The sequence below is a fragment of the Punica granatum genome, chromosome 1 (assembly GCF_007655135.1).
Source record: "Punica granatum isolate Tunisia-2019 chromosome 1, ASM765513v2, whole genome shotgun sequence".
NCBI lineage: Eukaryota > Viridiplantae > Streptophyta > Magnoliopsida > Myrtales > Lythraceae > Punica > Punica granatum.
Genome location: NC_045127.1, coordinates 13057934 through 13199411, shown reverse-complemented (window position 1 = coordinate 13199411; position 141478 = coordinate 13057934). Strand labels below are relative to the sequence as shown.

At 38.4% G+C, this 141478-nt stretch overlaps 14 protein-coding genes across 31 annotated transcripts in view; 7 read left to right on the top strand and 7 right to left on the bottom strand.

Moving 5' to 3' along the window:
• LOC116195655 (GPI ethanolamine phosphate transferase 3) overlaps positions 1 to 1648 on the top strand; it is a 7675-nt gene extending 6027 nt beyond the window's left edge. For all 5 annotated transcript variants that reach the window (XM_031524967.1, XM_031524953.1, XM_031524974.1 and 2 more), the window contains 6 exons: positions 1 to 165; positions 261 to 393; positions 560 to 601; positions 804 to 954; positions 1045 to 1128; positions 1221 to 1648. The exon at positions 1 to 165 is cut by the window's left edge and continues 382 nt beyond it. In XM_031524967.1, the coding sequence (XP_031380827.1) occupies positions 1 to 165; positions 261 to 393; positions 560 to 601; positions 804 to 954; positions 1045 to 1128; positions 1221 to 1364 (719 nt within the window). In that variant the 3' untranslated portion in view covers positions 1365 to 1648. The remainder of the gene's footprint in view (positions 166 to 260; positions 394 to 559; positions 602 to 803; positions 955 to 1044; positions 1129 to 1220) is intronic.
• Positions 1649 to 9096: 7448 nt separating this feature from the next.
• Positions 9097 to 13241, top strand: LOC116189308 (pectin acetylesterase 10-like). Its single transcript, XM_031518913.1, has 12 exons — positions 9097 to 9480; positions 9879 to 9961; positions 10284 to 10413; positions 10557 to 10630; positions 10751 to 10837; positions 11172 to 11296; positions 11384 to 11444; positions 11656 to 11709; positions 11820 to 11897; positions 12249 to 12354; positions 12488 to 12633; positions 12724 to 13241. Exons 1-12 carry the CDS (start codon positions 9273 to 9275, stop codon positions 12829 to 12831), a joined length of 1260 nt encoding a protein of 419 aa, XP_031374773.1. The 5' UTR covers positions 9097 to 9272; the 3' UTR covers positions 12832 to 13241.
• Positions 13242 to 13884: 643 nt separating this feature from the next.
• Positions 13885 to 15301, bottom strand: LOC116189312 (transcription factor MYB61-like). 2 transcript variants are annotated; one of them, XM_031518927.1, is made up of 3 exons: positions 14975 to 15301; positions 14725 to 14863; positions 13885 to 14640 (listed from the first exon to the last, which is right to left on the bottom strand). In XM_031518927.1, exons 1-3 carry the CDS (start codon positions 15105 to 15107, stop codon positions 13974 to 13976), a joined length of 939 nt encoding a protein of 312 aa, XP_031374787.1. In that variant the 5' UTR covers positions 15108 to 15301; the 3' UTR covers positions 13885 to 13973. The 2 variants fall into 2 exon arrangements, with proteins under 2 accessions (XP_031374787.1, XP_031374796.1); XM_031518936.1 differs by having other exon boundaries at positions 14725 to 14854; positions 14975 to 15293.
• A 20147-nt stretch (positions 15302 to 35448) lies between these two features.
• On the bottom strand, positions 35449 to 37357 carry LOC116194339 (transcription factor HY5-like). Of its 2 annotated transcripts, none has more exons than XM_031523146.1 (4): positions 37023 to 37357; positions 36445 to 36613; positions 35920 to 36076; positions 35449 to 35783 (listed from the first exon to the last, which is right to left on the bottom strand). In XM_031523146.1, exons 1-4 carry the CDS (start codon positions 37159 to 37161, stop codon positions 35730 to 35732), a joined length of 519 nt encoding a protein of 172 aa, XP_031379006.1. In that variant the 5' UTR covers positions 37162 to 37357; the 3' UTR covers positions 35449 to 35729. The 2 variants fall into 2 exon arrangements, with proteins under 2 accessions (XP_031379006.1, XP_031378998.1); XM_031523138.1 differs by having other exon boundaries at positions 36445 to 36616; positions 37023 to 37344.
• Positions 37358 to 39716: 2359 nt separating this feature from the next.
• LOC116189341 (chromatin structure-remodeling complex protein BSH) lies at positions 39717 to 43787 on the top strand. Its single transcript, XM_031518970.1, has 10 exons — positions 39717 to 39877; positions 39972 to 40060; positions 41183 to 41277; positions 41445 to 41516; positions 41626 to 41673; positions 41794 to 41877; positions 42126 to 42164; positions 42275 to 42357; positions 42464 to 42526; positions 43344 to 43787. Exons 1-10 carry the CDS (start codon positions 39828 to 39830, stop codon positions 43441 to 43443), a joined length of 723 nt encoding a protein of 240 aa, XP_031374830.1. The 5' UTR covers positions 39717 to 39827; the 3' UTR covers positions 43444 to 43787.
• A 414-nt stretch (positions 43788 to 44201) lies between these two features.
• Positions 44202 to 45465, bottom strand: LOC116189352. The gene is made up of 2 exons (XM_031518981.1): positions 45123 to 45465; positions 44202 to 44675 (listed from the first exon to the last, which is right to left on the bottom strand). Exons 1-2 carry the CDS (start codon positions 45226 to 45228, stop codon positions 44551 to 44553), a joined length of 231 nt encoding a protein of 76 aa, XP_031374841.1. The 5' UTR covers positions 45229 to 45465; the 3' UTR covers positions 44202 to 44550.
• A 3698-nt stretch (positions 45466 to 49163) lies between these two features.
• Positions 49164 to 55605, bottom strand: LOC116192751 (aspartic proteinase oryzasin-1-like). 2 transcript variants are annotated; one of them, XM_031521386.1, is made up of 14 exons: positions 55460 to 55605; positions 52812 to 53469; positions 52260 to 52637; positions 52110 to 52170; positions 51919 to 52013; positions 51718 to 51830; positions 51463 to 51631; positions 51333 to 51372; positions 50771 to 50838; positions 50558 to 50671; positions 50265 to 50459; positions 50048 to 50167; positions 49590 to 49678; positions 49164 to 49477 (listed from the first exon to the last, which is right to left on the bottom strand). In XM_031521386.1, exons 3-14 carry the CDS (start codon positions 52620 to 52622, stop codon positions 49393 to 49395), a joined length of 1512 nt encoding a protein of 503 aa, XP_031377246.1. In that variant the 5' UTR covers positions 52623 to 52637; positions 52812 to 53469; positions 55460 to 55605; the 3' UTR covers positions 49164 to 49392. The 2 variants fall into 2 exon arrangements, with proteins under 2 accessions (XP_031377246.1, XP_031377247.1); XM_031521387.1 differs by having other exon boundaries at positions 52812 to 53427; positions 55460 to 55563.
• A 553-nt stretch (positions 55606 to 56158) lies between these two features.
• LOC116203481 lies at positions 56159 to 57436 on the top strand. The gene has a single exon (XM_031535218.1). The coding sequence runs from the start codon at positions 56159 to 56161 to the stop codon at positions 57434 to 57436; it is 1278 nt and encodes a 425-aa protein (XP_031391078.1).
• A 5184-nt stretch (positions 57437 to 62620) lies between these two features.
• LOC116211961 (ABC transporter B family member 4-like) lies at positions 62621 to 69488 on the bottom strand. 9 transcript variants are annotated; one of them, XM_031546539.1, is made up of 14 exons: positions 68836 to 69488; positions 68697 to 68742; positions 68142 to 68479; positions 68012 to 68066; positions 67753 to 67928; positions 67045 to 67266; positions 66720 to 66958; positions 66093 to 66618; positions 65721 to 65994; positions 64751 to 65628; positions 64327 to 64593; positions 63975 to 64238; positions 63586 to 63879; positions 62621 to 63423 (listed from the first exon to the last, which is right to left on the bottom strand). In XM_031546539.1, the coding sequence occupies exons 3-14, from the start codon at positions 68454 to 68456 to the stop codon at positions 63058 to 63060; spliced, it is 3876 nt and encodes a 1291-aa protein (XP_031402399.1). In that variant the 5' UTR covers positions 68457 to 68479; positions 68697 to 68742; positions 68836 to 69488; the 3' UTR covers positions 62621 to 63057. The 9 variants fall into 9 exon arrangements, 6 of the variants coding, with proteins under 6 accessions (XP_031402399.1, XP_031402386.1, XP_031402378.1 ...); XM_031546526.1 differs by having other exon boundaries at positions 69098 to 69488; XM_031546518.1 differs by lacking the exon at positions 68697 to 68742.
• Positions 69489 to 77550: 8062 nt separating this feature from the next.
• On the bottom strand, positions 77551 to 79677 carry LOC116192371 (S-adenosylmethionine synthase 3). Its single transcript, XM_031520911.1, has 2 exons — positions 79415 to 79677; positions 77551 to 78999 (listed from the first exon to the last, which is right to left on the bottom strand). The coding sequence occupies exon 2, from the start codon at positions 78995 to 78997 to the stop codon at positions 77825 to 77827; it is 1173 nt and encodes a 390-aa protein (XP_031376771.1). The 5' UTR covers positions 78998 to 78999; positions 79415 to 79677; the 3' UTR covers positions 77551 to 77824.
• A 5132-nt stretch (positions 79678 to 84809) lies between these two features.
• On the top strand, positions 84810 to 90524 carry LOC116191765 (ABC transporter B family member 11-like). 3 transcript variants are annotated; one of them, XM_031520284.1, is made up of 13 exons: positions 84832 to 85054; positions 85122 to 85237; positions 85319 to 85373; positions 85578 to 85753; positions 85867 to 86088; positions 86195 to 86433; positions 86725 to 87250; positions 87333 to 87606; positions 87771 to 88645; positions 88793 to 89059; positions 89147 to 89410; positions 89491 to 89784; positions 90059 to 90524. In XM_031520284.1, the coding sequence occupies exons 2-13, from the start codon at positions 85157 to 85159 to the stop codon at positions 90410 to 90412; spliced, it is 3627 nt and encodes a 1208-aa protein (XP_031376144.1). In that variant the 5' UTR covers positions 84832 to 85054; positions 85122 to 85156; the 3' UTR covers positions 90413 to 90524. The 3 variants fall into 3 exon arrangements, with proteins under 3 accessions (XP_031376143.1, XP_031376144.1, XP_031376145.1); XM_031520283.1 differs by having other exon boundaries at positions 84810 to 85237; XM_031520285.1 differs by lacking the exons at positions 84832 to 85054; positions 85122 to 85237; positions 85319 to 85373 and having other exon boundaries at positions 85612 to 85753; positions 86195 to 86459.
• Positions 90525 to 92833: 2309 nt separating this feature from the next.
• Positions 92834 to 100468, top strand: LOC116191801 (beta-glucosidase 13-like). Its single transcript, XM_031520286.1, has 13 exons — positions 92834 to 93127; positions 93693 to 93762; positions 97476 to 97534; positions 97725 to 97800; positions 97936 to 98013; positions 98244 to 98331; positions 98520 to 98775; positions 98922 to 99037; positions 99151 to 99368; positions 99463 to 99494; positions 99616 to 99718; positions 99845 to 99953; positions 100081 to 100468. Exons 1-13 carry the CDS (start codon positions 92888 to 92890, stop codon positions 100250 to 100252), a joined length of 1617 nt encoding a protein of 538 aa, XP_031376146.1. The 5' UTR covers positions 92834 to 92887; the 3' UTR covers positions 100253 to 100468.
• An 11158-nt stretch (positions 100469 to 111626) lies between these two features.
• Positions 111627 to 114684, top strand: LOC116212603 (protein TRIGALACTOSYLDIACYLGLYCEROL 4, chloroplastic). The gene is given in 6 exon segments (XM_031547226.1): positions 111627 to 111840; positions 111843 to 111993; positions 112176 to 112425; positions 112527 to 112893; positions 113396 to 113733; positions 114300 to 114684. Coding segments are annotated over 6 exon segments (1428 nt in total). The 5' UTR covers positions 111627 to 111716; the 3' UTR covers positions 114498 to 114684.
• Positions 114685 to 114698: 14 nt separating this feature from the next.
• Positions 114699 to 117604, bottom strand: LOC116212614 (tRNA pseudouridine synthase A). The gene is made up of 6 exons (XM_031547236.1): positions 117438 to 117604; positions 117239 to 117347; positions 116453 to 116592; positions 115778 to 116140; positions 115552 to 115614; positions 114699 to 115371 (listed from the first exon to the last, which is right to left on the bottom strand). Exons 1-6 carry the CDS (start codon positions 117504 to 117506, stop codon positions 115135 to 115137), a joined length of 981 nt encoding a protein of 326 aa, XP_031403096.1. The 5' UTR covers positions 117507 to 117604; the 3' UTR covers positions 114699 to 115134.
• Between the last annotated feature and the right edge of the window lie 23874 nt (positions 117605 to 141478).

The following is a 141478-nucleotide window of genomic DNA, read 5'->3' as shown; positions in this document are numbered from 1 at the left end:
TGTTGCTCATATTAAGTAAGCTGTCCTGTCAGGAAAAGGCTGTTGTAGATTGCAGAAGAAGCATAATTTCCGACTCATTGGCAATGTTATCTGCGTGGAGTTCAACAGTGATCATAATATCAGGGCAGCAGGGTCCTTTAGTGGCTTTAGCAACCTTAATTGGAGGTTGCGTGCGTCTTTATTTTTTCATTCTTTCTGTATATATTGGGTCCCTTATCGATTTGAGATCGCAGTTTTTGACAATAATTTTCTGCTCTCAGGCTATTGCATAGTAAGATTTCACGACCTAGAAGGGAATGCCAGTGGAACTCCTCTAGTTTTGGCTGTTAATCCTCTATCGTTGACACAATGGTGCCTTTTTGCAGTGTGTCTGTTTTTCTGCACGGGTCACTGGTAAGACATTCGATTTCTTACCAAAGATATAGCATTTTTCCATTTAAAGATTCCTTTTTTACTTTTAGACAAGGAATACCATGTTTAAGTTAATTATTATTGGTCTACTGCCCTCTCTTTATGTGCTTCTTATTTTCCTTAACCGGAAGCAACTCTTCCTGTTCAGGTGTGCTTTCGATGGTCTCCGATACGGGGCAGCTTTTATTGGGTAAGTTTGGATTGTTGCTTTCTCAATTATCCAGATTAATTATATGATGGACCACTCTCCTTTCACATAGATATGTTGCCAACTTTATCTTGCTGTCTTGTTCTGCTGTTGCGTCGTTTTTTTCCCACCTTTCTGGATAAGTACTTGTGTGACCTTTAGTATGACTTTGTATGAACGATTATTGCATGCATTCAATGTGCAGGTTCGATGAGTTTGTCCTTGTGCGCCAAGCCATTCTTCTGACAATTGACACCTTCGGGTTCTCACACATTATCCCGATATTCGGACTCCCCTTTCTTCTTCTGACTGCAGGTGACGAGAAAAAGGGGTTTCCTTTCGCAAGATTATCGCTAGTAAGTCTATAACCTGCTCGGAGTTTCTCTCTGCTGCATCTGCACCTCGTTTTTCCAATTCCCACAATCAATTGATGCCTCTCATGACAGGTCTACATGATATACGGATTTATTACTGCTGCAACAGTCACAGCAACCCTGTTATGCGTCATGGTACACAGGCGACATCTCATGGTAACTGAACATGACATTTCCCTGAATTCTCTGCTCATTTTTACTCCAACTAGTACATGTCATCCCGAGATCTGAACTCCTACATTCATCAGGTCTGGGGACTATTTGCCCCGAAGTTCGTGTTTGACGTGGTGGGTCTCATGCTGACTGATGTGCTGATTTGTGTGGCTTCATTGTACTTTCTCGGCCGAACCAGAGACAACACTCCAGCACACGATCACGCAATAGGGAATTGAAAGGAAAAATGAGTGTCTACTTGATACATTTCAGAAATTTTGAAAACGGACTTCTTGATCTTATCGACTACTGATGATGATATTCATAGGAAGGATAAGGATCAATTTTTTGGGGCTGAAATTTTGCATTAGTGATATTATCATTATGAGATGGAGATTGAGCGAAGGGGACTGCCTTGCACTGATTGGATAGATTTAATTTCTTTTGGAATGTTTTGGTGCAAACACTGACAAAAGCATTCAGCAGATACAAATTGATGAGGAATTTCCCTTTTCTTGCATTATTGGTTTCTCCACTCTAACCAGTTTCATAGCTTCCTTCTGCTTTATCAATGCCCAGCCGGGTGGATCATCGAACGGGAGATTCTTGCCTTAAGTCAGGCATAGATTATATCCCGAGTTCATTGGCATATTACGTATGCTATAATTCAATTGGACATATAAAAATCGGCGTTGTGACTGATCGGATGAAAAGGAATCTTTTGATCCTGGTTTCGGGCTACATTTGAGCCGCAACGTTGGAAAAGAGGCCGTCCAAATGATGATATTTGCTGTGCGATGGGCCCTGCCTGTTAGGTCAGGTGGTTCCAAGCACAATCAGCTGTAAGGCATGACAATCTTGAACAATAATAAAGATCAGAAGAGGCACATGCATCGCCTTATATTTTTCATTCAATATATGTGTACTGTACATCCAACTGATTTTCGAGACGTGTGAGTAGAACTGTGAACTATCAAAGGTATATGCGCTGATAACACGACTCGTGAACTGGTAACTATCAAAGGTAAGGCCGGAGCGTAGAATTACCTCTGGATTGGCCTCGTTCGACGTCAAGCTCCCATTTTAATTTTGCTTGGTATTAACCCAAACCTAAAAGTAGCTCCTTTTTTCCCATGCAGTTCGATTTTATGCATTTATTTGCCCAGATTGGCTGGGAGAGGTACGATTCGGTTATTCGAAGCAAATTCGCGATGCAACTAGATGATGCGAAGCAAATTCGTGATGAAACTAGATAATTCATTGAAAATCGAGCATCATAGAGCAGGACTTCTGAATCAATTCAATTATCAATTTGGTTCGGTTTCAAAACTTCTCATGCTCGCCCCGCTGCATTACTTTCTTCTTCTATCTGCAATCCTTTAAGCAGTTGATTCGACGCAGATGTGCATAAGATTGTTATGATAACAGTTATAAGGACACGAAAAATGACCCAATATAAGAACGCACCTGACTCAGAAAAATGTTCAAAGACATTTTCCGCTTCGCATAAATGAAAAATCGAGACAGACCAGATCTTAAAGTATGAACGAACTGTTTAAATGAACTGTGAGTTCATGGCAGCACATGAATGTTAATCAGATATGAAGATCACATGAAATCAGCTTCATAGCCCGCCGACCCGTGCCAGGCATGACCAAACACATTTATTCGCTTCTCATAAAGCAAAAGTCGAGATAGACCGGATCTTAGAACACGAATACGAAACGTTAAATCGAACTGCGAGTGAATCCATGGCATTGGTGTGGTTGGCCGTAGCGTAGGGTATGGATTAAATTAAATGTGCAGTGCTTTCCCCGTGAACTGTCCCTTAGTGTCGGTGGAAGGCTCTGTTGGGGTTCAAAGTGGGCAACCAATGTGAAACAATTTATTGATGTTCATAAATTCAGCTTCAAATTTATAAGAAATTTGATTTTGCTCCCTGAAGTTTCATGTTCCTGATCATTTTGCACCTTATGCTCCTCAAAGTTTCGCTTCTTCATTCGCCTTCAACTCCGACACTGACAAGTCCCTGCAGATTTAATAGCCCGAAAGCAATTTGTTTAGTGCCATTTTCTTGAAGAAAATTAGGAATTCTGTGGACCATTTTACTCGGAAAATGGTGCAATCATCCCAAATGATGGTATGGTACACTCAATTAATTTATTAAAAGTTAAAGTGGTCCCAAATGCTCAAACTAACAGTGTAAGTAAATACTCTTTAAAAGTTTGTGTAATTTACTTTAATTGTAAGTAATTCTACTAGAAACGAGTATGGTTTTCAAATAGAAGTTCTATTTAATATATCAATTAGCATTAATTGCTTACATACAGTCAATTTTAGTATAAACAATAGATTAACTGTAGATGAGAATGTGTGTTTGTTGTATAGATAGATCGACTACGATCTTACTATATATTACTAATATATATTAAATTAATTGTTGCAAATATTAAACAACATATTTATTGTTAGAATATTAAATAATAATATTTATTGTTAGGATATTACATTTATATTATTTCGGTCATGATCAACTATAATTTCTACAATATAACATAACATAATAAATATATTATTAATTTTACAATATTGCTAGCATTTATTAAGATTATTTATTGTAAGCATAATTCATTTTACTATATGCATAGATATGTATAGATTTAATTAATTTTCCCCAACTGATTTTTTAAAGTATGTGTAATTTACTCGATATATGTGCCAGTTTACTTAAACTTTTAGCTATTTTATTACAATTCTAAATAATTTACTCTGCATATATAACGCAATCACCTCAAATAATTGCATTGTAGATCTCCCCATTTTTTCACCCCATCCCACGGAATGTTCGGATTCATTAAAAAAGGAGGAAAAAAAAGAATATTAAATCTCTTTGCAATAGCAAATTACCATAACTTCATCTGCATAGTCCGATTTCACACCTCCGCTCAAGGTTAACCATTCACGATAACGGTGCTGCGAAATAACCAGAACTTCGGCGAGCATATTTACCCGATAAAAACTGGAGGATGCAAAACACCAAAATCATGTGGGTGGAAAATGATTAAGGTAATATATTAGCCATAAAATTAAGCGGGTCCATCTAACGCAACACACGATGTCAGATCTAATTAGTACAGTAACATATATAAAAGTTAATGCCAGATTATTATTATTATTATTAAAGTCAGATATAACACATGACATGGATGAGACATTTCTTATATTATATATCTTTTCTATATTAGTATAACTTTCTCATTTTAAAATCAAATATAAAAGGTCTACAACCATTTGAAAGTTATTAACAAGTAAAAAATTCACTTGAGATCAATAAATGATCCAATCTCCAAGCTTCACTTGAGATCATTAAATGCTTTTCAAATAAATGCAGCAATAATTTTAAAACTTTTATCAAAATGACATATCAAAATAATAAATAAATGTGAAAAATTGAAATAAAAATTATTTTCATTCTATTCAAAGTTATTAATTGAGAATAAATAAATACATTATTACAAGTCATTTATTATAATTTATTGTCATATTTAACAAAAAAATTATGTATGAAAATATCAGTTTCGAACAATACTACTTAAAAAATAGTACAAAACGATTAGTACTGTTTAAATTAAATATATGCAATAAATAAATATGCAATGCATACTAAATGAAAAGATTAGTTGCAAAATTATCGCTAATCAATATAATTTTTATTTGAAAATAATTAAGTTCACTTATTAATTAGATTTCCAAAAGAATCATTTGCAAACACTAATTTTACGAACTTGTGTTCACAAAAAGAAAAAAAAATGACTTTGAAAGTAAAAATATCACTAAATGCTATTTGGGAGAATTACAAAAACTGTCTTATAATTTTGTCATTTTTTACATCGAGTCCTATAAGTTTCATTTTGATTTTTTCAATCCTAAACGTGTGCTCCGTGTGGTGACTGACCATTAACTAGTGTTGATGTTGACGTAAACGCTTTTAAATCTTTTCCACCTATACTGAAAATGCCTAGCAATTGTCCTAAAAGTTTTTCATTTCTCCAACTTGAGTCTTATAAGTTCAATTTTGAAAACAGTGGTCCAAAATCGTTTCAAAAAATGATAGTCTTGGCTCATTCCATCACCAGATGTTAACAGATGATGACGTGGACTTCATGCCGTAAAAAAGCTTACAATTGGCAGTTAATATGGCACACGTGGACCAACCATCGCGGGCCACTTCAGAAAATTTTTAAAGATTTTAGAAAAGCATATAAATTAAAAAAATTAAAATTGAATAAGATTAACCAAAAGTAGAAAAAATTTAAAAAATATAACAATTAAATATTTTTAGAAATTTTAAAATTTTTGAAAAGAATTTAAAAGAAAATATAAAAGTTTTTAAGAACAGAAGAAAAATTCTAAACAACTACATAAATTAATGAAATTTACAAAAAAATTGAGAATTTTTAAAAATAAGAAAATAAAGAAAAAATTCAAAAAAATTAAAATAAAAGTTAAAAAATTACAAGAAGCTTATAAAAAATAAGAAAATTTTAAAAAAATCAAATAAAAGTTAAAAAATTTACAGGAAGTTCATAAAGAGTTCAAATTTTTTTTAAAAGATTTAGGAAAATTAAATAAAGAATAATAAGTTTGAAAAATAATAAATAAGAAAATTAAATTAAAAATAACTATAAAAATTTTAAAAAGTAGAAGATAATTTTCAAATTCGTTGAAGAATGAGAGGTATTGGGCAATTACCAAGACATCAAATAGGACGAGGTCATCGGAGGCTCTGGCCAGAAAGTCCCCCTTTCTTACCCCCCCCCCTGTCTTTTTTTTTAAATAGAATTTTTTTAATTTAATGTAGTTTTTATTCTATTTTTATAAAAATTTTAAAGGCTTTTTTATTTTTAAAAATTAAAATTTTAAATAAATAATAAATTTAAAAATTTTCACGACGTTAAGTCCACATCATCGTCCGTTAACGATCAGTATGGAACTAACTAAAACTTTCAATTTTTAAAACAATTTAGAATATTTTTTTCCAAAATTGAACTTATAGGACTCAAGTTCAAAAAATGAAAAACTTTTAGGACTATCGCTCTTATCTTTTAATTTCATAGGTATTTTAAATACAAGTAGAAAAGATTTAACGTCGCTTATGTCCATCAGCGCCGGTTTACAATCAATGACGATTTGGACCATAAGTGTCTAACGGAGTAAACGTTTAGGACTACAAAAGTCAAAATGAAATTTATAGGACTCGATGTCAAAAAAGGTTTAACTTATAGGACCATTTTTGCAATTCTCTCAGTGCTATTTTAAAAAATTAACATTGGATCATTTAAATTTAGCCTATTATATTAGAAAATTATTCTTTGAGACTTGAAATTAATAGTTTCTTGTTGTTTTTACGAGTTAAAATTTTCCTTAAAAATGTTAATATTATGATTCGAAATCCATGCAATGCCCAGTAACACAAGGGACTGAACATTATTTTTACTAGAAATGACGATATTTCTCAAGCAAAAATTTGATTTTATATATTTAAATTTTTTCCTTACTAATAGCATTGATCGCAAATATAGTTAATTTTAGCATAAACGGTAGATGAACTATAGATGGGTGTATGTTTATTGTATTGATGGATAGATTGACTATAGTTAACTATTATTCATATGGATTATTGCAAATATTAAATAATATATTTATTGTTAGAATATTAGCGTTTATAATATTTAGGTCATGGTCAACTATAATTTCTACAATATAATCTAATTAATTACAATATTGTCAGCATTTATTAAGATTATTTCTTGCAAGCATCGTTCATTTTACCATATATATATATATATATAAACCTAAATATGAGTGCCTTAAATAGTGGCCTAATTGTAAATATATACAATTAATTCACATTAACAAAATATTTATTGAAGAATAATAAAATAAGTATATATGTTCTGAAAATATATATACATATACTTATATATATATATATATGAAAATATATTTTGATAATTATTTTAAATAATTATTGTGAGACAAGTGATCGTATGTCTGTTTAGATATAGAAAGAATTCTATGTTTGTTAGTTTATATGAACTCTTTATATTACTGAAATGTAATGCAATTTTTTACTTTATATAAAATAAAACACATTTACTATAATTATAATTAATAAATAGATATGAAAATAAGGTTCACTCTTAGAGTTCAATATATTTTCTTTTTATAATATGTTAATTCATACAATTATCATAGAATCTAAAAAGATTCATATGATTTAAGAATAAAAATATCTCCGCATTCATACAAAGCAAATATAATTTATTAATACTTTGTTAAAGTGAAAATATTGAAGAGTATTAAGTAAATTAAGTATTTTCATATTATGACAAATTTATAAAGTATAAAAATAATTTTTGTATGTTATATACATTGGTAGGTAGAAAATCCACATTAATAAATATTATCGAATTAAATTTCTTATATCATAAATAAATTAAATTTTTATCATAAATTTTTTATTCATAGAGTCTGTGCAACGCACTAATCTAAAAATCCGGTATGTATAGTTTCAAGTGATTTTCCTTAATCGATTTCTAAAAATATGTGTTAGTTACTCGATATAGGTATAATATACTTAAGCTTTTAACTATTTTATTGCAATTCTAAATAATTTACGTACTCTACATGTCTAATGCAACGACTTTTTTTTTGTTATAAAAGAGGGTCAAGACCCAGTATAATGAAATAAAAATCTTAAATAACTAATATAAAAATATGGGTAGTTATTGAGTGTATGAACTCTAAGTCAGCAGATGAGGGCGTGTGCCACTACGTTACGTCCTCTTTCGGTATAATGCAACTACTTTAAACTGTTGCATCTTAGATCTTCGTTTTTTTCACCATATTCCATGGAATGTTCGGCCTCATTAAAAAAAGGGCAAAAAAAAAAAATCTTAAAATCTTCCAAATTACCCTAAACTTGATCTGCATAGTCTCATTTCGCACCTCTGCTCATCCGCAGGTAATGGAACAGTTCAAGGTTAAACCCGTTGACAGTGCCTGGGCTGTGATGTCGCATGAAAGGTGAGACAAGAACCAGAACTTCCTCGAGCATATTCGGCTGTCGTAAACTAGAAGATGCAAAACAACTCATAACCAAAAACTTCAGGGTGGAAAATGAAATTCACGCTTAATAAAGTGACGTGAAGTGACATACACCGCTGAAGAGCCTTCTTCTTCTCCTCCATTGGTTACAAATGAAGCGGTAAGCGGGAAAATTGCAGTCCCCAGGGCCCCATGAAAGCTCTTAAATTCAGCTTCTTTAATTATCTGCCATCTCAGCTTAATATTCCGCACATTTTCATTTATTTATTCATTTGTTTATTTATGTATTTTATTTATGTTTATTGTTGGTCTGTGATGGGGTTCTCTGTTGTCTTGCATGTGTTTTCTTCTTTCACTCTTTTCTAGAAGCCCTGCAAAGATTCCAACTTTCTCCTCCAAATTTGCTTGCAGTGGCTCTTGTAGGTATCAGTTTCTACTTTCTACTGCAATTTCTACCTTTCAAGTAAGAAGTTTTTCCTTGTATAGATCAACTCGGAGACAACAAAAATTAGGAAATCTTTTGTTGATATGTTTCCAATATTCATAAAATGGAGCAGTTTTTGGGTTTTATTTTAAAAAAATTTAACAACTAATTGAAGGAAGAGACAGAATGTTTTTCATTTTCTTGAAAAATGGAAAGGGAGAATGCCCAAAATTGTTTAGTGGTACTGAGTAAAATAAAAGGGTTGCTTTAGATTTTTGTAGAAACCCATAAAAAATCTTTCTTTTGTTGTCTAAATACCAGAAAGATGCCATTAACAATCATTAACCCCAAAAAAAAAAAACAAAAAACAAAGCAACTGCATTATATGCTAACTGTATGTCACTAACCAATGTCCCTATTTAGTACTTCCCTCCTTCTACTTTGCTCTCATTCTCCCTCTCCGTCCCTCTCTCTCTCTCTCTCTCTCTCTCTCTCTCTGTAGTCCCCTCTCTCTCCCTCTCTCTTCAGCTCCAACACTTTCTGCCCAGAATCTGCTGAAGAAGTTTGGGTTTTTCCTCTGTTTTTTGCTTCTCATTTTTGTTCTTTCTGCATTATGGTCGGTGAAATGAGGTCTAGAGCTCAGAAGCTGATGTGGGTGTTGATGGTTGTGGAGCTTCTGTGGTGTTACTCGGTGTGTGGGCTTGAGGGCTTGAACGTGACAGAGCTCCATGATGTAGCAGAAGGGCATGGTTATGGAGGTAGCAGGAGGCCATTGATGGTGGGGCTTAGTCTTATTTATGGAGCTGCAGCTAAAGGAGCAGGTCTGCTCTTCGAATCTGTATATTTTAGCACTTTTCCTTTTTGTCTCTATGACAGAGCTAGTGGTTTCATTAGTGGCCTTATCTCGATGATGATGGTATTACTAATGCTGGTTTTGGATACTAATCGCGTTGATCGGATATTATGACTTTACGGTATAGGCATTGTCATCTTGATGCTTTCATGCCATGTTCTGCCTAAAATAATGGCAACAGATCAGAACGGGATCGTTTTTATGAGACGGGATTGTTTCGCAATAGCATTCACGTCGATTCTGTCGTACAGTTGCATTCAGTAACAAGGGAGCAGGATGGGATCAGCTGGTAAATCGGATGCTGAAAGTGGCATCATAGTTTCTATCTCGTATTAATGATGTGCAGTTCGGCATTGATATTTGCAGTTTGCTTAGACGGGACTGTACCGGGTTACCACATCCACCGAGGATATGGGTCAGGCGCAAATAGTTGGCTCATCCACTTGGAGGTAGGATGGTCATAGAACCCATTGATTTGTTGCGTTTCTCTGAAAACTCAACCTCGAATTAGCAATTTGGATTTTTTTTTTCACAAACGATTTGTCTAAGAAAGTTACCTATTTTTCATGATCTCTTAAAGCGCTAGAAACTGATCTTACAGTGTTTGTGATGTTCCATCACAGTTCTCCAATGTCATTCGGCTTATCCTTTCAAAGAATATTTGCCAAAGAATCAAAACTACCATTTGGCTTCGAATCTTCGTACACAATTTTCTTCCACAACCTAAACAACTCGGGACTTTGTCATGTAAACATACTTTTCCAAGAACAGGGAGGAGGCTGGTGTGATACAATCAGAAATTGTGTCTACCGGAAGAAAACCCACCGCGGCTCATCAACATACATGGAGAAGGAGATCCCCTTCATAGGAATTCTTAGCAGCAGACCCGACGAAAATCCTGGTTATTCTTTTTTTCTTTTCCACCTTGCTCTATTTTGCTGATGCAGAAATGTTCTTACTTTATAACGAATTAATTTCTTGAATGCAGCTTATCCTATAGAGATACTTATAGCATATTCGGTATGCAAATTTTAACATTTGCAGATTTTTTCAATTGGAACAGAGTCAAAGTCCGTTACTGCGACGGAGCCTCATTCAGTGGCGACAGTCAGCATCAGGTTAGTACAAGTGACCAAAGTTTGACTACTCCAAAGGGTCTCTCTGAATGTAACCTTCAAAGTTATTCTTGTGTTTACTGATACCGAGTATTGCTTTGTGGTACTTCTGCTCGTATGTAGGCATCACAGCTCCATTTTAAAGGACATCGAATATGGCGAGCTGTCATGGAAGATTTGATGTCGCAAGGGATGCGCCATGCCAATCAGGTGAGACTACACTTCCTGACCCTTTCGTTTTACTAATTCAGTCCATCAGACATTCCTAAAGTTCCTCAGCCATCACTTGACTCATCACATGAGCTGACCTGTATGCCCTTTGATTCTTCTTTTAAGATGCCTCAGGAACATGCCTTGTGTTTGCTATATCAATTGGTTTAGTTCTGATATTTCGGAACTGCCTGGTTACCTGATCAATTGAACTGATTTTTTTTGCTAAGAAGTTGTTGATGCAGTTTCAATGCGAAGCATTCCTGAGAGAACTTCTTCTTTTGTCCTTCCAGTTTCTCTCGTTAATCTTATAGCAAATTTGACGGTCTTATAGGCTCTTCTCTCTGGGTGCTCTGCGGGCGGGGTGGCCTCAATTCTGCGCTGTGACGAATTCCGTAGTCTTTTTCCTGGGACCACCAGAGTCAAGTGCCTGAGTGATGGAGGATTATTTCTCGATGCGTAAGTGTCAGTTTGTTCTCCTACATGCTTGTGGCACTTCAGTTACCAGAATTTGCATCATTGTAATTCTTCTACCCAAAATATCAGACTCGACATATCAGGAGGACGCACATTGAGAAGAATTTTTGGAGGTGTTGTCAATTTACAGGTAGCCGTCTTGACTATTTACCCACTAAATCAATCTTCTCAATTGTCTCTGCGCTGATATGCAGAAAGTATCAGAGTACATTACTCGATAATTCAAGAAGTTTTATTGTGTTAGCAAACTTTGGACGATGATGTCTTTCGACTTTTGCTTCTACTGATCCCTCCTTTGAGCACAATTTGATTAGTGAAATATTAATTATCACTCTTTCCAGGGGGTTCGAAACAGCTTACCCTTGACTTGTACAAACCGCCTGAATCCGACTCTGGTACCTTGTCTTCAAATCCGTAAATTCTTAAGTAATTGTTAGCCATAAATCTGATTCCATTAATGATATCATTGCCGAACTACTAATACTTATTCGTTTTGCATCAACAGTGCTTCTTCCCGCAACATATGATCAGCAGTATTAAGACTCCACTGTTTCTTCTGAATACAGCTTATGATACATGGCAGGTCAGTCATAGAAATATGTCCCCCCCCCCCCCCCCCGGGGAAGGAAAGATTCTGATATATTTTCCAGATTTCCGTTTTTATCATCTTAGAAATAAAACTAGGGAAAGAAAATGTTGGATTGCACTTAAGTAGACTTTGTTCATTTTGCATATTATCTAAGAAAAAGAAAAACAGAAAACTGAATTTCTCTGAGTTCTTGGCATCCAAACTACACCCGATCACCGATGTTTTGCATAATTTAGTTTCATAAAGTATGTTCTTTTCCCTCTTTTTTGCATTTGAAATGACTGATTTGCCTAACAAATAACTCAAAAAAATCTGTTTTCCGATAAATTTGTTGATCTGACATAGGTACAAGCCAGTTTAGCCCCACCTATGGTTGATCCACGTGGATATTGGAATGCATGCAGAAAGAATTATGCGCGTTGCACCACTCCCCAGATCAATTTTCTGCAAGGTTTACTACTTCTCGTTTCCTTATGTTTTCCCGAACTTCTTCACAAGAAGTAAGGTATCATCAGTTATAAAACTTAAACTCACATTTGTTTCTCTAAATCTTTTGATTTCCCCCATTTCGGTGAAACATTTAGCATTCCGACACCAAATGCTCAGATCGATAAGACGCTTCTCGGGCTCCAAGAAGAACGGCCTCTTCATAAATTCGTGCTTTGCTCACTGTCAGACCGAGAGACAGGACACGTGGTTTGCCCCGAACTCTCCTCGTATCAGAAACAAGGCATGTAACTGTAGAAATTCTAACTCTTGCTGACTTTGGATCTCCCTTTTCCTGAATCCTCTTTAATATTGTAAAACTTTTGACTTACAGGGAATCGCCCAATCAGTCGGGAACTGGTACTTCGACAGGTCCGGTGTTAAGGCCATCGACTGTCCGTACCCTTGTGACAACACCTGCCACAATTTGGTGTTTGAATGATGGCTGCAAATATTGGAACATTGAAGCTCCCATTATTATTTTCCCTCTGGTAATTAATTAAATTTAATTAAATATTTCAGGGAAAATTTATAATTGTTCAAACTGGCGAAGTTGGAAAGATAGAATCAGGACCTTGCTAAAGCTATGTAAGTGATGAGAAAGCCATTGCCCATCACACAAATCGCAAGGTTTCCTGTCCAATTCGTTCGATAACTATATATATGCAGAAGTATTTTCCGAGTTTCCTACAGTCATATGAAGATCTGATCTATAGATGTACTATTTGTTCTTGCAACAATTTATTGCACGGTTTCATCGTGGATCGAACTTCTTGTATACAGCATTCTTAATCAGGATACTGGAACAAAAGATTTGTTTATGACATGAAATATCTTCCGAAATTGCAGAAACAACTGTGTTTCCTGTATTTTGCCTTCAAAGCTCAACTCTGATTCTCCATGTTTCTGTTTAGTTGGAGGCTTCTTTCAAGAGAAATATGACTGCTTTAAGAGCAGTGCACTCGATCAATCATATTGTGTAGTACGCATGGGACCTGCAGGGTACTGCACAGAAGTAATTTAGTATTGCTTCGTGCTTCATCTTTCGCGGATAATGTTGGCAACATGAAAGCTAAAATGGATATGAAACGTGGGGCTATTATTAGATCAAACGTCACCACCAGACAAGCATATGCTTATCCCTATGATCAATCTAAATAATGCTCCAAATTGTCTTCCAGATTAAGAAAAATGTTCGATTTCTCGAGTTAGGTTGCATGAAATGTCCCAGAAAATCACATCCCTGCATCAATCAGAGCGCGTGAAAGGTGACTCGGGTCATTGCAATCACCGACCTGAGATAACCTCTATCTTTTTCGGGACAGCGACTGGCCATCCTCATTGTTTACTTATTAACTGAAGCAATAGAAACTCTTATACATTTTTTCCAAGATTATGGAGACATTAATTTTTTTAACAAATCAAAAGTAAATCGTGTGATTTACAAGAGACAGTTAAGCAAAAAAAAAAAAAAAAAAAAGAACAGAGCATGCTCTGCTCAGAAACTGCTATATGCCCTTCATTCCATTATTATTTTATCTCCTTCATAATTTCAAATTAAATTAATTATATGAAATCCTCAAGTTAGAACTTCCCAAAAGAAGTAGCTAATCTCACGGTATCCTTACAGTAAACATCCGATCTAGCTTCCATCGTCGTCGACTTCGCTTCATCCGATGAAACATTCCGAAGAATATTCTCTGCTGCTCCCAAAGGTTGCCTTTCTTGAGCTGTGCTTGTCACCAGAAATGGCAAATTGAGATAATCAGACCACTTGACTTCCTCAGCATCACAGGGCTGTGTTTGGGCTTGGCTGTCTCCCGCGATGCCCCAGGTGGATATCCCAAAGCTTGGCTTCAGGTTCAACCCCAATTCCGAGGGCATGGAAGAGCTCGAAGTCGAACTTGAAGAAGAAGCTGTCTTCAACGACGGTGGACTGAAGTTTGAGGCATCGAACCAAACCGAAGGATTTGAGTCTAGAGAAAATCCAAACTTGGAGAACAGACTCGGGGGATTGTCTGGTTTCGGATTAGTCCTCAAGCTCAATGTATCAATAGTAAATGTGCTTCTTTCAGTCGGCGTCTGCCCATCATCTCTGAGAGTTTCATCTCGATTCATGGCTTGTAGGAGCGGCTTATGAGTGTTCGGGTCAATCCCTTGCTGCATTAACTTCTTCTTGATGCTCGAGTTCCACAAATTCTTGATCTCATTATCCGTTCTTCCTGGTAACTGTGCTGCTATTTGAGACCACCTGAATAATTATAGATTGTGAATCCTGAATATGGTTCGATTACACGTGTCTTTAATTTTCTCTAAAGTATCAAATTTATCTTACCTGTTTCCAAGAGAAGCATGGAGCTCGATTATCAAGTTCTCTTCCTCTTCCGAGAATGTGCCTCTCTTCAAGTCGGGCCGCAGGTAGTTAATCCATCTCAACCTGCAACTCTTCCCGCACCTCTGCAAACCTGAAAATTCTATTCTTTTCTGTCATATTAGCAGTAGCCTTGATTTGCCTCGACCCAGAAATTTACCTCAAAGACGTTTGTTTTAGAAAAAAGGGACTACAAGATGATAACCGAACCGACCTGCAAGTTTAGGGACAGAACTCCAGCAGCCATGGCCATGCATCATGATGAACCTTGCGAGCTTCTCGTCTTCCTCGGGGGACCACAGGCCCTTCCTGAGCTTTTGCTTGTGACAGCAAGAATGTCTTCCCATTGGAGAACCCGAAGAAGTCGAGGAAACAGTTGATGATGAAGTGGATAGATATTAAAGGATGTTTATGAAATTGAAACAGCCATAAGGAATGGTGGGGGCTGAGTATTAATAGAGAAGTACTGAGAGAGAAACCTCAAAGAAGGAAATTGAGATGTCACACTCAATATGAAGCTAGTGATAGAGTTCATATATGCATGCATATTTTAGACATATACTCAAGTACCAATGAAAAATGTAATTTCTTTATATAATATATGTACATATTTTATGTATGTATGTGTAGTATTTTCTCTGATGATGGAGATGCAACAACATTGATCAGTTTGCTGCCATGTTCATTGGTTTAGGAAAGTCTACTGAGAAAGCACAATTTATTCATTAAAGAAGTTCTAACGAAAACAAAGTCACAACTCACTACTGCATTATATATCCTTCAGTTTCGAAAAAAACTATATATATATATATATTATAATGAAAAGAAAATATTTTGTTAAAGCAGATAATATTAAGTAAAGAACTATGAAAAGGGTTCTAAAATCATCCAGGAATATTTTGAAAGAAAAGTATTTTGGTATTGCCCCAATGATTGGAAAAAGGCCACTGTCTGCTGAGATCACAGGATTCCAATAATATTTAATATCTTTATGATTATTATATAGGCTGACTGTTTTAGGTAGGGGAAATTTTAATATAGTTCTTCCTCCGAGAAATCAATAAAATTTATCCAAAAAAAAAAGATACAGTACAATAGTGCACACCTTATCCGTTGATTTAGAGATCGCATGTTCAAACGACCGTGCCCCTTTATTAGTTATTTAAGATTTCTCTTTCATTGTACTAGACTTTGAACCTCTTTTGTAACCGGAAAAAAAAATCAATAAGATTTACTTGTCCTACTGGTTTATATAGCTCATTACTTGCATGCTAATAAACATATTCACTCATTTGTGCAATTTTATTGGTACGCTTTCACGTTTTGTAGCGTGACAAATCACAAATTAAATATTATCTCCTTAGATTAACGCGGTTTTTCTCTTTGGACCATTTTGTGGTCATGTGGAATCTCTGATGCTCTTTATTCTACCCTAAATTGATCCATGCATTCAATATTGCCATTAATTTATAAAATTTTCAAGCATCACACTTCAATGCTGCTTTCACCTATTCCAGGTTGACATTTATAACCAAAATTAATGTCAAGAAAGAAAAATACCCATCCATTGGTTTGAGTAATTCCAGTGATTCCGAGTTCGATTGAACCAATGATTACCGTGTTTGAAAGTTTTGGGCATATTAATATCAGTATCTCTATCTAAATTTTATACTCGATGTCTCATGAGAACAGTAAATTGGTCTAGAATATGTCTTGCTAAATAATATCTCGACACTGTCTATATACTTTTTTTTATTCATTAGAGGGACTCACTGAGCTCTCACATCTGACGTTTGATCCGAACAAAGCAGGAACAACTCCTTGGGTCATCTGACTTCTAGATTGAGCCCTTTAATCCTGTGAAACATTAGTGTCATTTATGATCCCGCAACCAAATATTTTGCATCCGGCTTGTTTTGTCAATATTGCTATGCCTAAATGATGAAAAGATCTTAAACAATTTTATTGAAAACCAATAGTTTCTTTTTTTATAGGAAGTTAAATTATTTGGAACATTAATCTAAAATGGTCGAAACTAAATATTGATGATAAGCTGATGCTTGAGATACAAGTTGAGCATAACTATTTTTCATAATAACTTACTAAATTGCTAGGCAATTACATTGCTCACCGTCAAGATAAAGACAAATATAGTTTTAAAAGGGATAATTACATGAAAAAAAAAATCAACGTTTGTACTCAATTTTAAAATCTATCCTAACATTTGAATTATTGCAAAAAGGGCCTATAATTTCTTATTTTTATATAAGACCCTCTTGATATTCTGTCAATTGCTTCACCTGTTCTGTTATCATTCTAGTGACTCGGGACTATATAAATTAAAAGAAAATGTGATAAATATTAAATTCTCTTCAATATAATGAATAACCATTATCCAATTAGATCACTACAAATTTTAAAACTCAACGGCCACTTTACCGAAGAGATTGGGGGAGGTGAGTTTTAAGCCACTGCGACCCTTGAAAAACTCGATTTTGAAATGGTTAATGATCCAAAAAAACATAAATTTTGACACATTTTTCAATTTTGGCATGAACTTTATTTTTTAGCAAAAAAAAACATGAGTTTTGATTTTCTTGTCATGTTAGGTTTTTGAGCCATTTTTCATCCATTTTTCCGAGTTGGCAAAAAAAGTGCCTTAATGACAAACAGTGTCATGCCACATTAGCAAAAATAATAAAATTTTTGAAAAAGTTAAAGAAGAAAAGGAGAGAAAGGCTTCAATCGGAGAAAGGGCGGGCCATCGCCCTTGATTGGAGTTGTTGGTGACCCCAAAGGGCATCGGTGAGCCCAATCAAGGGGTGGTGGCTGGGATCGAGGGCCTATCCACCAAAATCAAGAGAACCTCCTATATGGGGTATCTCTCTATTCCGGCAGGTGGGGCCTCGATCACAGCTACCATCATTGGAGATTTTCCCAATTCCAATCGATCCCACCCACCAACCCCGATTGGGGTCGCCGACGCCTCTGAGGTCACTGACAACCCTAATTAGGGTTGCAATGGCCAGCAGGGCCTCCATCATTTCTCCAATCAAAGCCTTTCTCTCTTTTATTATTATTTCTCTTTAAATTTTTTTATTATTTTTGCCGACATGGCATGACATCGTTTGTCAGTAGACACCGTTTTCCATCAGCAAAATTGATGGAAAATGACACAGATGCCTAACTTGATAAGAAAATCAAAGTTATATTTTTTGTCAAAAAATAAAGTTCGTGTCGAAATTTTAAAAAAATGGCATAACTTTATGCTTTTTTTTTCATTAACCCATTTTGAAATATGTGGATCACTAAAAGTATATGATGAAAATAATTCACCAACGATTTCATATCAGCAAAAAATTTAAATCGTAGACTTTTTTCACAAGAAGTCAAACATTGAAATTGATTTGAAATTGACCACAAAAGCTGGGCCCTTTTATGCAATTAATCCAGTTTTAAAATCCTCCCTCAAACAATTGATTCCATGTAACCAAAAAAAAATGATGAAAAGATACTTATGAAACTTAACACTGCACTTTCAATTCAAAATAATTCATAAACCCATCATTTCATTAGAAGCGTTGCACTGCTTGATATGATGCAAGTGGAGAAATAATCAATTGAGAGGAGAAACTCCCTCATGGAAAAGATATTTATCACGGATTAAGATTGAGATCTTGAGTTCAATGTCTTGAGACAACAAAATTGGTGTTACATAATCAGTAGGGGCCCCAGAGTTGTACCCTTTATGTCCACTTATTTCACTGTCACATATATATGATCGGGAGATCATCCTGTGCTTAAGGTGGGACAGCTAATTGATTTAGACAGACCACCAACTGCTGATGGGGGGTGATAAAATAACATACCACGATTAGATATTGATGATACATGTCATTATGAAACTTAATTAGGGTCTAATGCGTAATCATCCCTCCGCCCCTCCCCCCGCCCTTTTTTTGTGGATGCCCATTAGTAACGCGATGGCTAAAACAAATAGAGCCAGTACATTATCATCAACCAAATCTTAAATGATCATATTTCACATTGACATAGTAGGGAAGAACCAATACAAATTATTTAATGAAAAAATGATTGTGATAATTATCTGAGTGATAGTACTATTTTTTTGCTTCATGCAATTTAATTGGTGCTTTTTTCAGTTAACATGACGATGTAGTATCACCCAAGATTTAATTGATACTTTCTCAGTATCATCGGACTCAAAACTAACAAGTTTTAGATTTAATTTATATAAAGTAAATTTCATGTTCCCTGCTAGACAACGGATTTTCCTTATAATCGGAAAATTGCAAAATCTAATCAAATAATTACCGCAATATACTCATAATCTATACACTGGTTCAATTTGTAATTAAGTTGCCCAGTAACCACTCGATCGAGGGTCTCACTATGGCACATTAATGGGGGTTTTTTTTTGGGCCTGTTGTTGACGATATTAAGAACCCAATAATGGCATTCTTGATGGAATCTTATAAATGAGGATATGGATGTGCTTCGGAAGACCTATTAAACCAGTTCACAAAATTAGTTCAAAAAGTAGGTTGGGTTTAATTACTAATATAGCTTAATTAGCTTCGCGAAGCAGTCGTGAAAAGAAGTGTAATCGGATCACAATGAGTCGAAGTAGATGTTCTTTGTGCTTGACCAGCCTATGTGCTTTTTTTTCTTTTTTCTTTTTTCGCCTTCTGAATGCCTATGTGATCTTTTTGTCCACTGCACAAATTCCGGTTCATAGATTTGCTCTCAGATTTTTCTGAGAATACTTAACACTTACTGATGCTTTCGTATCGAGGAAGAGATGGATTAAATTGATATCTTCACTCATCGTATCCCCATAGATACCTCAATTTTGTAGGAGTGTAAGGAGTTACAGTCTCATATAGTTTGAAATAATATGTTTAGATAAATAAGAAAGTGTCTTATACATCTTTTATGACAGAATATGAGCCAAGTGATGCGACGGATTGATAAGAACATGTCTAATGATTTACATCCACTTTGCTCATGTGATTACACATCGATTAGGTCTTTCACCATTGACCAACTCTGCTGCTTTTCCAATATGCTGTAAATTTTTCTATATATACTTATGATTCCCTATAAAAGTTATAACAGTTAAAAGGTACTTGCACAGGTAACAATTGACAAACGTAATATATACCAGAAAAGGAAGATCCGCGCATTGCCGCGGATTGACATTTATTGAAATAGCTTAATATAATTTTAAAAGCATATTATTTCTATTTTTGATAATTGTTTTATTGAAATAATTTAAAATAATTTTGAAAGCATATTGTTTCTATTTTTTGACAATTATTTTCATCTTCTATTGAGTAAATTCACATTTATTTTTATTCATAATTATTTGAGTGAAAATATATAAAAATAATTTAGTCAAAACAAGTTAATATCACAACTTTCGCACATTACAATTATTTAGAAAGGAAATCTTGAAAATAAATTTAAAATAATGCTAAAATTTTAGGATTAAAATTGTGAAAATCAAATAAAATGCATTGTGAATTAATATTAAAATAGTTAGGAGTTAAAATTGTAAAAGCGAAAAAGGTATAAAAGAAAAAAAGTATGGAAGAGGGAGGGGAAGTAACCCTGATTAGGGATGTCGCATGTCAAGTTGAGGAGACCTACCTAAGACGGAACCGAATTCTTATTAAGAGAATACGGACTTCAAAGAAGAAGATGATCCATCTGCCCTAAGGTACAAATCCCCAATAGTCAAAAAGAGTCATTTGACATTTGAGGTAAGTAACCAAGCCATTAAATCTCATTCTTCTGCGTATATCATTGATTCCTGTTCTCCGTCAGAAGTGCGAGGTTTGCTTTAATCTAAATCTTTACGACATATGCAAATGAATGATTACATTAATCTAAATGACAACGATATTAAAAAAAGATTACCTCTCTCTCCCCAACTCTTCCCCCAACCGCTACCCAACACAGAAACCCACCCTCTTTTGGCCCCTTTGCTCGACGCGTCCGACCTCCGCCAAATGTGTCAGGCGTCACCTCCTCCGCCATCGGGAAGCTAAGATTCTCCTCTACCCTCTAAAGGTCTTAGTTGTCCCGATGGCTCCTCCATCCACTCTTCTCCTTCTCCTTCCTCTTCTTCAGAGGGGTAATGGTGGTGGTGTGGTGTGGTAGTGCGATGGTGTCGGCTTCGACGCAATGAGGGCGTCACTGTCTCCTTCTCGATTGCTTGAGTTAGTCTTTTACTGTCCAGTTGTCTCCCTCACTGTGGTGGCTCAGATATGGTGGCTCCCTCACGGTGGTGGTCTCCTCACTGTACACTGGGCCTCCCCTCATCTGGATGGTGGCTTCGACCTGTGGGGTAGGTGGAGAGGTCTCTTTGGGCTGTGATAGCGGTCCTCGCCTCCTCCTCCTTTCGGTGGCACAGTGTATCCCAATGGCGACAGTTTCCCGTTCCTTCTCTGGGCGGTTCAACTGGTTTTGACGGCGGAGTGGAGCTGGCACTGATGAGAGGGTTGTCGTTTGGGTCGGGCTAGGTTCAGGTCGGGTCGGTCTTGGATCGTGTCGGGTAGGTTCCCATCTGACCTGCCGTGTCCTCTTCGGTCAAAGCTAAAGTGATCTCCACCTCCCGTTTGTTTACCAGTCCATCCATCCTCCTCTCTTGTGGCGGTTTCTTGTCTTCAGCCTTCCCGCTATCTCTCTTCAACGATAGCATCCCCGTCCGTCACGATAGAGGATCGCGATTCCAATTGGTCTGATCTTTCTCTCACATGTTCAAATCAATTTTTTTTTGTGGCTTGCATTTTTGTTGTTGATTATGAACAGGTTCAGTTCCTCTATTGATGGTTGCTGATTTGAACCAATGGAGGGAGCTCTAATTGCTTAATTGCTTTAATTCCTTAGGTTTGACTGTCTTGGGACTAGGCTATTAGGGTTAGGTTGATTAATATTTTGACAGTCACTAATTTGAACTGATCTAGCAGCTGCTTAGGTGCTTTAGTTCCTTAGGTTTGATGTTTAGGAATTGTGATCTGTGATGAGATCCTACGCTCAGATACCGACTCAAAACACCCGTTTTGTTCCACTTTTTTCCTGAAAGTGGAATTTCACCATGGATTATGGACTAGGCTAATGATCTCACTCTCGATTTTTACTGGAGTCCATAGTAAAATGCTATAGGCAGGTCGAGATTATGATTAACGGTTTGAAGATGGCAATATTCAATTGTATTTCTTTTATTTTGATGTGAATTTTCACATTATTTTACTTTGTATATTGTCCGATGGATAAACTGTTATTTTACGCTCTTGTAATATTTGGTTGGGCATTTTCCCTTGTATTTGTTTTGCAATGGATATATGAAGGATCTCATGACATTTTGACTAAAAAAAAGTGACAATGGTATTTTGGATAATTGTGAAATGTGTATTTAATCGAAAAAAAAAATTGTACCTTTGTGGATGTAGTTAATTCAATATTATTGAACACTAAAATTACATATAATCTCTAGAGTGAGATATGGTTGATTGTGTGTCACATCTATAATCAGATACACATTGAGAATTGTCAAGATACCTTCCATATGAGTTATTGAAAGGTAGAAAATTGATTTTGGAATATTTCAAACTATGGAGGTGTTTGGCCTCATATGGCGTTCCCAGTCAAGAGAGACCCAAGTTAGGATTGATTGATTGAGAGCCATCACGGGTGTGCTCGTTAGATATGCCCGAAATTTTAAGGTTATCGAATTTTTTGTATTATTGTCAAATACAAAAACCGAAACAAGGAAAGTGGGTTTTGTTGAAAATAAGTTTTTGGATGTTCAACCGATTCAGAATATGAGTGCGAACATTGATCTATAGTGATCAAACTAATAATGATTTAATAGATTCGAAACATGAGTTCGGACACTTGATCAGAAGTGATCAAATTAAAAGGTGTTTTTGTGAATACTTGGTTGCGGATGCAATGATAACTCTAAAAGGTGAGATAATGAGAGTTCGAACACGTGATCTCTAATGATCAAACTAATAACCATATTCGTGATGATAAGGTTAAGAAAGTGGAACGACGGCGAGATCTCTTATTAGGTATAAAGTTGTGGCTACAACATAGATTGTTGTTCCATATATTGTAACAAGGGCGTTGACCATGTCTCAAGTATATTACTAAGTGTACTTTGAGGATCTAGACATACTAACTTGGGACGTGAGTTTGAAATATTAAGATGTGTGAAAATTTAGCGATCTCATCGACAAAAGGTTAGTCGAGAGATTTGGTATATGTATCGTTGCTAAAATAGAATTAAAATCGTAAATCACGTCATTGATAATAGGAACCCTACCTCGTTCTTGCCAAAAGCTCGTTTTCGAGGTTTAAAAGGTAAAAATAAATTATCGAATGATAAATGTGCACTAAGAAGACGGATTTAGTACCCGAATTTAGGATGATGAGTTGTAACTCTTAATGAATTGATACTCGATATTAGTTATCGAACAGTTCACCTATATGGACATGAAGTGGTACCTCTTCAAACAAGAGTTTTTCTGGAAGTTTTTTCTCTCGTACATGTTCATGAATACGTGATGAGCATATGGCCATAACAGTGCTAAAGCCAAGAAACTCTTATTCAAATTATTTAATGGTTGTGTGTATGACTTTTCGGTATCGACTTAAAGAGTGATGGTTTAAGTGAGTAGCCATCAATCACTTTGTTAGTGAGAATAGTTTTATTTTTTCTCCCTTAACAATCTATCTAGTCTATATAGCATATGTTGGGGACTTGTACCGTAGGGTAGATGGTTCGAAGACAAAGACGAAACCAAATTCGAATTTGGAGAAGACGAGCTTCGAAGACGGTCGAAGAATACAATCCATGAATTCGCAGTCGAAGAAGAGGGTTTAAATCTAACGATACCACTCTTAATGCATGCTCGTAATCTTTTATTTTCTGGAATTAGCAATGTAGGGGAGGGTTGTTGAAAGATTAGATTGCAAATTCAATGGGCTTATATTTTCAGTAAATTATTTAGTGTAATTCTTGTGCTAAGTGGACGAAACATGAAATTTCAGTTTGTTCCTTTGACCAAGCGAACAGGCAGAATTGGGGCGGTTATTTCAATGGCCATTCCATGCAATGATACAATTGGTTCAATGACCGAAAAGCTACAAGAAATTAATTAAAATTGTTCATTCGTGAGACACATCTCAAATAAGAGACGTGTCTTTTCTACTCATTTGTGCTCAATGAAAATATATAAATAGAGGCTATAGTGCCAAAAATCATTGTATCAATTAATTGGAAATAATTCCAAAATATTGAGTCAGAGTAGGGTGTTCTACGTGTTTGCTAATCGTAGAACACACAAAAACTTTTGTTTGCCCTTGAATAGGCTCACCGAAACCCTTTAACGACTTTGTGTGGGGGCGAATAACTTTTTTTTCGAAAAGTGTGAACATGTGCCTCGAGGCAATTGTTCAACATCAAAGATTGTGTTTGTCATCTTCTTCGATTGAGAATTCATGGATCATATTCTTCAACCATCCCCGAAGCTCATCTTCTCCAAATCCTAAGGTACAAATCCCCAACATATACTATATAGACTAGATAGATTGTTAAGGGAGAAAAAATAAAACTATTCTTACTAACAAAGTATTGGTTGAGTAATAAGCAATTTTAACTTTAGTAAGGAAGATAAATAATACAAATTTGAATACTGAGAAACACACTTGTTGGAAGGCAAAAAACCTTTAATACTCCATATTTCGAAACTACGAGAATAACATCTTCCCACAATCCATCCATATTCATATATGTAGTAAAATTTATTCTATTTTGCATTAAATAAGATCATAATTAGTAGGGTTAAAATGGTCAAAATATAGATTTTAATAATGACAAATTTAATTGGATGTTATTACATTGTATATCAAATCATATCATTTATATATCATAAAATTAACTCACTTTGTATTAAATAGGACCATAGTTAATAGGGTTAAAATATAAATTTTAGCAATGAAAAATTTAATTGAATATTATAATATCTTATATTATCAGATATATAGGATTAAACCACAAACTATTGGTATGTGAAAGAAATTAAAATGTATGAAATTTAGTATAAGAATATATAAATCAAATTTGTAAGAGAAATTTTTTAAAAAATACTGAATAAGTTAATTAGTCCAACTTCATCGAAGGTTATTTTTCAAAGATTATTTTGTCCAATTTTGAACTATTTTTTGATGTTTTATGATTGTTAAGAAGCAAATTATTTTAAAAATATATATATTTTGAAAGGATGAATCCGCATAAAATACAAAGATAGAACAATAAAAAAAGTAATTAGTTTTTCATATAAAATTTTTCCAAAAAATGATAACAAATCACTAATTCTACGAACTTATAGTCATATAACTAAATTTGATTCCTATAATAATAATTGATTTCTCATTAGTGGACATAATCTTAAAAAATTAACAGAGTTGTTTTATTCATGTGAATTTCAATTATTTAATTGAATGTTAGCCTAATTTCTATTATAAGTTTAAAATTATTATTATTATTTATGAACTGATCATAATATAAAAAATTAAACAAGTATGTCATGGAATTTGCATATTTGAAAATTGGATAATGAAGTAAATATATATGAGCTTATCATAATGGTGTCATCTACAAGAAATCTCTCTAATATACATACTATTAAATAAATATATAATATAATGCTTACTAATTGAAACTGTTTGTTGCAAAATATATATTGAATCATGCAAAATTAGTCTAATTTTATTATTTAATTTTGGGTAAATTACAAAAAAAACCCAAGTTTTGTAAAATGTCTCAATTTTGTCCTAAATTTTGTTTTGTAACAAAAAAAACCATAAGTTTTCTAAAATGTCTCAAAAATGACCTCCGTTATAACTTCCGTCAATTTTTACTGCTGATGGTGGGTCCCTTTAACAGTCCACGTAGGTCACACGTAGGCTAGTGGGTTCCTTTAACAGTCCACGTAGATCACACGTAGGCAAAAATTGACGGAAGTTATAACGGAGGTCATTTTTGAGACATTTTAGAAAACTTATGGTTTTTTTTGTTACAAAACAAAATTTAGGACAAAACTGAGACATTTTACAAAACTTGGGTTTTTTTTTTGTAATTTGCCCTTTAATTTTCTTATGAAACTTGAAATTAATTATTAAAAATATTTTATTGTGTTAAAAAGCCAATATGTTTTTCCAAAATTCAGGATAATTGTTATAAAAATATTTTAAACTATAAATAAAAATATAATTAAAAAAATTATGGTCTTATAAATGATAAATATTATGATATACCGCTAAGAGCTTAAACTCATAAATAAAATAAAATAAATTTAAAATAAGAATCTCATAAATATTGTTGAAAAAATGAGTGAAATGAAGTTGTATTCTAATTACTAAACTTAATATAAATCAACCTATATTGATAATTAACAAAAATATGATGATGCATATCAATTGAAATAAATAGTTTCAAAATATTATTATAATAATTAACTTGCTATGTGAAAAAATAATTAATTTACTCCAGTTTTTTATAAATAATGTTACGATAAATATTTGAAATTATAATCAATGTTAATTTTTTTAATCAGAAAATTTATGTTTCAAAATATAAATAATTACAACAAGATATGGTATAGGAATATACAAAAACGAATCTATACAACGCATGAGATAGAAAACTATAGTTAATATTAAAAAGGCTAGTCTTCTAAGTCTTTAATAGATGTTTGATAGATTGGATTGGAAAAATGGCTCTACTAAATGCACTTGCCTACACATATGAAATATACAATCAAATATTACTAATTTTGAATTTTCAGCATTTATGTGCCAATTTAACATAAAATTGATCAAACTAAAGTTGACAAATATTTTCATAAATAATACTAGCCTTCCTCCATGCACGTACGTGCGAGATTGCTCTTTCTGCACAAACTCAAGGATTTAATCCTCATAAAATTTGCTATTTTTAAAAATATGGTAGTGCATGAGATTGTACCGGAGATTTTTCGAGTAAGTAGAGTAGTGAATCTTTTTTTTAGTTTAAATAACTTTTTTTCTTGAAATTATAAGATATTTTAATAGTTTAAATATATAATATAATATAATATAATTACAAAATTATAGCGCATACAAAATGAAATTTTCATTTGAATAATAGTATAATATAAGATGAATCTGCATATATTAGTACCGAAATAGACACTATCTATGTAACATAATTAATTGTGGCTAAAAAAATTATAAATAACTAAAATTAGATTTCAATATTAAATCCTCAACAGTTAATTGGACCTCCTCCAACGAAGGAGGACAATTAGCTTGACCCTATGCCACAATGAAACACATTCATTAAAAAAAAAATTGTCACATAGAAACACCCAATACTCAGACCAATTAACATTTCAGAAAGTAAACTCGGAACAATTCTTGGCCAAAGGAAAAAAAAAACTCGGAACAATCCTTAGAAAATAACCTTAAAAAAGGTGGCCTTAAAAGGAACCTTAATTTAGAGAAAGAAGTATATGCGGCCGGAAATTATCTGGAAATATTTGCTACGCTGCTTCCACGACTGGACATTAATCTGTCCAAAATCCGTGCGTAATTGGCGATTGTGGACATATTTCACATTATTACAATCCACTGTAGAACTTGATAGTAAAACTAGTCGAAAATATGAATTGGGTATATAGAGATTGAAAAAAAGAATATTCCGGTTAAGAGGGAGTCGTCTTACAAAATAGTAAGCGATAGGAAGAAGGAAACGAATTAAAGGAATAAGAGAATAAGAGAGATTCTACTGCGCAATAAATAAAAATGGTTATACCATACATCGAAGTAAATAACTAGAAGCTTAGGTTGCGTTTGGTTTCATAATAGGATTTTAAAATCAGATTTTGATTTTGATTTTGAGTGAAATAAATGGGGCCTACCTTTTGACTTTGTATGAGTTATGTTGTTTTGTTGTGGAAAAAAGTAGTATAAATGGGGTCCACTCTTTGACTTTGTATGAGTTATTTTGTTTTGTAGTGGGTAGAGTTAAGTTAGAATTGTGATTCTAAAATACTATCCTAAAACCAAACAAGCCCTTAAGCATTTTACTAAAAAGTTAAATTTCTTTATTATAAATTACTTCAAAATTTATGTAGCTTATTTTGAATTTCATGTAATTTACTTTAAAATTTGTTAACTTTACTTTCTTTATTAGAAAAGTGTAAAACTTAAGTATTAACTACCTATAGACCTGCATTTTGTGCGGTACTAAATTATAATTTGTTTGATATTTATTAAGAAATATTCAATTTATAAAATAAGAATTATTTTATTACAATTTACAATAAAACAATAAGTGACATAACTAAAGTTAAAATGAATAAAAAACATAAAAAAGTTTAGAGAGGTAAGAATTGTCAAAAGGAGTTCTCACGTACTGTCCCGGTTACCACCGTCACTTGAGAACACTCTTTGAACCTTTGTGACATCGGTGTGTTGCCCTTTCATGTTGTTGATTACAGATTTTTGACACTTCCGATTATCAACTTCAATCTTGTTGTCGGAAAAACTTTAGAGGAAAACAAAAGGTAGTAAAAAAATTTAACTTCTATTGTGATTAATTTATGAAAAGCTTGCCTTACATATAAGATTTTTTAAAATGCAGATGATTAAATTGTCTGAAAGGCTCTACATATTTCGAGATGTCATTATCATTGATCGAGTAATTTTTAATTTTTTGAGAAAGATTATTAATAAGTAACTGATATGTACATATAATATGGACTAAATTATAATGATTTGATGAGTTTATTTCAAATGAGAAATATTGATAAAATCTTTTAATCTAAAAAAGATTGAAGTAAAGGGACTCTTGATGCGAAGTTAAGGGCTTTCAAAGCAAGCTTAAATAGTACATCTACATTTGCTTGTCAGCTTATTATAATATATTTCCTCCACGTTGTCATGGACCTTCCCCACTAATAAGAACTAGCCCATTTACCCGAGCTTTGTGCAGTATTATTTATGGATGATGGTTGGAAAATATAAATGAGTATATCAACCCCCGCGGGTATGGTTGGATTGTCGAAAACCCACATAGAAGACACCCACAATCCATTCATATCCATATCCATCTATATATATATATATATATATATATATATATAAAATATAAAATAGATTCCACTTTGCATTAAATATGATCATTATTCAAATAATAAATATATAAATATATATAATTTTTAAAGTAAATAATACTATATATCACAGTTTTTTTTTTATTTTTCACGTCATAAATCTAAATATTTTTATGAGATGTCACAAACTTTTAAATATTTTTCACTGTGCCGTCACGGAGTGCTGATGTAGTTGGATTTTTGGGGCAAATACGCACAAATGTATGTCATCCAAGTGGGACCCACCCCCACCTTCCTCCTCTAATAAAAACACTCAGCCAGTTTTGGTGCCGGAGAAGGGAGTAGTGCCGGCAGGTTTCTAGCTAGGCCTCGATGGGGGCCAAGGACCGAGTCAACCGGCGAGTTAACTTAGCGAGGAAGTCCTCCGCCTCCTCGTCCCCTTCATCGGGCCCGTCGTCGCCGCTCTCGGTCGTGTCCATGGAGCTCAAGGCGGACTCCATGGGCGAGTCGATGTCGTAAAGGAAATCACTGGGGAATCTCCCTGGGCAGCCGAGCCCCAAGCCGGAGTCCATCCTGCGGGATTTCTCATCCATGAGGAGGCCGTTCCAGAAGACCGATTCGTCGATGATCCTCGTCGCCACGCTAGAAAGCAAGTTGCAGAGAGAAACAAAGCAAGACAGGATAGGAATGAAGGGCGGAGAAGGAGAGGCGGAGAGATGAGGGGAGGAGGATTTGTGGGATAGAGAAGATATGATAATGGGGGAAGGGGGAAGCAGAGGTGGCGAGGGAAGGGGGATTGCTGGCAGGGCAGACAAGAGAGAGAGGGGGGCTCAACAAAAGAAGGTCTCTCTCACTCTCTGCTCCCACACTTCCTCGGCAACCGCGGTGCACGCGGAGAGGACTATAATGGTGGGTCCCGGAACGATTGGGCCCGGGACGACTGTGTGGTCTCTGGTGGCGAGGGGGGGGGGGGGGGGGGGGGGAGGGAGCTATTTGTCTGTGTGTGCATTTGTGTGAAGGGAGGAAAGACGGAAGGAAATGAAGGCGTGTGGGTCCCACTTGGATGATATGTGCGTCCATCCTTGCATATTTGTCCCAAAAGTCGTGCCACTTCACCATTTCGTCCGATTTTTGGCAAAATGTTGACGGCATGGTGCTCAGTAAAAGACATTTGGAACTTTGTGACAGCTCGCGAAAATATTTAGATTTATGACGTGAGGTGAAAAACCAAAAAAACTGTGATATATAGTATTATTTACTTTGATTTTTATTTAAACCATAAACTATTGAAAGAACTTAAAATATATGAAATTGAGTATAAAAATATATAAATCAAATTTGTAAGGGATGCATTAAATAGGGTAATTATTCCAATCATAAATATATAAATATATAAAATTTCTATTTAAGCCATAAATTATTAGCGTATGAAAGAAATTAGAATATATGAAATTGAGTATAAAAATGTATAAAGCAAATTTGTAAGAGAAATTCCAAATAAAATACTGAATAGTTAATTATTCCAACTTCATCGAAGGTTATATTCAAAGATTATTATGTGAAATTGTAAACTATTTTTTGTTATTTTTATGATTCTAAAGAAGCAAATTATTTTTAAAAATATATAGAGTTAATTACCTAGAAATTATTTTTTAAATATAATACGACTTTTGAAAAATAGTATAGAAAATGCATGACCTTTAGAGAGAAGCACATAAATGCACGACATTTGTACTTCTTCCTAAATATAGCACTACCTTTAAAAAATAGCATAGAACGACACGACTTTCAGGTTTAATTGCAGTCAGATTGCAACAATAACGGCTAATGTGAAGCTAACAATGCTACTTGATACAACATGATTGGACAAATATACTCCACAAGTATTTATCTAATTAAAAAAATTAAAGGAAAATAATGGGGGATTCAACTTAATAAGAGAAAAGAGGGAAGGGGCCAACGGTGGTGGCTACGTCGGTGCTATCATCTCCCAATTAGGATCGTCGGCCGCAGCAGAACCTAAATTATGTGGGTGAAGGCCGTAATCAAGGCACCCACCGTCGAAATCGAAATAGTCCCCAAATTGGAGGCTTTTTCATTTCAGCCGTGGGGGCTCGAATTGCATCTCCGCAATCTACAATCCGCTTCTTTCTTCTTCTTTTTTTTAGAAAGAAATCTTCTTTTTAATTTTTAGAATTATTTTTAATTAAATAAGAATATGTGGCACTAACTCGTCCAGTCATGCTGTCCCACGAGACGCCGCTAGCTATTACCATTATATTTGATGAATAATTGACACCATACTAGAATCGCAGTTAAACCTGAATGTTGTGCCTTTCTCTGTTATTTTTTAAAGATCATGTTATACTTAGGAAAAAGGTAAATGTCGTCCATTTCTGTGCTACTCTCAAAAGATCGTGCTATATTTATCAAAAAAAGTGCAAAAGTCATATATTTATGTGCTATTTTTTAAAAGCCGTGCTATATTTAAAAAAAAGTGCAAATGTCGTGCTTTTCTGGGTAATTAATCCAAATATATAAAATTACATAAATGAAATAAATGTCTGAAAAGATGAAACCGCGTATAATACAAAGATAGAACACTAGAAAAAATTAGTTTTTCATAGAGAAATTTCTTAATAAAATAATAACAAATTATTAATTCTACGAACTTATGGTCATATAACTAAAATTGAATCCTATATTAATAAATGATCTCTTATTAGTGAACAAAATTTTATAAAGTTTAAGAAAGTTGATTTAATCATGTGAATTTCATTTATGTAATTGGATAATAACCTAGTTTCTATATAAGATAAAATTGTTATTAATACTTATGAACTTGTGATAATATAAAAATGAGAAAACTATCGAGAAAACTATCAAAATGATCATTGAAAGATTTTAAAACTAACAAATTACTAGTTGAAAGATTTTTTGAAACAAAATGATCATTGAAATATCATAATTCATAACATTTTGGTACCACCGTCAAAATTTCTTTAATGCCGTTACGGGAAAATGACATGTATGCTTATGTGACATCTAGTAGACAAATGGCCCCGATTAATGTTGCACATCATCACGTACGACGTTGTTTATGGCCTCCCGTTAAAAAAAAAAAAAGATGAGATCTGGATGAAACGATGTCGTCGTCATCCTTCCTATTCCCTTCCTCCCCCATCTGCAATCAAAATTAGGGCAAGCTATCCTCTACCCAACGAACCCGACGTGGCCCCCCCTGAGTCGTCCTTCTTATCCCCTGCCCCCATCGAATCCGATGTAGCCCCCTATCAAAAGAGTCGCGGGTGTCGTCGCCCCGAAGGTCGTGGACACACAGACTCGTCAAGCTTGAGTTCGACACCACTAGCAACTCTGTACTAAGTCTCCGTCTCCAGTGGTCTCAAGGAGGTGGATTTTATAGTAGGAGCTATTAGAGCTAATTAGTAAGTCTCGGAAGTCTCTTTAGACTATAGATTATCCGATTGAAGTCTGATTGGAGTCCGATTTGCTAGCCATGAGTCCGATTTATGGTTTCCTACAGCCCTAGCTAAAGTTCATTTGCGGCCTCCATTGTAATCCAGACGAGTTCATCTGCAGTCTCTTAAGCCCTCTCGAGGTTAGTCGATTTTCACTTGATTTGGTAGGTTTAATTGGTTAGTATTACTCGAAGTTGCGGTCCCCTGTTGCGTTGTTGTGTTTTGCTTTTACTGTCGATCTGCTCAAAGTTGATAGCTTGCCGTAATTTTGATAATTTTGATTGCAGTAACATTTCGATGGGGGAGGTAGGGGTTGATGAGAAGATGGAATGAGCATATGAGTTCCATGTGTCCACGACTTTCGGCACAACGGTGCCGACGACTCTTCTGATGGGAGGCGATGTCGGGTTCGTCTGGTCCGAGTCCAGTTGCCCTAATTTTGATTGATTTTCGCTTGCCCAAACTCGTCTGTTTAGTGCTCTATTTTGTATAGAGGATAGCTTGACCTAATTTTGATTGCAGATGGATGAGGGAAAGGATGTTGGTGACAACGAGTTTGGGTCTGTTTTTATTTTTTCATTTTTTTATAACTGGTATGACAAAAACGATGTCGTAGTGGATGAAGTCTAACGTTAATCAGGGCCGTTTGTCTGCTAGATGCCACATAAGCGTCCATGTCATTTTTCCGTAACGACACTAACGAAATTTTGACGGTGGTACCAAAATGTTATGGATTCTGGTCTTTCAATGATCATTTTGTTTCAAAAAATCTTTCAAGTAGTAATTTGTTAATTTTAAAATATTTCAATGACCATTTTGATAGTTTTCTCTATAAAAAAAACAAGCATGTTACAAAATCTGCATATTTAGAAATGGGCAATGGAGTAAATATATATGAAGTTATCATAAGAATGTCATCTACAACAAATCTCTCTAATGTACTTACTATTAAATACATGTATACTATAATGCTTACTAATTGGGACTGTTTGTTGTAAAATTAGTCTAATTTTATTATTTAATTATCATATGAAACTTGAAATTACTTATTGAAATTATTTTATTACGTTAAGTAACAATATATTTTTCAAAATTCAGAATGATTCTTATAAAAATTATATATATGTTTTAAGCTCATAAATAAAAATATAATTTTCAAAAAAAGTTATGCTCTTATAAATGAAAATATAATGATATAGCACTATGAGATTAAACTCATAAACAAAGTAAAAAAATAAAATTTTAAAAATAACAATCTCTTAAATATTGTTTAAGAAAATGGGCGAAATGAAGTTTTATTCTTATTACTAAACTTAACATATGTCAATCTATATTGATAATTAACAAGTATCAATTAAAATAAATAGTTTCAAAATATTATTATAGACATTAACTTGCTATGTGGCAAAAGAATAATTAACTTACTCTAATTCTAACAAAAAAAATATAAAGGTAAATAATTGCAATTATAATTAATATTGATATTTTATTATTTTGATAAGAAAATTTGCGTTTTAAAATGTAAATAAATACAATAAGAAATGGTAGGAATATATGAAATTGAACTCGTACAACTCACAGGATAGAAAACTAGTATACCGGAATTAATCCACTTAACAAATACTTGAAAGGTCACCATTGCTGCCACATGAAATGTAATATCTATATATCTTTACATTGAAAAAGAGAAAATTAAAAGAGGTATAGGGCAGTGGCACCCGTCATCGCCTGATAATCAAAAGATTGCAAATTTGATATCCAGTGAGAGTACCTGTATCCCTTTATCAGATATTAAGATTTTTATTTTATTATACTATACTCATGGGCCTCCGTGTAACCGGAAACCAAAAAAGAGAAAATTTTCGGTAGAAAAAGATGGAGGGAAATGATGGTGAAATGACAAAAATTAATATATATGCAATGCATATTAATTAATACCATAGCAAAATATTTATTGAATCATTCAAAATTAGTCTGATTTTATTAGATAATATTGTATAAAACTTAATATTAATCACTAAAAATATTTTATTGTGTTAAGAAGCAAATGTATGCTCAAAAAATTAGAATAATTGCCATAAGAAATGATACAGGAACACATTAAAATGAATATGTACAATGAAAATGGTATAAAAACACAAAAACAATATATATTGATCATGTGAAGAACTTACAAAAGAAATTATGATCCTATAAAAGCAAAAATATACGATAAATCACTATGAACTAAATCTCATAAATAAACTAAAAGATAAAACTTAAATATATGATGCATATTAATTGAAAAAGAAAAAAAATAAATTTTTAGTCTTATTACTAAATTTAAATTATGCGAAAAATCTATCTAATTAATAATTAACTCAAGTATATGATGTTAACTTAGTCTAATTTGTAAAAAAAAATTTCGAAAATTGTATTATTTTAATAATTAAAATTAATAATTGAAATTATTATTCTATTTTATAAGAAAATAATTGTTTCTAAATATAAATAAATACAATAAAAATAATATAGAAATTTATGAAAATGAACTAGCGCAACGCATGGGACAAAATCACCACTAGGAAAATAAAAAGGAAATGCACACTAGATTTAATGAAAGCTAGGGACATGGGCTGCAATGTAAATTAGAAATTGAAAAGTAAAAGCAGGATTTTGAATTGGGAAAGGCAAATGGGAAAATGAGAGGGAAAAGCTGGATTCTGAACTGGGTTTTTTTTTTGGTGCAAAAATTGGGAAAGTACTTTTTTTTTTTGGTGCAAAAATTGGGAAAGTACCAGTTTTTGAAAGAACATGAAGAGTCATGCGATGAGAAATTACAATTTTACCACAGAGTATAAATGGCGATATCCGATAAACTGCTCAAGGCGTTATATGTTACATATATAGATTATAATCTCTTACTTCCAGAGTTGGTAAATGCCATTACAAATGAATCTTTATTAACCTCTATTTTCGGCATTTTATTTGAAGTGATGCTAATTAAGGGCTGGCATAATAGATGAAGTAGGGCATGCTCCAAGAAAGAGGGTATAATACATAGCTCATGTGCTCACCTAATAATATAAAGATTTCAAGTTCCATTCCCATGGTGAACCATCCATACCCCTATTAGTTATTAGAATTTATATATTTTTTTTGTACAAGATCCATATGTCTCCCTTGAAATAAAAAGAAAATAATAATAATGCACTCACATTTAAAATGCCTCACTCATGAAACTTCACCACTGCAAGAGAATCCTAACAATCTCACAAACTTAAAATTGCTTAGAAGAACATAGAACAGTTCTTATTCTTCATTGCTTTGGTTCGGTGTTCTCATCAGCCTTAGGTCTCGTGTTCATCAGGATCTGCACAAATCCAAAGATCCATATTACTAATATGTGCAATATCAAGAAACTAATCGTATAAAGTTAGGTGTTAGTTCAGGGCTCGGAATAAAAAAACATTCAGAAGGGTGTGCTTCAAGTTAAATTTTCTCACGACCTTTCGGAGCATCGTGTTCTCGTTGATTAGAGTAGAGATCTTCTCCTCCAACTTGGAGTTGTTCTCCTGCAGCTCCCCGGCCCTTGCCTCCAAGTGGTTCATGTAAACCTTCTTCCTCTCCCGGGCTTGCTGGGCAGACACTCTGTTCCTTAGCAACCTATTTCGTTTGGCATTCATGGATAGTATAATTAGACAAGGTTTAAGATTTCTTGGATTTGATTCGACGATTAATTAGAGGCATGTATCCATATAAGCCCTCAAGAGGAAAAATGATGGGGACCTGCTGTATGTTTCGATACTAGCTAGGGCTTGATGCATTTCGGTTTCGAAGAAAGACTGGCTGCGAAACAAATCATGCCTTATAAAGATCATAGGATATCCAATTGCTCTTTTGTTTTCTATAATGTGCTAATCATGATATCACGGGCTTTTCGTACGATAAATCATCTTCAATGAATCGTCCCAAGGAGATTTACTTAAACTGATCTAACGAATTCATGTAAAATGTCCAACAATTATATTTACCTCTTAAGGCGCTTATATTCCTTGTCAACTGGGTTACGTCCACGGCGGCGCTTCCCTTGCCCATCAGGCCCCATTTGCTGTGGCAATGTGGTGGAGTTAGTCGTGGCAGTGGCTGCTGCTGATGGCCGAGCTTCCACATCCGGTACCGTGAACAAATCCTCATCCATTTCTTCTGTAAAGGAGAGTATTGTAAGGGGAGAACAACTGTTCATGCTTCGTCACTATAGCACGATCGACGTGCACTACGTAACAGGAAAAATTGAATTCAAACTGTCCGACAGATATTTGTATTCATAGGACACGATGCAATCATCAGATCACACAAGCAAATCTAATTTCTTATGGCAAGCATACACCATCATTCTATAACAAATATCACGCTTGTATCATAAGAACATTATCTCAGTCTTATGTTGGATTCCGTGCCCTTTTAATTTCGTTCCACGACCGATGACGATCAGTCATTGGACAACAATTTCAACGTTAACAAATCTATGCAAAGTCCATATTATACATCAAGAGACTTATAAACCTGACTGCGGACTGTACTCTGATGAATTGACGAAAATGGTACCTACCTATTTTGCTCTTCTTGGGGATGGAACCGGCAGTGTTCTTAGCACCCGCTTGTAGTCTCTTCCAAGAAGAAGAAGCAGATGACCCGACCATAGTCTCAGCCGCTTCTGCCACCTGAATCTGCTGCACCGCTGACGACATATCATCAACCGATTCAAGCGGAGTTTGGGTTTCCGGCTGAATTATGTATCCTTTACATCTTCCGGCCGTGTCCTTGGGACTATATTAAGAGGGGCAGTGGGGACACAGAGTGGGAGATGATAAGGACTTGGCATGCTGGATTTGGGAAGGTCAGAAAGAAGGGGGAGGAGAAGAGTGGAAGGAAGGAAGGAAAGGGTTTTGGTTCAAGAATGACCACGTTGATGCATGCAGAACCGCCACTTTTGGCGTTCGGCTCCCTCTCCACCTTTTCAACTTCATTTTTTTTCTTTCTTTTTTTTTTCGGATAAATTTTTTTTCTTTTTCTTTCAATTGTCAAAAGTTCATTTATTATTATTAGATTATTTTAGTCCATTCGTAATATGGAATTTTTATTATAAATATAATTATATTTACTATTCAAACTTTAATTATTTTTCCATGTGGTCCATCCTAATCGGTTAAGAAGGATCTCTATGTGCTCGAGGTTTTCGGCTCATCTGGATACATCTGTCCTATTCGAGTTTCAATTCTTGATTTCTCTCCTAATCTTTTTATACATGGGTTCGTTGAGCGTACACATAATGTCAAATATTAGGTCGGCTTAGAAATATATTTTTTTTATCAAGGACTATCCACAAATTTAGTATAATGAAATATAAATTTTAATAGCTAATAAAGAAATATAAATAATTTCATAATAAAAATCGAATTTCAAAATTTTTAATTATCAAAAAAAGGATATACGTTCATTTCGTTAGTCTCTCTTCCTCCAAGAGATTTTATTTCTTTCAATTGAGATCTTCGAACAATTCTTACTGAAAATGCATATTCTGACAGGAGATTTTTGTTGGCTTATATGTTTTGTGGTGTAAAATTTTTAGAACATTGGGGAGCAAATATCTCACACTCATACTTTTTGGGTGAATATCGCACTTATTTATTAATCTACTATCTTTGCCACGTGCAAAAGTCTTTTTACTATTTCGAAGAAGATTCGAAAAAAAAAATCATTAATGGCAAATAATGTTTAAAATTTCTGTTCGAACTTCTGCCCCGTTTCCACCAAAAAAGAAAAATAGTGTTTAAAAAATCTTTTAATTCTAAATCGAGTGCCAACAGCAACACCTTGTTAAACTACTCTCGGGTACTACTCAATTCGCTTTTTATCAATAGTAGCATAATAACTTATCAAAAGTAGTAGTATAATATATGGATGTGACAAATATGGACTGTGGCTCGTTAATTCTCTTCATTTGAAGCCCATGGGTATGATCATGTTCTCACTCAAACATTTTCTTCTCAGTCACATCATTTTGATTTTCAACTAAAATAACGTATATCTTCGAGTCAGGCCTAGGTCTCGATGTTATATGTTAACATTCTTTTCACGCTGCTGGATCAAGTCGGGCCTAGGCCTCGATGTGGTGCTTGTCCCAGCCTGGCTCAAACTTGTCGGGTCCCGTCTTTCGTCCTTGTCGTCCTGTAGGCCTCTAAGCTTGTGGAGGAGATCGCTGCAACTGAAGCTGAGAAGTAAAAAGAGGACTGAATAACACTTTTACCATATCGGTTAAGAGAAACTGAAAATAAAAATAAAAATAAAAATGGGAAACCTCTCTGCAACGATAAATCGTTTAAAAATGAAACAATATAAATCATACGTCCACGAGCGATGGCTCCTTTAATTAGGAGCCTTATAACTTGTTCAAACAATTTATATCTATAGATAATTTGAAAAACGTAGTAGCGCACGTTATTGTCTATCGATAAAGAAATTATAGGTTCAATTCTCATGACGGTACTATCTATGCTAATTTATTAGCTATTAGTTAGGATTAGGATTTCGATTAAGATTTTTATTTCATTATATTAGACTCATCGACCTCCATTATAATAAAAAAAAGAACAATAATTGTTTGAGAAACAAACATTATTCTCTGTTCTGCCAAGGGTCATCCTAAGTTTTTGTGATAGATTTTTAATATTTTATGCCATCCCAATCGTATAATAATGAGCTCATTTATCCGTTTGCTGCATTTTGAAATTGGAATTTTTTTCACAGGATGTGGTGCGGTAAGATCCCTAGACAACTGCAATTGCAATGGGCAAATATTCAATGAATGTAACACTCAATTAGAATGCTTAAAATTAAGAAATCGACTGAACAACGGACTCACTGATTCTTGCTTATAAGTATTCTGATCGGTTGTTACTTATACAAAGTGGATGAGTAACACTCAACTAACATGATGAATAAAATGATGGATAGCAGTAGTGCTGACCTCACCGCCTACAGCTGTGCAATTTTCTGACTCTCATATTTAATCGCGAATATATAAGGTAAACTGAAGAATACAATCAGTTAAATTGTTTTTTATCAAAAAAAACTAACCAATATTCAATTGCAACACTGTACAAATCCAAGCTAGATTTGACTGGTCAATGCCCTTCGAAGTCCGGGGGAGCAATTTCAAATTTATCATACTTAGAGGGCTGAAAATCTAATTTCAAAATAATCCAGGGAGTAAAATGAAACAAAAGGCGGCCAAACTCTTTTTTCTCCTCCTCGGTTCGCCAGTTTGGGGACGACGAGAGAGCGAAAGAAGCACCGAGAAGCGAAGGAAGCAGCAGCAGCAGTCTCACTCGATGCCATATTCGGAGCTTCGTCCATGAAGCTTCTCCCGTCTTCGTCGTCCCGTACCCCCGTCAAGTTCAGGATGTAAGTTTTGCTTTACTCTTCCCAGAGTCACTACTCGCCGCTGTTTTGCTCAGTTACGACGATGACCTGACACCTCGCATGAAATCGACGACAGCCCCACGGCGGATAATCTGGTGCCGATCAGATTGGACATCGAAATCGACGGCCAGCGCTTCAAGGATGCCTTCACTTGGAATCCTGCGGGTGAGTGACTCTTGTCTTCTCCCAGTTGCCAAATTCCACAAATTTTTTCGCTTTTTACGAAAGAAACCCCGAAGTCTTAGGATCATGGTCGGTGGCATGTACTTGTTCTTTTGAGTCTTGGTTCAGGTGAATCTGAAGCTGCGGTGGGATTTCATATCTTATGCTATGCTGTTGAGGTCTTATTTTATTAAAGATATAAGCAAGAAAATGGTGATAAATATTATACGTGAGGGAAATATTTTCTTGTGATATGCTTGTCAGATGGGATGTTATGGGTATTGAGCTCCAACTCGTGGTTGGAATGAACTTTCGAGATTCTGAGACCTTTATTGATTGGTTGGAATAAGCTCGATGTTGGGCTGGGTAGCTTAGTATGTTCTGAGCTGATGAGTTGTATAGATATTCCATTATACTAGGAGATGGAAAAATCAATTTTTCACTGGAACTCTTTTTCGAAATGAGGAAGGCTGAAGTGCGAGTTCTATAATTTGTTCATGAGTTGGCTTGTCGACTCTAAAGGACGCAATTTGATTTGGTGCTTTTAGATGAGGAAAGTCTCTTCTTGCAATTAGCAAGTCATTTTTTTTCGTGTTGTGATTCTCTTAATAGTCAAGGCATCTCCAAGCAGCCCATGACTTATCAATGTTAAGAGACCACCAGGCATTTTGTCAATAAGAGCTTATACTTTACCCTGCAGGTTTTATCTTCATTGCACGTGCATTTCAATTTTCAAATTATCGAAGTTTCTCGGCTCTGTTCTCGGTGAGGGAGATTACACGCATATATTGCTTCATCTGGGAAATGGGATAATGGACTTGCATTTGGATTTGCAAAATTCTGCTTTTGATACTAGAGATAAGAAGAGAACTTTCATTCATTGCTATAAGTATTATTCGTAATGGAATGAAGCATTGATTAGCAATAATGAGGAGCATGCCAAATTTCTAAAGTTTGTGCTAGATTTCATGAAGTGGTTTACTCGTATATGTTTGTCTCAACAATTCCTGAGAGGAGAGGACTGTGTATCTCTTTTAGTTTAAAATGTGAGTTATATCCTGCTAAAAACCTTGTGTTCCTATTCTCTAATAAGTCTCTTTTTTTTGGGGGGGGGGGGGGGCGTAGATCCTGATTCTGAAGTGGTCGTATTTGCTAAAAGGACAGTGAAAGATCTGAAGCTTCCCCCAGCATTTATAACCCAAATTGCTCAATCTATCCAGGTAAGCATATTGTTTGCCCACATATCATGAGTCTTTTTTGGAAATGAACAGTGACGATTAATTCTTGAATTTGCTGCTATTTCGCTATTGTCCATTTTGTCATCACTCTTATCATTGTCCATATACGCTTTATCATTGCTATCACTCATTTGCCTGCATCAATCCAGTCACAGTTGACGGACTTCCGATCATACGAGGGGCAAGATATGTATGCTGGAGAGAAAATTGTCCCTATAAAGGTTTGTCTCTTTGAACATTTCTTTCCGCAGTCTCTCCTTATCCACAAAGTGATGTTGGTTTTCCTCTTTTTTATTTTATTTTTTTATTATTCTTTATTTTTTTTTGCAGCTTGATTTAAGGGTTAATCACTCTCTTATTAAGGACCAATTTTTGTGGGTAAGATTTGGAACTGTGATGATATTCTGGAGAGGTTATTCCTTTTGTGTATGTACATGTGCTTAGATCTAGTTGTTAATGGATTTATAAGACATTCTTAATTTTTTTTATGGGTTTCAGGATATGAACAACTTTGAAAGTGATCCTGAAGAATTTGCTCGAACATTTTGCAGGGACATGGATATCCAAGACCCAGAAGTTGGAGTAAGAAAAGCTTGATCCTTATTCTGAATATGCTACACTTTTTTCACTTATGCTGATCAAAGCTTTATGATTTTTTCACTCTCATATGATGCTAGTTCATGAAAGTATGCCTTAACTGTCCTGTTCAAACAATCATGTCTTACCCTCTCCCTCTATCTCCCCTCTGTCAGGCTCCCTCCCCTTCGCTCTGTAGTTTGTATGTTGAGATTGTTCTGATAGTTAAAATATCCACTTTTGCATCTGTGCAGCCTGCAATTGCATTTGCAATTAGGGAGCAACTTTACGAGGTAATTTGTTAACTCTTATTCGATATGTATCTTTAAGTCTTATTTGTTATATAAACTTGACAATCAATAGTTCCATCATTCCAATGCTTAGGCCATTTTATTGTGTGCAGATCGCTATTCAAAGTGTCACTTCAGCAAGAGAAAGCCGATTGAGCAAAAAGGGTCGCCGTGGATTTGACTATTCTCCAGCAATGTATGCGTGCTATGTCATTTCCTTCATTCCTTCCTATCTATCTATCAAAGAAGAAGAGTTGTATGGTGGAATGAAGTCTAATGAATTTTACTTCTCTTGGTGACAGTAAATCAAGTGGCATCTCACTGGACTTGGTCAAATATTTTGGGCATAAATCTAGTGTGGTTAGGTAAGTCTTTTGGTTTCACCAAATTTAATATGAGTAAATCTCTGATCTCAAGCTCTTTTTTGCACTTTCTTGGTATCTGATTGTGTTTTGGAATGTGAGAACCTTCAAATTTGTTTTTGTTGGCCTTTCATCTTGTATAGCAAAGTTCTGGAGCATAACTCCTGGCAGATGCATATCTTCCTCAACGGGGTGCACAAGAAAAAACCATTAAGCAGAACGGAACTGAAAAACCTGAGCCCTTTGGATCGAGTTTTCAAGTGTAGTCCTGTTACGATTGATGTTCTATAAAATTGACATTAACTAATGTTACGGTTTAGTGACTTATCCAGAAAAGAGAAATGTTACGGTTTAGTGTGGTTTACATCCAAAAACATATTGAACTTGATTCTGCCCATTCTCAATAGCTATAGAACTGGACAGTCAACGCGCTTGAAGACTGGGAAAACCATTTCTTGTAGGTTTGGATTTTGAATAGGATTATTGTTCGGACTCAATGTAGAAAGTCAGGTCAAGTAGGAGATCTTGTTTAGTAGTGTCCTTTGGCTAAAGAACCATGTAGAATCAAACTGCCCCCACTCTTAGGTCCCGTTCAGATCACGGGAATGGAATGATATTTTGTACTTCTACTCCTTTTCTTTATATGTTGTTTAAAGAGTTAGAAAGACCATTCCATTACTTGAAAATCAGTATTTAAAATGCATTTCACTATTTAAAATGCATTTCGTTCCTTTCCGTTCCATTCCCACGTACCAAACGGGACCTTAGTGCGTCTCTTTTCCATTTTCAACATTTTCACACTTTGCTTACGTGTCACCAGGAAAAGGAAAGACTGGGATGTGTTCGAGCCGATTGTGGATATCCTTTCCAGCGAGGAAGTCGGTGCCCTAGAAGCAAGAGAAGAAAGGAATGCTCGGTGATGTAATTCCTCAGAATTTCAAGCTTTGCAAAAGAAATTGCTGTCGGATAAGCTAATTGAAGGCAGCAAAAATTCCTTTAGTCCTGCAGCATGGCATTCCGGTCTTAGAATGATCCCCTGTACTTCCTGTTGCTTGTGCAACTCTGGAATTGCATAATTCATATTCGTTCTGAAACAATGGATGTTTGATGCTTACTATATCAAAATTGTGTCCTACCACCCCCCAACCCGTTCCTTCCGGAGGGTAATGTCGGCATAACGGACAATGATGATATCGGTTACAGTAAGATCAAAGAAGAGGCTAAGGAAGAGATACAAAGATCTGGTTGAGAATTATTCTTTTGATGAGAGGAGTCCCTTTCTGGTCCTTTTTCTGTTTTGGTCATTAGTGAACTTCTGGTCCAAGAACTATCTGGCCTTCTCAATTCTTGATCACACAATCCGGTGTCGTCCGCATTCGGAGACAAAATCAGAGAAAATATCACACCCCCGGATCCATAAATTTTGGACAGTTAAATGCGGACAAAATCAGAGAGAAAAAATATCACACCCCCGGATCCATAAATTTTGGACAGTTAATTGTCGTAGGTCTCGGAGAGAGTGCGATGCGATAAATTTACAGTGTCGAAGGCTAGGAATGTTATTATCCATGATGTTATTTTCTAACTGGTCAGCCGTCAGGGCTCTGGAGAAGGTTATCACCAGAGAGGCAGGGAAGTGATGACGACGCGAGAGAAATAACCGCAACATAAGAGAGAATTATCGATGAAATTCTTCGGTCTTCATTAAAATCTCACCATGACCTTCATCGATCACGGGGATTCACTCCCTAGCTAAATTATGGGCTAAGCATGCGTAACCGAAAAATACATCGGATGTCCCAGCTACATCTGCGTTGCAATACTCGAAAACACATTTCATCCCTCCGGTACTTCTTTTAACGGTTCCATTCGACTTGCACCAACACTGGGCGAAAATACTCGTGACCACGAGATCATATCTACAGATTTCATGATACATACAGGACATGAGCAGAGTACTTAGACAACAAGCACATCTCGGCGAGGAGAGGGGGGAGAAGTAGAGATTCCCGTGGTCGTAGCAGCGGTCAAGATGTGAGATTGCAAGCGGTAGCGGCCTTTGACTTGTCGAGGATCGACCACATAACTTGGACATCCTCGTACCCGCACGCCATGACTTCTCCCTGCAGCGCCATGACACTGTTCTCATTCCCTGCAAATGGAAAACGAAATGTCGTAAGTCTCCCCCGAAGAAACAATTGGTTATCTGGCGTGTTCGTTAAGAGTCGTATGCCGATGTGGATCTCCGTAGCTCAAAGCTCTTCTTGCACAATTTCGGCCTTCATCATGGAATTCCGGTGGATAGAATTATGGACATACTCTTCGCGCAAAGATTGGTAGAGTAAAGCTCGGTAGTCCCGACTTTTCTCCACTGCATATTCTACTCTTTTCCTAACAGATTGATTATAAAGGTCTCTCTGAAGTTGGACAGACCTCACAGGGGGCTGAGACTTAAGGCCATTCACAGGAAACCTTTCTAGTCTTCTGGGAAAGACGTCGCTGCATTCCCGTGCCATTCCTGTACCTAGCGATCCCGAATCCTACGGTTCTGTCTTCGGGTTTTGGAGACAATTCCAGGGGGACAGAGGTAGTAGTGTACCTTGCTGGGGCTTCTTCTCCCTGCAGGTGCTGGGTTGCTGCTGATTATTAAAGAAAGTGCAGGCTTTCCTAAAAGGGGTTGTGATTGTTTTCTTCCAAGAAGCCATTCCCGTTTGTCTCTCCGATTCTCTTTCAACTGTTTTCCACTTTCTCAGGGCCCCCCCCCTCTGGACTGGAAAGGAGAAACCTTATTTATTCCTATATATATAGACAGCACTTGCTGAATGGTGAGGGGCAAGATCCGGGAGATGAGCAAAGAGGAACATCACTCGCTCTCACGCTCTCATATTATTTTATTTTGCGTCGACCCGAATGCGTCGACCCGACCATAACAACACCGTGCTCCCGTGGATTAGGAAGTACATTATGATTAGAAGGAAAAGAAGAATGTAGAAATGGAATTGCCACGGGGACTTGAAACGTCACGTTTAGCTTCATTCCCATCATACCAAACACGACTTCTGGAAAATACGAAAATGGGTTATGGGAGCAAATCGCGGATTTTCTCGAAGCCTGGCGGGGCGGATTGAGCTCCCATGAATTGGGAGCACAGCCGGTTCGATGTACGGTCTGGTTCGCGCACTGTTTTCTTGGATACCTCGAATATACTAATATTCTTAATTAAAAACATAATATATATGTGTTTTCTGTTGTCTCAACGAAAAGATAGGAAGTGGGAGGGAGACTGCAGAGGAGCACATGGCTCACGCTCCCCCACAGAGAGCCCTACATGTGAGCCCCTTCAGTCTTTTGCTTCATCATGACTTCCCTCAAATAATAATAATAATAATAATGATAATAATGATAATAATACAACAATTAATACTTTCTTTTTTAATATGCATTCTGGTATTCGAAAACTCTAATGTACCCAACTAATTCAAGAGTTAGGTCGGTCCTTTAAAGATTAAAACTTTCTCAATTGTGAATTTTCTCTATTTACAAAACTTAAATCCGAAATCTAATTTAATAAGAATAAGCGTCGAACTGTTTAAATCAATTAATAATTATATGATTCATATTATATTTATTTTACGACAATGAAAATGTTAAAAATGATAATTATGGATCGCTTTTCTCATCTTCTATTCTGTTCTTTCTTCTCTTCCATTCCACTTAAGTCTAGGCATCGCCTTTTTTCACCAACGAACACTACTGCTCTCCATAGTACTTGTTCTTCCATCCACAAATCACTATTCATTCTTTTCCCTTGATATTCTTTTCGTGTTTTTCGGAACAAATATCGAATTCTTTTAGCACACCCTTCCTGCTGCATTCCCGAACTCTGATCCCGGCAGTTGAGGCCTAATGAAAGTGATAGATAATGCCAGCGATGTGTGTGGATCGGAATTCCGAAACAAGCTGATAATAGTGTTATGAACCCTGAAGTAAATACATCTGCTCATTGCGATGATGGATCGACTTCTCGAACTATACATGTTAGTTGGCCAGTCGATGAGGGGCGGGGACTCAACCATTTTCGTTATGGATATCATTTATGAACATTCACATGGATGAAAGTTTTCATGCATGGATGATTCTGTGCATGGAACCATGCCCCCCAATTAATGGACACATATATATATATATAATACTAATGCTTTTTTATTTTTATTTTTTTACATTTTACATTTCTGTAATACATATTATTCTATGAATGCATGTGAAGTGCACATGATCTAGTGGGGACGGTGGAAGGCTCTGGTCGAGACAGGCATGTCATTTTGTGCCCTACATGTTCTAATAGTAAACATATTATAAATTGTCAAATTATTGAATCAAATACTACTTATATGCACTTTAAATCCAGTTCATGATTCCGGAATTATTCTATCAGTCCCGATCCCGTTTGAAGTTTTTTTTATATGTTCTCGTCTTGAAGTTTGGTGACGTTATTTTTTCCTTTTAATCAGTACTTATCCTCTTCAGGATTACAGAAGATAATCATTTTTAAACATGAAATAACACATTGTACATCCACTACTACCCTCTTAATCATATGCATTAAGAGAATGTATAATGTGTGACTATTCTTCTTTTTAAGCGGAATTCTTACTCGTTAACGCCTTACTTGACAAATCATTGTATCACTGCAACCCGTAAATAACTTACCCTCTTTAAATGATACACACGTAAATACATGAGAAGCACAGGACCAAACCAAGAGTGGGATGTTCATTGTTCAATAGAATTCGAGATAAGAAACCGTACTGGTCCTTTTCAGGATTACAGAAGAATAGCATTATCAATTCGAATTACAGAACTGAGCATGTGATTTAGTCTCAATCACGAAGTCATGATCAATTAGCTCCAACATGAAAGGCTCTAGCTATAAAGTCGGGAAACTGACTCGAGGATGCGAGCTCCGTTTTATTCGCGAGGTTAGGGTTATGGTCACGATGGGATATGAAAGGGACCCAATAGCAATGGGCCCCAAAAATTGTAACCATAGGATGAGTCGTCGCACTTTCAAGTTGCGAAAAGGAAAATACGGACTTATACCGCCGAAGGACACGACAAACCCCCGCCCTAACTAACAACCTACCGGGCCCACCTAATAAAATTTGGGTCCACTCCATCGTTCAATTGATTTTGGATCTTTCCTCTGCCCTGCCCTTTATGTAATATATATTTTCCCTATTCCCCCGTTGGGTTTGATTAGTTCCAATTTGGCCCATCACACGTACAATTTTCGACCATCACCATTCGCTTTCGAATCGATAGTACAATCTACGTACAAAACCGTATAGATCGATATCTTTTCCCTCTGCTCTGGCTTGTCTCCGGCTCGCAATCTGAAACGTATTGGATTGCTTAAAATATGAAAGGCCTATCCGATCCGGATATCGTCATGTCAAGTCGTTTAATGGCCTACCCCTAGGTTGACACGAGCTAAGGTTCCCACTTATTATCTATATCCGGGAGCAGTGCCAACAGTATGGGCTGACAATCCGAATGGCGTTAAACCAAGGTTTTCCCATCAGCTGTACGGTATAGAATGCCCTCTATCAAACTCGAGAGCATATTGGTGAGAGCATTAGCTTCCATGACATAAATTGGTTGCTATCAAACTTATTACATTGTTGTAAGACATTTTACATAATCCAATTATACTTTTATGATCTTTATAAACTGATTTCAACATCACAATAGTGATCTAGTACCCTGCCATGATGAAAGGCCTATTGATGCGGCAGAAGAAATGACAAATCGGTACCTTGAGAAAAATATGTTATGACGATCCTGTCTAAGGGAAACGACCTCCTAAACACAACTCACAGCCTTTGGCTGTGAAAAGACAAGATTTAGGCCGAATTCTATCGTTTAGGGCCTCAAATGGACATTTTTATGTTATTTGAGCGTTTTTACAATTTTAGGAAAAATTTATATCTTTCGTGCAATTTAGGCGTTTTTAATTTTATTTAAGCATTGTAAAATACTAGGGTTAAGGGAGTTGTCTTTTGATCGGTCAATAAAAATTGGAGCTTTCGTGCTCTTTGCCAATTTTTGAATTTGATTCGAGTTTGATGCCGGTTTCCTAGAAATTCGAATCAATAGGAGATTGAAGGTCGTAGTTCTGGTATTCTGCGGAATCAACGGATCTGTAACAGGTTCTTTGCGTGTACACTGCGTCACCTATCTGATCCGAATATCGTCCTGTTAAGTCTTTTAATGGCCTACCCCCAGGTTGACACGAGCTAAGGTTCTCACTTATTATCCATATCCGGGAGCAGTGCTAAGAGTATGGGCTGACAATCCGAATGGCGTTAAACCGAGGTTTTCCCATCCGTTATACGGTATAGAATGCCCTCTATCAAACTCAAGAGCATATTGGCAAGAGCATTATCTTCCATGACATAAATTGGTTGCTATCAAACTTATTACATTGTTGCAAGACATTTTACATAATCCAATTATACTTTTATGATCTTTATAAACTGATTTCAACATCAACTGACAATAGTGATCTAGTGGTAGAATAGTACCCTGCCATGGTACTGATTCCCGGCTGATGCACATTTATTTATTTTTTCTTAATATATGTTGCACTTTATTATTTATTAATGCAAGTAAAAATCAAAATATGACAGATATATTTTGTTCCATGCACTAGCATCACTTTCTGAAATAACTGCACACAAATACTAATTAGTGCAGTTGCATCTCCAGCTCACATTCGACTCGCCGAATGCTTCCTTTATTCAGGACACACTTTATCTATATCCCAGTACAGGTATTATGTACAGGAGAAAAAAAGGGAGGACTTATTCTTAAGCTGCTTTCGCAAACCCAATCTTAAGTTTACCGAAATCAAAGACCGTGTGGTATGCTCCTATAAACATGTCGCCGAGGATCCTGCATATTCCGAACGAATGTCACAAAGCAGAAGGAAAAATTCTCATTTGAACACAGTGGAAAAAAAGCGGTGAATGAATTTCGTGAGGAAGAGAAGCTGAAAATAATCTACCAGAGAGGACCCTCCCCATGCGAGACGTCTAGGGGAACAAACCCACTTATGCAGACAGTCGAGTGTTTCTCTTCGACCATGAGAATATACTGAAAAAAAAATAAAATCAAACAGATCTTATCATCAGAATGATGAAAACAGAATGAGAATTAGCTATATGATCTGGAATGCGAAAATGATTAACTACCAGACCACCAATCAAATCAAACCAGTAGGAAAGTATCTGGTTGGATGTTTAGCTTGATTTATCCAGTTCGTATATGGTATAAAGCGGTTCCAAGGCTCAAATGGTCCTGGAGATATTACCAGATGGGAAAGGATTCCACCTGTTCGGAGTTATCCAATTCCAACCGTCCAGTTGGGATCTTTGATCCGGCAAGTGAGACAATCTTTTGGTTTTCTTGAATGAAATGCCATTGACATAAACTACAAACTTTGTAGTGGAGACAAGACCATACCTGATGAGGAGAGAGAGGGAAAGACTTATTCCCGATGATGAATGTAACATCGGGCATTTCTGCCACTCTTTCACAGTCAACGAATGATTTCCGCACAGGATCTGGGAGCTTCTCACAGAGCTTTACAACATGAAAGTTTGTCTTAGTCTGAGTTGAAAATATGATTTACAGTACCAAATGCAAAAGACAGAAAAGCAAGTGATTAGTTTTTCAAAACCTCATTGACGTATTTGAATATTCTGTCCTTCGCCTTCTGCTTTTTAATTTGCATTTGGATCCAGAAAACGATCATCTCACAGAAAGTACAGAGAGCATTGCCAGGAACCGATGAGTCCGCTGAAGTGTCAATGCTAAGAACTGTCTCATTAAAGAAACAGAGTCCTATATCCGAGCATATTGTTTCGGGATGCAACTGCAGAAATTGAGGACCAACTGTAAGAGAGCAATCCTACTCCTTTTTAATGTGGAAGAAAATTTACCGACCAAGTGAGAAATTTAGAGAACACCAACCCCTGAAATTATGTAATCCCATATGAGGTTCCCGTAGTTCGAGACAACCTTTTGACATTTCAAGCTCACGATTCCCTCTGCTCCAATCATGTGATTGATTTGGGCCACAACAGACTGCAGAGAAAATTTAAGTAGAATTGCATCACAAAATATTTATACCGCCGAAAAATAAGATTTTATGAATCTTGAATAAATAGAGGTGTGCATAGCTACAGTTGGACCAGCCAGAAAAGATGTGCCAGTGTCCACAATTGCAGAGCAGCCTCCTCTCTCACACAATCCTGAAATCAGAAGGAACCGAACCTTGTGATTGTCATGATTTATGCGTCACATAGGACATGTACCTGAACTTTGGGGTTTAGTTTCTGATTTCCTCCACTTTATTTATGAGTAACAAAGTCCATCAAATGTCACAAATGCTTCTAACTTGTTCTGTCCACAGAAAAACTATTAGTTGCCAGTGTCAATGGAGGAACCCAGAAACTGTGCCGACCTCTGTGGTCTCTACGAAGACTTCCCATCTACAACTCTATGGCCCTCGGTCCAGGCATATCCAGTCGCAGGGGCTGAGTTCCTCAATCAAGGATTCTCTGGTGCTGATCACCCTTAATTTGCCAGCAAATGATGAAATTTCTCGTGTAGGTTTTTAATTTAGAATTCTAATAAAACTGAGTAATTTGATTTGACTATATTGAAGTAGAGGGATGAAAATAACCCAAAATTCTGGGAGATAATTATTCTGTATCTAATGAATAACAACATCAGTCATAATCACCTGTTGAATCATCAGCTACAAGAATATCTCCGACCTCGATCTGAGAAGTGTAGAACACAGAGTCAGTTACAATGAAGGATTTATTGTGCAAAGCTATTTTCTATATTCAACTTGTTGTAAAGAACCGGACCTGCCAGTACCCCGTTGTATTTACTGGGAAGTAAGTATGGTCACCCCTGAAGTGCCTCCAGTCAAGCCCCCCAAAGACAATCTCACCCCCAGTGTTCGATGTGGGGTTCCGATTCAACCAGACTGAGAACATTTGATCGGTCATATGACCTTGCTGTACCATATTATACCTGTTTTTTGAGGTGCCTCCCAGTCAATTAATCTGAAAATCAACGAAAAATGGGAAAGAAAATTTGAAATTTCGTAAAATTTGTACCACAAGGGCGTGGCTTGCCCAACAGAAGTATCTTGAAATCCAAGGCCGAGTACACCGTCAAACTGAGAAACCACAAACGGTAAAATTCCCTCCTTTCTGGCCTCAACGAATTCCTAATGAATAAAATAACAAGACAAAATGGTGATTTCAAAAGAAATAATGTTACATTTGCATTGTAAAGCACAAAAAGCAAATGCCAACTTGATCTTTGATGATGAAATCACCCAGTTTAACATGATCTTGACTGAATACTCCCGATATCGAACCAGACCCATAATCGATCTTGCACGGTATTCCTGAGCCATGAAGGATCAGCTATAGCACATAAGTCAACCTTAAACCACCGAAAATGAAACAATGTATATATGAAAGTATTTGGAAGGGTAATTTACCAATCTTGGTGTAAGTACTTGATAGACTTGCCCTGTATTTAGAATGTAGATAGCAAGCAATCTACAGCAAAACGGTCACAATTTAATGCCTATTTGCAATCTTAAATTTCACGAATGTTATAAGGATTGATGAGTGACTGCAGGAAATACCGAAAATAGGCACTTTGAAGAGGGAATCCAAAGATTTGAGCTCCCGGTATCAAAGACGACCTGAAACCTCTGCGGGGGTGAGCCAATACCGATCTCTCCATAGTACTGCGTGTCGAGGTAGTTTTTCAGATATATTACATCTGCCTTCCGACTGTTCCCGACATTATTCCCCATTAGTCCAAAGTTTCTCGGATATGACTGGTGCGGTCCTCGGGTGATCCTCGCACCATTTATGCTGTTCAGGTCTAAGTTCCGCTTCTTCAAACCCACTCTCAGCAGCCCCTGTGCCGAACTCTCGGGGACTAAAGAGCTCGGCCAGAGGCATATCGCCACCGCCACGAGAAGGACCGTAGCCGCCTTCATTCGAACTCAGTAACCCTGACATAAATGAGATTTCACTCAGCAAGGGAACTAATACAACTGAAAAATTCATTTCAGGATACTCGCATGGCCACGAACAGCTGACCAGAAGCAACTACAAACGTGCCCAACAATGCTCAGAGACTCGAACGAAGAAACTTAGATACAGAGCGAAGAAGGGGATGACAGTACCTGAGAATCAATTACAAAGAGCTTCGAAGCTCGAACACTCGGTGGGTTTATCATGCAAGCAAAGGAGGAGGAGTCTGATATCTTCAATAAGCGGACTTTCTTGTCCCCCATGAAAGGCTGAGACGATACTTTCAAATATATGCATCTTCGTCCCTCTGTCTCTTTCCCTCCTCACGAAGCCGCTGCGAAATTTCGCCCAAATGGGGTCTTCTCTCCTTCGCCTTCTTTCTTCATAATGGCAAACGAAGCATCGTATAGTTCACCGTTGATGTTCGTTCTTTGTTTCTCTGCGTGGGTCGTGGCCAACCAGATTGATTCTCAGCGCGTTCACCATGAAGCCGAAGTTACTAAGCTCTACAGAAAGTAGAAGGATGCTGGGCTTGGTTCATTGGATGGGCAAAAAGCTTTTTATTGAGGCCGATATCGAACTGAATCCGGTCTCCCCGACTCGGTGATATCTCTTCGGTTTGGGTCTTCGGGAAAACCAACATCACAGACCGAACCAGAGACAATCAGACCAGCCTCTCCCGTACTGACTCAACCTTGATCTCAAATCGGAACAAGCCAACCGAGGAAATTGTCGTTCCGTGTCTCTGGCAGCAAATATTCATTGGTCCTGTTTGGTCGGGGAGCGAAATGGAATGAAAAGGAATTGATTCTATATAGAAAAATGTAAAAGTATTAGTTAAAAAATGTGATTTTTTTTAATGATCATCACAAAATGAATGAATATAATTATAATATTAGACTTATTTATCAAGATACCATATTATATAAATTCTTAGAATTATATGATAGTTCACAGTATATAGTATAAAATGAGGGAATGATCATTCCATTTCTTAATTGAGGGGATGCTTATTCCATTAAAATGAAAGAAAAAATGATAATGAAGGAATGTTCTTTTCAACTTATGTAAGAGATATTAATAAGAAAATGAAATGCAATTGTGAGACCCGACTTCTTTTTACAAACATGCATACATACACATATACTTATATGCTTATATATATATATATATATATTTAATATTATACTTTTATGGCTAGAACATTTTAAAAAAAAGAGAAAAAGAAATGGTGGCATGGACTCCACATGGCCCCAAAATTCTTCGAGCAAACTAACAATTTGTCTCTCGAGAGATTGATGTTGTATCAAATCAGACCTCAAGAAATATTTTACATTAAATTGGACCTTGACAGATTAAATGTATATTAAATGACCATTTCGTCTGTCTGCAGTCCAATAGTGGACGAAAACATCTGCTGTGACATTATTTTTTCTTTTTTTTAGTCAATTTTGACCTTAACCAATTAAATGTACATCATATTGCCCCTTCCCTCAAAGAGGGTTCCGTCGGGTTTTTAATGACAGAAAGACGGAATGGGCAATATGATGTACATTTAATTGGTTAAGATCAAAATTGATGTAAAATTTTTCTTAATGTCATATTTGATATAACATCGATATGTTAATGGACAAATGGTTAGTTTACTCAAATTCTTCCCCCGAGCCATCCTTTCCACTGCCATACATTCATTTGTTCTTTTCTTTACCATCTTTACTTTGTTTTTGGGCTGGAGAAGTCGAAGAAGAAAACGGGGAGAGAGAGAGAGAGAGAGAGAACAAAGGAAGAACTCGACAAAGAGGGAGATTGCTGAATAGAGTTGGGCAAAGTACTGAACTAGACACCAATTTGGGTGGAGGAGTTTAACTTGACTCGCAAGAAATTCTCGACTTGGAGGAAAACGAGGAAGGAGCCCAGGAAGAAATATCTTTAACCCTTCTCATCAAACCATTTGGCTTCAAACCACCGCCTCCAAAAGCCATCATTCCCCGCCTCTTGCAAGCTTGGAACATCAGAAGGGGAGTCACGATTGCACCAAAGAAATACTCCAACGAAATCCTAGTCTACCTATTCAGAGACAAGAGAGATTTGCTTTACATGGAAAAGGAACAGCTTGGTCGGTTCAAGGAGCACATATGATGATAGCTCGTTGGGATAAAAGACTCTCATTGGAAGAAATCGTTTTCGACACAGTCACCTTCTGGATACAAATTAGAGGTATCCCCCCCGAAATGCTTTCAACAAAAAATATTGCTAAACTAGCTGAAAAGGCAGGGAAAGTTATAGAAATTGATTGGAAGGACACCCCGACTCTCTCGAAATGGTATGTCACACCACGAGCTCTGGTTAGAGTCCCGGTAGCAACACCTCTATGCCCTGGCAAACTGATCAACAGGAAGAACGGAACTTCAACTTGGGTCTATTTCAAGTACGAGCACGTAAAAACGTCTTGCTACGACTGCGGCATCCTGGGCCACGAACAGAGTCACTGCGCGTCGGAGACACCAGAGCCCCCAAACCTATATGGCCCGTGGCTCAGATTCGACAACCAAATGGACCTCCCACCACCACTAGCCATCACAGCTCAGCCGCTACCGGAGCCCATCTCGTCTCTCCACTACCCGGAACCAGACTCCCCCACCCCAACCAGTCACGACCGCACCAATCCCAAAAAATTAGGGCAAGAAGTCAAACTCAATCAATCCGGCGGAAAGGCAACTCTGAGCAATGATAATGACAACTCGTTGCAACCTCTAGCTATAAAGGGAAGGTCAGCTCACCAGGCTAGTGCATTTCTTACCGTTGCGGGCTCGAAAGAGGCAGAAGACGATAGCAGCTTCCTGAGCCGGTCCCACGGAGATCCCAACTTCTCCACCCGGGGGGAAAGGGCCGCACGCAAGGTTGCCAGAGCTTGTAGTCTCTCTACTGATGACCTCTATTCGGGCATCATTTATGAACAAGCCCAAGCTAAAGCCCAGTTTCAAGCGACGACCCAGTTCGGATACAGCCCGGACCCACATCGAATTGCAACCCAACCCAATTCGCTGCCCAGCCAACTCTAGAGCCCACCGCCCCACCGAAGCCCAGTTCACGCCCATTAGCAGCTGAGGCCTAGAATTTTCAGAAGCCCAGTATCTTTTCACGGCCCTGAGCTAAACTATCCGAACCAGAGCTTGCAAGATGAAATGTTGATCACCATTATAAGAAGGAAAAGGAAAAATGAGATTCCCCTGGATAATTTCTTAAAGATTTCAGCTCCTTTCTCCAGGGCTTTCAATAAAATCCCTAAGACTATAGGGGAAGCGGCACAAGGAGATTGGCACCCAGAGCAATTAATGGATGCGGATGAGGAACATCATCAAAACCCCCGATGGATGGAGCCTCAACATTTGCTCCAGCAGGGATCCCAACTCTTCATTGATGAGATGGATGAAGAAGACAATTCCAATAAAATCCAAATGGCCGAGGAGGCGGGCCTAATCAAGCCCCCAACGAAGTCATGAGCCTACTAGCCTGGAACTGTCAGGGCATAAGAGGAGAACTGACAGTTCGTGCTCTTCGTCTCCTCGTACAGAAGCATCGACCTAGTATTATATTCCTTTCAGAGACTAAATCTAACTCCAGGCACTGCAACAAAATAGCACAACGGTGTAATCTCGTTGGTATTTTCACGATTGACTCCTCAAATGCTACGGGTGGCTTGTGCCTTCTTTGGAACTCCGAATTACAGGTAACCATTCATAAATCTTCTCCATTCTATATTCATGCTACTATTGAGCATCCTGTTTTGCCCGCCTCTTGGATTCTCACTACGGTTTATGGTCCCCCTTATTCACATGCAAAACCTGTATTCTGGGCTGAATTGACTGATATTGCCAATACAATTGATAAACCGTGGTTGATTGTGGGAGATTTCAATGAAATTTGTTATGCATCTGATAAGATAGGAGGTCGTAATTTTACTTCATCTTTTCGCTCCTTTCTTGATACCTTCCTTAGCCAATCGGGATGCATAGATTTGGGGTTCACAGGAAACCCTTTCACTTGGCGTAACAAAAGAATGGGGTTAGCCTTTATAAGACAACGTCTAGATAGAGCTTTAGCCAATGATGACTGGAGAACCACCTTTCCAAGGGCAGGGGTATTCCACCTCCCCCAAATAAGATCTAACCACAATCCCATTTTGCTGAAACTGTGGACGGAATCCGCTAACAAGCCCAAACCATTCAGATTTGAGGAAGCTTGGACCCGAGACCACTCTAGTACTACCATTGTTAAAAATGCTTGGAATAAATTTGTGCCTGGTTCGAAGGCTTTTCAGCTTTCGTCCAAAATCAAAATTGTCAAAACCGGCCTCAGGAAGTGGAACAAAGACGTGTTTGGATTTTGCGATACTAACATTGAAGGGATCATGAAGAAAATTGAAGAAATCCAAACAAATCAAACTACTCTTGAAACCAAAGAGGAAGAGGAGAATCTCATGGCAGAACTTGAAGAAAATCTTTTGAGAAAGGATCTTATATGGCGCCAAAAATCGAGGGAGCTATGGCTAAAACACGGAGACAGAAATTCCAAATTCTTTCACCTCTCAACAGTCATCCGACGCAGATCAAACCACATAGCTACCATCAAAGGAGACAATGGAGAATGGTGCCAATACCAGGACGAAATAGGCAATTACTTCTTAAAGAACTTCCAGGATCTCTTTACCACTTCCCAGCCTACAATTCCAGATGACATGGAAGGCCTGATAAACCAAACCATCACAGAAGCTTAGAACGAGGGTTAATTCAAATCCCAAATGATGAGGAAATTCTAACAGCCTTACACTCCATTTCGAGCCTAAAAGCGCTGGGGCCAGATGGACTCCCATCGTTGTTCTACAAGCACTGTGGAGAAACCGTTAAGCCTCTTCTGCTCTCGGCAATTAAGAGTGCGTTTGGATTTAGAGTTGAGTTGAGTTGAGTTTTGGTTTTAATTGGTTTGTAATGATTGTATTATTGAATTATGAGAAAAAGTGTGAAAAAGTAATAAATAATTGAGAGAAAGTAATGATTAAGTAATGATTGTGTTGTTGAATTGTGAAAAAGTAATGAATAGTTGAGAGAATTTAATATTAAAAATTGAATTGAATGGTTAAAAAAATTTAAAAAATGAAAAAAAGTAATGATTGTGATGTTGAATCGAAAATAAGTGGAGTTGAGTTAAAAAATTTTCAAAAAACAAACACACCCTAAAAGCTTCTTCAGCTTGGGCTTCTTCAGCTTGGGCTTCATCCTCAAGGAGTGGAACAACACTTTTACTTGCCTCATCCCAAAAGCCCAAGGAGCATCCACCTTCAAAGATTTTAGACCCATCAGTCTATGCAATGTATGCTACAAGGTCATCTAAAAAATCATTGCAAATAGACTGAAACCTTCGCTCGACAAGATCATCTCCCCAAATCAAACCTCTTTTATCGAAGGAAGATGGATCAATGAAAATGGTCTTCTAGCACAAGAAATACTCCACACTATGAAGAAGACAAGAGCTCGCAGAGGTTGGATTGGCATGAAAATCGACTTCATGAAGGCTTTCGACAGGCTTGAATGGAGCTTCATCGTTAAGATCCTCGAGAATCTCGGTTTCCACTCAACCTTCATATCTTGGATCTATCAATGCATCTCCACTTTCACCTTCTCAATACTTCTTAATGGGTCGCTGCACGGCCATTTCTCACCATCGAGAGGTATAAGATAGGGAGATCCTATCTCGTCCTATCTGTTTGTAATCTCAATGGAAATTCTATCTCGACTCCTCTATAGAGCTAAAGCCAATGAAGACATCAGGGGTATCCAGATTAGCAGGGGAGGTCCACAAATTTCGCACTTAATGTTTGCAGACGACCTTCTCGTTCTCTCAAAAGCAACAGAAGCAAACATCAGAAGCGTAAAGAGCATTTTCAACAAATTTTGCTCCTAGTCAGGCTAAGAAGTCAATTGCTCCAAATCAGGCCTTTTTTTCTCCAAAAACACCCTGGTAGACACAAGAAGAAATGCAAAAACCATCCTTGGCATGAGAAAATTGAAAGACAACACCAAATATCTAGGGAACCCGTTGTTCATCAAAAGAAAACGAAAGGAATCCTTCCAGTTCCTCATCGACAAGATTAAGAGCAAGCTAAGCTCTTGGAAGGCAAAAACACTCTCCTGGGCGGGAAGAGCTACCTTGATTAATTCAGTGATAAACAATACCCCAATCTACACCATGTCGCTATTCAGATTACCAAAATCCACCTTGAACTCCATAGACAAAGCGATAAAAAGATTCTGGTGGGGCACTACAAAGGAAGAAGGAAGCTACAATGCTCCCAAGAACTGGAACTCCATCTGCCAACCAAAATCAAAGGGAGGTTTGGGATTCCGTAGAGCAGAAGACTTAAACAAGGCAATGCTTTCCAAAACGGCTTGGGCTCTAACAAGAACCAACAATAGCTTAGCCGGCATTGCATTGAAGGCAAAATACGGTAATTTCCTAGACTCATCCGCCCGTACCTCCCCATCGCCGATCTGGAAAGGACTTCAATGGTGCAAGGACACCATCCAGGCAAGTACATGCTTCACGGTAGGTAATGGCTCATCCATCTTAGTTTGGCGCGACCCATGGATCCCATGTATGCAAGATCACAAGCCATCTCCTAAATTAAATATAGTCCCTAACCCAGAGCTAAAGGTACGTGATTTAATGCTTTTCCACCCAAAGAGATGGAACATCCCTCTACTCACAAACCTTTTTTAGCAAAGCAAAGTGGAGAAAGTGCTCAGAATCCACCTAGCACAAGAAGACTACGAAGACGAAGCAACATGGGCGCCAAGCACATCAGGGAAGTACTCAGTCAAATCCTTTTATCTTACAAATCAGCATCATAGATTCCATAACAATAACGAACCTGTGTGAAAAGCTATTTGGAATCTGAAAATCCATGAACGTTTCAAACTCCATCTTTGGACAATTGCTATTGAATGCCTCTCCTGGTTTGCGAAGAGAACACCACGTGTCCTCTCTGCCAAACCAGTTCCGATAAACTTGATCATCTCTATAGAGAGTGCATCTTTTATCGTGTAGCTTGGAAGGAATTACCCTGGGATCTACAGTCAAGTGTTATCCCTTGTACATCCGCTAAGGATTTGATAAACTTCATTGCTTGCCCGCCAAAATTATTGCTTGCTAATATCACTGATAAGACCAGTTTCTCTTATATGCAGCCATTACACTCTATCAATTGTGGATCTCACGAAATGATGTCTTGCATGTAGGAAAACCAGGTGACCTCGGTGAAACCATCAAAAGAATCAAAACCTACTTCGTGGAGCACAACAAAAGGGGACGCAACTCAGAGATGCAAGAAGGAAGCCCATCCATAACTGCACTGCAACTCGAATCAACTCAAGAACCCACAGGACCTGATTGGACCATCATCAGCACAGATGCGTCCTGGAACAGTTGCAGATCATGCTTGTCAGGTGTCCTACAACACCCAAACAGTCCCCCAATCCTTTCTTGGTTCCAGATTTCACAAGAGGACAAGCCACTCCAGGCGGAGGCCCATGCAGCACTCCTTGCTCTTACAATAGCGGCAGATAGAGGATCTTCAAAGATTTGGCTCCGTTGTGATGCCCTGCTACTAGTCGATGCAATTTTGTACCCACACAACTCTCCGTGGGAAATTAGAAGCTTAGTCTCGGACATTACCTTTACTCTTAGTCGTTTTCCAGTTTGGATTTGTTCTTGGATTCCTAGGTTGGATAATTCCCTTGCCCATGATCTTGGCCATTTTGGTGCAAAATCAAATTTTACCTCGCTATGTATCTTTCAAGGGTATCCGAACCTGAAATCTGATGTAGACAGCTCAAATCTTTCTTAATACATTACTTTATTTAGCGAAAAAAAGTATATAGCAAGCTATTTGGGTATGCAATTGATTTCACAGTTGCTCTTGTGCTTGTGTTGAGGTTCTTTTCTTTTAATCGTGTTCTTTCCTTGATGAATTAGGAAAAGGAATTAGTTCATTTACTAAAATGATGAAGTCGGTAGTGGTAGCTTGGTTAAGGTTTGACGGAAGCCTAGTTAGATGTTAGATTGCTAATTAGTTTTGAGTGTACTGATAATTTTCGAATTTTCCTTGGGGTTGAGCCTATATACTTCGATGTATTCTTCCTCATACGATTTGGGAAATGGGAATGTTAATTGGCTGAAGTTACGGGGTTTTTGGTTGATTAATAACTAAAGCATGGAAGCTGAATTTTTTCTAGCGTTTAAGCTCCAGATTTATTCTTGCTGTTTGAGTTGCCCATATTCGATTTATTTTTCATCAAACCACTTCATTTATCCTTTGGATGAATTGTAAGGTATAAATTTGCTTGAGGGATGAAATGGGTTCGTAAAGCAATTAGAAAAGCTTCTCATATGCTTAGAGTTATTGATATTGGTTTTATTTCCTATTAGATTATGTAAAGTAATTAATCTGAAATTCCATTTATAACGAGTGGGTTACTCTGTACTGTTAGTTTGAATCCTTGGACTAGTGTTGTTTTATTTGGAGCTGGTTAGAGTGGAAATCTCGCAAAGAATTGTTCTATTACCTTGAAATTATGTAGGATTTCTTATTGAATATGCTTAATATTTTGTACTGTTTGTGTATATACATGTACTTTTGTTCTAGGATAATGTACTAGCTAGATGAGGTGGATTTGTTTATGGAAGTGTCAATACTGAGCTTTATATAAGTAAAAGATCAACATGACAGAATTAGCATGTACTTTATAAGCTATTCTCGTGTATATTAATAGATTTTGTGGTCATGATTGATAGGGACCAAGGAGATCAAACCTATACACCAGGAAGGCTCCGCATGTTGAGTTATCGTTTTGAGAGGGTCACTGTGAATATTTTTATTCCACTATAGAATGAAACTAATCTTAAATTAATTATATTATTGCTTGTTTGGATGAGATAAGTTGAATGAAGATAGTATGAGGATTTTGAGGTTTTATTGTAAATGAATTTAGTTAATTGCTATGTGGTGATATGATTGTTTATAACCATGGAACCGCTGATCCGACGGTATATAAATAGGATCTTATATAAAGGATATGGACATGTGATCTTATAAGTTGAAAACCTTAGTACTAGAATATATTTTTATATACTTGGAAGCACTAATGTTCGAGTTTTCGATATTTGAAACATTTTTTTAATGTGATGGTTGGCTTCTTTGTGTTTGCTGAATTAGGAACATAAATGAACTACCTGTAAAATTCCTTATAGTTTGAGGACAGGATCGATTTCATCATCCCATTTTCATGAGGAAAACTTTTTGGTCATCATTCGTCCGGTACATGGAATAATTCAGCTACAACTAAGAAAGACATTCACTATAAGAAGAAATGATGTTACCACCAATATTCATAATTCAATTCTGACAAATTAACAAGAGGCAGTGAGTAGCTTTGGGAGGATCGAGTTGCTAGTGAAGAAGAGCGTGGAGAAGTCCACCGAAGGCAGATGAAGCAGATGGAGAAGGGGGAGATGCTGATGGGGATGAGACTGCGCCGAGGGGAAAGCGGGCAAAAGTGAGCCAACAAGAGTGGAAGATTGCTGGAGTCAGGCTCTGGAGGAAGAAAATCGATAAGAACAAGATCCGCCAGAAATGGTTCTGGGGGCTGCAGTAATGTCGTTCACTTATCGAACCTCGCGAAGGAGATTATCCTCACTAGGCAAGGAATTTTGGATGGTTCAATCGGTAACAAAGCTTGAAATTCTCTCTAGTTACAAGACATTTCCTGATCTATATAACTTGATGAAACAACTCGGAAGAGTAGAGAGATGAAGTGGTTTATATCTCCAGAACGATATCTGCAAATAAAAACACGGATGGGTTAATTGGTCCGATTGCGATTTTTATCGTTCCAAAGAATTAGACTCATTAGACAGAATATTGGTATTCAGAGATAGCAGGGGCAAATTTCACAGACATTTGAAATTGATAAATGGGAATCATAGCTACATGTAAAATCTGAGGGTAATTGAGAAGTTGGCTGTTAGCGTCAGACCCCCCTCAGTTGTCTCTGATCATTGAGATTATTGGATGAAAGACACAGGTGCGAACGGCAAGTTCGGAGTTGGTCAGTCCGTCCTGACCCATTTGTTTCCAGCCCTTTAGCTTAATCTTTCTCCTTTTGCCGGCTGCAGGAACCTCCGACAACCCCAAAACACAGTACTAGGAGTGCGTTTTTTGCTTCTTTACTACAATGAACCAAACTACTTCATGTGCTTTTTCCTCTCTTTTTACCCTCCATAATAACTGAGCAGCTATTTCTGTATAAATAGTGTATCATTTTGAAAATTGTATTCTTAAGCTCACTCGGACAAATGAGGTGAAGCCCGCGAATGAAGTGCTACGAGCGAAGCATATACACCATCCTTAATATCAATCAAACTCTCATGCTTCCCTTTCTCTGCGATTACTCCATTCTTAACGACCACAATCAAGTCAGCTCCTCTGATTGTGGACAACCGGTGGGCCACGACAATGGTAGTCCGGCTCACCATCACTCGGTCCAGTGCGTCCTGCACCACTCGTTCGGATTCGGCATCGAGAGCGCTAGTGGCTTCATCCAGGAGAAGTATCCTCGGCTGCTTCACTATGGCTCTTGCTATTGCCACCCGCTGCTTTTGCCCACCTGATAGCTGTGATCCTCGCTCTCCTACTAAAGTGTCATACCCCTGCAAGCTTATATAAATTTGAGTTAGAACCAAAGCTGAGTTTTAGCTCTTATGGTTGCGAGGTTCTTGAGTTTCCGGTTGAAGATCGAAAATTGTGCTGAAAAGCATTTAGCTTCGGGTGGGAGCTTTTCGATTAATTATTGAGAGCATTAGGTTTTTAACCTGTTGTAAGCTACTGATGAAGCGATGAGCATTGGCTAGCTCCGCCGCAGCAATAATTTCCGACTCCAAAGCATCTCCTTCTTTTCCATATGCTATATTTTCCCGAACCGTGCAATTAAACAGCACTGGCTCTTGACTGACAAGCCCCATCTGCTGCCTTAACCATTTCAGCTGTAGCCTTTGGATCTCGATTCCATCAAGCAATATCTGACCTGAGTTAGGATCGTAAAACCTCTGCAACAATGAGATAATTGTTGATTTCCCACTCCCACTTTCACCCACCAGGGCAACTGTCTGACAGCAGAAGAATCTTTCTGTTATTGTTTTCCATTTCAACCTTTTCAGGAGCAGACCATGACAAGCATAGCACAAGAAGCTGCAGATGTTACCTTCCTGCTCTGGATTTCCAAGCAAAGGTCTTGGAATAATTGAATGTCGGGTCTCGTGGGATACTTGAAGCTAACATGTTGAAACTCGATCTCTCCTTTGAAGTCCTCTATCTTCATTCCCGACTCACCCCTTGAGTCTATCTTTGATTGCCTGTCAAGAATTTCAAATATTGAGGAGGCAGAGGTCTTTGCTTTTGTGGCATCTGGGATGAGAGAGCTCGACTGAGCAATTCCCACAGCTGCCATCGTGAGTGCGAAAAAAACCTACAAAATTCAAGGGGAGTAAACATAGGAGAGTATATCAAAACAAGGATTAAAGGAATGGTTCATTGGATGAGAAAAAAGCAGTTACCTGGAAAACATCAGAAAATGTTGTCTTCCCTTGCTCGACAAGCCGGGCCCCGGCATAGAAGCTGCTTGCATAGACGCAGTAGAGCAGAAACATAGCTGACCCGAACCCGATCGCACTTAGTATTCCATGGCGTATACCCGTCTTGATGGGGCCTTGGCACTTTTTCTTGTACAACTCCATCACCGTATCTTCAGCACAGAAGGAAGCTACAGTTCTTATACTTCTGACTGCATCATTCGCCACTTGACTTGCGTCTTCATACAATTTCTGCTCATGATTGATATCCAGAACGAGTGACAACTAAATCTGTATCGAATACCTTAGTGTGGAATTATAATACCAATTAATCTAAAAGATTATGTTATAGATGAAGGCTAGGTAATGTATCCATTACTTGAAGATGGAGTAATCGGAGATTAATTACCTTTGCATCGGCACTGAATCCTCGCATGGACCGCATCTGAGCAAAACTGTTCACTCCAAACAATGGGATCAACACGACAATTATAATAGCCAACTGCCAGTTTGCCACGAAAGCAATCACTAAACCTGCAACTGCTGTTGCAATATTCTGAACAGCCAAACCCAGAGCATCTCCAACTATACTTCTCAAGGCTGCTGCGTCCACAGAGAGCCTCGCCCCGAGTGCCCCACTCGAGTGTTTTGCCTCATCAAACCAACTTATTTCCATGTGAATCACCTTCTCAAAGCACACCAATCGTACTCTTTTTATAAGTCTGCATCCAGCCACAGAGAAAAGGTATGACCGGAGCGGGTAAACCAAAAGAGCTGCTATTGCAAGAGCGATAAATATGAAAGCCCAGAACTTGGTGTCTTCAAGTAGTTTATCTCTTGGCTCGTAGAATGTCTTAATCATGCTTGAGAGCAGAATCCCGAATATTGGTAATATAACCCCGTTTGCAGCCGCAGCTAAGGTTCCTAAGACTAGGACCAGGATTTCAGGTTTGTTAAGGTAAGCCAGGCGGAGAAGTGAGACATCATGAGACTTTTTCTTTAGGATTGCAGCTTCTTCCTCCAGCTTGGGTTCCACGATATTTAGTCTGGTGGGCAGGCCAAATGGAACTGTAAATGAGTGGCGGTCGCTGTTTCCAGTTCCTGACGAGCCTTGACTTTTTGCACGCGAGGAAATTAGCTGACTTGAAAGTGTTCCACCATCGTTGACAAATTCCGGGAGATCTGCATTATGAGCTTCCTTTTGTTCTGATGTGACGCTAATCTCTTGCAGCCTTACATGCTGGGAGTACACTCCATTCGGATCCCTGGTTAGCTCATAATGTGAACCTATTTTGTTAAGAAATATGAGAATGATTCTGTCTTCCACAGTAAATGCATTACCACATTTTAGTAGAAATTTGACATGATTGGAACGTTACCTTTCTCTACAATCTTTCCATGATGTATCACGGCTATTGTGTTAACATTTTTTATGGTACTCAAGCGATGGGCAACGATGACTGTAGTTCGGTTGATCATTATCCTGTCGAGGGCCTCTTGCACGATTCTCTCTGACTCTGCATCGAGAGCACTTGTGGCTTCATCTAGAAGTAGAATTCTTGGGTCCTTGAGAATGGCCCTCGCTATTGCAACTCTCTGCTTCTGGCCCCCCGATAATTGAGTCCCGTGCTCACCGACCATAGTTTCTAGTCCCTAGGAGAAAGATTCAAAAACACATGAAGGCAAGCTCTTCCAAACAGTGAATATTGATATGTAATGGAATCTATACAGAAGAGGAGAGAAGGAAAAACCTGGGGCAATTTGTCGATAAATTTTGCAGCATTTGCCAGCTGAACAGCAGCCCTGATTTCTTCTATAGTGGCACCATCCTTTCCGAAAGCAATATTATCCCGAATGCTAGATGTGAACAAAACCGGTTCCTGGCTCACAAGTCCGATCTTCTGCCTAATCCATTTAAGTTGGAACTCTCGAAGATTTATTCCATCAATTAAAATCTCACCCGCTTGAGGGTCGAAAAATCTCTCAACCAAACTTATAACCGTTGATTTGCCACTACCACTCCTGCCCACCAGGGCAGTGGTCGTTCCCCTTGGGATCGAGAGAGAGAACCCACTGAATATATGCTCATCCGGTCTTGTGGGGTAGCTGAAGTAAATATTTCTTAGCTCAATGTCACCATCAATATCTTCTAAAATCTTCCCGCTCCTGTCATAGGCATCAATCTGCGGGTCCCGGTCAATCACCTCGAACATCTTATATGCAGCAGTCTGTCCTGCAGCAAATGCTCCAAGGCACTGCGATGCCTGCCCTAAGGCCCTGGCAAAGATAGAAACATAAAAACAAAAAATCCGAATCAGGAAAATGAAAATGTAACTGAAGACTGATTTTCCAACCTTCAGCGGTATCTATGGGCTTACATAGATCCAGTGAGTATAGCGAAAACTACGTTTATGACATCTCCTCCCGTGTAGCCCTTCTCGAGAATCATCTTCCCACCATACCAAACAGTGAGAGCATATGTACAGAAAACTATGGACATTACCATGCCAAAACCCAACCCAGCCGCTATACCTTCTTGCACATCCGACTTATATGCTCTTGTCACTGACTCATCGTACTTCGCCATAGCCATCTTCTCTCCCGTGAATGATGCCACCTATTCAGGATCAGATTCTCACTAAGACAGACAAGGTATGACATAGAAAAATAGATGTAAAGAAACTTTTCCAATGTTTCGCGTACAGTTCTTATGGACCCAATTGTCTGCTCGGCTACAGCTGCCGCAACTGAGTATGCAGCCTGCCCACGGGAGGCAAGCTTCCCAACCGTGATGCTCAGAACTGCCCCAGATAACACGAGCAAGGGGATGGAAGATAGCATGACGAGTGTGAGCCGCCATCCTTTCAAGAACGCTATGATGAACCCTCCTGTGAACGTTGCTATCAGCTGTATAAATTTCCCAACCTGAAATTTAACCAAAATTTAAACCTCAAGTCATTAAGGAACTGCTAAGCAGCTGATTTTGTAACGGCCAACTGGGTGAAGTTCTTGATTCTCCTGGTATATTTTGGTAATTGAAATATCTGCAGATTATATCCGACTGAATGTAGCGTGAGAATAATTTCTTCGACAATCAGGCAAAGCACCGGACCGTCCCTACTGGGTCCCACAATGCTAGTCGCCCTTATCACAGTGAATTTAGATAATGCCTCGGAGTAATTAGCTCATATTGAGAATCTCTTTTATATGTTATTACTGGGTAGGAGAGTACACGAATAGTGTAGGTAAAAGCAAAAGAAAGAAAGGGGCTATCGGCACATATGCTGCTCTGATAGCATGTGAAAGCAGAACCGATTCTCCGGAAAGTCTTGTGAAGGTTCCTTATTGGTGTATATATCAAGCATGGGTTCGACAAGAAATAAACAGCAAAAAGGTTGCTGGTACCAATACCTTTTCGCCCATGGCATCTTGAATGAGAATGGTGTCGCTGGACATTCTCCCGATGATCTCTCCTGTATTAGTTTCCTTGTCAAAGAACCCGATCTCTTGCCTCAGCAGTGTTTTCAAGTATAAACTCCTTATTCTTGCCGCCTGTCTCTCTCCGGAGACCATCCAAGAAGCCACTTCTGTGGCACGATCACATCAAACATGAAAGTCAATTACAGAACACAGGTTTGTCTCAGTTAATAGGTATTGAGCGTGAGCTTACGGGTGAAAGCTGCTGCCCCCGACCCGAGAGCCAAGTACACAAACTTTAAAGAAACCTGCCCACGACAAAAAATTCATGAAATACATGGCTCTGTAAGAAAATGAAAGAACACGGGCTATTCAAGTGTCACCTTGGAAACTGCATTGATGGTGCGTTCGCTGTCTGAATTCTGCCCGAAAGAATTGACAACTTCACCAAAGACTATTGTCATGAGAGGGATGCTGATTCCGTTTCCAACAGCGGCAATTGATCCCACAACCATCAGAAGGTAGTCCACGGGATCAGCAAAGGAAAAGAGCTTGTAGTGGGGTACCCTATGAGGGATTTCCTCCTTATCCTTGGACTTGTTTGAAGTTTGCTCGGTCCGCTCTGTTTTGGTCTTTTGTGGGACTTCCTCCTCGTCCTTTGGCCTTGGACCTGTCTCGCCACCAGTCTCTTCCTCCATGCTGGTGAAAGAGTCTACTCTTTCTGCTTGTTGTTAAATTCAGATCATCAAAGGATCAAGTTATTCTCGAAGTACTATAGCTGTTACTTACGAATGCTGCTCATAGTCAATCTCGATAAAAAAAGAACTGCTAAGACATTCTTGGACTAAATTTATGCAAAACCAGCCATAAAGCTGAAAGGTTCAGCATGAAGTTACAGCAAAACCCTATTGAAGAAAAAACAATTAGTTTCCACTTACCAACTGGCGACGAGGAAGAAATGAATCTTAACACTCTTGCTTCTTGCTAAATGCAGAAAGTCATTAGTGAAACCCCATTCGACATCTTTTTATACACGCGAAGTTTTTGCCACTTGCAAGATGCCAAAGCAATTCTCACCTTTTTTTGTTATAAGGGAGCTCCATTGCCAAGTCCAGGGAAATGAAAATGAAAACATGAATAAAGAAAAAGATGTAGTCATTACTAATCTGAATCGTATCGGATTAAGCGAGCAGAAGCGTTAAAAACTGATAAAACAAACTTTCATCATTCAAAATTCAAGGATCGAACCTGAAATCTTATCCCGGGCTTGTGATATCACCCTCCATCAAATTAGATAACGTGAACTAACATCTACGAGGAAAGCTTCTTCTCAAGTTACCTCTTGAAGCAAAAGTTCCATAGATGTTGGTGTAGGAGTTGTTCAAGCGTCCGGCCTCTAGCTCGTCCACATGAACACTGTCTTTGTTGGGGATTTGGACCTTCAGATGGATGGTTCGGAGGCAAAGACGGAACCAAATTTGGATTTGGAGAAGTTGAACTTCAGAGATGGTCGAAAAAGGCAATGTTGATCCCGAACTTGGAGTAGAAAATGTGACAAACACGATCTTCAATGTTGAATAATTGCTTCGAGGCAATTAGGTTATTGACAAACACACTTTCCAAAAAAAGTTATTCGCCTCCACATGAAGCCGCTATTGGGTTTCTGGCAAGTCTCTTTGAGGATACAACGACATCTTTGTGTGTTTTACGATTAACAAATTTGTAGCACACCCTCACTTTCTAGAACGATCAATCAATGACTTTGGGCACTAGAGCCTCTACTTATTTCCATTCAATAGGCACTATCGAGAAGAAAAGACTGTCTTTTATTTGGGACGTGTCCCACGAAAGAACCTTGCACATTTTCGGCCAAATAACCATCTATACGGACGGTCAAACAGACGTTGACCGTATGGACTTAAAAAAAAAAAAACCGAAATTTGATTTCGTCTACTCATTTACACGAATCACACTAGATTGCTAATAATTCCAAGAAATAAAAGATTACGATCATGTATAAAGAGTGGTATCATTAGATTTAAATCCTTTCTTAGTGTAAACCCTCAAGGCACTAACAAAGTTATTGGTGGCTAGTCGCTTAAACTATAACTTTTAAAGTCAATACTAGAAAAGTCACACACACAATTGTAAAATAATTGGAGTAAGAGCTTCATTGCTTTAGGACCATTATGGCCATGTGCTCATCTCATATTCATGAACATGTACGAGAAAGAAAACCTTGAGAAAAAAAACTCTCATTCGAAACGGCACCACTTCATGTCCATATAAGTGGATTGCTCGTAACTAATATCGAATACCAATCCATTAGGAATTAAAACTCGTCCTCCAAAATCAAGCACTAAATCTTTGTTGCACATTTGTCATTTGATAACTTGTTGTTACCCCTTAAACCTCGAAACTAATTTTTGGCTAGAACAAGGTAGGCTCCCATGATCAATGACGCGATTAATGGTTTTAATTCTATTTTAGCAATGGTACCTATACCAAATCCATCAACTAACCTTTCATCTATGAAATCGCTAAATTTTCACATGTCTTAACATTTCAAACTTAGATCTCCAGTTAGTATGTCTAGACTCACAAAATGCATTTAGTAATATACTTAAGACATGGTCAACGTCCTCATCGCAACATGCGAAAATGGCAACCTACTTTGTCGCCACAACTTTATATCTGGCAAGAGATATGTTCGCCATTCCACTTTCTTAGCGTCATTATCTTGAAGATGCATATTAGTTTGATCACTAGAGATTATGTGTTTGGACTTTCATTGTCCAAAATTTGATTTCGTCCACTAATTACTCAAATTACACCAAGTAATTATCAAACATATAAGCCGATTGAATCATATATAATTGAATCATTAACCCATCCAGAAATAAATTTTGCAACATCAATTAATTCAAAACTAATTAATTGCAAAACAATTCTTATATATATATCCAAGAGAGGTGTCTTAGACAATCACAAGTAGGGCTATGTAAGAAATCCTGAAAATCGAACTGTCCCACAAAACTATTCCGAACCAAACTGAAAAAACCAAATTAATCGGTTAAGAGAATAATCCGGTTCGGGAATTTAAAGGGGAAATTGGTCATGGGATGGTTACAATTTTCAAAGTTAGAAACCAGTGGTTAACCGTCCTTTCTCAAATATATTATTATTATTATTATTATTATTATTATTGTAAATATAATATATAAGTCAGTAGAATATTTGTCTTTGAGTCCCCAATCCTAATTCAGCGGGTCCCATTTCACTTTTACGTACTGGTTTCTATATTTTATATTAAAAAAATAATATTAATTAAAATTAATTAAATAAATGTCAAATAATATAATCTGAATCTTTGATAAGCTAATCTCCATTTATGTCTTTGTGATGCTCTGAATCGTTGATGAATTGATTGGAGTCTGTTAAGTTCTTGATTCATAATTTCTTTTTAATTTCCAAAAATGTTTAGTCCAGTCCGATTAATCGAATTGAAAAATTGATTTTTTCCAGGACAATTTTTCATTCTGATATAGTTACGGTTATTGAAATTCCTAAACCGAAAGTTCGGGACTGTTACGATTTATGCTAAAAACCATACTGAACCGTCATGTAACAATCCGTACTCACAAGTGTATTAATAATCGCCACACCTATCTAAATATGTATACTTACATTATTTATCCTTAAGACCAATGTTTGCAACTTTAATTAATTCACAATTAATTAATTGCAAACTCATCCTTGTGAATTTTGGAGACCTCTCTTTAGTCCAAAAGCGAAAGGCCTAATTGCACTCGAGACAAGTTTCCATATATAGACATTCTATTTATGGGAATTTTCAAATAAGGAAACTAATATATCTCATATAATAATTCCTTATGAGGATCCACCTCCTAGTTGGATTTGACTTCGGGATGTGCTAGCAACCCTGCAATCTAATTGCAAGTCGAATCCAATATTGATTCCTAATTGACTGCCTTAATTAGAATCAATTCATTCTTGGCTTGAACATGTCATATTGTGTGTGAATAAGTAGGTCCATCATTAATTGGTAACGATAATTTAATCTCAACTTCTTTGATATTACTAGAAACCCCTTTCCACATCAAAAGGTAAAATTTCCAAAATGTCCCTAGCTCTCATAGGCACAACATGCCATGACCATCCAAGTAATGACAAATGTGCGATTAAGATATTCTGATGAACCAATGACCATATTTACCATGCTCTCAGAACCCTTCATGACAAGATCCAAGTTAAGCCAAGGTCGCGGTTAATGTCAAACCAATAAATAACCTTATGGAGTCTTTGAGTTTCCATTCTTAGATCAACAATACTTAAAATAGAAATTCATTTTTATTTAAGTCCAGCTACCTTGGCCAAGGATTTCTTGATCAAGAATCAACATCATATCCATAGGACATTTTCCCTGTACTCGCGTTAATGAATCTTGTCTTGAATGATAACATACTTCCATACATAACTAGCTAAAGCCACATACTGTCGGATACCATGTTAGGCATAAGTATATAAACGGTAACAAACTTTAGTCACCTATGTACAAGGAACCGTGACATCTCAAGTCTAAGGATGATATGCACTAATACATTTTAGATAATATTCAATGACAACAGTAAAACACCATGTGAATATTATCTGGGTGTCACATTCGACCTACTTATTACATAAGTGCCCAAATGTCTATCTCAACATCAAATATCATATAGCATGAGACTCACTATTCCATAAATTATAGTATCTCATGCTAATCTTGGAGACGCATGTGACAAGGTTTCGGAGTGATAATGCCCAATTAAGACTCTTATGATCGTGAATTGTTTGAAGTATCTGACAAGAATCTTTTGGACTTATTCTAATAAACATAATCATATGATGAATAATAGAATAATAAACTGCCATAATTAGGAATTCTTCAAAACACATATATCGATTGTAGGGCATACAACTAACGAATCGTACCATAAGAACTCTTGAATCACTATGCTGCGTCCTCTTTCTCAAAGCGGCTCTCACCTTTAATTCTATTGAGACTCTAAATTATAGCCAAAAATGGCAGCAGGTTATAAAAGAAAAAAAAAAAAAAAGGAAACACAAAGAATTTGTCTCCACAGTCCACAGTTTGAGCGCCACCCCTTTTCGCGAGTGTATACCGTACCAAGGTGGAGCCCACCTTGTATTCGATGATTAAGCATTCGATTATTAAAGTTTTATCATTTAGTAGGCCGATCCGGCTCGACTGGATTAGTCGGAACTTAATTGGACTTCCAAATAGTAAAATTCACCAAAAAAAAAAGAGAGTAACGGTATGTGATACATAAATGTGTGGGAGACCATCCTAAGTTACAAAAGTGAAGTGCCAACAGCACTGAACTCACGCTGATGAATTTCTGAATACATCATGCCCTCTTTGTATCTTTTCTTCCGATACAAGGGAGGTAGAGACAAAGGGACATGGGAGGTTCCTATGACAAAAATTCAATCTAAAACCTCTTTGTTCTGAGTCGAGTGAAAATGTTACTATACCAAACTACCTCTCTTTGGATACATGATCCTTATTATTATGCTCGTTCCTTGTATACGGTAAGGATTTTTTTTTTTGGGGTTCTTTTGCTGTAAATCATCATTTGGATTAGTTAAGATATGCTCCTAATGTAAAGTATGATATGTTTGTTCACTCTATCAGTAATTTAGAGTACAGATAATATGATTAGTCTTTGGATCCGCCAGAAACATTACATCCATATGATATTGATCTGCAAGACTCCGTTATTAACTTATTGCACGAACAGTACAGCAATAATATTGTTTGGCTCCATTACTAACACTTACAATAAAATATGGTCAATATAAAGTGATTTGATTGACTCCGTGTGAACTACCGTATAGTACGAACCATGTGTAAGAATGATTTGGTTCACTGCATTATATATGTTATCTAGTTCTTGTTTTACTACGAAAAAGGTCATGTCTTATCTCCTGTCGTGCTTTCTCAATAATTACTACCCACGATGAATTGAAGGAGCAAAGTGGAATTCTTTATCACTTTATCCCCCATTCTCTTATCAACGGCCATTATCGTTTCTTCTTTATCAAGGCCTTGGTTTAAATAGAATCAAAGCCCTTTTCAACAGGGACAGGTTGATGTTTACTGATGTTTTCTTGACAATTTTATCAATGGTGGAGTGTCCAAATGTATGCATTTGCTGTCTCGCACTATAAAAAAGCAAGGCTCGGAGAAATTCTCAGACATCCCAAGCATTCCGCATTATCTATATATCTATGAGCAGTCATTATGCATATTGTTCTTATAAACTTTTACATTTGCTTTGCCGTTCGGCATCTCTCTATATGCTGGAAATACAGTCTAACGCACCAAGGAAATCCGACTGTTGAAATTACCTGAGTTGAATGAGTAAATATATATATAAATCGTAAAGAAATACAGGAATCAAATATATATATTGATTTAACTGGTTAGTTTGCAACACAAATCACAATATAAAATGTAAATCCTCAATTGTCAACTATTTTATCATATCTTTGAGAAATCTTCTTGGGCAAGTTTCACATTGTGGACTGTTCTTGTACTTGTGACTCTTTTCCTTATAAGGGCTATAAGTGGGAAGTTCTAAGATACAGTTACTTTAAAAATGATTGCATTATACATTCAAGTAAATTACTCAAAACTGTAGTAGATAGCCTAATTTTAAGTAAATTACCCGCCTTTCTAGTAAGTTCCACCTGTTTCGAGAAAATTAATTGGGGGTAAATTACTAGTTTCTTAGTAGATTACTTTCATTTGAAGTAAATTACACAAATTTTGAAGAATCTTTACTTACATTGTTAGTAAATTACATGGATTTCATGAGAACTTTATTCAAACTTCTAGTACAGTATTTGAGTGCACCATGCCATCACTTTTGGTGATTGCACTATAAAATTTCCTGCTACAAGTAGTTGCATCTTCTCTAAATGTTATACGGAAAAAAAGAGCTAGAAAATGTGTATTTTTCGAATTCCTGCTTTTTTAAGGGAAAAAAAGTTGAGCTTTTTCTGGGCAAAAGAAAAAGAAGATGAGTTTAAGTAAACAAGACGATAACACGACTTAACAAGTGATTCGAGAGGAGAAAGATATATCGCAAACGAAAAAGAAAGAAACACACAACAAGAAAATAATTTGACAAGAAATGAAAAGATTAGCTGATTTGAGTGGTGGCTCCAATTTTGCGTTGGGATTTATGATTAGTTTATCAATTTGTTTCCTGGATTTATGTCATCAATAATTTGATGTGCTTTCAAAACTAATGGTGGTTAGATAATGGAAGATCTTTTTTTCTTTCCTTTTTCTTTTTGTTTTTTGCCATTTCTTTCCGTGCATCAATGTCCCATAGGAAAAGCAGTAGATGATCTCTTCTTTTTCAGACAAAAGGGTACCTAAAATCACCAAAACAAATCCACTGAATCAAGTCAATCAGTTCTTGCATATAATTCATTAATAAATCTAACAATGAATTTCTTTCCCACCCACCCACCCCCCAAGTAAGACCATAGATATACTCAACTTATTAGCTAAGATTAATCTCGTTAAAATATCAGCTTGGCCTAATCACGAAATGCTTCCAGTGAGTTCCGAACCCCTGCATTGCTCTACTGTAATTTCATGCGTGAAGTAGATATATTCCCAAATCAGGTACATTAAACAGAAATACCCATAATTTAATATAGAAATATAGAGAAGAGGAATCTGAATTACATATCACGCCAAACAAGATCCTTTCATCCAATTTGACTCTTAATTGAGCACTTAATTGGAAAGGACAACTGTTTGTAGCATCAATTTGCACTAATTTGATCTTTGACCAGCTCATCTATATGTGCCATGACAATTATATTTTATCTTGTTGTCACTGTATTATATATCTTACTCTGTTCTTTACGTGATTTTTGTATGTATAGAACACTAAGTTCCTCCAGTTTCGTGAGACCTACGGAGCTAGGTCAGTATAAATTGCTAGTTCGATCAGTTATTAACCGACTCATTCGACTGGTGAGCCAACCACAATAGTATTGGGACCGGCCCTTTTCTAAGTTAAAATTCAACTTTTAATTGTTCAGCCTTCAAACTCGTCAAGTTTAAATTTCTCCGCAGTCTTTATTTTTGCTGTAGAGAAAACAGTCGAAAGAATTGAAGCCCATATGAGTTCATGAAATCGTGATCACCCCAGTTGATGTCAGTCTAGTTAAAGCTGTGGTATCGATTTTCCTCCCTATTTGGGTATCGAGAAAAAAGGTTATGTCGGCACATGCATAGAGATCAGAACATCTATTCAAAGCAAATGTTCTTCTGAAGGAATATGTTCTCTTCTCCTGCGCTGCTGCAGAAGTTTATAAGGGGCCACAAAATGTGCATGAAGAATATTAGAGTACTGTGTACTGAGCTGGAGAGTATACGTATTTTTGATTTGTTTAATCACATGTCAATGTCATACACAACAAAGATGATGAATATTCGTATGGTCGTGAAACCATTTGTTTTCTTTTCTTGAGATTTGATCTATTTTTAACAGGTTTGGGCAGATATGGAACCCCACTCCGATGGAGCATTTGAAAGTAATGCTACCAAGGAAGCATATATCCTGTCCTTGACATCGTGCTTCCGTCTCTCGGTGACCACTCTGTTCTTCATCACGGGATTTGGTCGATTCTCCTGATGATACCAAGCTATGGTGGCCACCATGCCATCTGGTTTATCATGACTCGTTCCGACGCATCCTAGATTAGCTGCTTCCACTCTGCATCGAGTGAAGTCATGGCCTCATCGAGTAGTACTATTATTGGGAACTTCATTATGACCCTCAATGCTGCAACTCTGCAACTAACCCCTCGATAACTGCACTTCCCACGCACGGCCTGCTGTGTCCTACTCCTGAAGTATTCCCGAATTTGGTCAAAGAAAATAGTATAAACAATATACGGACCTCAAATCATAGTTTGGAGACCTGATTGCTCCAGCCCAAACTCCACGGTCCAGAGCTTTCAAAGAAAAGGGATCAGCAAAAGAGTGGTCTTTTACTGAAACGGGGTGATCCATTCCAATTTTCTGAATGAACTGCATGGTTGTTAGTTCGACCGATTTCCTTTTCCACAAACTTATAGATTCGAATGATTTTATTTTTCATAAGTAATAAGATTTGGCCCGACGGAACAATGCTGAGATCCATAGCTTGGCCCCTTCAGTATCGATGGTCCAATATCTGTCCCATTTGTCCAGAATCATCACCTTACCAATACATACAGAAAACGCAACGGGTGAAGTATCCTGATGTTTCTTATCTTTAAAGAACAGCTTTTGGATATATACCTTTCAGATAGGACTGCCAAGCGGAGGTTTCGTAATACTTGAACTTCAGGCACACGTGAAACACTTCTAGTCGTCCAGTCCCATCACTCAATCTTCGGTGCAAAAAGAAGCAGCTGTTCCGATGCTTTCAACTGCTTAACTCGCTACCTAACTTGCTGCACTTTCAGCTCCCTCTCTCATCGTTGGTGCTAGCCATGGCATCATCGGGCCAGAAAGCCAGAAGCCAAGGCCAATTTTCAACCTCACCATGTGATGTTATAAGGACTGATACCAAAACAATTGCGCACCATAAACGGCTATTTTTTAGCTCATTGGACGTAACGGCAGTTTGGTTTTTGTAAAGCTAAATTATTTATATGAAATAAGCTTGGATAGAAGATCTACAACTACAATAAATGAAAACTGAAAGTCCCACGAAATATATAACGAAAAGAATAGAACAAATTCAAAGAATATCGATCACATCCTCTGGTACTTTCTATCATCTCATATGACCCCTCTATACAACACAGTCTCAATCGTCGGACAGAACATTCATATTAAAGGTGTCAACTCCCCCTCAAAGCAGAATGAAATCACGAGGAAAATCAAAGTTGATCGAACAAAACACAGCAACAATGCATTTCAAATCATCATGGAGCAGCAGTAAGCAGGCAGGCAGGGCGGGCCCTATGCCTTGGGCTTGAGGAGCTTCACAGTCTCCCAGGTGAAGTCGGGGTCATCCCGACCAAAGTGCCCATAAGCGGCAGTCTTCTGGTACCTGAAGTTGCCACCCCTCATCAAGTCGAGGTTGATCGAGATCATCCCCGGCCTGAAGTCAAAGTTCTCCTTGATCAATGCAAGGATGTCTTTGTCAGGAATCTTCCCGGTCTTGTAAGTGTCCACAAACACAGACAGCGGCTCTGGAACTCCGATTGCGTAGGAGACCTGAACAATGCACCTTCGTGCAAGGCCAGAGGCCACAACACTCTTAGCAGCCTGCCTCGCGATATAGGCCCCGCTCCTGTCCACCTTAGTGGGGTCCTTTCCCGAGAAGGCCCCACCACCATGGGCTCCCCATCCACCATAGGTGTCTATGATGATCTTCCTCCCCGTAAGGCCTGCATCCCCATGGGGCCCACCGATCACAAACCGCCCCGATGGGTTCAGGTGGAATATTGTGTTTGGGTCCAGGTATTGTTCCGGGATGACCGGCTTAATCACATGCTCCTTAAGGTCCTCTGCAATCTTGTCGTTCGTAACACCCTCATCATGCTGGGTTGAGATCAAAACAGTGTGGACCCGCAGGGGGACCATGGCTCCACCATCATTCCGGTACTCTACCGTCACCTGAGTCTTACCATCGGGCCGGAGCCATGGACAAGTCTTGTTCTTCCTTACTTCTGTCAGTCTCGCCCCCAGCTTCGTTGCCAGGACATGTGTCAGGGGCATGAGCTCAGGGGTCTCATCGGTAGCGTACCCAAACATGTGGCCCTGATCTCCGGCCCCTATCTCCTCGGGTTTCTTGGTGAGGTGGCCATGGACCCCCTGGGCAATATCTGGACTCTGCTGTTCGATATTGACAAGCACCTTGCACTTGTCAGCATCGAGCCCTACATCAGCCGACACAAACCCGATCCCTCTGCAAGTGTCTCGGACAATCTTTTCGTAGTCCACCTTGGCCTTGGTGGTGATCTCCCCGAAGACCATGACCATGTTGGTCTTGGTGCAGGTCTCACACGCGACCTTGCTCTCGGGGTCCTGCTCGAGGCAGGCATCGAGGATTGCATCAGACACCTGGTCACAGATTTTGTCCGGGTGACCCTCATTGACGGATTCCGAGGTGAATAGGAAAGTTTCCATCGCTGTAAACAAGATACATTAATCCAGGGCAAGAGAAATTCCACAGCAAATCGAGGCAGTCGGTTAAGCCGGAAGGTTCGTCGTTACGAGAAAACGAATGAATATTCAAATGTACTCCCGCAATTCATCAACATGCCAACATAGACACCAATTCGAACAAAAGCCAGAAGGTTACATGTATTCCCAGCTCATGATCAAGGTAGGAAAAAGCATCATCTAATATGAACCTCGGATCATACTTTGCCCATTACAATTTACAGGAAGAAGATTCGAAAGAACAAAACTTCTCCATGGATTTGAACGACCCACAACAGAATCACGCCCAAAATGAAGGAAAAATTACATGACGATGATGATAATAGGGAAAAAAAAAAGAAAAAAAAAAGGAACTTCAAGCTCAAGCTCAGAACTGCCTACCCGGTTGACTCTGAATCGTGGGCTGGCGGCAAAGAAGAAGATCAGCGATTAATAATTGAAGAGGTACAAGGGAAATAGAGGGGAGAAAGAACGGAGGGGAAGGCTCAAATTATATGCAGTAGAGAGAGAGAGAGAGGGAGCTCCGACCACGCCGGAATCGGTCGTTCAACCCACCGAAAATATGGCCACCGGACTCGCTCCTCCGTCTCTCTCCCTCTCCTCCACTACTCTCGCACGATCCATTCTAACCCATAACTAACCTTTTCCTTCATCTCATTATTATTATTATTTCATTTTCCGCAATTATTTTTTCTAACGGTTTGCTATTTTCGTTTCCCTTAAAAAATCTATATTTTCTGGACATATATTTTTTTGGTTGAGAAAACGGACATTAGTTTATAGGTTAGAACTAATTCTAATTCGGGTTTCATCTTAACCTTGATAACATAATAATTATAATAAGTTCCGAAAACCAAAAAGAATTAAGCGGAATTGATCCCGAAACCCGACACCCGAAATCCGATTAGGAATTTGGGCAGGTTTGATATGCAATTTCGAATATCAGTTCGGGTATCAGATTGTAGAAATGCAACCCAACAAAACCCAATCCGACCCGACTTTAATTATTTTATTAATTTAACCATAGCAAAATAAGAATTCAAACAAACCCGCAACTCCCTCCCTCATGCCCTAATTCTTTTTTTATGTGATGACTATGGTGTCATATTGTGACTTATGCAATGGTAATAGGGTTTTATTTATGGTGTTTTATTCAGTAAGGTAGTGAAGAATATCATAGGAAATCAATTATAATATTTTTAACCCATAAACTCGGGTTACTCGAGAACCCGACCCAATAGAGGTCGGTTTTTTTTTGTTTATTCTATTTTGTTTTTGGTCGGGCTTTGCTTCCAAAATACCCGACCAGAAACTCGGGGACCTGAAACCCGACCAACGTGAACCGTTTACACCTCTATCTAAAGCACTGTTCGCTCTTCATTATATCTTTCCAGCAATTAAAATATGCTTAAAAATAACATCTTTCAGAGTTAAACAACGGTTCAATAACAAAGAGAGATGCGTTAGTTTCCTACGCCTTAACAGCTTATAGAAAAGTTGCAGAAGAAAATGGAAGAATCACCATCTCTGTTATGTTTCTGAAAAATTAGCTTCTCTTTTTTCTTTTTTCTTTTTGTGGGTGGTAGTTAAATTTCTTTTATGAATTACCTACCTGGAAGCTCGTAAGAATTTTCTTATACTTTTGAATTTTTCTTTTGAGATTTTAATGATTTTTTCCTATGTTCTATCATAGTCAGAATAGACAACATAGAAAAATTAAATTCCTGACTGTGCTTACAGTAGGAAAATAATATCCTTGCCCGTTGCTTTCGGTTGTTTTTTCAGTTCTTTTTAGGTCTTCTTCTAGATTTGAGCAACATAAGAAGTCTTGTCGATGAACATATTGATGCTCTTTATATTTTATACCCAAATGCGGTAATTTCCTTTTAACGACTACAAAAAGGAGTCAGAGAAAAATGGTAACCGCTTCAAATGTCAAGGATCAAGTTGTTAATTTACTCCATAGTATAATATTAATTGAACTATTCACAAAAAAAACAAAAAACATTAATTGAACTATACCAAAAGAAAAACATTAATTGAGCTTAATTTTTATATATTTAAATTCCACCAACATTTTTTTATGGTTTCGAAAAGAAAAACAACGGCACCCCTTATTTTTTAAATTGGACGCCTACTATCCCTTACCCATACTTTTGCTAATGTGGCAAAGTTACTAGGATTACCTAAGAACATTTACCTAAAGTGGCATTTTTTCCAATAATTTAATTCTTTCTAAAATTTTTTTTAAAAAAATGCCCTCTCTGGTGAGGGTGGTGTGAGGCTTCCTCGCCAGCCACCACCTGCAAGGTCACTGGTGGGGTTGATGGCCGAAGGCCGCTACCTGTACGAATGTTAGCATGCGGGGAGACCCCCAACGCTAGGTCAAGTGGCATTTACATTTTGAGATCCCTTTGGATATGGGGTGGGGGGCCTTCACATCAGCCGGCTACCACCTGCCAGTGAGGTTGCACAGACATCGCTAGTGGAGGTGGTGACCAGTTGGGAGACCCTAAACTCCCACGCTTAGAGAGACTAGCTAAGAGAATACCCATTTTTAGGGGAAATAGCACTATACGTCACGATTTTTTTTTTTACTCTGCAACATAAAATGAAATAATTTCATCATATGTCATGAATTTTTTTTTCACTCCACAACATTCCATTTTTTTTTACCATAAAACACAATTTTTTTTACAGTGGACTTTTCTTAGGGCAGTTTTACAAGTTTGAGAGCTTGAGGGACCAAAAACAAATAAATCAAAATGAAATGAAAAAAAAAGAAAGAGAAAATTAAGGGGCATCGGAGTAGTGTATGGGGCCGCTATCGCCGGCCAACCACCCCCCGACCAAGGTCACTAGCGCGGTCTTAGCTAGCCGACAACATCAATCGGGGGGTGGGTAGCCTGTGGAACGGCCCCGGTCCCCTGATTTGGGAGATCCCAGGAGGCTGGGATCTCCAAAATTCGGGGGTTAGGGCACCTCTACTAGCTACCCATCACCCTGTCAAGGTTGAAAGCGCGATTTGAGCCGACCGATGATCTCGATCGGGGGATGGGGGCATCCCCGTAGCCACCCCCACCCCCTATCGAGATCGTCGGCGCTATCTGATCTGGCTAACGACCGCAATTGGGGGGTGAGTGGTCAGCGGGGCTCCCCCAGCCCCTTCTCTAATGCCTGCATCCCCCTAGTTTTTTTTTATTATATTTGTTTTAGGTTGCTCAAGTATTAAATCCTGCAAAATTGCTCCAGAAAAGGCTCATAGTAAAAAAAATGGTGTCATATGGTAAAAAAAAAATAGACGGAATATTGTGGGTGAAAATTTTATATTTTGGTGACGTATGGTGAAATTATTTCATTATATGCTGCAGCATGAAAAAGAAAAAAAAAATAAGTATGGTATTATTGATTTAGAAATTACTTTATTTTTAATTTTCTGATATAAAAAATATTAAAACTCCTGCATCAGCATATATGTCCGTGTGGCTCCTAGGAACCTGCCATCTGAGCTAAACAAGCTAGGGGCCGCAAGTGTCCAATTTTAAAAGTAGGGGAAATAAAATAGTTGTCTTTTTGGAAACTATGTGTAAGTGAAATTTACCCAAATTATCCCATAGTTCTCGACTTACTTTGTGGCGCTCAGGATTGACTGTCAACACATGTATGGTATCTGATGATTGTGATAATCTACCTTGATCTTACTTATTTTGTCCAAATTGGAATAGCACTCTTTTAAAATATAACAAAAAGGGAGGCCAAAATAAACAAGTACACAATATCCATCGAATTCAACAATGCGATTGTTTTCGGAGTTAAAGTCACGAATTTGTGATTGTGATTGTGATTGTAGAAGAAGACAAAAATATATGGGGCCCACCAGTTTGACTTTTGAAATATAAAATGAATGGAAGGTAGAGATAATTAATTATAATGGGATTGTATTTTAATAATATATGGGGCCCACCAATTTGACTTTTGAAATGTGTGTTTTGTTGTGTAGTGTTTTGAGTTAAAGTTAAAGTTAAAATCTTAAATCACGACTTTGATAACAAACGGAGCACAAAATTTCTTGGCTTCAGATTAAGGTTAATAGTTAATTAGTCAGTGCTCTCTTCACTTGCTCTGCTTCATAGGTTCATAGATTATATATCCAAGAAGCAATATAGTGGCCATATCCATATCACAAGATCGCTCACTCCAGTGTGGCGGTGTAAATTCTACAGATAAAACTATGCTCTTATATCCTGCGTTGATTAGACATTACCACGTCTTCCTTGGCGAGTCTGGTGTGAGAAACAATAGACGAACAGCCGTGAATCCTATTAATAACAGGTGACCTCTCTACTAGACTCAAGATCTTGTTCATATAGACTCTGCATAAGAGCCCGGTGAACTTGACTAGTGAACTGGCTAATTTCAAAAAATAAAATGCAGCTAAAATTCCAAAACTCAACGAATCCATTGTATTTAACAGTACATGACAATCACCAGAGTGTTTTGCAGGTCAATCCAGCGAATAAAAAATTACATCCATCGTTATATCATCAGGTGCGAAACCCAAAAAGCCGAATAAATAATGGCGTGATCACCCTGACCCGATTGACAGTCTTGTGGAAACACTTGCGGATTGCCCCGACCAAACAACTTCTCATTAATGTTGATACTTTGTTCGTGACCAAGTATCTTTTAATCTCGAAAGTCTTTTCTGGGTCGGTTAGTTTACATCTAGGTAAAAGTCGAGAGAGGACATCTTCCCTCAGCAACCTGATGAGTAAATGTTTGATGACCGATCAATTTTGATTACTTCTCTTTCAGATGTCATGTTCATAAGCTAATTAACCTCATCATATTTTTAAGTCTAAGGGACCCTAGCTGAACTTCTTGAACTTTTTGACGCTGCATGAGGTAATTTCACCTAATCCTTTTTTTTAATATGTAGATTTCTTAACAATAATTTTCCCATTTTTAATGGTATATATATTGTTGGAAACTGGAAAATCAGCACAATACCATGATGTCTGAGTGTTTTGGACCTCAAATAATGCATATAGCTGGGCCATCTTTCTACAGCTATCTATACATCATCATCATTAACTAATCCAACATCGATGTGTACGACAGTGAGTTCATGTTTTCTTCATAGAAAACATTCAATTGGATCCTGAGGACACTACAAATAGAGCTGTCAGCCTCTTCTCTCATATATGAGAATGATGTCAATCGATCGATCAAAGAAGTGAGCAAAAACGATGCCAGTGACATATGAATCGTAAACAAACATCAATGGAACAACTGCAGAAGTGGGGTTTCCTCTTGGCATTGACTTGTGCATGAGATTCCCCTTTATTTTCATGTCCTCATCACTTATGATGAAATATGACCCATTTTGGCAATATATTATTATGTTTTAATGCCTGTGGGTTTAATGAGACCAACAAAAACAAATTATATGTTACCAATCAAATATGATATTTCAACTATCCTGATGTAGGAGAAACATTTGATTATAAGACTAAGGTCTCTTCTAGAGCATTGATAAGGAATATTCTAAGCAAATTATTGTTGCAATTGTCTTTCTGATTAATTATTATAATGCTTAAGAGATCCTATTGAGACATTTGGTTTGGTAATAAAGACAAATTCCTCTGTCAATAGGATCGGGAGTAGGCTGAACATCATCTGCAGCACACATCATGTGGTCCCCTGCAGAAAACCGTTGATCATACATGAAAAATAAGCTTTTCTATACGTGTTAGTGACAATAATGATCTGATATGGTCCAAAGTCATGAAATTTTCTTGATTCACGTTGTCTATTAAATGGGCGTAGCCAATCAATCTTCTTCTTGTGCTTCTTTGAGGAAGAACCGAACATTCTGATTCTCAGGCTGATCGGTGATTGATATCTGGTGCTGTCTGTTGAGAAAAAATGGCAGAGGAGAGCAACCTTGATGGAGATGTAAAGGCAGAACGGCAGTCCAGTGAGGAGCAGAACAAGGAAAAGATAGGGGGCAAGTTTAAGGTACCATTTTACCGGCTCTTCTCATTTGCGGATTCCTTGGACTGTACCCTTATGGTTGTAGGCACAGTTGGTGCTGTCGGGAGTGGGATCTGCCTTCCTCTCATGACGGTAATCTTCGGGGAGCTCCTGGACTCTTTCGGGGGTGCAGGGGATACAAAGGTTGTTTTGCATAACGTGTCCATGGTAAGCATATTCTCATTCTCAGTATCTTTGACTTCAACTTGATCCTCTTCCCATCATGAAGCGTTAATGAACTGATTTCAGGTGTCTCTGAAGTTCGTCTACCTGGCTTTAGGATCAGGCATCGCATCATTCTTCCGTAAGTACAGTTCCATGGCTTATGTGAACGGCTCACCTTAAGACCACTTTTCAGTGTAATAAAATGGAAGTATCTTTGAAATGAAATTGCCATATTCCACTTTGGCTCCATTTGAACCAAGGCCTTTGGATTTGTCCCTTCAAACTGTTTAGTGGTTGCCTGAATTTACGTCAAAGATTTGTTTTTGTATTACATGGATCCTAGAGGTTGCTTGCTGGATGGTCACTGGTGAGAGGCAGGCTGCACGGATTCGAAGATTATATCTGAAGACAATTTTGGGGCAAGACGTTGCCTTTTTTGACAAAGAAACAAATACTGGGGAGATCATCGGACGGATGTCGGGTGACACTGCTCTCATTCAAGGCGCCATGGGTGAAAAGGTATTGTTCCGACTCAAAGGGATGCTAAGTGCTAATTTCTGATAGGTGCATGGAAGTTATACGATGGTTTGAAAATAATGCTTTTACTTTCATATTCTCTTCGTATAACTTAGGTGGGACAGTTTCTACAGTCAGTTGTGACATTTATAGCAGGATTTATCGTGGCATTCATTAAAGGATGGCTTCTCACCCTCGTCATGTTAAGTTCGATTCCACCTCTCATATTGTCGGGTGCGATCATGACCACCATCGTGGCAAAAATGTCAGCTCGTGGGCTATCTGCTTACTCCTCCGCATCAACTGTAGTTGCGCAAGCCATTGGTTCAATAAGAACAGTATGTATAAACAAAAAGAAAAAAAGAATTTGTCCGTCTTTCTTTTATTTGAGTTCAGGCTTTACCATCAAAGTATCAATATCATGGAGTTTTTCCTACTGTACAGGTTGCATCATTTACGGGAGAGAAATTAGCTATTGCAAAGTACAACAGATCTTTAAACAAGGCTTACAAATCAGGAGTCCAAGAAGGTTTGGCCACGGGATTCGGGTTTGGGTTGATGATGTTCATTGTGATGTGCACTTACTCTCTAGCCCTTTGGTTTGGTGGAAAGGTTATCATCGAGAAGGGATACACAGGAGGAGATGTCATGAACATTATCTTTTCCGTGCTAGTTGGCTCAATGTATGTCTCGATTTCTTAATGTCAAAGTGAGTCAGTTGCAGAAAACCGTCCAGATTTTCTGTTTCTTGCATGGAAAATGCATTCAAATCTCTTCCTCTTCAGTTCATTCAGAATACAAAGACAAGTCTTACTCTTCATGCTTCCACTAACAAAAACATGTTCCAGAATATGATCGGAAACTTATCACTGTGTTTCCAGGAAAAAGAAACAGGGACAGTTTTCTAATTGCTCTGCTATGAAAATGTCAAAATAATCCAATTTTTACCTCTGTTTTCTGGTTGTTTTCTTAAGGGCACTGGGTCAGGCCTCTCCATGCCTGAGCACGTTCACTGCAGGGCAGGTGGCAGCATTTAAGATGTTCAAGGCCATCAGTCGAAAACCTCTTATCGATGCTTACGACACTAGGGGACTGCAGTTGGATGACATTCGTGGTGATATAGAACTGAGGGATGTCTACTTCAGCTATCCTGCCAGGCCTGATGAGCTAATCTTCAATGGGCTCTCTCTCTCGATACCAAATGGCACGAACTTGGCTTTGGTGGGAGAGAGTGGGAGCGGAAAATCTACAGTAGTTAATTTGATTGAGAGGTTTTATGACCCACAAGCAGGTGAAGTCCTTATTGATGGAATCAACATTAAGAACTTTCGACTGAAGTGGTTAAGGCAGAAGATAGGCTTAGTAAGTCAAGAACCAGTTCTGTTTGCTTCGACCATACGGGAAAATATATCTTACGGAAAGGAAGGACCAACAGATGAAGAGATAAAGGCCGCTACCAAGCTGGCAAATGCTGCCAAGTTTATCGACAAATTGCCTCAGGTACTTGTACATCTTTTCTTCCTTGGTTATAACTTCCTCATTCACCAACTGAAAACATGTGAGTACTCGAGTTTTGTTTCAGGGACTGGACACAATGGTGGGTGAGCACGGGATCCAGCTATCTGGGGGGCAGAAGCAGAGGATTGCCATTGCGAGAGCAATCCTAAAGGACCCGAGAATACTGCTTCTTGACGAGGCCACAAGCGCTCTTGATGCAGAGTCAGAGAGAGTTGTGCAGGAGGCGCTTGACAGGGTCATGATGAAGCGGACCACCGTGATTGTAGCTCATCGACTTAGTACTGTGAGGAACGCCAATGTGATTGCTGTGATCCATCAGGGAAAGATCATCGAGAACGGTGAGCAAAGGACACGTCTGTGTTCCAGTTTTAGATAATAAATATTCCTATGCGCCTTCAACTTGTATAGTGTCAGAGATTCCATTTGATCAGTTCCACTAGCTGAGCAGATTTTCGGTCCAATTCTTCGGACTTTTCACATATAGTCCTTCCTTTCTGGTTAGGGTCTCATATGGAGCTAACCGAGGATCCTGATGGAGCGTATTCTCAGCTCATATGCTTACAAGAATTCAAAGCTGAAACAGAAAGAAATGTGGTGATCGATCAGGAAAGGCCCGAGATCATCATTGACTTGGGAAGAACTTCGAGTCAGCGGATATCATTCCTAAGATCCATTAGTCATGGATCTTCAGGAGTCGGAAACAGCAGTCGCCACTCATTCTCGTTATTCGGTGTTCCTACAGCCATGGCACTTGAGAAGGAGCCCCAAGGATGTGTTCTGGAAAAATCAGTGGAAACATCAGAGTTCCCATTCCTCCGTTTGGCTGCGCTGAATGGCCCCGAGATCCCAGTCCTAGTCCTGGGTTCAATAGCTGCAGCTGCAACTGGGATGATATTCCCAATATTTGGAATCCTTCTTTCGAAAACCATCAAAACATTCTACGAACCGAAGGATGAGCTAAGAAAGGACTCACGATTTTGGGCTCTTATATTCTTTGCGCTCGCAGGCTCGTGCCTTCTAGTCTATCCTTTAAAGTCGTATTTCTTCTCCATCGCTGGGTGTAAGCTGATAAGAAGAGTTCGGGAGATGTGCTTTGAGAAGGTTGTTTACATGGAGATGAGTTGGTTCGACGAGGCTGAGAACTCGAGTGGTGTAATTGGTTCTCGACTTTCTGCTGATGCAGCTTCTCTCCGCGGACTGGTCGGGGATGCCTTGGGGCTGCTCGTTCAGAATGTGGCCACAACAATCGCCGGATTAGCTATTGCATTCCAGGCAAACTGGCAACTGGCTTTTATAGTACTTGTGCTAATACCGTTGGTAGGAGCAAACGGGTATGTCCAAGTGAAATTTCTGCAAGGATTCAGCGCAGACGCAAAGGTAAACAGACAATTAACGTACATATGACAATTTTTCAATCCGACGAACATTTTAGATCATCTTGCAATTGTTCTATATAGTATGATAGACATGGTACCAAGGTTGTTTCAGCTCTCGGTGAATGATGGAAATTTTTATTGGTTGCAGAAGTTGTATGAAGAAGCGAGTCAGGTGGCCAGTGAAGCAGTTGGGAGCATCAGAACAGTTGCTTCCTTTTGTGCCGAAGATCGGGTAATGGAAACGTACAAGCAAAAGTGTCGGGGCCCTATCAGGACGGGGATCAAACAAGGCCTCATAAGTGGATTTTTCTTTGGACTATCATTCTTCTTGCTGTTTTCGGTGTATGCCTGCTGCTTCTATGCTGCAGCACGACTCATCAACGACGGAAAGACAACATTCTCTGAAGTTTTCCTGGTAAAACAAAAAAAGAAAGAACAGATAATTTCTTCCATATCCCTGACTTTTTTATAGCTTTTAATCTTCTTTCCATATGTTTTGTAGGTCTTCTTCACTCTTGCAATGACAGCTTGGTCAATTTCTCAATCAGGCTCTTTTGTTCCTGATTCGAGCAAGGCAAAGAGTTCTGCGGCTTCTGTGTTTGCAATTCTCGATCAGAAATCAAAAATTGATGCAGGCGATAACTCCGGGACAACGTTAGAGAATGTTAAGGGCGAAATCGAGTTTCACCATGTCAGTTTCCGATACCCCACTAGGCCCGAAGTGCAAATATTCCGAGATCTCTGCTTAACAATCCGGCCCGGCAAGGTACATATACCCAAATCCATTCTCTTAATAATATATTGCGCAACTTAAATAAATGATCTTTCTTCTTTTTCCGTGGTAAGACTGTTGCATTGGTTGGAGAAAGTGGGAGCGGGAAGTCGACGGTGATCTCGCTTTTGCAGAGATTCTACGATCCTGATTCCGGAACCATAACATTGGATGGGGCGGATATCCAAAAGTTTCAGCTCAAGTGGATGAGACAGCAAATGGGCCTCGTCAGTCAGGAGCCAGTGCTATTCAACGACACAATACGGGTAAACATAGCTTATGGGAAGGAAGGGATCGCCACCGAGGCCGAGATTTTGGCTGCTGCAGAAACCGCAAACGCCCACAACTTCATCAGTGGCCTGCAACATGTAAGAAACATCATAATCCTCTTCTGTGATTTGCATTATCTTGTCTTGATAAGGTAATGATTTTGAGCATATGGGTTGGCATTGAGGAAAATATACAGAGTCATTTATAAACATTAAACACGAGGACAAAGATCGACTGAAGCAAGAATTGGTCAATTAGTCCTGCAAACTCGGCTAAAGACCCAGGCTAGTTCAGTGGATGTGCAGATGTCCTTGTTCTAAACCCCAGCTATGTTCGTGCAATATTATTTCACTGACTTTTGGAATATTTCAGGGATACGACACGGTGGTGGGCGAGCGAGGAGTGCAGCTATCGGGAGGACAGAAGCAAAGAGTAGCGATAGCGAGGGCCATTGTTAAGTCCCCAAGAATACTACTACTAGACGAGGCCACCAGTGCACTAGATGCCGAGTCCGAGCGGGTAGTCCAGGATGCGCTGGATCGAGTTATGGTGAACAGGACCACCATCGTGGTAGCCCACCGGCTCGCCACCATCAAGGGGGCCGACCTAATTGCGGTGGTGAAAAATGGGGTCATCGCCGAGAAAGGGAAGCACCAAGTTCTGATGGGTATCGAGGACGGGATATACGCTTCTCTGGTGGCATTACATTCGAGCGCTCCATCGTAGTGTGATCTTATCTCTGTCCCGACCTGGCAAATTAAAACATACAAAATAACAATAAAACAAAAGCAGAGTCATGAATGTCCATATGAACATTTATCTTATTTGCGTTTAATAACAGCATGTGATTTCGCAAATTGAATATCTGGACTCTCCAGCTCAGTTCCCTGAACTCTAATGTTCTTGCTCATTTAATGGCCCTTTATAAACTTCTGCAGCAATGAGGAAGCAAAGTACACACGATCTTTCCACCTTTAACTGATAAAGAGGAAACTTAACCCGTTTGATCACATATGTGTTCTCGAAAGTCGACTCCATAGTTATAGCAATTAGACGCACATCAACTGGTTGATCGATGAGTTCCTGCATGATATCGGGGCTTCAATTAGTCCGATCTGCAGGTTCTTCAGGATAAAATCAAGATCATTTGGAAGACATTCACTTTGCGTTTAACGTGCGAACATTGAAATGGGATTTTACTTAAAAGAGGGGCTGATCCAAATCCGGAATGGGTTTTCCCCTTTTAATCAAATCATTCAGGACTACGATATAAGGGGGTAACGTGCTTACCTTAGATACCTTTCGATCATCTTTCTTGTCTCGATTAAAATCATAAGATGATGGTCCCACGCGAACACTCGGCATGCGACCCTGAATTGGTCCTGTAGAATTTCTCCAAACTGATTATCAAATCGTAAGAGAAGATTGGAGCCGCCACTCGAAACGCTGTCAATCTTTCCTTTTCGTTTCAAGTTATTAGGACCATTACCTTTGTTTATGTTTGGCGTCTCATCTTGACTTTTCAAATCACACCTTAAATCATATTTTTCTATTTTCTGGGTAGATTCGTGTCTCTTTCCTCCCTGATGAGTAACAATGCGAAAATATGCATTTTTATGATTTTTTTCCCCTATTAGCCATGCAAACGCCTAACCCCTCAGAAACTTATTAATTATGGATTTGAATTGATCAAATTATTTATGAATGAACCCTAAAATTGTGAATATAATTATTTACTATTTTACTTACATCTTTTGTTATAAATATATATTATATATTGGTTCTACATGTATTATGTATACATAACAAAGCATTTTAATTTGAGTATTATATAATTATCTTTCAAATTGTTATACTGTATTTGGTTTAATAGTTCTTAATATGTTGGAGACTGTTGAACACCGGTATCCCCACTCCCAGCCCTTAATAGAACTATCTGGCATTACTTATTTTATGCAACATTTTGAATTCGTGGGGTTATGATAGATGCTAAGGATGAGCATCAAACATATAAGAGGTCGGAGTCAATTATAAGATGCACGTAACTGAAGAAAACTAAATATTAGAAATTGATAATAAATAAAGGTTAAGGTTGTATATTTTCTAAGATAGAATAGTATTCATTTTATGCGTAACTAGCTTGAGCACTCCTCCACTACTTTAAATTCATCAATTAGAAAGCATTTGATATAATAATAGAGAGATGGAAGCGATGGTAGATTGAGTAAGACTGCAAAAGAATAGGCAGACACTCACCCTTTTATTTTATTTTGGTTTGAAAAGTCGCCCACTCTTATCAATTGTATATGGCTTTACCCATTTCTTTTGCTTTGACATAATGGAGGGTAGATATAGGGGGGGAAAATGAAAGAAAGGACATCAACGGAAGACATTTCTTTTCAAGACACGTGGATAATTATAGTGCCACCTACCCCTTAATTCATGCTTTGGAATGAAGGGCATGTTTGGGATAAAAGGCAAAAAGAAATAGATGTAGATGTAAAAATAAATATGAGGAAAAATATCCTCTAATGAAATCATTATCATTTCCAAAATTATATTAGATTTATAGATTCAATATGATAAGAACCAAATACGAAAACAAGTATAAAGAGAAATAAAACAATATTTGAATTAAATATTGAAAAAAATCAACGTTGTAAACTAACTTAAATTGTTCAATTCAATCACATTATTGAATATTCTAATATTTTTAAATGATAAATTTGTTGTCTATAAAAGGTAAATGATGAAATGATGGAAAATAATTTAGATGATTGTTTGCACGTCGTACACCTACGAGCTACTTTACTTAGATATAGCAATGATACAAAAAATAAAATTAAAATTAAGACGGACTGATTTACCAAAAAAACAAAAACCAAAGTACACTTAAATAGAACTTATAAAAAATAATAATAAAAAAAGACGGACTGAAATAGGAACACTCGCTTTCGTTACGTCTAACCAGACCAGGACACGCAGATCAGTTATTAACTCGTCAGCTCGAGTCAATTATCAAGAAATGCTCCTTTGTTACTTATTTCTTGAGCTGACATAGACTGATAGATTGGCATGGAGTTGAGTTTCATTGGGGGCACGTTACCAGCCAAAGTTTTCCCTATAAATAGATATATTTCCAGACAATGTTCATTTAAGCAAAAATCATTACACAAAGCAATCTATATCTCTCAGAAATCAATGTCGACTTTGTCTTCCTCAGCGTCGATAACTTCATCTTCATCTTCTTCTTCCACTATGAAGGTTCATCATGTTCATCTCATCGGCTACCTTGGAGCTCTGCTTCTTCTTTTGAGTTCATTGAGCCATTGTAGCGGAGCCACGGAATATCCATACCCTAAGGCTTATGACACATCAAACCTCAACCGCAGCAGCTTTCCAGATGGTTTCATCTTTGGGGCCGGATCTTCATCGTACCAAGTAAGCATCCCATTACCAGATGATGATGCTCATATAAAACCCTGACTTGTTTCAGATTTAGTTTTATATGCCTACATATACATATATATGATTTAGTAACCTAACTAATATATCATATTTCGTAATTCTCAATCTAATATCAGTATTAGACTCAATTAATCTTCTAGAAAAGATGAGGCTTATGGACTTAGTGTGGGAGCCGGAAAGTTGCGCTTCGTATGGTGAATGGGCAATGGATTTTGTATTATAGCGGGGTATGGACCCACCTAACTCTCCAGCTTGAGATATGCAAAAACAGTAATTGGAGAAAGATACACCTCAACTCTTTAGTAATAAGCCAGGCATTTGCTAGGAGCTCTTGGCAAAAGCATTCCAATCTAATCGAGATGGATTGGGTAGGGAAAGTTGGGCAGGACCACATCTGAGAAGTCGTACAGCATGTACATGATCTCATTAAAATCCAATGTAATGCTGCTAGAAGATCGAACTTATAATTGAAAATGCTGGAAATTAAATGTCCTTTCTATTGCCTAAGTGATTTTGCTTGATGCATATATATGGACAGTACGAAGGTGCAGCGCATGAAGATGGAAGAGGCCCCGGAATATGGGATACTTTCACTTCCAAATATCCAGGTTAATTACTAAATCTGTCTCAGGTCTTTTAATAAGTTTTACCTGCCCTGTGGTATAATACATCAATTAATCACCTTTCTTTCTCTTCTATACACATAATATTTTTCTATCTATGCTTACTAATATAAAGCCAAAAGAGGGCTTTGGTCTCACTTTCGTCTTTTTCAAAATGCACATAATAAACATATTTTAATTTATAAGAGTTACCTGATCAATAACATAATTGTAAATTCAACAATAGAACTATTCACTTCCCTTCTTTTCTCTCGCTCTCACTTTTCTCTCACTCTCTCTCTTTCTCTTTCCCAAGACTAACTCTCACTATCTCTCTAGCAGTAGGCCAGGTTCAGGGTTTGATTCTCTCGGGATCGACATCTGGGGTTTAATGGCAGGCCTCAGGCCGTACAATACATCGCCCGGTGGACTAGTCGGTTGCTACGGCGCCGGATACCATCAACAGCAAAAAAAAAAACTCTAACTATCTCTCTTTCTTTCCCCAAACCAACGTGCAAGACATTTTATTTTTTATTTAGTGTGTATCCTAGTATCCGGGAGTCCAATGGATCCTAATTAATCTAGTTTGAGCCTAGTCGGCTCACTGAAAGTGTAAAACTATATCGGCACGAATTTTATCTATTCACATTCGAGAATAGAATAGACACCTTACTTAAAGAGAAAAAGTACCGAACCATTTGAATTAACTCATGTTAGTAGATAGTTTTCTCTTAAAAAAGAACTACTTTTAAGGCATTTTATGTTAGAGAAAGTCACTCAAATTCGATTCTGGATAGAAAAAAATATATGAATTTGAAATAATCAATTAACGAGAGTTTAGTGAAATCCGTGCGTAGTGCAAGCATTCATTTTGTTACTGTAATAAAGAGAAAGTCTTACTTCAATAATCATTTACAAGAATGCCATGAAAAATCTCAAGAAATCAAATATATGGAGGAATTACAAAGTTTGAACTATTACGGTGTGTTTGGGAGTTTTTAGGGAGAGGAGAGGAGAGGAGAGGAGGGTTAAATAATCAATATAACCTTTTTCATCAATAATGTAAAAGTTAAATCCTTTTTAATCATCGGAATATCCAAAGTCATTTCTCCCCTTTGAATAGAGGATATAGTAATGTTTATGAATGGTTCGGAATATTACAAATATTTGAACATTCGAACTTTTGGTGATGGGATTACTTCGTTGGTTTTTGACTAATTAGTACTATTCTAGATACGTCTTGGCACGGGATTATTTAGAAGACAAAGTCAAATCGGATGATAGAGCAAGGTTTGATAAGTATAGTCAACAGATTGAAATTCATTTATAAACCGATTTTTTTCTTCCATTTGAACTCATTTTCGATAATAATTTTAGTTGCTTTGATTGGTGGAATTGCTATTGCTCGGTAATGATAAATTTTTATAATCGTTAATGGCAATCAAAATTCAACCATGTTCTGTGTTATCAAATTCATTAGGAGAAGAAATGGAGGTAAATGAACTCCCTTATTTTAAATTAATTAGCAAGAAAGATGAGAGAAGTGAAGAGAAAAATTTATAAATTTTTTTTTAAAAAAGGTTATAACAGTTTTAGAAAAACTATATAAAGAAAGTTATATAGATGAGGGAACAAGAAAATACATGAGTTCCTCCAAAATATCTTCAATTTGAAGGGTTAGGAGATTCTTAACAATGGAGATAAATTGAGGAAGAGCGTTTCCTCCAAATCCCTCCTTCTCCATTCCCTCTCCCTCAAATAAATCTCCCAAACAACAGAAACACTCCCCCTCCTATTCCTCCAAATCCAACTCCCAAACACATCCTAGGAAAGAAAAAAAAAACCTGGGAAAATCCTTCCCACTATCACAAAAATAACTACCCAAGTACATACTTTGCACTTACCAAAGTACATACTTTACAACTACTAATGCTCTGTTGATGTCTAAATTTTACATCTATACTACGCACCGTAAAATAATAAAATTTTCATATTAAATAAAAATCTCATAAATTGACGAAACATGTAGATAAAAATTTCTAATGTTCATTTCTAAATTTTTACCCTTATATGTAATTTGGGCCATTAACTAATTAAAAAATGGGATGATAATTGAAAATTAGTAAAAAAATAAAAATAGATGAGTTAAAGGGGGAAACGAAGGGGAGAGTGAGGGAGTTGACAGTGAGAATGTGCCACGTCGAGAAGGTGAGTTGGAAAAAGGTGGCTATTCACATTCAAAGGTGATTTTACAAATATACCCATCTTAGTTCTTATATTTTACCTTCATCCAAATCCTCCTTTATATAGTAATAATATTATACAAACAGAAAGGGAAATAAAAACAGTTGCACCCTATAAAAGAAGTAAAATTCGAGAAAAAAAACATGATACTGAAAATAAAAAGTAAAATAGAAAAATTACTCTTTTTCTTGTTTTATTCTTTTCCATGATATTTGTTAGTTTAGTATTTCCGGTGTATAGCTTCAGTGCGGATCATGGGTGTCCTACCTCTAGTATATATTAATTATTTAAATTTTGGCTCTACCCGAACTTCTTGAATTTTATAACTTCCACAACATGCGATACACAAATAATATTTTTTATTTTTATTATTATTCTTTTTTGGGTTTGCATACATACCATTTAATATCTAGAAATTTAATGAGTTCGGATTAATTTAGATTCGATCCAGATTAATGTTGTTATAAATGTATATTTTATGTATGATATATTTACACTTAGTCAGTTAATTCGGCGCAAAAAGAGCACTATTTTATCATGTTTTAGGAGGTGAATAAGTAAAAGATATTATTGACAGAAACTCTCCGCCTAATAAGACCAAATTGAAAATTCTGATTGAAATTAGTAGACAAATTTTCCAATCATGTTTCTATCACGAGCAGCTATATATTCTCCATCAATGGCTCACATATTTTCATATTTTCTTTTTAATATGATCGAGGTAGTTTGGAATAAGCTTATTTTCACAATTGGACAAACCAAATAATGCCCTCAAGTCTTATTTTATATGCAGCATCAAAAAAGACTTCAAAGGTGAAATAGTACTGCTCTACCAATTGGCAATATATATACATATATATTTTTGATACAAGGGAAGGCAAGGGTCTAATGTAAAGAAATAGAAATTATAATAATTAATAAAAGGGCACAAGTAATCCCTCAAAGTATGAAATTTGAAATCTCTTGATTACTAAGTAAGAGCGTGAATTACTGCGCTACTTAAATATTTCAATCAAATGCAGAATACCTATACTTTTTATGATAAACTGGGGTGCAACTGCGTGATGCTGCGGGGTCGAAATTTTATTTTATCAATCTATTAATTTATGTGATAATCAAAATAAAATATAACTGAAACAAATGATAAAATAACTTATGTGTATAAACTATGCACTCTTGATTGTTAATAAATGATCCAAATTTTCTAAATATATACTAATTAATATATAACACGGCATTAGATTTATATTTTAACTGTCAATTTTAATTCAAATTTTCAATGTTTTTAAGGAAAAACATTATCACAATATATATATATATAAGACTTTAAGGGGTGGCCTTGCTAATTTGAAGTAATGAACATTACTTGAAATATTTGAGAAATTACTGAAAATTCATCTCTCTCTCTTGTTTATTAACCTTTTTCCCCCCTACTTACAGTAACCGGTTCTAAAAATGCTAATATTATATGTCAGAAAAAATTGCTGACAGGAGCAACGGGGACGTGGCTATCGACTCATACCACAGATATAAGGTGCCTGCAATACTTTCGATTTATTTTTAGATATTTCGAAACGTGTGTTTCAGGGTTTTAGTGTTGCAAGGTCTATTTAATCTCTATTCTATTAGTTTAAACTTTAATCATTATGATTAAGAATATTATTAATTCAAATGACTTTATGCTATAGTTAAAAGCAAATTAAGTGCAAGTATATATGTTACAGGAAGATGTAGCGATCACAAAGGAGATGGACTTGGATTCTTACAGATTATCAATCTCATGGCCTCGGATATTGCCTAGTAAGGTTTTCATCAATGACGTTCACACGGTGTATCTATCACTCATTTGAATTCTTTTTTGTTTGAGTTATTTTATCATCTTCACCAAATAACCGAGTAATTTGACATGATTCATGTATGCTGTAACATATGCAGAGGGAAAGCTAAGTGGCGGCGTCAATCACAAAGGAATCAAATACTACAACAACCTCATCAATGAGCTCCTCGCAAATGGTTCGCCTCTACTTATCACTATTTTCGATTAATCCAGTTTCCATATGAACAAGCTAATTCAATGAATATCAGCGTTATGATTTTGGAGAGCATGAGAAAGATAACTCAGGGCACTGTAGAATTTCCTGCAACTCTGAAGCTTTCAACTGCTCTACAAGATTAACCTATTTGTAAAATGAAAGGTAGTTCATTATTCATGACTTAACAAATTATACATCAAATCAATGTAGGGATTCAGCCCTTTGTGACTCTATTCCATTGGGACGTTCCTCAAACTCTAGAAGATGAGTATGGCGGTCCATTAAGTCCTCTATTCGCGTAAGTCCTTGTTCTATGCTTTGCCCAAACCCTAAAACCCGATTGCATATTGACTAGTGGAGTATGGACTTGGAAGAATAGATCATCAAATCTCCTTAATTTATAGTCCAAATATGGGCACAAATGCAAATTATGAAGCTTTAAAACTTCGAAAGTTTTAGTGGACGTCAACTTGTTTATGTACGTAGGAATGATTTCCGAGATTTCGTGGACCTTTGCTTCAAAGAGTTTGGTGACCGTGTGAAGCACTGGATAACATTGAACGAGCCGCATGCCTTTACTAATGGTGGCTATGCACAAGGGATTCTGGCACCAGGTCGATGTTCCGAGTGGCAACAATTGAATTGCACTGGTGGGAATTCAGCCACAGAACCATATTTGGTGTCACACCATCTGCTTCTAGCTCATGCGTTTGCCGTTAAGTTGTACAGGGAGAAATATCAGGTCTTTGTTCATCTTTCTGCTTATGTGTCTAATTTGGATGTCTCCCTCTCCACCCAGAAAATGGGATTTGCGTCTTGCATGTGAATGTGTTTATCGTTGGCATACTTGCACTTTTAATCTCCTTTAGTGTGGATATATATTCTTAGGAATCTCAAAAGGGAAGGACAGGGATAACGCTAGATGCGACCTGGAGCGTGGCTTACTCAAATTCAAAGCAAGACCATGATGCTGCAGTACGATCCTTGGATTTCAATCTTGGTTGGTGAGTGTTTTACTTTTACTGATATGATTCCTAACTGCATCTATCGATCGATGATCTTTCTGTACTACATAACTTTTGTGCCAGTACTATATAAGTTTTCTGCTTTGTTGTAGGCTTCTCAACCCCTTGACATTTGGTCATTACCCACATAGTATGCGTGCTATAGTCGGAAATAGGCTTCCAAAGTTCACAAAGGAGCAATCATTGATGCTGAAGGGCTCATTCGATTTTCTTGGAATAAACTATTATACGTCTTACTATGCTCGTCCAGCTCCTCCAGTGAACGGTCCGAACATAAGCTACACGACTGATGCCCTAGTCCAACAACTAAGTAAGTTTTTTAGATTCTTCCACGGGCTGTAGACGGTATAAACATCCTGTCTTAAATGTGCTCAATCTAAATGTATCTCAAAACATTTTTGTAGCTGAGCGAAATGGAATTCCGATCGGCCCACAGGTGCGTATTGCATATATCAACCTTCGATTCAGCTCAATCAATTAAATTAAATACTGAAAACAACTTCAAGCTAAGACGGCATTCAGATCCCTATTTTTTCAATTTAATTGTGTCATTGTAGGCGGCTTCAAATTGGCTCTTTGTTTACCCAAAGGGAATACGAGATCTTTTGGTGTACATAAAGAATAAGTACGGAAATCCAGAAATTTATATTACTGAAAATGGTAAGTACATTTAATAGTCTATATTTTGTATATTATATATATTATATTTTTTTCTGCCAGTATTTTGGGATATATTGTGATTAATAACTGATTTGATATTTAATCTGTTCCAATTAATAAAATCAGGAGTAGATGAGCCGAACAATTCTACACTGCCACTGGAGCAACAACTAGCCGACAACAAGAGGATAGACTACCACTATAAGCATCTCTCATACGTCCTGAGAGCTATCGGGTAAGTTTTCTGTCGAAATTACGATCCTTACTTTTGAATAAAATTGCGTTGACGCGTCTTTTAAGTTGATAGAATGTGTTACATTATAGATGATAATCTATGTCATTATTATGGCTGTAATAAACAGGGAAGGCGTTCGAGTGAAGGGTTACTTCGCGTGGTCATTGATGGACGACTTTGAATGGGGTTCTGGTTACACGGTTCGGTTCGGGATCAACTACGTGGATTATGAGAATGGACTGAAACGATATCCCAAATACTCGTCCTTCTGGTTCAAAAACTTTCTCAACAAGTACTAGCTTGGCAGGACCACACAAAGAAGTACTAAAATAAAACAAAATTATGAAATAAAATAAAATAAAATGGAAATGAGGGCTAAACAATTAAGCAGATATATGGGGTTCTGTATAATTTGGTCAACGGAGTTTTTCCTTTCAAAATGACGCATTTTCTTGTAATACCAGAAACTGATATTTTAATTAAATTATTTATTGATAATAATTTTATTAATTTTATTATTGTTCGAGGGATAAAATATTGTGCATGCGCTTTGCTTCCACTCTACCAATATCATAGATCAATTGAGTTAGCAATCGATAAAATATTGTTCGCGTACCATAGCAAGAATCTTCGGAACTGGCCGGTTCACCGAAGAACTGGGCACACGAATCAATTCTGGGTGGGCACTAGAATTGGTTTAGTCAAGTTACGCAACACGTTCACACAAGAGTTTCGAATGAATTTTTCTCCTGCGGATGTATTGCTACTCTTATCTCGAAGTCATATGGCGATACATCATCAGTTCCTTTTTATTTTTTATTTTTTTGGGTTAACATACATCAGTTCCTGTACTATAGAAGAAAGCAGCAAACTGGCCAGTCGTTGTTGAGCATAGTGAAAATATTGACTACATACTTAATTGTAACACATACTTAGTTAAGTTTCGTCCATTACTGCATAAGCAGTCCTATAGGTTGAAGATGTGTTACAAAATATTTAGCTGAATGTCCATTTTTTTTACTTTAAAAAAGATTAGATTCTCGTAGTTGAGAGTTAATGCTTTGTTTAGGTGAAGATGCGAGGAATGTGCATAGACAAATAATGATTTTTTATTTTATTCTTAAACTATGATCATTGTTATCAAAACCGAATCGGACCAGGCGGTTCGACCGGTCGGACCGGAAACCGGACATCTGTCCGGTCCGATTAGCTAAAAAACCGAAAATGCATAAAAAAACCAGTGAACCCAAAAAACTGGCCGGTTTTTAAATAAATCCATCGAACCTATTCGAACCGGCCGGTTTCATGGGTTCATAAATTTTAAAGGAAATCCGATCCGAATGTCCCCGACCCGAAATCAAAAATGGCAAAATTGAATCGAAACCGATTTCTTCCTTCTATTCTTCATCGCTGCTCAAGTGCAGCCTCAATTCATTAGTGATTGTTCGTCGCTCCTCTGCTTCGAGCTCAAGCATCGCAAGTTCTCCATCGAGTGGCAGAGTCCAGAGTCTCCTTCGAGCAACAGAGTCTAGAGACTCAGAAGCTTCCTCGTTAGTCTTCTCCTTCGAGTTGCAGCTTTTGAAAGGCAGAGTCTCCATACTCCATCATCCAGGCTCCAAAAACGCTGCAGCTCCCCAAACGGCAAGAGGCACATCCTGAAACAAGTAAGGCACGGTTCGAGGCCACCCGGGACGGAGGAAATCTGAACTTCAATAGTCGAAGAGGTAGGTCGATCTCTAAAATTTGATTTAGGGGCGGGCAAATCAATGGTAACTTATTCTCGCAGGAAAACAGGGGTCTTGGTGTAGTAAAAGACAGGATTTATCTTGGTTGAATTTTCATTTTGCCTTATTGACCTACTGGCTGCTGCCTGTTCGTTTGTTTGGTGGGTTCTTGCAACTAGGGTTGTGTTGTGCGTGGATGGATGGGATGAATGTGTCCGTGTGTTGGGGTCAATTTGTAATTGGGAGACTTCATTATTGACCTTTTGTGCTGATCTTTCTCACAGACTAGTTAACATTTCAAGAACAAAACAACTCTGATATTGTCTTTTTCCAACTAATCAGTTTTTTCAGGTTCATATTCTTCTTTTTTTGCCATAATTTGATGTTTTTGTGCAAGTGCAATGCCTTTGAATTGAGGGTTACTTACTCTTAATCATATCCAGAAAACAGAAAACTAGCTGACATGAACAAGGGAGAGATTAATTGAAAGGAACTTTGCCATTCTTTTGTGCCATTATCTTGTTGCTTGCTACGTGCATTATTTTAAGACAGTTCTTTACTGACATTATAACCCATTGTTTTACAACTTTATTAGTTGAAATAAATACGAATACTTGGACTTATCTGGATTATAATTTTGACACAAGATGACTGTTCATAACTTCATAAACATCAAGAAACCTAGGCAAGTTGCAGAGTTGTTGCGATGAATTCTACATAGTTGCGATGAACTTTCAAAATATTCCCTAAATGTGGTCGAGTTTGAGACCTTTACGGTACGTTTGGTTTTAGAGTTAAATTAACTTTGATTTTGATTGTGGAAAATGACAAAATGTTGTGTAGTGTATTGAGTTAAAGTTAAAGTTAAAATTTTTGACTTGGAAAATGTGTATTTTTGTTGTGTAGTTGGTTGAGTTAAAGTTAAAGTTAAAATTTTTGTGATTTTAACCCTGAAAACAAACGGGCCATTATTGATCGTTATTGCCCTGTTTTTCTTAATGTAGAGCTTGAAATAATTATTTTTTTCACTGTTATAGGCTGCTAGCTAGACATTGGGCACTGTCATAATTGACTATCAATTCTCTTCTATGAGTCATTTGCAACTAGATGCAAAAAAATTTTCTTGTATTTTTTTGGACACATATTAATTATTATCTAGTATTTATTACTATTTTCTTGTATTTTATATTATTTTTTAAAAATAATAATTATTTATTTATTTTATAATTAAACAAGCGGTCCAACCCATCGAACCCCCGGTTGAACCCATAAACCCATGAACCCACGCCTTAGCCGGTTCAATGTCTGGTTCGATTCTGATAACACTGACTATAATAGAGGACTTTTTATTTTTCATAACTAAGAACCTTTAGAGTTTCATGAATAATGTGGCAAAATAGTACTTTGCATTTGCCATTTTTCATATTGTAATTGGTGAGAACTTGGAGAGTCACATAACCATAAGCTATCTACATCCCACATGACATTGTTCAACGCTTCGCTCCGGCTTTTATAATTTATTTTTAGCTAGTTGAATTACTCATGCAATGCACAAATTATTGTCTACCATAATTATTTTCTAGTTTTCAAAATGATTCTTCTAATTAACATTATTTACTTTTTAAAATTTTAATATGCGATAGAAAATCTTTTATCGCAATTTTTTTCTTTTTAATAATTAGAGTTTAAAATGCTATTTATTCCCATTGAACAAAATTTAAGTTGGCTTTTTTAAATCACTATGAAAATTAAAAAATCAAGTATGATAGGAATACAATAATTCTCTTACATAGAATACTCTTGACCTTATAAGTTCTAACAATATCGTGATAACATATAATTATGCAAGTTGTCATTTACCAATTGGATAGCATTCTAAAGGTCACTTCGCATTAGACAAAAAAAAAATATACGTACCATAACATTCTTGATCTACACATACATTAGGTGTATTACAACGTTAGTTAATAATGCTTTTAAAATGTGATAAGATCTAAAAAATTTGAAAATAATATTATGCTAGATAATGTTAACATTGCTAATAACTATTACAAGAAAAACTATCATAATAATTATTTGACTTCACCTTTGACCGCCAATGCAAAAATAGTTGAGGTAGTACCAATTAGGAGTGCTTCTTCATCTAATACTCAAAGACGTCCCTCTCTTCTTCCTCTTATCTATGTCCTTTGCTCACCAAGCTTTATTGAGGGAAAAACACTAGGAAAAAAGAAATAATGAATTTGATGCTCTCTTATACTTTTTAATGCCTTTTCAAATTCCAGAGCATAGCTAGCAAACGGTTTAAGCAGTGGACTTTTACACTTCCTAATCAAATATGGTATATAAGAATAGTTTTGCTCCAAATGTCTCACTTCTATTAGTGATGACTCGAAAAGTCACTCAATGAGAGAGCATGCTTGTCCTATGTGGCACTTTCAGGAGCATCGCCCTAGCTTTTAGTATTATATATAAATATATAGGTTAGTCAAGATGATATAAGGATAGAATTTTAGGGAGAGAAGACACTTTTAATCCTCAACTTTTGACGGTTTAGTCATTTTCATCCTAAATATTCATTTTTTGTAATTCTCATCCTTACACTTTCACTTTTTTGTCACTTTATTAGTTCGGGCCATACATTTTTCCAAAAAAAAATTCCGTCCAAAAATTATTTTTAATAATTATTATTATTTTCAAAACATAAATATGAATAAATAAAAATTTTGAAAAAAAGAAGAATTCAACTGGGAGGAAGAAGAAGCATGGATTTGATCCAAGCTGTCATGGTTGATTGGAAAGTATGTCGAAGATGATCTAATCTTTGCTTCAAAAGAGCTCACAATCGAACTTTTTTATGCTGCTTAGAATTAGTACTAGGAGAAATCAATTAGTCATATCTTCACTCGAGCGGTTTGAAATCAAAATTAGCTTCCTTGTTTGGCAAGCAGCTGGCGCGAGCGCTGTAAGGCTTTAAACTCAAGAATTAAAGAACTTTGTGAATTTACCGAACTTTCCATTCGTACAATCTTGGGCAAAATCATAATAGTTTGCAGAATTTCCGTGCCATGGGCATATGCATCTTTCTGTCCATGTTAATCCTTTCTCATTTTTGAAATTGAAATATGAAAGTTTACCGTGAAAACATTGATCTACTCATGCTGCACTGCGCTACTGCGACAGCATTTAAGCGAAGATTGCCAGTACATTGACGGTAATGTTTTGGGCAAAAACAGGATGATGATGGGAAAGCTGGACCTCGAAAATCCTTTCTTCCTGTGATCAAGGCACGCTTTTCGGGTTCAATCCAGCAGTAGCAGTTAACAACCTTGCCAAATACTGCACATCCAAGACCCATTCTTCTGCTGTAAATGCCATTCCTGCAAACCATTTCCTCGTATAGCCGAAAACCTAGCAGAAGGTAGTCAAAGTCTAAAGTAATTTATCTACAGGAAAAGTAACTCCTCTGTTACGCATTGCGATGGATACACTGATAGGAGCCACACAATTGGCCCCGAGCATATAGAAGGTCCAAAATCTGAGATGTTATGCTCTGTAGATAGACTTTCTTTCCACATCCTTCATATCAAAGGTCTTCCTATGGTATGAAATGCTAAAGGAATAAAGGGCACTCAAATCGTTAGCTAAGATACAGACTGCTCTACAGCTATCAGTTTAACTACGTTTCAAGTCGTCGTCCCACTATAGAGTCTCCAAGTTCGGTAATTCTCGCTTAAGCCATAATATTCAGTTGCAGTCATGCTTCATATTAGACACATTCGTTTGTGTTCCTTCATCTATAACATCAAGCGAACACAGATGATCCATCCAATAGTTATGTGCAATATATATCAGGATTGAAAAGGGGCACCACTCATAAGTTGTCGACTCTGCTTCATCGGCACGAGAGTCTCTAGTTACATCAGATATAGGGAAATCTAAGGACAAAACTTTGTTCTCATCATACACTAATAACGCCATAAATCTGCTTCAACTCCCATTTTGCCCCGCGTAACTCTAATGTAATTAAAAGCCATTCAGGCGGATGATGCCGATTTATAACTTAAGAGAAATCGATGATGCAAGTGCAGTCACTTTCTGGATTGTTGGATGACCATTTATCTATTTACCTTTTCATTAATCGTCATAATCAAACAATCTAGAAAATTGATTACACCACAGACCTTCTCATTCCTTGCATACAGATTGAAATGAAGGGCAAAATCGGAACTTCATTTCGCTCTTTTTTCTTTTTTCGAAATAGAAACCCACAAATCTTTTTTAGTAAATTGACGAATTGGAGAGATTGAATGTACATCAAATTCATCCTTCCGTCCAAATATTGACAAACCCATCCGACATTGACCAAATTTTTATTCTTTACTCTATCCTCCTTTTCTTCTTCTTTGTTTTGGTTGAATATAGCACTCCTCTTTTGTTTCATCAGTTACTCGAAATACCTAACCTCAAATTGGAAAAGGTTGGAGCCACAGAGTCCATCCCACTGAATCGACCTTATGAACTATGAAGATGGAATCCACTGATTGTAAAGCTTGTAATTAGGTCAACAAACATCGACATTGTAGGCATAGGCCGAGCGAGGATGTTGATTTGAGCTGGAGCAGTGGCGCAAGCATGGTAAATGGAAGGAGAAGGGAAGACTAGTTTTGCAGGTGTGGGCAACGTGCTTTGCTATTGACATGAAAGAGTTCGAAAAATTTGGGGACAAAATTCCTTCGTTACCCCCATTTTCGAGTAATTAGTTATTGAAATATCTAAATTGATTCTTTCATTTCAGCTAATTTTGAATTTACTAACAGTTTGCTTATTGTTTCATGGTTCTAATGAATGAAGAACAAGTCAATAAGTTGTGGATATTTCAAATGGGTGGATGAGCTTCCCTGTTGGAAATGGATTAGTGCTTCATGACTGTTCTACAAGATATTTGTTTCAATCTCTGGAGGACCAATTCGTTAGTTTACACTTGTAGGAATGTTGGACATCTATATTAGGCAGTTTTTTAAGTTGTAATGACAGACTTACTGTCCTTTATGTTTCAGTTTCCGTGTAATGCAGTTTTGCAAACCTTTGCAGATAAGTTAATGAAGTCCATATGTTGTTCTCTCAATTTCTCTTTGTTATGTTCATCTGCTATATCTTTGGTCTCCCTTTTATTGTTCTTGCTGGTTTGATTTGGTTGGAAATAGGCACATCAATTTGTTTATATATTGATAAGAAGTTGTATTTATGTGAAGTCCAATTTTAGCTTTATGTACTTATGAGATTTCTATCGTAAACTACTATGCAATGCAAGAAAATTGATCATTATTTTGGTTATTTTGCCACAATCTCTATCAACATTCCTTGGCACTATCTTTTCTCTTGAACTGACAGAAGCTCAACAACGTTGCTTCAACAAAATTAAAGAATCCGACAGCTATATACAGTATAGTTATATGAATCAGATAAGAAGTTTAGCATGCATTGATGTAACTCAATAAATAAAGACATACAAAAGAAGTCAATATACCATTGAAGTTCATATGAAATACATACTAGTCTTCACAAGCCTAAACAAAGAAACAAATCCCTTCCCCTAGATATAACAAATACAAAATCCATATAGGCATATATGTGTTTAACTCCCTACTATCAAGAAGCTTGGTTGCCTAATATTAACATATTTAGCTCATTTTAACTTTACAAAAAGAACCACAATATATACCTCAGATCACTTCCAACTTTATAAAAAGAAGTACTATATATAGCTCAGATCAGAAAATTCAGATCTAGCCAAAAAATTACAAATGGCATTACCCGACATTTCTTTACTGTGAAGGGGGCCTTTGGTTGAGGTTGAGGTTGAGGTATCTAACAAATCATTTTGCAGTTGTAGGACCAGCAGCATGCATGGTTTCCAATGACACTGATTGTTGTCCCCTGGACATGAACTGAGTAGGAACTGATCTGCTAATTTGTTGGTTGGGGAGTATAGTAGATGGCCTCATAGGAGGGGACCTAAATGCAGGCACTCTCCACACTTTGTCTATCTAGAATTGTCGTAGTTGGTATTACTCAAAAGCCAAACCTCCACTACAATGGCACATACTTAACATTAACATACTCAAACAACTGATACATATTCAATGCTTCAAACACATTAATACATACCATAAATGAACTTGATGCAACTTGAGATGGCACTACTGAACTTGAAACAATCACCCCTGAACTTGAAGCATTCATCAACTGTATAATAGAAATCTTTCATACTAATCAACCTATTTGCAAGTTTACTTATAAGAAAAATAACCCCAGTTAATATATACATGTGTCGATGGACTTGGCCTTTCAAGTGGGAAATCTTGACCAACGAGATGAGTCCCCTGCATTATGACATGTTTCATTATTAGAAAATAAAAGCACATCAAGTAAAGCAGAATGAAAAATCTTTAAACATGTACCTGTGCTAAATTAGTTCCATCAGATACAGCAGTTGAATTATTTCCACTAGGCTCCACATTGGATTTCCTTGAGGAATTTTTCCCTTTTTTCTTTGAACTTGAAGCATTTAAAGGACCTTTGCAAGTTCTAATGTTGTGTTTACTACCTCCATACTTCCCACAAACTATAGGACCTAAGCTTCTTTTCAGCTTATATGGATCTTTTGATTCCTCTACTCCCTTCTTCCTTTGCTTTTTGAGACGACCAGATGGCCTCTTTAACTTTGGAGGTTGGACAGGGTCCTCACTTGTCTTTGTCCAATATTCTTCACTGGCAATAGGTTTGATGAAAGAACCATAGAGCTGCTCATTTGTGCTCCTTGAATACCATGGATACACAAAATCTTCAAGCTTTAGGTTATTAAAGCCAATGTAAGCAACTGCATGCATACAAGGAATCCCAATACAGTCTCATTCCCTACAAGAACATGTATGCATCTGTAAGTCCACAACACATTCAGAATTTGGAGGATGGGTGACCTCAAATTTAACCATATCAGGATCACTAGCTCAATGTGGAGTCCAAGCAACATCTCTATTCTTCATGATCTCCAACTTAGTTTGAATTCTAGGGCAGAGTGGACCTTTGTATTCGGCCATTTTCAGCTTGCTCCTTGTCATCTTTTTCATAATGTACATTCTGATCCCTTTAGCCATAGTGATGATGGGCTTACTCTTAACTTTCATTATCTCAGAATTGAATTGCTTGCACATGTTATTTTTCGATGAGTAATTCTTTGAGTATGTATCAAATGTTGACATGGTCCATCTGTTATGTGGTAATTTGCTCAGCCAAAGCCATCCTACAGGACTAATTGTCTTCAAGTGATCCATCATCTGTTGAAATTGCTGCTCAGTTGTTGCTCTAGCACTAGCCTAGAATACAACCTTTAACTCCTTACCTGGCCAATTCTTGTTAAAATTGGCCCAGATATGCCTAGCACAAAACTTATGTGGTACTCCTGGGTAAATCTCCTTCAGTGCAGCATCTAGGCCCTATAAATATAAAGTAATTGGATCAGCAATAAGTAAAGGTGAATACATAAGTGATTAATGAAATAAATTTAAATTAAACATACATTTTGCATATCACACATGAAGTTAAAACCATTGAGCACAAGATCCCCTAAGTCATCCACAAGATTTCTGAGAAACCATCTAAAATTTTATGTGTTTTCCACATCAACTATTGCATATATTATTACATAAAAACATTATTTTCATCTTGAGCAACAGCTGATAGAAGTTGGCCCCCAAAATACCCCTTCAGGAAGCAACCATCTAGGCTAATAAGTGGCCTATAACAACTCAAAAATCCAGTCTTACAAGCCTCCAAGCATACATACATTTTATGAAAATGATATGAGACAGGAGCAATATTCAATCCCACACTTAACCCGGTTGCTTTTTAGAAGTTCATTACAATAATCTCTAAGCTTAGCATATTGCTCATTCTCTGAACCCTAACATATCTTATGAGCAATACGTAGGGTCCTGTAGATCATAACATCTCCCACTTTCACTCTATATGTATGTATCGGGTCATCATAAGATTCTTGTCCAATCATGCTTGGTTGGAACCTAACCCTTGGAACCAACTTACTTGCCACCCACTCCCTTGTAGCCAACCTATTCTGCAACCTTCTATAACATGTATATTCACTCACAAAGGTTTTCACTTGATATGTGTTGGTCTTTTTGTTTAGTGAGCACAATATAACCCACTTACACTCTTTCTCCACACATTACGCCCTTACCCTTATGGACTCATTTTTCTTAAATCGAACTTCCCTTCCCCTACTAATATTATAATCCCTCACTGCATTCCTAAACACTTTTAGATTTGGAAATTCCATCCCAAGCTCTATTGTAATATGTTCAAACTCAGCTGCTTCATTAAACACTGGTAACTGCACACCCTTCCCATCATTCTCATCACCTTTAAGAGACTGTAGTTCATCAGTATCATAAGCATCGGAGATGGTTGAATCCTCCACCTCAACATTTATCTCTTACTCTACAAATATTCTCTTTTGCTCTGCAAACAATCTTTCTCTTTCTTCAGTTGTTCTTTGCTTGAACCTGGTTTTTGTGTTTTTCCTTTTTCTTTTAGCTCTCTACTTGTCTTGCATTTGAGGCTCTTCAGTGCTATATCCACCAGCACCAGCAACTTGTAGTGCAGACCCTCCAGCACCAGCAACCTACAGTCCAGACCCTCCATCACCAGCATTATGCAATTTGCTCCCTCTAGTAGCAAACTGCATTCCAAACCTCCACCATCTGCATAGTGCATCTCATAATCCTCTAAACTTGGCTTACTTTATTCAATAAATTCAGGATCATCATCATACCAATCAAAATAAAATTCGGGCCCCATCTTATAGCCACTGTCCTCGACAAACTCCCATGCCATATTGCAACAATCTAAAGAACAATAAGCATATTTAACTAACCGTCCAACAGTTGCTTTTAAAAAAAGAGGGAAAAAATGTAAACTTTATCATCATTTGGGCCATAATAACGCTAAAGAGGAAAAAATAGGGGACCACATTCATTACACATGACAACACATCAGAGCAAGGAGACAAGTAGGAGACCACAAAATCGGCAATGCAAGTAATAAACACCCTTACCTACCTTCAGATTTTCGAAGCTAGTAGCACACCAAACCTCTGCATACATAGGACCTAGCTCGATCTTCTTCGAAACCCAAAAACCAAAATGCTTAATAAAGGAATTGAGCTTATTCCTCTCCCTACATTTGTTGCTATCACATGGCTGGCTAATTTGATGGCTAATCTGATCAAACAAATCTCACCCACAGAGCTTATTCCTCCGAGTTTCGTTTCTCGCCTTCTGCCACACTTTTTTGAAACAATTGAGGGAGCGGAAGAACAAAGGAGGAGAGAGTAGAAAAGAATAAAATATTTGAAGACACATTTGAGTAAATTAACTAATTTTTCCTCCAGAGATTGAATATATATCACATTTACTTCGAGAAATTTTTTGTATCACTTTAGCCCTCCATTGATTGATGGTAGGCTGACGTAAGGATGAATGTGATGTATAATTATTAAGTGGAGGTTTAAACTGATGCAAAAAATTTCTCGAGGTAAATTTAATGTACGTTCAATCTTTGGAGGATCAATTCGTCAATTTACTCATCTTTTTTCGAAATTTAAATCGATAAGAGTCCACTAACACTTTGGTCGTCTAGTTTTTCAACTGTTAGTACGTGACTACATGAATTTTCAAAATCGAGAATTTGATCTCTGAATTTTCAAAAATCATGAAAAATGGTCCTTTTAGGGACCAATCTGTTGGCCAAAAAAATGGTTAAAGGACCATTTTATTATATTTTAAAAAATGCAGGGATCAAATTTTTAATTTTGAAAATTTATATAGTGAAGTGGTGGCAATCGAAACATTGGAGGACCTGTTAGCGGACTCAAAACTGATAAAGCTTTGCTCTTTATTTCAAAGTTCACTGCGTAAGGAAGTGGAAGGAGGCCACGGCGGAATTTGGAGGAGCAGAGATGGCGGTGAGGAAGCTGAGGTGGGCCATGGACGGCGGCTTCTGGGACCTCGACGCTTCCACGCCGAGGACCGTCGACGGGTCGGCCCGGCCCGTTCCCGGCGACCCCATCCCTCTGGGTTTGTCTAGGGGACCAGCCTCTCCCGTCCCAGGCAGATCGACTTCATGCAGCGCTTCATGTCCGCCCCCTTCGTCCCCTCCTACTCCGGCCATCCGAAGAGCGGTGGCTCCGGCCTCTCCCTCCAGCGCGTCCTCTCCGTTCCCCTCGGTGAAAGCTGGTAATTCTCTACACAAATTTTCCCGTTTCCGGTATCAATTCAGTAGAATTCAGTAGGGTTACTGAGTTAAGGCTACATTTGCTTTCAAACTGCATAGCGGAGTTTGATGATTCTGTGACCAGCTGTCTTATCGGGTTCGGGTCGATAATTGAGTGATGTTCTCGAACTGTAAAGCTATGCAGGTTCTTTAATTTCCTTGGCCAGTTCAATCTGCAGAAGTTTGTCTCTTTGGTAAGAAAGAGAGACGGACTCACTGAGGGCGCCGAATCATCATGGCTTCAGGGGGTCAAGAAACATATACGGGATAAATCACTTTACTCGCTTAATCTGTGCTCAGAGATGTTGTTATCGCACGATGATACACTCCTCATTAGCTCGGAAGAGTATGCCAATGGAAGGAGCCCTCGTAGGAAGGTGGTTTTCCAACACGAGGCAAGTAAATTGTACCTGCATGTATCTGGGAATCAAATTTTGTACGAAATGAGCATATCTCTATTAATATTGATGAAGAGCTTCTGTTGATATGTTTGTAGTTTCCGCATCATAATCTGACGGTGGAGGCTGCTTGGCCCGGCCTCTTCATTGATGATCATGGAACTTACTGGGATGTTCCATCTTCGGTGGCCATTGATCTCGCTTCTGTTGCTTCTGATTCTGGTGCCAGTTATCACCTATGCTTGCACCACAATGAGGGCATGCCAAAGCCATTGGATAGTGATGATAGGACAGTTCGGTATGATGAACTGCCCACTACGTTACTTCCTGGTCTAGCTCTAAAAGGTGCCTTCTCCTTCAAGAAGAATATCGATTTGTGGAGAAGTAAAGCACAGAAGTTGAAAATGGTGCAGCCCTATGACATATTTCTGTCGAATCCTCATGCATCTGCATCATGGGCTATCGGTAAATAACTATTAGCTACTCAACTTTCTTCCGAGTTATGGTTTGTTCTCCAGCATGTCCTGCACATATCCGGGATTACTTTGGAAGCAACAAAAGGAGAGAGGATGGACTTTCAAAGTCCCTTTGTATGTATGCTCGTTTTCCTTTGGGTGCAGTATTAGGGGTATGTGCATAGTCACTTTTTCTGACACCCTTGTTACTCGATGGCCTCTTGAAACTGAATGAACATTATATCTTGCCTGTAATAAGGTAAAAATTAGTATTTAGCAGTCTAAAAGGATTATAATAGAGTTTGATTAATCACGAAAATTGATTGTGGCTCAGATGACAATTAATGTGGGACCAAAGGAATCAACAGACTGTAATTGATCCATCATGAACTTGGAAAGAGTCATTCTTGGATTAGGTCTAGGGTGGTCATTTCCATGTGATGAACCTGAGGAAGCATCTCTCAAAACAGTTTGTCTTGCTTATATCTTTCGGACTCAAAATGTCTGCACAGGTGCTGCCGCTACAGCCTCGGTTGGGGATAATTCAGCAAGATCGAAAGTTGGAGATGATTCACGGGATTTCCGAGGAGTCAGCTGCAATGCTGGAGGAATAAAATCCAGCCTGTTAGCTGATCTTTTTGGATCAGTTGCTTTCACAGCTCAGCTCGGAAACTTTCAGAGGTTGTTCCTGGATCTCACCCGGCTTCATGCCCGACTAGATTTTCCTTCCGGGGCCAAGTTCCTTACAGGCGCAACTCGTTTAACACAAGACTTTCTGAATTCTCAGCAACCTACTTTGGAAACACTTCAGGCAGTCTGCCCTGATGCACACCTTTCTCTTCAGCAACAGGTACTCTCTTCCGTTGATCGAACCTTTAAGCTTTTGAACTTGGAAAGTTTCTTTTATTCCCTCTTGCTAATGAGATCGAAGTTTGCTGTTTACCAATACAAGGATTGTTTTGGAGAAGGAACATTATCTCAGAAAACATGGATTTGGTTCTGGGAAACTGACAATAGTATTCCTCATTTGCATCTTGTGAAGTGTTCTCAGATACATCTTGGAGAATGAAAGTGGAAAACTTGAATATTTCAGTTTGTTTGTGGAAAGTTTCTCCCTGTTTCACAAGATATATTATTCAAATAAAGCTTTACGACATATCTTTTTTATCTGAAAATTCGAAGTGGAATTTAAAAATTTCCATGTGTGAAAATACCGACTGTAAGCGTAAGCGCTCTCCCTGGGACTGACACAGATTTTGATTTTTCAAGTGTTTTTTTTTTTGAAGACCAAGAAGTGACTTATTACTATCTTTACTTATAGATATGTCAATTTTTACGTGCATTGTGATATATGTACTTGTTTTCCAATTTCCATAAATCTTTTGCTGCTCAAACAGTTTTGGTTTCCCTCCACAGATTGGTGGACCGTTCAGTTTGAGGGTTGATTCAAGAGTTGCAGTCGATTTAAAGAACCGATGGAGGCCTCTACGTGTGGAAGAACCAGTATTTGCCATTGAGTACGCAATGCAGGTTCTCGGCTCTGCAAAGGCCACTGCTTGGTATTCCCCTAAGCAGCAAGAGTTCATGATCGAGCTTCGGTTTTTCGAGACCTGATACTATTGTAGCCCCTATCTTGCATATTTCTTTTGTGTAGGAAGATGCCAAACTTTGAAAGGTTTTTTCCAAGAATTAGTCAGCATTATTATTGCTAATCTACTGACATCTGCCATCGACTGATTGAGCGATTGCGAGCAATATGTTATACCAAGGAGATGACCTGAATATCTCATTTTGAGCTTAAGCCCAATATTCTGATTTAGCAGCCAAATCAAAAATTTTATTTGCTAAAAATGGAACAATCGAATTCAAATTTTCCGGTTAGATCTTTCCCTCTCTGACATCATCTGCATTACAAAAAGTCTCTGTCAAAAAAGAGATTCTGCTTTCGCAGATTCCTTCTGTAGCTTGTACATCTTGACATCTTGAGATCTGCTATCAGCTACATAACCATACTTGAAAGTCTGACGTCTGTGAGTTGAAAGTTGAAAGAGCCTGTGAGTCGAAAGTTGAAAGAGCTGTGTTGTGCAATCACCATCTTCAAATGAATCGGGGGAACTGCCCACTATTTTGTACCATCTTCTAATGAATCGGGGAATTGCCCACTATTTCGAAGAAGAGTGGAAAGAGATACGAGTTTTCCTTTCCTAGAATCACCATCTTCAAATGAATTGTAGAATCTCCCAAGGATTTCTTAGTAGAATGGAAGCTTACATTTGCTCACAGTGTGTGTCCTCCCAAAGCTCGGAGGAGGACAGTCCGAAGGAAGCCGAAGATGATCTTCTCTGTAATTCACAGAAACTAGACAGAGCCCATGAGGCGGAACCGACAGGGCATGCTTTGCCAGCTCCTTGCGGTCCCGAGACTCTAAGATCACTGGGACAATACTTGGAGGTATGGCTTCTCTTCCAATTTGCAGCAGCAAAGCAACCTTCATGTGCAATGATAAATAGAAAATTTTATGATGGCTCGTAAGTTTTATTGGCAGATCAACCAGACATACTTCACGATCAAAATATTCTCAAAAAGATCAAATTAGTCTGAAGGGCAAATTCTAAATATATATATACTTTAAGCATATAATCTAAAGTTTCTAAGCAGATCCGCTTACCATGTTTCTTACTTGTCTATACAAAAATCCCGAACCTTCAACCTCTATTTGTATGAGAGCTCCCTGTAAAAATACCACAAACTATCAGACTCACAAACGTCAATCCATCAATAGCTGAAATCACAGCATAACACCAGAATACATATAATATAACAGGAGCACAGTTAAAGAGGTTCCGAAGGGGGGGGGGGACTACAGCCAGCAGAATATGTAAGAGCTAAGTTACCTGTTCAACAACATCAAAGCGGAATATGTTTTTGACAGGATTTGGAGCCCGATCATTTCGAGAAGCATTTGCAAAGGCAGAGAAATCGTGGCTTCCCATGAAATGCTGAGCAGCCTCTCTCATAGCACTAGCCTTAAGCTTATAAGCACTATGATAAGCATAATATCGTTGAAATGGGTCCATGACTGGGTCATTGTATATCTTGTATCGATAGACCTTGCTAGTAACCGAAAATCGGGCATGGAATTCGGGAATTGCAGGGCTAACCTCCCTGACCCTTATATCCGGAGGAAGGACCCCATTCAGAGCGGTGTGGACTCCTTCTAAGCACTCATACTTAAATGGCGTAAGAAAGTGAGCCTCCTGAGGAATTCAGTGAACAAAAACTTTCCATCTATCAACAGATCAAGAGATGGCAATTATAACTTAAAGAAGAATAAAGTGCTTATAGTTAAATTTAGTTTGGGACAAATTGAAGGAACTGAAGCATCTTGCACATTCTTAATGCCATAAAAGGATTGTAAAACCAGAACCGAAACCTAAAACACGCTGAACCAGGGGAAATTGGTATATTTATGTTTGGTTTTTCAAGGGGCTAATCAACTTTCAGTTTGCCATGGCCGAACAACCAAAAAGAACCAAGCCTATCTCTACTAGCCCCAAGCATAACCACACCTGGCCCCATGCATGAACGCCTGCATCAGTTCTACCTGCACCAACTATATGAAGATCCTCCCGCTCTAGCTTCGTGACTCGAGTTAAGGCTTTTTCTATGAAGCACTGTATGGTTGGAGGAGACTGCTGAAACTGCCAACCTGAGAGTAAATATGTATCATTCAGGAAAAGAGTACCCCATAAATAAATATTTTGAATGAAATAATCGACCATTCAAGTCTTCAAGGAAAACTACTACATCACAGATTTGAGCTGATTCCGTAATTAGTTTGATCAGAGAGAGAAAACAACACAATGATGCAAATAAGTCCCTTATCTTGATATTCCTCGCTTACAGACAAAAACACAGTCGTCTGATGTTTTGGATCGACAAATAATTCATCAGCTTGTGCCGCCGTTTCCTTGCACATTGTTGGAGGTTGATTAATAATCGCAGTTTGTACTGAATCATACCATTTCAGCACTTCGCAAAGGTCCGAAACTAAAACTTTTGAGGGTCAAAGAACCCTAGAGCCTCAAAAGCTTGGACAAGTAAACAAATACTATCTAAAACCTTCTTCTCTCACTTGGAAGTAGACTAAATCGCAGGAAGCGAGACCAACGATTCTTCTAAATCTCATCAACAAAATTTGCACATTAGCCTAAACAAAACCATGCAAACCCACAATCACGTGAAGAAAGATTCAAGACAATCCAAACTAAGACTGCCCATTTGAGTAAGCAAGCGATCCGGGGACGATCAAGAAATCGCGAAAAAGAAAGCGTTGGCCTAAGGGGGTGAGGAACCTGCGTAGTTTGTCCCATCGTAAGCTATGACCAAGCGCCATTTGAAGGCAGGAGCTGGGAGCTTCACCTGGCAAATGGGGTCCTCTGCTGAACTCTCCCCATCTCCGTTCTGCAAAATACCAAACAAACAACCCCACATCAAGTAGAAACATAGACGACCATAAAGAGAGAGATGGGGAAGAGAAAGAGATAAAGATACCGAGTTCTTGCAGTTATGGTGGTTGGAAGAAGACAAGGGAGGAGAAGGAAGGTTCGCCGCCAGACTCATACTCTGCTTCGTCGCATCACAAGAGTAAAAGAGGAGGAGCAATGAAGCAGAGAGAGAGAGAGAGAGAGAGAGAGAGAGGCTCTTCTCCAATTTCTTGGATAATGAGAAGGAGAAGGAAACAAGAAACAGATTAATGTGGGCTTGGGCTTTGGGCTCTGTTTTGGGCTTAGGTGAAGGTTTGGGCTTTCAGGCCCATATATCTTTAAATCTCGATTTCCAGTTTCATACTTCTCCTCCGTGTACTATTTGGATCCCATAAACGGCCCGGACTTAAGGAGGTATAGAACTGCAATTCAATCTCTGTAAAAGATAGCAAGCCCCTTATATAATTGCTATTGTGATTTATTGCGAGTGTTTCCAAACAAAGTAATCGGAATTACATGCATAATAAATCCATAATGTAATCCTTGTTACGACCAACCAATCGTACCCCTAATATAGGGCTGATCAGAGAGATTTTGCCTTTTTAGAAATTTTTAAAAATCTTATATATGCTAATCGGCACAGTTCATGTTAAAGACATACCCCGTTTAATTCTCAGAAAAACACATCAACGAGTTCGATCAGACTAATATTAAACCTAAGCACACAACACGAGAGAGTCTCCCATCTGATTAACATACCACGTGGCTCGTGTAACAAGCCAATAGGTATTCAACACGTCAACACAGGTGATCACGAATCCGTATAATGCAATATTGCCACAAGATATACATGTTATTAACAAGACTGTCTCGCATAACACGACCTTCTGTCGTAGCCCTCACTAGAAGAGGATTTGAATCCTTAACAGTGTCGAGAGTTTTGACGTTTGTGCGACCGATCTCTGTCTCAGTCTTTATCAACGTACCAAAGTAATATGTATCCGGTTACATACATGTAGATATGTATTTATACATATGGATATATTTATATATCTGCTTCTTCTTTTTTTCGATTACACAAGAGATCTATGACTTAAAAGAGAACAGATTGGGAGGAACAACAAAAGGGTACGGGAAGTCTTGCTGGTGAGATTGAATCTAGGACCACATAATCACTTCTTTTAGGTGTGGGACGTAGGACATGATCCAGATTTGGTGATTATAGTTAAGTTCATGACCACTACGCAAGGAAAGTATTGGATGAGTTTGAGGTCCACCATGACAATATATATCGATGAATAAATTTCAAAATTTTGAGATTATTAAACATTTTGAATGGACAAGAATTGCGCGAATATGTGTGTGGTCCGAGTTTATAAGTCCCATTACCTTTTCCTTTCCGTTTCTCGTGCCAAAACTCTTTCCACGTATAGGGCCAATGATTTCCATGGCCTATGGACACTTCATGCAAGTATATATGGTCCTAATCGAGCAGTGATGATAAACGAACCTAAAGACATTCTGTTTTCAAGTCGCTCTCCGCTAGTGTTACCATACATAACCCCTTTCTAGTCCGTTCTCTCAGTAGATTTTGGAGAGCTATGAATTCTACTGATCATGCATTGACAGACAAATATGAGACATGTGACTCGACGGAACACATATATGTTCAGGATTAACGAGACATATGGAGGTATGTATACATATACACGATGATATGTCTAGGATGTGGTTTATCAAAAGAAGCCCTAGTCGAAGAACTGAGCCCGACCCTTATCTTATGACTCGCTGCTCCACCTTGCCACTGTCTTGCGATAAATCATACATCAAGAAAGCTACCTGAAATACAAATTGTCAGTATTTGCAAAATTGTCATTTCCCAATTTATCACCTTTCTTAAAAAAAAATATTTAATTAAATTAAATTACAAAAAAAAAGGCAAAAAGAAAAGATTAGGGCAGGGCCGGGCAGCGTTGACCGGTTGCCCGGGACCGCCGGCATTTTCAAAAAAAAAAAAAAAATCGGGCAGGGCCGGGCAGCGCTCACCGGCTGCCCGCGATCCCCGCCGGCCCGGAACTGCCCCAAATCGCGGTTTTCCGCGATTTTCTCCAAATCGGCTAAAATCTCAACGGAAACGGGGAAGAAATTGCAATTAAATAAACAGAAATGGAATTCGGATGAGGAAAAACACGACCCAGCGAAAGAAAACAGAAAATTGGCTCTCGATTTGGCGAATTTGGAAGTCGAAGAACTCAGAACTTTCGCAGGAAAACCGTGGCTTTTCCCCCCGATTCCGACTGATTGAGCGCCGGTGAGGTCCCGATCGACCACGGCGGAGTGCCGGGGGTGACCAGAGCTATCTCCCGCGTCCATTCCGGCCTTCATCGCGGCGTCCAGGGGCGAGAACCGCCGCCCAGAAGCCGTCGCCGCCGCCGCCCCCCGATCCCGACAGCCTTTGGTTAACGGGCCTCGGCCTAGTTCGGTTTCTTTTGCAGGCCCAGCCCAAGCCCAGAAGTTCGGCCCATTCGGCCCAACGCTCCGGTCCGATCCAACAGCTCTTCCGGGCGGTTCTTCCTTCGGGCGGGCAGTCCAAACCGATCCGATCCGACCCGACTGTTCGGCGAATTTTTTTTATTTTTACAGAGAAGCCCCTCAACTTTCCGAACTAGGTAAATTCTCGACTTAGTGGCATGATTAGGGCTCCTATCCTGAATATTATTGCTTGCTTAATGGATATAATGTGAAATGAGTGTTCTTGGGTCGCGTGGGTGATCGGATTTGTCCCGAACTCGATTTTACGAACTTTCCATTTTGTCACATTTCAGTCCAGAGGACTCATTTTATTTTTTTCAGATCTGCCCCGAACTCTAAAATTTATTTTCAACCAAGTCCCGGTCATTTTACTATTTTCCAATCAGTCCTTGGATTTTTCAGAATTTCTCAAGCATCCCAATCGACTTTCCAAGTTGTTTCAGTTTAGTCCCTGGGCCATTTTTCACCATTTTCAGATCTGCCCCGAATTTCAAAATTTCTTTTCAATCAAGTCCCAGTCATTTTACTATTTTCCAATCAGTCCTGGAATTTCCAGAATTTTTCAAGAATCCCAAGGAACTTTTCAAGTTGTTTCAGTTTAGTCCTGGGGCCATTTTTTTTGTTTTCAGATCGGTCCCGATTTTCAAATTCATGTCAAATAAGTCCTAGGACATTTTCAGTAAATTTTTACACAGTCCCCATTTTTTAGAATTTTCAGATCAGTCCCCAACTTTTAGAATTTTCAAATCAGTCCCCAATTTTTTCAAAATTTTCTAATCAGTCCCTGCTCTTTTAAAATCGTTCAATTCAGTCCCCTGTACATTTTCTAAAAATATCTGGCCCTTTTCTATTTGGATCACCCACCGACAATGTATGTGCCCCTTTTAAATATTTTATTTTTGTACAATGTGACCATGTCGGAAATTAGAGTTTATCAGGCGGTCAATTAATGGCTATCTTGACGGCTCGAAATCTGTAGACTAAAGCATTCGGCAAATTTCTAATTAACCCAAAAATTCTACATACGGGATAATCGGGACGTTAAATTTGGATAAATTAAATCACTTGACTCTTTTAAATGAATTGCACGAACCGATTTAATAACCTGTAATCGCATCGACAGTTCAAGAACTGTTAGTCATGCCCTTTTCAAAATTCATGATTTCAAAAGCACTGAGATACGTTCAACGTAATCTTGATTTTCATGCACACACATATTTACCGATTCAAGGGCATGATTACCAGTTCTTGTTCTGCCGTCACTCTAGTGCAGGTTTGTGTTTAGAACGGGTTAAAACATGGAAAAACGGATTAATTTCAAACTCGGCATAATCAACATGGGAAAATAGTCAAGTAGAGGATTAGGTTTTGGATTTTAGGTGAAAACACTCTTAATCTGTGAAAGCCATATTGCCATGATACAAAATAATCTAAAAATAACCCACACATTCGAGACTTGACTATGGACATCATGTTTGTCAAGTCCGTTAAATGATGCCGAATGCTACATACCCTATCTATCATCTTGTTTGTTTATTTTAAGGTAGGATTTGTATGCCAACATATCCCGGTTAATAATCAGTTAATTCATGTAAATTTGGCGATAACAAGAAACCACATTGTTTGTTTATTTGAGCTTGCTTGTTACATTTTTGCACTTGTTTGTTATGCGGATCGAGCCCGATCCTTTAGGACTCGATTCACACTGGGTCCAACGCCCATAACCTTCGATCACGGGGTCCAATGCCTCCATAAACCAAGTGCGCATTTAATTTAATTTTCGGTCTTTTCCAAACCATACGGTGAGCACGAGTGGAATAATGGCCGAACGCGAACCGACTGGGATTAAATTGCTGTAATTTGTATTTTATTTATTTAAGAGGACAATGTAAGAATTTATGTTGTACGTTTATTCTTATAAGAATCCCGGTCGAAGAGCGGACGGTCGGAGTGTTTCTTCGAATTTACGGTGTCAAAACGCGTAAGATGAGCGGAACTTAATTAAGCGGTAATTAAATTAAAATGGCAAGCCTTGACAAGCTAGAGTACCGAAAGGGCGTGTGGGATATAGGCCCACAAGTAATATAACCCCCGAATTCGGAATGTTCGGTTCCGTACAGACCATTGCCTTAGCATCTTAGGTGTACCCCGTACCCTTAGATCCGGGTAACTTGCCGGCCCTCGACCTTCGGGTCGTAAAATGGCAAGTGGCGACTCCTTCTCACTTGCGTCCGTCGCGCATCCCCGGGAAGGTGGACACTCCCAAGCAGCGTTGCATTTAGGCGCGAGCATGCGTGCCCCGACGAGACGAAATTCGGGTGCGCACAGCTTGGCGACTCCACTGGGGACACCTAGAGGGTTCGGGCTCGTTCCTGCTTGCTTTGTTTGCTTGTTTATTTATCGATTTTCGCAGTTTTTCGCTTATCTACTTTACGCACTTTTATTTCTCGCACACACATTGCATATCATACTAGCTTCTAGGTACCTATGGGTCGCGTCCCACGACCGGTAATAGGAGCATAGGTTAGATAGGGGTTCGAAGTAGGGGTTCGGCGCGCAGTTCAACTGTCGCTTAGGCCTTGAAAAGAATCCCGCTCGATTTCAAGGAATTGACACCCTTGAGTCGGGGGCCCCCATCCCTAGGTAGCACGGTCCTTGTAGTACCGAAACCATGCATACTGCAGGAGCTCCATGCCATCTTCCAACCCAACTTCAGTAACAGTCCATTGAGTCGGCCTGCGCGCCATTTGAGTCCTTTTCCGTTTTTGAGAGAGATGTACGTTGTATACATTAAGCCGTGGGCATTTATTTTCTGTACCCATGCATCATCTAATTTCAAAATTAGGCGTCATTTATATTAACTAGTCCTAAATCGGTTTTCTTTTCATCTTGGTAAGAGATGGCGCGCTCGGTCTCCTTTCCACACCTCGACAGGGTCACGCCACCACTCGAGGAAATCAGTCACGTCTGGGCTCATTTACGTCAAGTCGACCGCGATTACATCAGGACCTTTGTTGGAGATATACCAATGCTAGCCATGTGCCGAGTGGATTGAAACTTCTTGGGAGCAGCAGTGACGTTTTGGGACCCAGTCCACGCCGTCTTCAACATCTAAGGTACCGAGCTCACACCTACTATCGAGAAATATCGCACTCTCGTCGAAAGAACTGCAACCACCCGCAACATTGTGGAACCTAACTTCCACACCACCCGACTTGTTTTGGTATCGCGTCTACTCGGGGTGCATAGGTCTCAGTTACAAGCCGAACTTGCATATTCCGGTGGCACAGAGATAGTCACCGCGAAACTCCTCCATTTTATTGAAATACAAGCGCGCGAGGTTCAAGGGGATCTTTTACAAAAAAAATTTTGTCATGCGATCTTATTCTTAATTTTTGGGACTCTATTATTCCCTCGCTCGGCCAGTCACATTGACGCAGCCTTAGCTAGCGTTGTCCTCCAAGTGGTTGGAGGCCGCGAGTACTGGCCTTGTTGGCCGAGACCATAAGGTCCTTCGATCGCGTTACAAGAAAGACCGATCGAAGGTTGAGAGGGTCCCCAATCCTTTTGCAAATTTGGCTCCAAAGCCATGCAAACCCCTTTGGCCTTGTTCGCCCGGTTATGTTTTTCACACGTCCGGAGTCTATCATTTCGCGGTTACTACCTCTGTTGCGTGTGGAGGAACACAAGGTCTCCGAGTGGATCAAAATTTTTCGCGAAATAGCACCAAAGGGCTTTAAATGGCGCTCCGCGTGGATGCCACCCGGACCCATGGCCCTTAGGTGTCCTGATTTTTATGGAGTCCCACTCATGAGTCATGCAGGGTCCACCACTTATTTTCTGCGCGAGTAGTGAGGCAGCTCGGTGGCTTACAGACGGTCCCCGAAGATACGGCGCGAACTAGATTTGAACATACTTGGTGGGAGGATCAGACACCCGTAGATCGCCAAAGTAACGTCAAACAGATCCTGGATGCGTGGCGAACTGTGATTACCGAGCGTCCATACTTCCCCAAGCATCCGACCCTTGATGAGCGGGATATCCAGGCTACAGAAGAATACATCCTTCGCTTCAACCGATTGGGTCCAGCAGCACACGAGGATCTCGTCAACTCTCCGCGAGTCGGAGATGGCGGGTCACCCGGCGCAACTCCCACTCTGAATATGGCCATCCAAGCCGAGCTCACTCATCTCAGAGCCGAAAGAGATTGTCATCGTCGAGAAGTAGCAGAGAAGGACGAGCAGCCTGTTGATCAGCACCAACTACAGAGAGAACTCGCCCAGGCTCGCGCCCAACTGCAGAGGCGTGATCAGGAGTTGGCGCAAGCGAACGCTGCTTTGGAAAGGTCCAGGAAAAAGGCCCGTGGAGGTCCACGCACATCCTAGGATAGACACCTCTACCAGGCTCTCACCTGGAACCGGTTCTTTCCATGGCGACGGTCGCTTGCACCTCGGGCATGTTAGAAGACCGATTTAGGACTATATTTTGAAAATTTGTATTGCACTTTGAACCATTCAGAGTTAATACGAATGACGGCATTAGTTTTGGAAAACTCACGCATAGCATGCATCGTAGTCATTTACTGTTTTGTATACTAGCTAACATCTCACCATATAAGTGAGTGAAGACCTCATTCGTAGAGAGTATCATCGCGTGATCAGATGCACATCTCTCCGCAAGACCCTGCGCAACACTAGCGGCTAAGCGCGCCTCACACATGTCCAAGCATGTTCATATCAACTCATACACGCATGCTCAACGCATCAATGCATGTCTCTTGGTGTGCTCGCACGACGCCTACCAGGCCAGTTCGCTTCCCTACACTCTTGCATTGAAATCTTGAATAGTTTATGCTCTTTCATTGTTTTCTTTTCCCATTGCAGGAAATTCTCAACAAGAAGACAGCCTGAATACTGAGCGACCACACTTGATACAACAAACGTCTCTCATCCAGCTTCTTGGAATTTCAACACTAAGTCCCCATCCTTGCTCCACAAAGCAAGACTGCAAGAAAAATCAGAGTCACCGTTTTGCAGTGCCCTGCATTGTTCCTCAGCATTGACTTTGCTTTCGCATCTCTTACACTTTCTTATCGAGCACGCATTTACTACATTGGGTTCCGGCCCCACATCGGGCTTTGGCACCGCATCGGGCTCCGACCCCGCATTTATTGCATCGGGCTTCGGTCCCGCATCGGGCTCCGGCCCGCTTTTGCTGCATCAGGCTTCGAGCCCGCTTTTGGGCTTCGGCCCCTCATCGGGCTTCGGCCTCATATCGGGCCTCAATCCTGCATTTACTGCTTTCGGGCCCCGGCCCAGCATTTACTGCTTTTGGGCTCCAGCCCAGCACTTATTATATTCAGGTTTGGACACCTCGCATCTACTGCTTTCAGGCTCATCTGAAATCCAAAATCGACTTGGATTCAAATTCACCCAAGAGATACTCCGAGGAGCAAGTCTAATCCTTTCGCTGCAAAGACCGGAAGTGATAGCTCCACAAGCAGAGCATGACCCAACTCTCGATCGTAGGAGATACCGGCACGATCAGGCCTCCGATCAAAGAATGGATCTCATCCACCTCTGTTGTGGTCGCCGATTGAATACGGGGGCAATATGCGCAGTCTTCTTTAAACTCTCTTTTGCTTTAATGCATTCCCCCAAATGGGCTCTCGATATGAATAAATCCTTCAATGGAGCATTAGGACAGTTTTTGTGACGCCCTATTAGTTCTGTTGGACCTATTCAACTCGCCTATCCTCATGGGACCTAACTCCTCGAGCCTTTCCTAGGACGGCTGCGCATGCTTACTTGCAACTAGGGAAAATATGCTTATGTGACTTTAGTCACGGTCTAACCACCCCAGAGTAGTGATTACTAGATTCCCAGAAACAAATGCCACCTACGCGTGGCACCCCATGGGTCGCGCGCGGGACAAAAAGGGATTTTCCTATGGGACCACCTCATATTTCTTACCACATATTCCCCGCATAATCGCCTAATACATTGCCTTCTTTGTCATCCTTCACAGGGGCACATTGACCACAGGCGAAGAGCGATGCACGAGTTCACGCTTCCTTGAGAACTTGTCTCGGACCCTTTCCTTAGACTTTGACGAGGGAGGTGTCCGACGATGAGGTACCCCGATACGAAGTCGAAAACAAGGACAATCGAGCGAATCACTGAGCATTGATACAACCGTCTTTCTCGAACATCCAGTGGCTTCAACAGCGTGCACCCTCCAAGAGGTACGCGCTGTAAAGAACAACAAGAGATTATCGGAGACATCACACTAGGCGCCTACCACGGGCCACTTCAACAAATGAAGACCGGGGCATCCCCGTTCAACATTCGCGCCAAGACAACCTCGGTTCCCTATTCCACATGGGGCAATTTGACATTTTCTTTTCCTAGACAACAGGGGAAATTCACATGTAATGCTTGCAAGGGCAAATAACACGGAGTTCGACTTCTGAGTGCGCAAGATTCAAACTTCCAAGAAAGCTGGTCCTCACAAAATAGGACTAGTAACACACAACAAGTCTCCACGAGGCGAAGCACACCAAAGCGGCCTCAGCAATGCAAAATCTTGGAGTTTCAAACAAAGACATGGGGCACAAAACAAACCCCAGCTGCAAGAAAAAAAACAGAGCAAAAAGAAGCGGGAAAAACCCGCCAATGAAGAGAGAGAGAAAAGATGCGGGAAAACTCGCCAATGAACAAAACAAGGCACCGCTGAGATTTAAAACTCCGGCTTCGCCAATCTTGAAAAACCAACAAACCCCGACAAAAGGGGAGCAACAGATACAACTCCTCGACGGAGATAGAAAACAATGCACTCTGAGGTCGAATCCTTCGAACCCTTCGCCCTTGCAAACTCGAGAGACAAAAGAATCGAGCCCGCTAGGTCGAAAACCCTTCGGGGCGACCTAGGCAAAAGTTTGGGCAAGAGAGAGGCACGACTGAAAATCCCGAGGCGGGCAGTCGTGGCAGAAGGAGAGCTAATCCCCTTTAAGTTGAGAGGTACGGCCCCGAGGTGGGTAACCGTAGCAAAAGGAGAGTAAAATGAGAGTTAAACAAAACAGTCACCCTAGGCTCTCGCACACTGCGCAGACCAAGGATCCCCAGGGAAATGGCCAGGTTATCTACTTCAACACGATCCCCGATCGGCTCTCTTGCACGACTCAACTGTCCAAGGTGGATTCTTCCTCAAGCACAGCGGGCAACCAAGCACGCAATCCAAGCAGTTCAAGTCAGCCAGCACCAACCGGAGGATGGAAGAGAAAGGGGGGTACATCTCACTGAAGGCGTGAATCTGTGTATCCTTTTAGCCTGGGGCAACGCGTTCCCCCTAAGCTTTCTCTTTTCTGTTCGTCTTTGCATAACTCCAGAATGGGTCACAGCCACCCTTCAACAGGCTACCACAAAGCCGAAATCCCAGACATTCCTTTGTGGGATCTACTCATAGCATTCTGGAAATGGTCAGACCGAGTCTGATCAAATCTAGGCAAAAAAAATCCCCACGCGGGTCACAAGCGCAGCCGCCCTACGGTACCTTGACGAGCAGGGTCCTAAGCCGACGGGCGCGTCGAATAATCGACAGAGCCGCTAGGGCATCATTAAGAATGTCTCGATATGCCCGTGCATGGCCAACAGGAGCCTTGAAGGCCTCACATTGAGGCATTCGAAAATGGGATCTCATTCGCATCGCCAAAGCAAAAACTCTCGTGTCGCCGGGGCGACCCGAAACTGAAGAACATGCGTCGCGAACGCATTCTTTTACTTGTACTTATGCATTGTTAGTAACCCCATGACTTACTGATAATGCCAGGATCACAGGTATAGCAAACGCAAGAACTGCGGCAGACTCTGATCCCCGGTCCAAGAGGGTACGTAGGCGCTCTCAGAGCTCGAGTCCCGCATCGCTAGACGCCGGTCCCTAGCAAATGAACAACCGCCCAACTAGCATCGAGCAACTGCCTCGCGAGCAAAAATCCCATTTGCGAGACCAGGGCATTCCCAACAAGCAATCGCTTCAGCGGCGAGACCAGCTGCCAGCAAGAGTAACTAACACTAGTCGTTGCTTCTACATTCCCTGCATTTTCACATCATGCCCACCTTTACTGCTTTTCGGACTTCGCGTCCAGGACTTCGTGTCCATTTTTACAGCTTTTCGGACTTCGCGTCCAGGATTTCGTGTCCATCTTTTACTGCTTTTCGGACTTCGCGTCCAAGACTTCGTGTCCATCTTTTACTCCTTTTCGGACTTCGCGTCCAGGATTTCGTGTCCATCTTTACTGCTTTTCGGACTTCGCGTCCAGGACTTCGTGTCCATCTTTTACTGCTTTTCGGACTTCGTGTCCATCTTTTACTGCCTTTCGGACTTCGCATCCAGGACTTCGCATCCATTTTACTGCTTTTCGGACTTCGCTTCCAGGACTTCGTGTCCATCTTTACCGCTTTTCGGACTTCGCGTTCAGGACTTTGTGTCCATCTTTACCGCTTTTTGGACTTCACGTCCATCTTTACCGCTTTTCGGACTTCGCGTCCAGGACTTCGTGTCCATCTTTACCGCTTTCCGGACTTCGCGTCCAGGACTTCGTGTCCATCTTTATCGCTTTCCGGACTTTGCGTCCAGGACTTCGTGTCCATCTTTACCGCTTTTCGGACTTCGCGTCCAAGACTTCGCGTCCAGGACTTCGTGTCCATCTTTACCGCTTTTGGGACTTCGCGTCCAGGACTTCGTGTCCATCTTTATCGCTTTTCGGACTTCGCGTCCAGGACTTCGTGTCCATCTTTACCGCTTTTCGAACTTCGCGTCCAGGACCCCGTGTCCATCTTTACTGCATTTTGGACTTCGCGTCCGCATCTTTACTGCATTTTGGACTTCGTGTCCACATTCATTACATTCCGGACTTCGTTCCGAACTTCATGTCATCATTTACTGCTTTCCGGACTTCGTGTCCGCATTCACTGCATTTTGGACTTCACGTTCGCATCTATTGCATTTTGAACTTCGTGTCCACATTCATTGCATTCCGGACTTCATGTCCGAGTCTACCGCATTCCTGACTTCGTGTCCTCATTTACTGCTTTCCGGACTTCGTGTCCGCATTCACTGCATTTTGGACTTCGCGTCTGCATCTATTGCATTTTGGACTTTGTGTCCACATTCATTGCATTCCGGACTTCGTGTCCTCATTTACTACTTCTTGGACTTCGTGTCCTCACTTAATGTCTTTCAAGTTTGCGTCCACATTTACTAATTTATGGTTTTTACTATTTTTGCAACAGGCCCATATATTAGCAAAAACGAGGAGAATTGACAAACGGTCGCCAGGACCAAACGAGGTGCTTCTTATAGTCTTTGGCTGCATCCTCTATCCGAGCATGCAACCAAAGAGGGGCAAGCTGTCAACTGTTCGGCGAATTTTTTTATTTTTACAGAGAAGCCCCTCAACTTTCCGAACTAGGTAAATTCTCGACTTAGTGGCATGATTAGGGCTCCTTTCCTGAATATTATTGCTTGCTTGAAGGATATAATGTGAAATGAGTGTTCTTGGGTCGCGTGGGTGATCGGATTTGTCCCGAACTCGATTTTACGAACTTTCCATTTTGTCACATTTCAGTCCAGAGGACTCATTTTATTTTTTTCAGATCTGCCCCGAACTCTAAAATTTATTTTCAACCAAGTCCCGGTCATTTTACTATTTTCAATCAGTCCTTGGATTTTTCAGAATTTCTCAAGCATCCCAATCGACTTTCCAAGTTGTTTCAGTTTAGTCCCTGGGCCATTTTTCACCATTTTCAGATCTGCCCCGAATTTCAAAATTTCTTTTCAATCAAGTCCCAGTCATTTTACTATTTTCCAATCAGTCCTGGAATTTCCAGAATTTTTCAAGAATCCCAAGGAACTTTTCAAGTTGTTTCAGTTTAGTCCTGGGGCCATTTTTTTTGTTTTCAGATCAGTCCCGATTTTCAAATTCATGTCAAATAAGTCCTAGGACATTTTCAGTAAATTTTTACACAGTCCCCATTTTTTAGAATTTTCAGATCAGTCCCCAACTTTTAGAATTTTCAAATCAGTCCCCAATTTTTTCAAAATTTTCAAATCAGTCCCTGCTCTTTTAAAATCGTTCAATTCAGTCCCCTGTACATTTTCTAAAAATATCTGTCCCTTTTCTATTTGGATCACCCACCGACAATGTATGTGCCCCTTTTAAATATTTTATTTTTGTGCAATGTGACCATGTCGGAAATTAGAGTTTATCAGGCGGTCAATTAATGGCTATCTTGACGGCTCAAAATCCGTAGACTAAAGCATTCGGCAAATTTCTAATTAACCCAAAAATTCTACATACGGGATAATCGGGACGTTAAATTTGGATAAATTAAATCACTTGACTCTTTTAAATGAATTGCACGAACCGATTTAATAACATGTAATCGCATCGACAGTTCAAGAACTGTTAGTCATGCCCTTTTCAAAATTCATAATTTCAAAAGCACTGAGATACGTTCAATGTAATCTTGATTTTCATGCACACACATATTTACCGATTCAATGGCATGATTACCGGTTCTTGTTCTGCCGTCACTCTAGTGCAGGTTTGTGTTTAGAACGGGTTAAAACATGGAAAAACGGATTAATTTCAAACTCGGCATAATCAACATGGGCAAATAGTCAAGTAGAGGATTATGTTTTGGATTTTAGGTGAAAATACTCTTAATCTGTAAAAGCCATATTGCCATGATACAAAATAATCTAAAAATAACCCACACATTCGAGACTTGACTATGGACATCATGTTTGTCACGTCCGTTAAATGATGCCGAATGCTACGTACCCTATCTATCATCCTGTTTGTTTATTTTAAGGTAGGATTTGTATGCCAACATATTCCGGTTAATAATCAGTTAATTCACGTAAATTCGGCGATAACAAAAAATCCCATTGTTTGTTTATTTGAGCTTGCTTGTTACATTTTTGCACTTGTTTGTTATGCGGATCGAGCCCGATCCTTTAGGACTCGATTCACACTGGGTCCAACGCCCATAACCTTCGATCACGGGGTCCAATGCCTCCATACACCAAGTGCGCATTTAATTTAATTTTCGGTCTTTTCCAAACCATACGGTGAGCACGAGTGGAATAATGGCCGAACGCGAACCGACTGGGATTAAATTGCTGTAATTTGTATTTTATTTATTTGAGAGGACAATGTAAGGATTTATGTTGTACGTTTATTCTTATAAGAATCCCGGTCGAAGAGTGGACGGTCGGAGTGTTTCTTCGAATTTACGGTGTCAAAACGCGTAAGATGAGCGGAACTTAATTAAGCGGTAATTAAATTAAAATGGCAAGCCTAGACAAGCTAGAGTACCGAAAGGGCGTGTGGGATATAGGCCCACACGTAATAGAACCCCCGAATTCGGAATGTTCGATTCCGTACAGACCATTGCCTTAGCATCTTAGGTGTACCCCGTACCCCTAGACCCGGGTAACTTGCCGGCCCTCGACTTTCGGGTCGTAAAATGGCAAGTGGCGACTCCTTCTCACGTGCATCCGTCGCGCATCCCCGGGAAGGTGGATACTCCCAAACCGCGTTGCATTTAGGCGCGTGCATGCGTGCCCCAACGAGACGAAATTCGGGTGCGCACATTATGATTGCCGAAAATGTGAAAAATTTCGAACCGAAATTGTCACCCGTTTGGATATAGCTATTCGGTAATCGTTCCGACACCCATTTCCACTGCCCTTCATCGACTTTCGGTGACCTCATCGGAAACCAGCCATGGATAGATGGCCTCAACAATAGCAGCGGCAGAGGCAGGACTGGAACAGTCCAACCTGAACTTTCAGGTGGTTTACGCAAAGTAAGTCATACTCATAACTGCTTTATGAAAGTTATGGGTGAATTTTTCTACTCATCGGATAGGGTTTCCGTTGATATTCTAGTAACAATTTTTTATAAGAAAGAGAATATAGTGCAGTGCAACACGCTCTTGCCTGTCAACTAAAATATTGCATATGTTTGAATTTTATAGTACGATTGTTGAGATTCAAACAAGAAAACAAAATTCCACATCGTCCATGAAAGAAAAATTAGAAGGGTTTATTTGAGATTTGAATCCAATAAGCTTAGATTTTTGGGTTGTAGGTGGACTCAATTTCATGTAGGCATTGAAAGTTTAATATGGTATCAGAGCCACAGTTTCCGCATTCGTATTTGCTCGCACCATGCCAAACCAAGTATGTCTGAGAGCAGTCAAGAATGAGCCTCGCGTAAGTCCCCCGTGGCACGAGCACATTAGAGGAGTCCAGCTCGAGGTCAGTTGTTGAGTACTAGTGTTTAAGGACGCATGACAACGTCTAGATAAGTGAAAGCGGGTGTTTAAAGGCACGTGACAATATGTAGACAAGTGAAAGAGAAAAAAGGACACATTGCACATGAAAGTAGGTGTTGAGAGTCAAAACAAAATCCCACATCGGCCATGAAAGGAAAATTAGAATGATTTATATGAGATTTTGATCCAACAACCTATTCACTTAAACATTTTTGTTACAGATGGATCCAATTTCGTGTAGGTCCGCTGGAAATTTATTAGAATTAGAATTTTTATTTTATTGTACTAAACTTGTAGCCTCCCTTATAATAAGAAAAAATAATAATTTTTCATCGTCCTAGAAACTAGAAATACTTGGAAGGCTAATAGAAATTCAGGCAAATTAAATTATAATTTATTAGAAGAAAGAAAACGCAATAGATGAGTATGGTCATCGAATGCAAGGGGACAGATATTTTTGGGACATTGCCACATGAAATACGTGTATGGGGTTGGAGATGTTGGGGAATGGGATGGTAGAGATGACCCAAACAAAGACAAGGGAACCTTCCTTTTCGTATAAATCTCGACTCGGGGGACCATAGCCATAACCATGCATATGCCGTTCACAGTTGTTGGATCGGTGGGGTCATGTTCATCGATGATCGACCTGATGATAATGATATCCCAGCTTCACGATTTCCGGCTTATCGGCCCTACCTTACTAATTACAAACCGTTTATATTTTCTGTGTTCATTCGGACAAGGTACGTCCAGTTTGGCCTTTCCTTTATCATTTTTTTTTTCTCTCCGATATGAGAATATTTTGTAAAGTTTGTATATTAGTATGAATTTTAAGAACATGGACAATGGAAAAGTTAAAGAAGATTCTATCGGAAGAACTGTGGCTAGAAATGGTTGAGGGAAAATAACAAAAAGAAATTTGAACATCGCCATGTCATATTCAAGATAAAGATTTGATTCTATTTTTCTATCTTCTATAATTAGTTTTGATAATAATGAAGGAAGCAAGTGAAAAATACTATGAAGAATGTGAAGAGTTTTTCATGCTATATCCGTATATTTCCTTGTATATACCGAATACCTAAAACTGAATACAATTTTCGAACATCTGAAAAGAATTTCTACTATATTTTCATCATATATATACACCGAAATATTATTGACATACTCATCCACAACCAAAGCATAAACATTTCGAGACTATGGCTTGATGACCAGATCTAGTACATAATCCCAACACAAAGTACGTAAACCCGATGTAAAATACTCGTTTCGACGTTACATTATAAGGATCCATGAATTTTATGTAATTAACAATGAGAAATCAAAATATGTGTCGGGATTTAATTTTTCCAAGTAAGTGATGACCCACGGCTTTATGGACTAACCACGGACCATATCCACAACTTTATATCCACTTTGCACTTTTGTTTTCCCACGTGCACCAACTGGTATTCAAAAGTTTAATGAATTCTGACTAATTCAAGTGCGATATGATTAACTCATTAAGAAATAAAATTCTTCTATTAATTATGAATTTTTTTCATCTACAAGACTTAAATCCCGAGATCTTAATTAAAAAAATAGGCATCGAACTGGCTGAATCAATTAACAGTCATATATATATATATATATATATCCACTTGCATTTAATCCTCCGGATGATTTTTTTTTTGGGTAAATTCCCGGATGATTTTAAATAACGTAAAGGAAATGAAGGACCGAAAATAAATGAAGTGGGCCTCTCCATTTATCAATTTCTTCATCGATTACAATGACCAATTTTGCCATGAAACGACGTGACACGAGGTCGCCTTCTCCTTGTGCTATTTTGCTTCTTCACACACTACACTTGTATTTATGTACATACGTTTTCCTTCTTTTTGTTTTTTCCCTTTTTTGTTGCATTAATTTTTTGGACCACCTCTTTTCTTCCCTCAATGAACGCCATACCAATTCTGTGGCTGTCGTCTTGTCCCGAAATTAAAAGAAAAAAAAATTAAATGAAATGTGGTGCCTGATGACTTAAACATGAACATGAGCATGATCGTTGTTTTGCTAGGTTACCAATACTTAATCACTCAGTGTTGTTGCTGTCTAGCTTATAATTAAAGTCGAGACGATACTGAAATATTGCTGTTCGGTTCGTCCGCAATAATTTATCCGTAGAGATATTTCAATAAGTACGTAATCTAGCTAGTACTATCCCGATTGTTTTTATTTTTATCTTTTATATTCAAGCACAGTCAAGAGAAATTAATGAAACTAAAAGATCTATACAGTCGAGTCGATATGGGGAAGCGAGAGTTTGTTGTGTAGATGTGATCTTTCTGTTTCGTCTGGCCATGGACACTAATCCTACCAATGTTCTAATACGATGACGGAATAGGTGACTTAATGCAAGTCTGGGGACTAATTCGTAATTCGACCAACTTCATGGGTTTTGTGTCACGTCCACACAATGGAAAGCAAGAATTTTCCCTAGAGGAAAAAGATACTTCTATCGGAGCAACTCGTGACCAATAAAGTTCAGGTTTATGCAAGAGCCGAGTTGTTGAGATCTTAAAATGACATATTATGATTATAGTCACGTCTGAAAAGAATGCACGATAGTCTATTCGCTCTTTGTAAAAAGAGAAAAGGAAAGCCACCGGAAAAATATATATATATGTATGGTCCTAATCATATTGATTTTGTGATGCATCAGTTAACTATATTTTGGGGAAACGAATAGTTGAATTAAAACTAAATTGAATGGAAATTAAACTAAACTGCCTGTAAGTTGAGAAATGATTTTATTCTCAATTTAAAATTAAAAGCCGTTAGAATTCAACTTTCATATGTAGAACTTGTGTGACCTTTTATTTTTAGGAACGTTGCTTCTCTAGCGATATCTTTTGCCCCATCTCCCATTGCTAGCTGGCAATGGGGAGACGGGCATCTCGAAGCTAGAGATGAAGCCATGCCCGTCTCCGTGCAAAGACGCATCTTCGTGCTGAGGCGCGATGAACTGCTGCTGCATAACAGCTACCTTTTCCTCTTCTTTTTTTTTTTTTTTTTATAAATATAACCATAGGCTGCAATAGCACCATTGCAACCAACAGGAAGAAATTTGGCCGTTGAATGGCCAGAAATTTGGCCGTTCAAAGGCCAAATTTATTAATTTTTATTCTTTGTTGTAATTTTTTTGAACAAATTTCCTATAAATACCCACATAAACCTTATTTAATTTCACCCTAAATTACTATCTCCCTCCTTCTTCTTCTTCTTCTTCTTCTTCTTCTTCTTCTTCTTCTTCTTCTTCTTCATGAGCAAAAAAAAAAAATGGCGGATCCAAATCAATTTTCACAAAATCCGAACGCTCCCGGGTTTTACATGGCAAAGTTGAATTTCCCCCAAAATCCAAATTCTCAAAATCTCAATTCTCATCCAAATAAGAATTATCTTCCTCCAAATTCAAATTTTCCTCATCCAAATTATCATTATCCGTATTATCATCATCCATATCCTCCTTTGTATTATGGACATGCAGGTTCACCCTCCTAATTTATGGGTAGCACGAGGTCAACATCTGGAAGTGTTCTCAGGTCTGATCAATCCCCATAGTTGACATCGAGGGGTTCACCATTCACCCAACTTCCAACCGGCGGCCGAGAGGGTATTGACATCAACGATGACGATGTTGAGGTTGTTCAAGCTCAAGACACAGTCGGTCGCATTTCAAATAAATGGGAGTAGGAACAAGATGAGCTACTAAACAGTGGAAGACTATTGTATAGGAAAGATTTCGCGATCGGGACGATTAAATCGCCTTGCAATTCTGGGACAAAATAAATGACCATTGCCGCCAACACAACATTGCCATCTTCTCAAAGAAAACAAATAATGCCTTGAAACAATAGTGGTATAAGATCAACTAGTTTTGTGGGGATCTTCCAAGGGTGCTATGAGATTGCTGAGCGTCGTCTTTAAAGCGGAGCAAATGAAGACGATGTCATGGAGGTAGCGCACCAGCTATATAAAGATAAGCACAAACAAAATCAAATTTCACTATGTTGTTGCATTGGAACATACTTCGGAAGGAGTCGAAATGGAGAGCACTTTGGGATCTGACTGATTATTCGAAGAGAACAAAGACAAATGCTTCCGAGGGTACACAACATCATCCAACCTCGATGAGGATGTAGGCCCTCTACATCATCCAGAAGGCAAAGATGCAGCAATGAGAAAGAAAAAAAAAAAGGTAAAAATGTTCTTTCTACTGATGAGGCTGTAGAAGTTATCTCATCCCTATGTGATTCAAGAGAGTCTAGGTATGAGGAAATGAGGAAGCTTAAGGCGGAGGAGGAGTTCAAGATGAGAAAGTTGGAAGCCGACCTAAAAAGGGAGGAAATTGCAATAAAGGAAAGGCGTGCCCAATCGGATGCACTGATCATTCATGAAAACTATATAACAGTTCTTATGGGAAAAGTGTTCCCCTTTACTTAGCTATGTAGTTGTAATTTCTGTTTCAATCACAATTTGTAATTTTTATTTTAATCAAACTGTGTACCATTGTAATCTCATCTATTTCATGAAATTTAAATTTCACTAATAATATGTCTTGTTGAAAATTATTAATTAATCTAAATCTAAAATCACTTCCTACCTATAAAATGTTTTCAATCTCATATCATATTCACCCATTTACATCCTCTCTTTTCTACTCATTCACGTCCTCTGAAACTACTTCTCAAACATACATCCTCTAAACATGGCCGAAAGCCCTAATGAACCTAACTTCTCTTTGGATCCCTTGGATTGGATGGAAGAGGAGTTCTTCAATGATACGGAAGAGCAATGCCTTGAAATACTAAAGATGATCCAACGCGGGGAGTATGGAAGCTCTTCCTCAAGACCCAAAAAGAAGAGAGTAAACAGAAGCTGCATTGCAGGTCACAATCAACTTGTGAAGGAATATTTCGTTGAGGAGCCGGTGTACTCTCCTTAGCAATTCTGGCTATAATTCTGATTGGGACGGCCTTTGTTCCTTCACATTATCGAGGGCCTCTCAAATCATGATCATATTTACAGCAGAGGTTCGATGTGGTAGGCAATCAAGACTTTTCCCAAATGCAAAAGTAAACAGTCGCCATGCGTATGTTGGCGTATGGAGTTAGAGCTGACATTGTTGATGAGTATCTCCAAATGGCCGAGAGCACTATAACTGAATGCTTGGAAAGGTTTGTCTTCAGTGTTGTCGCGGTTTTCAGAGGTGAATACTTGCGAAGGCCTAATGAAGTCAATGTCCAACGATTGCTATGAATCGGGGAGGCTTGCGGCATTCCCGGTACGATGGGCAACATTGACTAAATGTACTAGAAGAAGAGAAATTGTAAGAAAGCTTGGCATGGTATGCTCAAGAGTGGAGGTATGCTCAAGAGTGGTTTCCATGGTGATCCAAGCTTAATACTTGAAGTAGTGACGGGACATGACCTATTGATACGGCATGCTTTTTTTGGAATAGCTGAGTCCAACAATGACATCAACATTTTAGACTGGTCACTGATCTTTGATGATGTGCTACAAGGTCATGTTCCCGAGGTAAATTTCATTATCAATGGCAATAACTATAACATTGGATATTTACCTTAATGGGCAACATTCGTCAAAACAATCCCTTGACCACAGTCAGAGAAGAGTAAGTTCTTTGCCAAAGCTCAAGAATCAACACGGAAAAACGTGGAGCGTGCATTCAGAATGTTGAAGGTTTGCTTTGCAATTAAATGTAGCCCTGCTTGATCGTGGTCCTAGGAGAAGTTCGGAGTGATTACGAGAGCTTGCATCATATTGCATAATATGATCGTTGAGGATGAGTAGGAAACATCGACCTAGCAACCTTGTACGATGAGTCCCCTAACGATGGCTTACTACTACCGGAGCTAAGAGTGCAAAATTTTGCTCCACTATAGGAATTTTTCCAAAATAATATCAAGTTTTGGGATAGAGAAATACATCGACAATTTCAGGCGAACTTGGTGGAACATATATGGCAACTATGGCAAAACCACAACGAGGTATAATTTTTTTTAAAAAAAATTGTCGTTTGTCATGTAATTTTTTTTAACGGGGTGTATTTTTATTTTTACGTAGTGCATTTTTTTAACGTTATGTAATGTTATTTTATTTTAATGAATTTTAATTAATAAACATATTTTTATTATTAATTTAAATATTTTTTTTATTTTTTTATTTTTTTAATTATGTTTAATTAATCAAAACTATTGAGCATATATATTAATTATATATAATAGTAGTTATATTCATTTAATTAATATAATATGTATGTAAGCTCCGATTAGAGACACTAAAATCAAAGATTCATTGGAGTAGGTATCTCTCTTTTTCTGGAGTAAGTATTTCTCTTTTCTTGGAGTTTGTCTCTATCGTACATAGCACCTATAATAGTGTGAGGCCTAGTTCAGAGGCAATGGAAGAGATAAACCCATTTGGAGATTGTCTTATTTGGATGATGGGGTGCTGAATCTATCTACTAATTAACTCCTCAGGTCGGGCATGGGTGTAATTTTTTTTTATTGGAATGTGTGCCAATTTATTTCCATTGGCATCCAAATCAGGAACAGATCTAAGGGTTTGGTAAAAAAAGAGACGAAATTCAAAAGAAGGCATAAGGAAGGAAATATGACGATTTGATGGTAAAAATAATAAATATAACAAAATATATTATAAGTTTTATAATTTTGCTCAAATTTAAGAGGGCAATGTCCCTGCGTTCTCCTTAAATCCATCCCGGATCCAGATTTTTTTTTAGGGCAAAGAGTCACATGAAAACTCGTATTCCTCAAGGGAAAGCATAGTATCATAAGAATATCGCAACTTCCCTAACTTTGTGGACACAATATATTAATTTAGTAATTCGCATATAATCTACATATTAAATTAGAAAAAACAAAAAAAAACAAAAAATTGAAATGACAACTATTTAGCAACAATTAATTTGCTTGTATCATTGATTAAAAAAATTAGTGATTTAGGGAAAAATCAGTATATCTTGTAATTGGGACTAATAACTTGCTACGCACATCTCACGTCGAAATTATTTCAAACTGTCAAACTAGACAAAAGATTTTCTCTCCAAGCCATCGCTTTTGAGAGAGATAAAAAGGCCAATATTTCATGTAAATATGAACTCAAACGAAACATAATTAGGTTTGCTCGGATCGCATTCATTACATCTCTCATGAATATAATGCGTGGGGAACAAAGAAGTCAATTAGAGAGGTATGGTTTTGGCACTTTGTGAAATACTTGCGGACAACTTCCTTAAGATGAGTAAGATTACTTTCTTAAATAATATCCATGATTAACAAAATACTTAAATATATATATAATATGTTTCAGCTGTCGTATAATATATATATATATATATATACCTGCTTGATTAATATATCGCTATGTCCATGTGAGTCTTAAGCCATTGGAACACGCAAAAGAAAGCTTCCACTCATTTTTAGATGCTTTGTCAAAGCAAGTCCTTACTTCTTAGGGCAGAAAAGACTCAGATATACCCGAACATTAAAATTTGTAATATTATATATATAACTCGAGTAAATTCACTTTTTAGTTCCTGAAAAATACCTCACTCAACAAATTAGTTAAAATATTTAGTGTACAAATTGGTTATGTCATTTGAAACATTTGTACAATGTAGTCCCTCCATCCATGTCCCTAACAGAAAAAGTTAACGTGACCCATTATCTGATGATTTGGTCCATTAACCTCCAAGCTAGCCTTAATGGAGTCAACAATCTAAAAAATGACGTTATTTTTACTTAATTTTCTAAATAAAAATAAAAATAAAGGTTCTCTTTTGGGGGAGAGGGGCCCGATCTGCCTCCTCCTCCCCATTCCCCCACTAGAAGAGAGAGGGAAAGGAGGCAGATTGGAGGCCCCGCCAACTGGTGACCTCCCGCCAACAGGGGAGGCTGCTGGAGGAGAGGGCTCGAGCTGCCCCCTCCCCTCCCCCCGAGTGAAAGGGGGAAAGAGGTAGATCGGAGATCCCAGAAGAGGGCCTCCAATCTGCCTCTTCTCTCACTCTTTTGATTAAACCAGTAGAGAGAGGGGGAGGGTGCAAATATACCCATCTCAACCAGTAGAAAGAGAGAAGGAGCCCTTTTACTGGCAAAAGGGTCCCCCGATTCTGCCCCTCCCATTTTCTTACTTCTGGTACCGGAAGAGAGAGATAGGGGAGAGGGGCAAGTCTGACCCCCCCCCTCTTTCTCTCTCTCTCTCTCTCTTTCTCTCTCTCAGTTGAGTAAACGAGAGAGAAAAGGGCAGGAAAGCAATTCGCCCCTTGATCGACGACTTCCCTCTTGAAGGGGCCTTTGATCTGCCTCCCCGATCCCTCTCTCTCTTCTGGTAGAGAGTATGGGTGTGCAGGTCCCGGTATCTGATGGCACTAGCTCAGCACCGAAGGTAAGGATGGAAACGCCGAGCCCGTCCGAACCTGCGATACGCCAATTAGGCGTTTATCCGTTTTATTCGTATTTTTAGTTATTTTCTATTTTCGTAATAATTTCCTATCATTTAGAATTGGCAATTGATCTTGCGGGTAGGATTTGATCTCGTAAGGATTTGGGTGTTTTGTTATCTTCTGTTACCATGCTAAACCTTCGAGTATACACTCGAGATTAGCACATCTTTGGAAAGAGGCAAAAATAAAACTAGTACTTCCTTATATTTCCTGATTGACAAAAGCGTTCGATACTGTGAGATTGCATCAATTGGTATCAGAGCAAGGTCAAGATCATATCGGGACCCAACTCAAAGCGAGGCTTGCATCAAGGTCTCGGCAACGACGATGGCAACGAATTGGGAACGATTCGAAAGGCTCAAACAATCTGTGGAGGAGATAGGGGCGGCTCGACCAGCTTGTCGCTGTCATGTCGTCGCAGCAGTCTGGCTCTCGGCGTAAGTAAAAGAGGTCGGGAGGCTACCGCCATAGAGGGAGCAGTTCATCGTCATCAACGACGACTACGAGTCACAAGTCGAAGGCTGAGGACCAAGACTCGGGTTCTGAGGTAGAGGGCTCGATTCGGAGCTTTAGGTCGGGGCACGAGATGGAGAAGCTAAGGTGCGTGAGGATGAAGTTTCCACGATTTTCAGGAAAGGACCTGCACATTTTGTTGGACCGCACAAGGCAGTACTTTGCGGCGCAAGATGTAGACAA

Bases quoted from the DNA above. Each gene is read 5' to 3' on its own strand.
- LOC116189308 (XM_031518913.1), top strand. From the start codon at position 9,273: ATGGTCGGTGAAATGAGGTCTAGAGCTCAGAAGCTGATGTGGGTGTTG. The intron at 11,710-11,819 runs GTACCTTGTCTT...TTGCATCAACAG, and splicing joins ACCGCCTGAATCCGACTCTG to TGCTTCTTCCCGCAACATAT. The intron at 12,634-12,723 runs GCATGTAACTGT...TTTGACTTACAG, and splicing joins CTCCTCGTATCAGAAACAAG to GGAATCGCCCAATCAGTCGG.
- LOC116189312 (XM_031518927.1), bottom strand. From the start codon at position 15,107: ATGGGAAGACATTCTTGCTGTCACAAGCAAAAGCTCAGGAAGGGCCTG. The intron at 14,864-14,974 runs GTCGGTTCGGTT...AGAAAAGAATAG, and splicing joins TTCTGTCCCTAAACTTGCAG to AATTTTCAGGTTTGCAGAGG. The intron at 14,641-14,724 runs GTAAGATAAATT...ATAATTATTCAG, and splicing joins CATGCTTCTCTTGGAAACAG to GTGGTCTCAAATAGCAGCAC.
- LOC116194339 (XM_031523138.1), bottom strand. From the start codon at position 37,161: ATGTCGTCAGCGGTGCAGCAGATTCAGGTGGCAGAAGCGGCTGAGACT. The intron at 36,617-37,022 runs GTAGGTACCATT...TCTCCTTTACAG, and splicing joins CCCCAAGAAGAGCAAAATAG to AAGAAATGGATGAGGATTTG. The intron at 36,077-36,444 runs GTAAATATAATT...CAAACGAAATAG, and splicing joins GAATATAAGCGCCTTAAGAG to GTTGCTAAGGAACAGAGTGT.
- LOC116189341 (XM_031518970.1), top strand. From the start codon at position 39,828: ATGAAGCTTCTCCCGTCTTCGTCGTCCCGTACCCCCGTCAAGTTCAGG. The intron at 40,061-41,182 runs GTGAGTGACTCT...GGGGGGGCGTAG, and splicing joins CTTCACTTGGAATCCTGCGG to ATCCTGATTCTGAAGTGGTC. The intron at 41,517-41,625 runs GTTTGTCTCTTT...TTTTTTTTGCAG, and splicing joins AGAAAATTGTCCCTATAAAG to CTTGATTTAAGGGTTAATCA.
- LOC116189352 (XM_031518981.1), bottom strand. From the start codon at position 45,228: ATGGCTTCTTGGAAGAAAACAATCACAACCCCTTTTAGGAAAGCCTGC. The intron at 44,676-45,122 runs GTACACTACTAC...TTCCATTTGCAG, and splicing joins GGAGAAGAAGCCCCAGCAAG to GGAATGAGAACAGTGTCATG.
- LOC116192751 (XM_031521386.1), bottom strand. From the start codon at position 52,622: ATGAAGGCGGCTACGGTCCTTCTCGTGGCGGTGGCGATATGCCTCTGG. The intron at 52,014-52,109 runs GTAAATTACCCT...TTCATGGCTCAG, and splicing joins AAGTACTTACACCAAGATTG to GAATACCGTGCAAGATCGAT. The intron at 51,831-51,918 runs GTTGGCATTTGC...TTTATTCATTAG, and splicing joins ATTTCATCATCAAAGATCAA to GAATTCGTTGAGGCCAGAAA.
- LOC116203481 (XM_031535218.1), top strand. From the start codon at position 56,159: ATGAGCCTACTAGCCTGGAACTGTCAGGGCATAAGAGGAGAACTGACA.
- LOC116211961 (XM_031546518.1), bottom strand. From the start codon at position 68,917: ATGACTACATCTTTTTCTTTATTCATGTTTTCATTTTCATTTCCCTGG. The intron at 68,067-68,141 runs GTGACACTTGAA...TGTCGTGGGCAG, and splicing joins CCATCAATGCAGTTTCCAAG to GTTTCTTTAAAGTTTGTGTA. The intron at 65,995-66,092 runs GTTTTTCCTTCT...TCTTTCTCCTAG, and splicing joins TTATCGACAAATTGCCCCAG to GGACTAGAAACTATGGTCGG.
- LOC116192371 (XM_031520911.1), bottom strand. From the start codon at position 78,997: ATGGAAACTTTCCTATTCACCTCGGAATCCGTCAATGAGGGTCACCCG.
- LOC116191765 (XM_031520283.1), top strand. From the start codon at position 84,962: ATGGCAGAGGAGAGCAACCTTGATGGAGATGTAAAGGCAGAACGGCAG. The intron at 86,089-86,194 runs GTATGTATAAAC...CCTACTGTACAG, and splicing joins CCATTGGTTCAATAAGAACA to GTTGCATCATTTACGGGAGA. The intron at 87,607-87,770 runs GTGAGCAAAGGA...CTTTCTGGTTAG, and splicing joins GGGAAAGATCATCGAGAACG to GGTCTCATATGGAGCTAACC.
- LOC116191801 (XM_031520286.1), top strand. From the start codon at position 92,888: ATGTCGACTTTGTCTTCCTCAGCGTCGATAACTTCATCTTCATCTTCT. The intron at 99,369-99,462 runs GTAAGTTTTTTA...ACATTTTTGTAG, and splicing joins TGCCCTAGTCCAACAACTAA to CTGAGCGAAATGGAATTCCG. The intron at 99,495-99,615 runs GTGCGTATTGCA...GTGTCATTGTAG, and splicing joins GAATTCCGATCGGCCCACAG to GCGGCTTCAAATTGGCTCTT.
- LOC116212614 (XM_031547236.1), bottom strand. From the start codon at position 117,506: ATGAGTCTGGCGGCGAACCTTCCTTCTCCTCCCTTGTCTTCTTCCAAC. The intron at 116,141-116,452 runs GTGTGGTTATGC...TGAATTCCTCAG, and splicing joins GCGTTCATGCATGGGGCCAG to GAGGCTCACTTTCTTACGCC. The intron at 115,372-115,551 runs GTAAGCGGATCT...TTGCACATGAAG, and splicing joins ATAGACAAGTAAGAAACATG to GTTGCTTTGCTGCTGCAAAT.